Source organism: Pleurodeles waltl, chromosome 6 (genome assembly GCF_031143425.1).
Source record: "Pleurodeles waltl isolate 20211129_DDA chromosome 6, aPleWal1.hap1.20221129, whole genome shotgun sequence".
Classification (NCBI taxonomy): domain Eukaryota; kingdom Metazoa; phylum Chordata; class Amphibia; order Caudata; family Salamandridae; genus Pleurodeles; species Pleurodeles waltl.
The window spans coordinates 1,708,062,888-1,708,207,066 of NC_090445.1; the positions used below are offsets into that span (position 1 = coordinate 1,708,062,888).

The 144,179-nt window shown below is 51.6% G+C and overlaps 1 protein-coding gene across 2 annotated transcripts; it reads left to right on the forward strand.

The window, feature by feature from the left end:
* The first annotated feature begins 10,346 nt into the window (after positions 1–10,346).
* Positions 10,347–71,741, forward strand: TAPBP (TAP binding protein). Of its 2 annotated transcripts, none has more exons than XM_069241869.1 (9): positions 10,347–10,580; positions 16,489–16,707; positions 23,540–23,815; positions 32,541–32,882; positions 33,454–33,777; positions 41,381–41,470; positions 47,552–47,604; positions 54,435–54,476; positions 71,456–71,741. In XM_069241869.1, the coding sequence occupies exons 1-8, from the start codon at positions 10,526–10,528 to the stop codon at positions 54,447–54,449; spliced, it is 1,374 nt and encodes a 457-aa protein (XP_069097970.1). In that variant the 5' UTR covers positions 10,347–10,525; the 3' UTR covers positions 54,450–54,476; positions 71,456–71,741. The 2 variants fall into 2 exon arrangements, with proteins under 2 accessions (XP_069097970.1, XP_069097971.1); XM_069241870.1 differs by lacking the exon at positions 10,347–10,580 and adding an exon at positions 11,515–11,554 and having other exon boundaries at positions 71,456–71,592.
* The last annotated feature ends 72,438 nt before the right edge of the window (positions 71,742–144,179 follow it).

Below are 144,179 nucleotides of genomic sequence, written 5' to 3' on the forward strand. Positions count from 1 at the left end.
GGTCCCCGGATTCCAGTGACTCAGTGGGGGCGTCCCTGGGTTCCAGTAATGATTAAGTGGGGGGTCCACAGGACTCAAAAACCTAAGAACCACAGCGCTAAATGATTTCCTTCTTTGCGCCCCTCCGCTTGAGATCCCACAATGCACAGCATCCAGCATAACTTTGAGCATCATCCCAGCTGTTAATGGTGGGCTCTGATTGCTCCAGGGTGGAGGAGGTCACTCGTCCACCACATCCAGCGGAGGACCATCCTCTGCCCGGCCTGGGGGCCACCACAGTGGCAGATGTTTTCCCTCATGAAAAAGACTGTGGTGTGGTGTTAGGATGCCCGGGGTGGGGGGAGGAAGGGTTGGAACTGGACTTCTAACCCTGAATGGGGGCACTTGATAGGCCTGTGGTGGAAAGACTGTGAGGGTCACATGGTGGTCTCTCGCGAGGTAGGTGCCGGTGATCCTGGTGGCAGACCATAAACCCTACCACAGACAGCTGGTCCAGCACCATCTAAGGGGGTCTACACCACTGCTGATGTCCCGATGGCAGTACCGGCGGGATAGGGCGGCGAGGAGCCCAGCAGGAGTGAGGGAGACACTACATTTCTGAGGGGGGCACAGACAGCCCAGAGAAGAGCCGAGACAGGGGCTGGTTGGCCCTAAGAGCCAAAGAACGAGCCGAGCCATCAAAGATGTAAATCGGGCATCACATTTCATGAGAAAAATAGGATAAAGACTCTTTAAAATAAAAAAAAATGTATTTTCAACATTTCTCAGTGTCTTAAAAAAGTACATATGATTATGTAACTGAACTGAGTGACATTTATTGAAAGTAAGATTGTTTTATACATAAAACATCCCCATGCCCTGATGACATTGCCACAGATTATTTTAAATGTGTCAGTTTGTCATGTTCTATATTTATATAGTATATTTTGTTATTAAATGTGACACATCATTTTATATCAACCATATACAATGGAGTTTCTTGTGGAGCGGAGATATTGTCCTGGATTACTTCAATGTGCTCTCTAGCCGTTATGATCCTGAAGAATGATACAGGGTGCAGTAAAGCGATGGGCCATGGATCACACAAATTGGTCAAGTGGGGAAGCTGGGATTAGAGCCCAGGATTACATATTGTACAGTTTAGAGACTGTAGGGCTATACCATTCTCTTTTTAACACCAAAGGTCAGTGCTTTGTGTTCAATTATTCAATTAGTGATAGTATATGGAGATCAATAAATACACATCACATATTAAAAAACGGATATTATGCAAACACATATATACATTTGCGTAGCCGTGAGAGTTTAATCTGTGCTTCTCTCTTTGGAATGTTTCCGCAGACACTGAAGACCAAACCTAGAGCTCGAAGTTGCCTGGCTGAATTCATTCAGGAGCAATCTCCGGGGGGATCAACGACTTCTCTGTTTTTATTTTGCTGCTGTCATTGAGGGGTGAAGATTTCCTCCCACCCACAAGTAGTGAGGATGAAATACTTGCCCCCATCAACATCAGGCCAACTATACAGTCCCACTGCCTCAGCCTCAACCCAGAGGCCAAAACCCCAACAGTAACTATAGCATCTTGCAGTGAGTTTTGCATCTCCCTCAGATGGCAAGGCCAGAAGCTCTCTAACCATATTAAGTGAGTTTGCCATCTTCTCTGACCTCCGGCCAGTTAATAGGCCCCAATACAACTGAAATATGCAGCATACCGTGAAGTATATGCATTTGGAAAACACCATTCCCTAGTAGGATAAAGAAGTCCTTACATTGTACTTTTTCTCAAGCCTGCTGATCCACCAGGAACATTAACATAAAACAGCCTCTGCTGCCTTCCGTTGCCCTCCTGGCCCACCTGGCCGGGGCAGCTCCTCCTTTAGAGTGGACAAGAGTTGCCCCGCCAACTAAAATGCCCCCAAAACCCCAGAGATGAAAAATAAAATGGTAATAAAGTTAATTTATTGCCATTTTATTTTTCATGCACCTGTCCCGAGAAGTGTCAGGATGGGGCGGGGCCTGCTGAGTGGCAGCAGCATGGCGAAGGGCGGACCGCGTGGGCACATCAGTTAAAAGTGACATGTCCTTTGGTCCGGCCTTCTTGCGACGGGCAGCCAGACATGCGCACTTTAAATCTCTCTATCCCAGCTGTCCTCAGCCTGCTGGGTAGAGAGCATGCACAGGCCTCCCGCGCTCTTGAGAGTGCTGAGAGAGACCGCTCCCTCCAGTCCTGGTGCTTCTCGCATGCTTGCTATCTGCAAGAAAGCAGCACCAGGATTGGTTAAGGGAGTGGCTGGAGTCCGCACTGAACACCGGACTGCAGCGGGGAGGAGGATGCGTCGTGCATGGAAGGTAAGTGGATTTTTATTTTATTTGCGGCGCAATAGTGGATGCAACCACCACTCTCCGTAGATGCCAGGCGCCACTCTTACCTGGCTCCAGAAACAGAATGATTTTACGAGCAGCTCAATGCCTCAATAATTAAATAATTTAAAAAACGAAGAGGCCTTGGAGCCCCCACAAAGCCTGCTTATCAGATTAAAGTCCTTGAAGGAGATACAGGCAATATGCAGCAATGCGAGATATGTTCTGTCTGCCGCTGTTTAATCTTCAGTTCCACTTCAGAATCTGGGTAGTGGATATTGTCTCCTGCATCTCCCAAACCCTAAATCTGAGGGTGATAAATAAGCCCCCCCCACACACACCAGAGTTTCTATGCCTATGGAGGTCAGGGATATGAAGGGAGCCGCAGGGTTGGAAGGGACCAGAGGTGAGTGGAGCAGGGCTGCAGGAGTGAGGGGCAGGGAGACGTGTAGTGTTCGGCAGTGATGGGCAGAACGCCGAAGATTAATAGTTTGTTGAGTTGGAGAGTCCGAAGAATATCAAGTTCTGAGGTCGGCTGCCAGGGCCGGTCTGGGAACCCAAAGCAGCCCTGGCAAATTTTGTCAGACCAGCCTAGCGAGCAAGGCTCCCCATTACAAGGAGATTTGTGTGCCCCCACCCCATGAAAATCTGAGAAAAAAATGGCAAAAAAGTTGCATTCTACAACACATTTTCCATTATATATTCAATTGTATTCGTTTTTAAAGCATAGTAAATGATGCCCTTACAGTGCACCAGGACACAGCAATCTTTATTGGGGCCCTTCAATGGTTCCTCTCAGCATTACCCTCTAACAGTGCCTCTCATCACTCCATAGCCACCTTTCACATCTATTTCATGTGCGAGCAGCCTAACCTCAGACAGCACCCCTCAGGGGTGTGAGACTGCACCACAGTGTGCTGCAGTGCGGGCTGCGAGCAGAGTAACCTCCGGTAGCACCCCTCAGGAGTGTGAGCCTGGACCGCAGTGCATGAGTAGACTAACTTCCGGCAGCACCCCTCAGGAGAGCGAGCCTGCACCGCATTGTGCTGCTGTGCGGGCTGCGAGCAGCCCAGCCTCTGACAGCACCCCTCAGGAGTGCGAGCCTGGACCGCAGTGTGCTGCTGTGCGGGCTGCGAGCAGACTAACCGCCAACAGCACCCCTCAGGCGTGCAAGTCTAGGCCGCAGTGTGCCGTGCAGGCTGTGTGCAGCCTAACCTCTGACAGCACCCATCAGGACTGTGAGCCTGCACCGCAGGGTGCTGCTGTGCGGGCTGCGAGCTGCCTAACCTCCGGCAGCACCCCACAGGAGTGCGAGTCTGGACCGCAGTGTGCTGCAGTGCGGGCTGCGAGCAGACTAACCTCCGGTAGCACCCTTCAGGAGTGTGAGCCTGGACCGCAGTGCATGAGCAGACTAACTTCCGGCAGCACCCCTCAGGAGAGCGAGCCTGCACCGCAGTGTGCTGCCGTGCGGGCTGCGAGCAGCCTAACCTCCGAGAGCACCCCTCAGGAGAGCGAGCCTGGACCGCAGGGTGCTGCTGTGCGGGCTGCGAGCAGCCTGACCTCTGAACTGAGCAGGACTCACGGGTGATGCTGAAGGCGCCCGCTCCAATGAGGAGCTCTTCTGTGCTACAAGAGCGGGTAAGACGTGAAGTGGGCCAGGTGGGCCCGGGGGCTTGCTAATAATGGTGCTGCGGCACCATGGAAACTTTTGACTGAATTCCTAAAGAGTCGAAGGGAGAACTCTTGAGTATGGCCTAGCAGTTTGCTTTCTCTAATGTGGCCACCAGGTAACCTCAAACATGTCAGACGAAGGAGGGTGGGATGGGGATTTGCCTAATATAACCACTAGAGCCCTGACCTCAAGGGGGATTGTCTTGTTGCTTGTGAATATCGTACTTCGTTACATGTGTAGAGTTAGAAATAAAATACTACTTTTCTTGTAAAAGCAAGTATTTGGCTGGACATGATTTATTGTTTGTACTGCTCACAACTGCCCCCCCAAAAGCAGCTTCGACTGCACAACCATAGCTGCCACTAAGAGTCAAGTGCAGAAGGGATCCTTGTCCCAGTTGAGCGAGGTCCATAGTAGGTCGGCCCCAAGACAACAGGAGTAAGAGGCCTCAACCACTACTGTTGGGCCCAGTAACCCCTTTGCGTCTTGTAGCCCCTGAAAGGGGTTCTGACGCATGACCTGAATACACTTGGTAGCCATGGTCAGTACCTTCCATTCCAGCATGGTTTGCATTCATTAGCATAAATGTAATGCCTTCTTTTAACAGGTTTGGTGTGATGCCAAACCAATACAAAGTTTTTCCCCTGGACTTATTGTTAAAATCCTAACTTTCACTATGTGGATGCTTAATTATCAACACAAGAACAAAAGATACAACTTCAATCTCAAACAACAACCAATTATGCCTCAAACACAATATTTAGATTCTGATAAATATCTAATAATAAAATACATCTACAATACTAGTGACATGTGTTAATATAGTTTATCATCCATTGGACCAGATACATCATCAAAAACGTTTGGTCCAGAAATATCATAGAAATCAACTGTATACAATAGAAATACAAAAAAGTTATAGGGGGTCATTCTGACCCCGGCCGGCGGCAGAAGCCGCCGGCCTGGCTGGAACCGCCAGAATACCGCTGCGCGGTCAAAAGACCGCCGCGGGTATTCTGGGTTTCCCGCTGGGCTGGCGGGCGACTGCCAGAAGGCCGCCCGCCAGCCCAGCGGGAAACACCCTTCCATGAGGATGCCGGCTCCGAATGGAGCTGGCGGAGTGGAAGGGGTGCAACGGGTGCAGTTGCACCCGTCGCGATTTTCAGTGTCTGCATGGCAGACACCGAAAATCTTGGTGGGGCCCTGTTACGGGGGCCCCTGCAGTGCCCATGCCATTGGCATGGGCACTGCAGGGGCCCCACGACACCCCATACCGCCATCCTGTGCCTGGCGGCCAAAACCGCCAGGAACAGGATGGCGGTATGGGGGTCGGAATCCCCGTGGCGGCGCAGCTTGAGGATTCCCCAGGGCAGCGGAAAACCGGCGGTACACCGCCGGTTTTCCGTTTCTGATCGCGGCTGTACCGCCGCGGTCAGAATGCCCAAGGGAGCACCGCCAGCCAGTTGGCGGTGCTCCCGCGGTCGTTGGCCCTGGTGGATTTTACCGCCAGGGTCAGAATGACCCCCATAGTGTCTTTGTGGTGTGCAGTGTCCGGGTCCTCTGTTCGCCTTGGTGAAGGTAGAAGCGTGGGTCTTTGCCAGCTCGCACTTCAGCTTTCATTTGTGCCGTTATCATACATTTTATTCTCAAATTCCCCCATATAAAAACTACACGCTGTTACTGATGTCCCTCCCCAGGTACTTTACGTCATCTTATATGAGGTCTGATTAGCAGATCCTGCTTTTTTCATGACCTTCAAGAATCTTTTCTCCCAGTACAAGTGATCAGACGAGTTATCCAGAGCTTGTGTGACTGAAGCACAGGTGGACAGTCCTCATTACAAGAATTGTCTTTGTTCTGGAGAACACAGGCGTCGAGTACCACTGTGAGCTCACTGAGCTACCAAGTATCTCCTCTTTGACTGTCAGTGGGCACTGGAGCTAAACAAAGTTGGCCCGGCGCGGTGTCCGGGAGAGGCTGATATCTTACAGGATGTGGTGGAAAAAGCGATTCAAGAAAGTAGGCGGAAGGTCTGAGCTTTTCAACATTTTGGGATCGTCCTGGAAGATTTCTCTGACGAGTGACCAAGCGTCAAATGTTTTCTTTAAGGTTCACTCAGATTTGTACTCAGAGAGTGAAAGTTCAATCTTTTTTTATTTTCTTCTAAAAAACTTGAGAATTCTTCACATCTTACTGTGGTGTTCCTTAGATCTACAGGGGCTGTGGAGTTGGTGTGTAATTTGATGAGTTAGAAATGTTTTCTTGGTGATTTTTTTGCTAAGTGGCGGTGTGGAGTCTCGGAGACCATGGAACAGGGTGTGACCACCACCCAGATGTGAGAGTGCAAGGGCTCGAACAGCAGTTGTAAAACTGCCTTCAGAAAGAAACGCTGTCACTTTCTTCAGACGAGAGCTGGTACCACGTTGTTTTTCTATAGGGTGAGGTTGGTGTCCTGAGTGAATCCATGTGACTTGCCATTCCGTGAAAGCTGGAGTTTGAAGCTATCAAGGTTCATGTCATTGGAACATGTTTATACTGTTTTTTGTTTATTGTTCTTGCCAAATAACAGGAATTCTGTATGGAACCCTGGGGAATTCAGTGGTGAACAAACTGGTGCCAGTTCGAAAGGTGGAACTAGAGAACAACCTTGCCCGTGAACCCCATTTGTGACTCCAGGGTGAGTATGAGGGTGTTGACAGCTGGGAGGTCCAGCAATCTCAGGGGGCAGGGCCCATCTTAACCTGCGGTCAGGAGTGCATCTTCTAGAGTGATTACGTTTGCAATCTCTCTGTTGTAGAAGTGATTCGAAGCCAGATTTGTATTCATGCAAGAGAAGGATAGAATTGATGTGATCTGGGAGTTGAACACAGACTGTTTTTTCAGTGATCTTGCAGATGAATGGTGGGTGAGTGCAGCGGGCGCAACATCTTGGAAGAGACTAAATCCACGGGTTAGGGGGCGCAAATTACTTGCCTTGCCCCGGGTTAGGGGGCGCAAATTACTTGCCTTGCCCCGGGTGCTGACAACCCACGCTACGCCACTGGGTGAGTGTTGGGCTGGTAGTCTGCGAGGTCATCCGGGCCTAGTGTAGCTCTCTTTAGGATTGGGGGGTTGATCTGGCCAGTCTTGAGAGCTTCTGGGAAGATGCTTACAGTGAGGGAGGAGTTGACAATGTGAGAATAACAGAATGTCCACAGAAAGTGCTTTGATGATATATATTTATATGTGTAACTATATTATGTATCATTCATCCAAACAAGGTAGGAGTTTGACACCTTAATAAAGCTGTCACACCTGAACTCAATGTATACGTATGCCATGGAGGGAAATGTGGCCCAATAATACGTTATATGGAACAAGTGCACTAATAAAAACAGATAAACAGATGTATTACTACACTGCAAAGGTGTTATTGCCACAGAGAACTGGAAGTAACGTGAGAAAACATTGATTAAGGCTTCACTTTTGCCTTTTGAGAATCACTTCACAGTAGACAACAACTGTGGCGATGCTCAGGAGGCCTAGTTCTTGTGATATTTTACTGCGGAGATTTAATCCCTTGTGTTATGATTATGGCTAAACAGCTTTGCTTTTGACCATTGCACATGAAAAACATAACGACATAAAGCATACATGCAGATCCACTGAGTGTAGTATAATATTTAGGCATTGCCTGTTGTGAGTCATTCTGCCTCCCCAAGCTCACCAAAATATATCTATATATCTGCGAATCCACTGCAAAATTGAAAAAACAAAAGTCCAAAAGCTGCGCCCCCTCTCCTGGGGTAGGCCTGGCAGGGGTGGCGAATTTGCATATTTAGGGGAGAGGGCAGTTGGCCCTCCTCTCCTAAGCCTCCTAAGGCCCCAGGAACCCCATGTCCCACAGCCACTACTGCAAAACGTGGCAGGTGTTCAGGTGGCTCCCCCCTCCCCAGGCCTCGCAAGGTGTCAGGGACCCATCCCCCAGGACCGGCTCCAATGATGTTTCCCGGGAACCCACTCCTGAGACGCAGTTTCCCTGCCTGCAAGAATGCTGGAAGGGAAAAATGGGCACTCCCACCCGGTGGGACTGCAAAAATGCTGCTGCGGGGAGATAGCACACTTTTTCCTGCCTGCGCTTTTGCAGACAGGGAAACAGGGATTGCTCCTGCTTCTCGGGAGCAGAGGAAGACCCCTGCTCCCGCTGGGTGGGAGCAATACCGGCTGCCACTGCACCCAGGAGGGGAGGCAGCGGGGCAACGAGGGCCCTGGGGCTCCCTCTCTGGCTCCCAACGTAGTTTGTTGTGGGTCCTTCAGGTGGGCACCGGGATACTCACATTAGGCCCCGGTTGATGGGGTACCCTGGGCCTCAAAAAGGCTTGGGGCGGCGTGCACCGCCTCACTTAAAAAATAATCTGGCCCCAGCAATGGGGTCCCTGGGGTCTGTAAAGGCCTGGTGCGCTCCTCCTCCTCATAAAACCTTATAAAAAATAATAAGGCTCCAGGGGACAAGGTCCTGGGGCCTGGAATGGCTTGGGATGGGGCCACACGCCCCTCCCCAAATTTTTATAAAAAACAAAAGAAGAATTTGTGGCTCCTGCCAGCACCCAGGAGGTGGTAGGGAAGCCAGTAGGACCATGGGGTTCCCCTTGCAACCCCCAACAAAAAAAGTAAACTAATAGATGTCCCAGGTGGACACCGGGACACCCAAAAATAGTTTTAAAAAATAAAAATAAATGAGTGGCACGAGCCACTCATTTATTATCCACTGTTCCTTTCAGTGAGTGCCCCATAATGCCTTGCAATGGCTTTTAAAACATATTTTTACAGCTTGGCAGTGCTTCTAGAAGGGGTAGGGGGACCACCTAGCATTTTTTTTTAATGGTGTGGGAGGATGCAGGGAGTGCAGCAGTCCGCCAGCATCATTAAAAAAACACATTTAGTCTCTGGGGTCATTTAACCTATGACCCTGGGAGAGCTTACCATATCTTTTAAAGCACTCATAGCTGGAGCGCTATGGACTTCAGCCGGAGTGCAGAGTCCCCTTGTGGTTGGCGGTGGCCAGGCCTTGTGTCCACCCCCATACTTATAAGGCTGTGCATGGCGTGGGCTTGGTTGCCTGTGGGTTGGATGCGTCTGTGAGGAGTTTGACGCAGTGCTTGGCTGCAAGCCAGTTCCTGCACTAACCGCACTCTGCGTTCGGCTGTGCATGGCGTGAGGTTGGCGTTTGGTTAAAAAAAAACCTAGAAATTCACTGAAACAACCAAAGGTTAAAGTGACATTATAGTTAGCTATGCTAACAATATCTTACTTTGCATTGAACAAAAACGTAGAAATTCACTGACAAAAAAAAAAAAGGCTAGAGGGGCGTTATAGTTAGGTGTCACTTAAAACATACTCGTGCCCTCACCATATACTGCAACATATGACATCACTCATGACATGTACTATGACATCACTGACAAAATGACTGTAACTTCTCAGATGGCATGAGTGACACAACACTGTGCATGGTGGGCACGAGTTATTGTTACTTTACATCAGATATAGCCAGGGCCCCTTAAATTCTGCGGCAGGAGAGGGACAAATTGTGTGGCAGGGTACAGTAAATTATGCGTCAAGAAAGGGCAAACTATGTGGCATTATGTGGCATGTTTTGTAATAATACTACTTCATTATTTCATCATTTTAAACTTGGTGGCTCTGTTTGGGCCTCGGCTGCACCTCATTAGTACGAGGGTAAGTAAGAGAAAGGCGATCAGTCCAGCGTTGCAAAGGGCCTTCCACTGCGGGGCAGCGCGTGTCTCTGCATTGGGATTAACCTTTGAGCTGGAAACATTGTTTTTGCTCAAATCTGCAGATAATGCTGCAGATGATGAATTGTGTGAAAAATTAGGCAAATTTATAAAAATGCAACAATTGCCGCGGCCTTTCAATGGCAGAGTTCCGGTGGCCCTGGGCACAGTTACTTGAGGGGTGTTTGTGCACATGCTTGCCCTCTGACCCCAGCCCCCAGGAGTGTACCTGTACACCCTGATGCACATGGAGTTACTGGCCCTAGCCCGCTCGCATCCGGAGTCCTGGATTACTGTAATCCGTAGCGGGGGTCCAAGCGCCAGGACGCAGCAGCCCCTGAGCTGCCTGCACCGACAGGAAACAACGGGCACTGCTCCTGTTTTATTCGGTTTTTTCCCCTTCAGCACTGTCGTCAGAACAGTCCAAACTATAAGTCTTCAACCCGTTTTAAAAATACTTGAGGTATTGTTTTCCCAAACACTCTAGGGTTGGATTTAGAACATTAAATCGTGTGAGGCATGCGCACTGCCCTGGCTTCGAGACGCTACGAAGTGAAAGTGAAAGTGCACTTAGTGTGTTTACCGCCGCACACCGTGGCCATAGAGCGACGAGAGCACGGAAGAGACGGTCACCAGGCGCGGGACCCATCGGAGACAGCCCGAGACCCACCCTGACCCAGAGACAGGCAGAGGATCACACGTCTCCAGCACTCTCGAGATGGCGCCGCCGTCCACAATCTACAAACTGTCTCTGCTGCTGAGTGCTGCTGGGGGTGAGTCTCTGCTCTGGTGTGAGTGTCTCTCGGCGGGCTCCCTGTCTCCTTCCCTGAAGGGGCGTCTCTCTGCCTACGCAGGTGTCTCTTCATAAGGATGACTCTCTCAATCCCTCGGTGGAGGCCTCATACCCAGGATGGCTGTCTCTGCCTGCACCCTCGGTGTGTGGTCTCTTCCTGGACCCTCGGTGTGTGGTCTCTTCCTGGACCCTCGGTGTCTGGTCTCTTCCTGGACCCTCGGTGTGTGGTCTCTTCCTGGACCCTCGGTGTGTGGTCTCTTCCTGGACCCTCGGTGTGTGGTCTCTTCCTAGACCCTCGGTGTCTGGTCTCTTCCTGGACCCTCGGTGTGTGGTCTCTGCCTGCACCCTCGGTGTCTGGTCTCTTCCTGGACCCTCGGTGTCTGGTCTCTTCCTGGACCCTCGGTGTGTGGTCTCTTCCTGGACCCTCGGTGTGTGGTCTCTTCCTGGACCCTCGGTGTCTGGTCTCTTCCTGGACCCTCGGTGTGTGGTCTCTGCCTGCACCCTCGGTGTGTGGTCTCTTCCTGCACCCTCGGTGTGTGGTCTCTTCCTGGACCCTCGGTGTGTGGTCTCTTCCTGGACCCTCGGTGTGTGGTCTCTTCCTGGACCCTCGGTGTCTGGTCTCTTCCTAGACCCTCGGTGTCTGGTCTCTTCCTAGACCCTCGGTGTGTGGTCTCTTCCTAGACCCTCGGTGTGTGGTCTCTTCCTGGACCCTCGGTGTGTGGTCTCTTCCTAGACCCTCGGTGTGTGGTCTCTTCCTGGACCCTCGGTGTGTGGTCTCTTCCTGGACCCTCGGTGTCTGGTCTCTTCCTGGACCCTCGGTGTGTGGTCTCTTCCTGGACCCTCGGTGTCTGGTCTCTTCCTAGACCCTTGGTGTGTGGTCTCTTCCTGGACCCTCGGTGTGTGGTCTCTTACCCATAGTAGCTGTCCAGATGTTTGTGTCTCTCACTACAGCAGGTATCTCTCCCGCCCCCTGAGACATTCGCCCCCACGGTGTCTCTTTCCGTTGTCTCCAGGTGTCTCTCCTCCATGTGTCCCAGAATGTCTCTCACTAGGGGGTTTCCAGCCGTCGTTGTCTGCTCCCTTCACTTTCACTTCTGAGTTGTTACTGAACCCGCCTCCCTCCCCCGCCCCACGCTCCAGTCCACCAGCCCCCTCCTCACATCTGCCCCCATCAGTCTGCCTCCCCCCACCTCCCGGGGAGGGTTCTAGGATAATTGCCCCGCAGAGGGGGGGGGGGGGGGGGTGCGAGGCCCCTCTAATCCGCATGTGTGACACCTTCAGGGCTCTAAACTGCTCCGTGCAGACCCCCCCCTGGGCCGCCCCCCTGCTCTCAGCCACCTGCAAGCACCCCTTTACAGCTCGGATAGGCCTGAAGGCATCTAGGTCATTGCACCTGCGACCCCTGGCACTGCCCCTGCGACCCCTGGCACTGCCCCTGCGACCCCTGGCCTCAGAGGTGCAGGCACAGGGCAGCTCGTGCTCATGGACTTCCCTTGGAGTCCTACTTTCCCTGTTCTTTGTCAGCTTGTTACAGCGGGTATTGTACCATGTTGGGGGCAGGAGGGGGGAGTCCCCCCGTGCCCACCCAGGCTGTACATTTACCTGTGTGACTGCGGGTGCAGCGGGAGGTGGGGGTGCTCCACACTTCTAGGCACGTGGGTAAACAAGCCATGCCAAATGGACCCCTGTACATAAAGAACGGTGCCGCCCCTGTCCTGCCCCCCCCTTCTTACACACGTGTGTAACATGTTCCGCACCCCATGACCCGACTGCAGGGGCTGGCAGGCCTCTTCACACAGGATATCAGCAGGCGGCTCTCCCAGCAGCAAAGGCCAGTCCTGTTGCTATGACCGGTCACTGCCCCCACAGTCGGTCCTGGGCACCCGGGCGCCCTCCTGCCCACCGAGCCCAGCACTGCCACCCGGCATGCACGCATGCCTGCCATGTGCTGAGGCCTAGAAACTCAAAACACCCCCAGAAAGGCACTGCACGAGGTGGGGGCGCGTGTACTCACGCCTGCCCCGCAGTGTGGTGTGTGTTAAACTCACGGCGGTATGTGAGCTGTAGATACAACTGACACTTATCTGGGACTGTGTATACATATCACACCTTCATGTGAGTAAAGCCCAGAGCTGTCCCTGAACCGTATATAAAACTGGCCGTTCCCTTAGCAGGATGTAAAACTCATCCTATCTCCCAGCTGTGTGTAAAACTCATCCTATCCTCCAGCTGTGTGTAAAACTCATCCTATCCTCCAGCTCTGTCTAAAACTCATCCTATCCTCCAGCTCTGTCTAAAACTAATCCTAACTTCCACCTCTGTCTAAAACTCACCCTAACTTCCAGCCGTGTGTAAAACTCATCCTGTCTTCCAGCTGTGTCTAAAACTCACCCTAACTTCCAGCTGTGTGTAAAACTCATCCTGTCTTCCAGCTGTGTGTAAAACTCATCCTATCCCCCAGCTGTGTGTAAAACTCATCCTGTCTTCCAGCTCTGTCTAAAACTCATCCTGTCTCCCAGCTGTGTGTGAAACTCATCCTATCTTCCAGCTGTGTCTAAAACTCATCCTGTCTTCCAGCTGTGTGTAAAACTCATCCTATCCTCCAGCTGTGTGTAAAACTCACCCTGTCTTCCAGCTGTGTCTAAAACTCATCCTGTCTCCCAGCTGTGTGTGAAACTCATCCTATCTTCCAGCTGTGTCTAAAACTCATCCTGTCTTCCAGCTGTGTCTAAAACTCATCCTATCCTCCAGCTGTGTGTAAAACTAATCCTAACTTCCAGCTGTGTCTAAAACTCATCCTGTCCTCCAGCTGTGTCTAAAACTCATCCTGTCCTCCAGCTGTGTCTAAAACTCATCCTGTCTTCCAGCTGTGTCTAAAACTAATCCTAACTTCCAGCTCTGTCTAAAATTTATCCTGTCCTCCAGCTGTGTCTAAAACTCATCCTAACTTCCAGTTGTGTTTAAAACTCACACTTATCTTCCAGCTGTGTCTAAAACTCATCCTGTCTTCCAGCTGTGTGTGAAACTCATCCTGTCTTCCAGCTCTGTCTAAAACTCATCCTGTCTTCCAGCTCTGTCTAAAACTCATCCTGTCTCCCAGCTGTGTGTGAAACTCATCCTATCTTCCAGCTGTGTCTAAAACTCATCCTGTCTTCCAGCTGTGTCTAAAACTCATCCTGTCTTCCAGCTGTGTCTAAAACTCATCCTATCCTCCAGCTGTGTGTAAAACTAATCCTAACTTCCAGCTGTGTCTAAAACTCATCCTGTCCTCCAGCTGTGTCTAAAACTCATCCTGTCTTCCAGCTGTGTCTAAAACTAATCCTAACTTCCAGCTGTGTCTAACACTCATCCTATCTTCCAGCTGTGTCTAAAACTCACACTTATCTTCCAGCTGTGTCTAAAACTCACCTAAAACTAACACGGTTCCTTCCAGCTGTGTATAAAACTCATCCTGTCTTCCAGCTGTGTCTAAAACTCATCCTGTTTTCCAGCTGTGTCTAAAACTCACACTTATCTTCCAGCTGTGTCTAAAACTCATCCTGTCTTCCAGTTGTGTGTGAAACTCTTCCTGTCTTCCAGCTCTGTCTAAAACTCATCCTGTCTTCCAGCTGTGTCTAAAACTCATCCTGTCTTCCAGCTGTGTCTAAAACTCACACTTATCTTCCAGCTGTGTGTAAAACTCATCCTGTCTTCCAGCTGTGTGTGAAACTCATCCTATCCTCCAGCTGTGTCTAAAACTCATCCTGTCTTCCAGCTCTGTCTAAAACTCATCCTGTCTTCCAGCTGTGTGTAAAACTCATCCTATCCTCCAGCTGTGTCTAAAACTCATCCTGTCTTCCAGCTGTGTCTAAAACTCACACTTATCTTCCAGCTGTGTCTAAAACTCATCCTGTCTTCCAGCTGTGTGTGAAACTCATCCTATCCTCCAGCTGTGTCTAAAACTCATCCTGTCTTCCAGCTCTGTCTAAAACTAATCCTGTATTCCAGCTGTGTGTGAAACTCATCCTGTCTTCCAGCTGTGTCTAAAACTAATCCTAACTTCCAGCTCTGTCTAAAACTAATCCTAACTTCCAGCTGTGTCTAAAACTCATCCTGTCTCCTAGCTGTGTGTAAAACTCACACCGTTGCTTCCAGCTATGTCTAAAACTCACACCGTTGCTTCCAGCTGTGTCTAAAACTCACACCGTATTTTCCAGCTGTGTCTAAAACTCACACTGTATATTCCAGCTGTGTCTAAAACTCACACCGTTCTTCCTAGCTGTGTCTAAAACTCACACTTATCTTCCAGCTGTGTCTAAAACTCACACCGTTCCTCCCAGCTGTGTCTAAAACGCACACCTATCTTCCATCTGTGTGTAAAACTCACACCGTTCCTTCCAGCTGTGTCTAAAACTCACACCGTTCCCTCCAGCTGTGTCTAAAACTCACACTTATCGTTCAGCTGTGTCTAAAACTCAAACTTATCGTTCAGCTGTGTCTAAAACTCACCCTATCTTCCAGCTGTGTCACAACTGGTTTGGAGTATTTGGGGATGACGTGCCTCACATCTTTTACAAAAACACATTGGCCCACTCTCTTAGCAGGTCCTCTTCTGGCAGGATCCAACTTTAGGTTCTTCCAGTCTTGGTTGGGTCTTGTACAATCCTTTTCCAAAGTCCAGCTTTTGGTTTTAGGGAAAACCAGGTACTTACCTCTGCTCTCCTGGTCGCTGGGGGTCCCTCTGGTACTCACCTCTTGGGGTTCCTAGTTCCTCCAGCGCCCTTCTAAGATTCCACTTCCTTCGGTGGGGAACTGCCTTTCCCATACCACTTTTTTAGTATTTGGTTTTCCCTCCTGTAGGGCCCTCACTATTTACTATTGCTTTTACCAATGCTTATTGCTTTCGCTTCTATTTACTGATTGCTAATGTGTATATAATAGTGGGTTCACTCACCTCCAGTTGGAGGACTGCCTAGAAGTATTCTAGTGTTGTGTTACTATTATAAACTACCTTTATTTTTGTAACACTGTGTGGTTCTTTCACATGTGTAAGTGCTGTGTGACTACAGTGGTATTGCATGAGCTTTGCATGTCTCCTAGATAAGCCTTGGCTGCTCATCCATAGCTACCTCTACAGAGCCTGGCTTCTAGACACTGCCCACACTACACTAATAGGGGATATCTGGACCTGGTATAAGGTGATAACACCATAGGTGATCACCACACACCAGGCCAGTTTCCTACATTCCACACCTCATACATGGTTCCAGTTGTATGTTGCACCCCTCATACATGGTTCCTGGTGAATGTTCCACAAGTCATGCATGGTTCTAGGTGTATGTTCCACCCCATGCACTGGGTTCCATGTGTATTTTACAAACTCGCACATGTTCAAGTTGTATGTTCTACACCTCATAGAGGGTTCTAGATGTATTTTCTACACCTTATGTATGGTTCCAGGTGTATGTCCCACAACCTGATACATGCTTCTATGTTTATGTTGCACACCTCATGTGTGGTTCTAGGTGTATGTTCCACCGCATGCATTGGGTTCTATGTGTATGTTCCACAACTCACGCATGTTCCAGTTGTATGTTCCACTCCTCAACCAGGGTTCTAGATGTATTTTCTACACCTTATATATGGCTCCAGGTGTATGCTCCCCATCCTGGGTGGAGGTAGTTAGTTTCATACCCCACCCATGGGGTATAGTCTATATATTCACACCCCACCATGGGCTCAGGTGTGCCTTGCACCTCAGACCTGGTCTTGCAGGTTATGTTGTACTCCAGCCTCCGGGTCACACTAGGCTGCAGGAGTAAGGTTAGCGCCACTCGCTGTGATGTAGCGCTTTATACTGGCACGTGTCAGATGTTTGATACCTCTAACCCTCTCTCCTGAACCCTCAGCTCTCCTGGGGGGCGCGGGCTCTGAGGAGACCACCTCCCTGGGCACCCTCGTGGACTGCTGGTATGTGGAGGAGGTCACAGGTTATACAGGCTCCTTCGCCAGAGGGGTGTCCCAGAAGAAGGCCATGGTGTTACTGCGCGATGACGTCCAACACATCAAGGCGCTAGACTTCACCGTGCCTCAGGACGTTGAGGCTGGCCTGCTCTTCGACGTGATTGGTGAGTTCATCTGTTACTGTGGATGTGAATGGTGCATGTGATTGTTGAGTTCACCTGTCACTGTGGGGATGTCTGGTGCCTGTGATTGGTGAGTTCAGCTGTCACTGTGGGGATGTCTGGTGCATGTGATTGTTGAGTTCACCTGACACTGTGGCAGTGAATGGTGCATGTGATAGGTGAGTTCAGCTGTCACTGTGGCGGTGTATAGTGAGTTCAGCTGTCACTGTGGGGATGTCTGGTGCCTGTGATTGGTGAGTTTACCTGTCACTGTGGCAGTGAATGGTGCATGTGATAGGTGAGTTCTGCTGTCACTGTGGGGGTGTCTGGTGCCTGTGATTGGTGAGTTTACCTGTCACTGTGGCAGTGAATGGTGCATGTGATAGGTGAGTTCAGCTGTCACTGTGGCGGTGTATAGTGAGTTCAGCTGTCACTGTGGGGATGTCTGGTGCCTGTGACTGGTGAGTTCATCGGCCACTGTGGGGATGTCTAGTGCATGTGATTGGTGAGTTCTGCTGTCACTGTGGAGGTGACTGGTGCCTGTGATTGGTGAGTTCACATGCCACTGTGGGGGTGTCTGGTGCCTGTGATTGGTGAGTTTACCTGTCACTGTGGAGTTGTCTGGTGCATATGATTGATGAGTTCACCTGACACTTTGGAGGTGTATAGTGCACGTGATTGGTGAGTTCACCTGCCACTGTGGGGATGTCTGGTGCATGTGATTGGTGAGTTCAGCTGTCACTGTGGAGGTGATTGGTGCTTGTGATTGGTGAGTTCACATGTCACTGTGGAGGTGACTGGTGCCTGTGATTGGTGAGTTCACCTGTCACTGTGGGGATGTCTGGTGCCTGTGATTGATGAGTTCAGCTGCCACTGTGGGACTTTCTGTGATTGGTGAGTTCAGTTGTCACTGTGGGGACAACTGAAGGGATTGGTGAGTGCCTCTGTCACTACGTTGGTGGTTGAAGAGACTTGTGCCGGTGATTGGTGAGTTCATTTGTGACTCTAGATGTGTCTGGTGCCTGTGATTAGTGAGTTCAGCTGACACTACGGGCATGTCTGGTGCCTGTGTTTGTTGAGTTCACTTGTCCCTCTACGGGTGTCTGGTGCCTGTGATTGGTGTGTCCATCTGTCACTCTAGGGGTATCTGGGGCCTGTGATTGGTGAGTTCATCTGTCACTCTAGGGGTATCTGATACCTGATTGGTGAGTTCACCTACCTTACTGGGGGTGTTTGGTGCCTGTGATTGGTGAATTCATCTGTCACTCTAGGGGTGTCTGGTGCCTGATTGGGGAGTTCATTTGTCACTCTAGGGGTGTCTTGTGCCTGTGATCGTGAGATCATCTGTCCCTCTAGGGATGTCTGGTACCTGATTGGTGAGTTCACCTGCCTCACTGGGGATGTTTGGTGCCTGTGATTGGTGAGTTCATCTGTCACTCTAGGGGTGTCTGGTGCCTGATTTGTGAGTTCACTTGTCTCTCTAGGTGTGTCTAGTGCCTGTGATCTGTGAGTTCTTCTGTCACTCTAGGGGTGTCTGGTGCCTGATTGGTGAGTTCACTTGTCTCTCTAGGGGTGTCTAGTGTCTGTGATCTGTGCGTTCTTCTGTCATTCTAGGGGTGGCTGGTGCCTGTCATTGGGGTGTCCATCTGTCACTCTAGGGGTGTCTGGGGCCTGTGATTGGTGAGTTCATCTGTCACTCTAGGAGTGTCTGGTGCCTGATTGGTGAGTTCACTTGTCTCTCTAGGGGTGTCTAGTGCCTGTGATCTGTGCGTTCTTCTGTCACTCTAGGGGTGGCTGGTGCCTGTGATTGATGAGTTCATCTGTCACTCTGGGAGTTTCTGGTGCCTGTGATTGGTGAGTTGATCTGTCCTTCTAGGGGTGTCTGGTGCCTGTGATTGGTGTGTTCATCTGTCACTCTAAGGGTGTACGGTGCCTGTGATAGGGGAGTTCATCTGTCACTAGGGTGTTTGGTGCCTGTGATTAGTGAGTTCACCTGTCTCTCATGTGGTGGCTGGTGCCTATGATCAGTGAGTTCACACTTCACTGTTGTTGTGACTGCAATCACCTTTGTAAATTACCACTGGGCTGAGACAGAGTGAGTCAAACTTTACCCTTTTATACCACTTTTCCTCCTTACCTGGCTGGTAAGAGGGCACTGAGGTCACCAGGGGTAAGAGGGCCAGGGAGTGCCTCAGACCCCGCTGGATGTTCCAGGCCCAGGCTGTGGAGCCCACACAGGCTTCCTCTCGGCTAAGGTGTATCACAGGCCCCAGAACACCCCAACACCATTAAAAGGCCCCTTCACTTTCTGTGATTTTAAAAATCAGTTTATTCTACAAACAGAGCAAAGCCTAAATAACAGCCGGGTGGGTGGGGCAAGGGTTCTATCCAGGAGGGCAGTCTCTCAGGTACCCCACCCCTCGGTTCCCTATAAAGGGACAATTACCTCTGCATCCTCCTCCTTGTCCCTTTCCTTACGTAACAATGTTTACCTCCCCATCCCCTTTGTGCATAACCCTCCAAGCTGCTTTCTCCCTTTATCCACATGACCTCTAACCTCTCCCTTAAAACACCCCTCCTGTGACACTTCCTCTATTTTCAGAAGGTCAGAATGTTTGTTCATCCATTTTGCTAATAGAAGCTGTGAGTCCTCCTGATAGTTGGGTCAAGACTCTTATTTCTTTAGCCTGCAGGTAAAGACTTTCCTAACAATGTGTGAGCCCCTTCAACGAGAGACATGGTGGGCCCTTGGACTCGGTGAGCTGGAGTCTGTGTTGCAGACATCTGTGCAGCTGCAACGTGGGCTTGCCGATCCACATTTCTCTCTCATTGCAGGATTAGTGTAGCATGAAGGGTAGTGAGTTGAGTTTTTGTTTTGGTATTCTTTGTAAAGCTGCCTCCCAAAGCTCTTTGTATTTCTCTGAGTTTTTTCTTTGAATAATGTGTTCTGCCCTTTTTGACTTTATAATTGGTGTGAATTACTGGGGTGTTCTTTGCAATAAATTTGGGTTGCGCTTCCAGATGCATATTCTGTCCTTTTTTCTCTTGGTACAAGATTATAAGAAGGTCCTGTTGGTCGTGGCTCGTGCTTGCACTCTTAGGGCCAAGCCAGACCATTGGCTCGGCTCGGACTCTGCTTGCTCTATGAATTTGCCCACACACCCATTTCTGTTTACAACTGGGGCTTAGTACATGGGCCGTCTGTCACTTGATAAAATAATTAGTAAAAGGCGAGGATGGAAACATGGAGGCCTTCCTACACGCACTGATTTAACAACTCCACCATCAAGGTTTTTCTTAGCAGAGACGAGGAAGAGGCATGCAGTGAAAAAACATTTAAGTGAAGTCATCCCAGCGTAGGAACTCCAGGTCGAGTTGTTGCACGTGACCGCAGTGAATGCTTGCACATAGTCTAACCAGTGCCAAACACTTGGCATAGCTTTCCAACCCATCGTTTTTCACTCACTGTGCCACTCTACACAGAGGCTCACCTAAAGAACACAAGTACTGACCCTGATCTTCGTGGAAACAGCCCATCCCGACCCTTGGCCATCACATCCTGCTGTCCACTGCGTTTTTTTTAGTTGGGAAACTTGAGATTTACACCCCCTGAATTTTACTGCCTAAGCTACGCCCCGTCCTTCCCTTTCTTTCTGGCCTTGCTGATAGGGTTTGGTAGAGCTCAGGAAGTATCATGGGCGGGGATAGAGTTTATGCGAATAAAGAGAGGGCGCAGCTTGGGAGGCGGAGCATAAAAGGGATACAAGAGGTAAGCCTCGTTATGTAAATACTTGCACGGGGAAGACCGAACCTGAGTAATATTGACGATTACCAGGAAATGCTTTTCATAACACGTTCTGCGCATATTATTTTTGCATGTGACTGTTGTTACCGAGTCCAAACTAGCACACATTTTATTGACCCTGGAAAGATGAAAGGCAGATCTTACAGTGCTGAATTGCATCATACTGTTTTTGTAAAATCAAAAGGTAATCATGTTATTAATAATGTAAAAGACTGAACAACTTGCAATGCCGACCCTTTCCCAGCTTGTTGGGTCTGGCTTTATCATGACCTTTTGGTTTTACTAAAATTATATGTGCAGTCTACTTATTTGTGGGGGCTTCCGGCCAGCCCTTTTCCCCTGTTGGTATGTTGTTATGTCATTCACATTTTTCTTTCGATTGGAGCAAGCTTTAGGAGGTGTTTGTTGCACTCCTGCGCATTTCTCCTTTAAAAAAAATTATGGAATGAGACCCGTTGTGCTCGATTTTTCTAATTTGTTTTGGGATTGTTATTGTTTTGCATTTTGACTTAACTACTGTTATAGTGCTGAATAAATACTTTACACTTCACCCTAAGTTAAGTCTGTCTTCTCTGCGCCATAGCTGCCAACGGTGTAAGCTCAGGTTAATTTAGTGACTTTTAAGAATTCAACTCAAACACGAGTTGTGATCCTTCCTTGAAGTGAGCAGTCGCCCACCCCAAAAAATAATCCTGTTTCTTACACCCCATCTCCTAGATACTTTTGGAGATATGTTTTAGTCCCAACAAGTGACAGCTACTGCTGTCTTTGCGGTGTTGCATAGCTGTGACTGCACATTTAACCTACATTTGTATAATGTCCTGTTCTATAACGCTTGGCACTGACAGGACAGTAAGATCTAAGTTTCATGCCTAGTACCAACTCCTAGAGTGAGGACAGACTCCTCACTGTCCTCACTCATGGACATTATCGGTACAAAGGAGGTAAATGGCTTCTCTAATTGGAGTGCAGTAGCCTTCAGGCCTGAGAAACCCTTGGTAAGCGACAGTACCCACACAAAGGTCAGAGGTTACTGTGCAGCATCCTCTAACTGCCCCAGGACCTCAGGAGGTGACACTGGTTTCTGTTTTAGGGGGAAGTGTATGTGGGAGCTCTTTGTTCCTTTGGGCCACTCATTGCTGTTTGGTTGGGGTTTGGCACCGACTTGAAGAGGGTGGATGTTTAGGTGGTTTGACAGCTTTGGTGGTTAGAGGTTTGGGAAGAGATGTTTACAATAGAAAGAGAATGTGGGTTTGACATATGTTTGGGACAGGCAGCAGGGACACCATAAGGATTTAGGGGGCCCGGGCCAAACATATTTAGGGGGGCCTTGTTCAGAGCACTTTTGAATTTATGCTCCGAATTTCAGCTTTCATGCCATCTTTGGCCCGGTCACTTACCGTGCACAGATTCGGGGGGCTGATTTAGAGTTTGATATAGGGGTCACTCCCTCACAATGGTGACGGATATCCCATCTGCTGAAATATAAATCCCATAGGCTATATTATCTGTGACATCATCCCAAACTTCATATGTAAAGTACTGTTTTGATCTAAAAGAAACGTTTTTTTTTATGATGTTGCTTGAAACATAAACACAACCATTCTCTGAAAAATGTTTGTAATAGACTCACACATCACCCACATTAAGAATACATTAACGGAAACAGTATTTTAAACAATCCATTTAAGAATTAATCAAGGTCATCGGGCAAGACTGCAGAACAGAGCTGGATCCATCGGGGCCCCTAAAAGGCTGTGGTCCTGGGCCAGAGCCCACTTTGCCCATGCATTAAACATTTTTGGACAGGCTTTTTTTAAAGCAGAAATACGTTTAGAGTAGGGTGTTTGTGTTTGGTGTGTGTTGTGTCAAGAGAGTAGCACTGTCCGATGGGCATTGGGTTGGACTGTGCATTGATTTGGAATGGTGTTGATTTGGCTGTGGTGGATGGTTAGATGATGCATTGGTCTATGCTGGAGAGAGCTGTTGGATGGTAGTTGGTTTGGAAGTGGCTATGATGAACCTGGTAATAGTTTGAGTGTTTTAGATGTTTAGATGAGGTATGGGATAGTGGTAGGGGCAGGGCAATGGTGTTGTCTTGAGGTTAATTTATGTAGGATGCAGTGTAGGTGGGGTGTTGATTTTGGGGAGAGGTTGGTTAGACTAAAGCAGCTGTGTGGACAGGGTGTTTTGTACTCCTGGGGCTAGTTTGGCCAGATTGCCTGTGTTGTCAGGAGTTTGGTATGGACGGAGAGTTTAGAAGATGGTTTGGGGCTGTGGATGATTTGTTTAGGCTGTGTTTTAAGCCTGAGATTAGTTTTACTAGGGTGAGATTTGACCATTGCATCAGAATAGATAAAAGTGTTGATTCTGGCAGGAACAGAGGCTTGAACTGGGAGAGGGGGAGTGGGGGTAGTTGTGGACAAAGCTTTTCCTTTCAGTTGGTTCTGATGAACCTATGGGTTAAATGCGTCCATTAAGGCTCTTTGTTAGGGCAGAAACTTGCTTCCAGTGTTGGCTGGAGCTTGGCATTGGCTTTGTTGGAGTGTAGATCTGGGCCTAGTGTTAGCCTGGGCCTGGTCTTGGCGCTGGCCCAACGTTGGTTTCTGCCTGGCCTTGACGTTGTTTTGAGGCTGGCCTTGGTCCTGTTGGGGCGGACCTTTGCTCCTGAGATTGACTGTGGCCTGGTGTTGGCATGTGCCATTGGCTTTGTAATAGTGGAGCTGGACTTTGTGTTGACTTACGTGTGCCATTGGCTTGGGCCTGGTTTTAATATTTTTGGACTTGGGTTAAGATTTTTACTGGTTATAGCCTTTGTTTTGTTGTGATGGATGTTGGGTCAGGGCTTTGCTTTGAGCCTGGTGATTATTTGGGCGCTGGTGTGGGCTATCATCTGGTGTTGGTTTGGGCCTAGGATTGGCAGTGGCAAGATATTGGTTTTGCTGTGGTGAAGCTCTGCACAGGGTGCTGGCTTGGGGCAGGTGATGCTTGTGTCTCTGTGACCTTTTTTTACCTTCTCTCTCCTTGCAGACCCCACCAGAAGGCTCCTGAACCCCAAGTTGCGCCAGCAGCAGGCATCGGAGAAGAGGGTTGCTTCCTTCTGTGAGGTGTCCCCCTTCAAGCCCCAGGTAGCCTTCGTGGACTGGGCCCTTTCTCTGACCCCAGAGCAGCAGAGCCCCTTGGACCTGGGTGGGGCTTGGTACATCAGCAACCTGCAGAACCCCCAAAAAACCTTCAGCATCTCCAGCATCCACAGGGAGGTACCAGGACCTGAGGGCCAGAAGGGGCAGGCCAAGAGCACCATGGGTAAGCGTTCATCACAACACTCCTTCGACAGGAGCTTGGGGGGGGGAGACAGAGCTAGAGAGAATTTACATTTTCAGTTTTGCAGCATTATTATACTTCACATGCTTTGCATACTTCTGCCATCTAGTGGTTGGTAAAGAAATGCATTTTGTTTAATGACCTTTCATGGTGTGTCAATGATGGGGATCCTGTCAAGAGGCTTCACCTGGCTCAAGCAGTGACCCGAAGCCCATACCTTAGCACCTTATAGCGACACTTCAGTGTGGATCAAGAAGGAAGACTAGACTGCAGGCTCGCGATCCAGGGACTGGTGCTGGAAGAGATTGTAAAAGAGCATTTGTTATAAATCTTCATTGTTTTGAGTTCCAATTGTTTTGTATTAATAGACCATGGAAAATACTCCTTTTCAGTTCTGTTCCTTTTGTCTCTGAAACAGCCGACAAGCACTGGGTATGCCATCAGTGTTTTATGAAGCACCTTGTGAGCCGTTCAGTATTGTTTGAGACAGGATGATCCGCGTAAGCATTAAGCACCGTTAGTCGTGGCTTCTTATAGCGCTTAAGAAAGGACACAGGCCACAGAGTGTGAGTTCACTGCAGTAGACGCGGCTGCAGACTTGGATAGTTCATTGATGCTGGCGCAAAAGACTGCTACTACATTGCCTTGATGAAGGTTCCCTCTGCAGACTGGCGGGCACCTCTGTACCCCACGCCACTTCACTCCACTCTATGCCACTGCACTCCACTCTGTTCTGCTCCACTCTACTCTGTGCCATTCCACTCTACTATACACCACTCCACTCTACTTTGCGCCACTTGAAAACACTCTACTCTGCGCCACCCTACTCTATGCCACTCTACTCCACAAAGTGTCACTCTACAAGCACTCCACTTTACGCAACACCACTCTGCTCTACATCACTCCACGCACATCTATACTGCATGCCACTGTCTGCCACTCCAGGACACTCTACACCACTCTACTCCATGCGACCCCACTTCATGCTACTCTGTTATAGGTCACTTTCCTCTCCACCACTCTCTGAAACTCCACTCCACGCTATGCCACTCGACTCTAGTCCACACCACTCCACACAATGCCACTCGATGCCGTTCTGCTGTACTTAACTCTGCTCTATTCCACACCACCCTGCTCTACCCTACTCTACTCCACACCACGCCACTTCACTCCACCCACTAGGTGCCACTCTAAGCCTCTCCACTCTACACCAGTCTAAACTATGCCACTCCACTCTAGGAAACTCAGTGCCACTCCACTCCAGTTTTTGCCACTCTATGTCACTACACTATGTTCTATGCCACTCAATACCATACCACGTCACTCCACTCTACGCCACTCTACTACACCCCACTCCATGTACGTCATTTATAATAATTTAGAACATTAGTCTACGACCCTAGGAAAAAAATGCACATTATCAGACTATTACTTCATAGTCCCTAATTTCATAATAATGTTCAAGCAGAAATGTCCCTACTTCCAGCACTTAGATACCCAGACCAAAGCATGAGGACTTACATAAATATAAAAGCAAGAAGGTATTGTAGGAAGCTGGCCCAGTGTGTGGGGAACACCTATGCTGGCACACCTTATACTAGGTCCAGGCAACCCCAATGAGTTAGTGTTACAATGTCAAGACCGCCAGGGCTCTCTAGGGGAGACTTATCTGGGAGACATGTGAAGCACTTGCAATACCACAGTAGTCACACAGTAACTTATCATATATGAAAGGAACCACAGTGCTGCAAAAATAAAGGTACTTTATTGTAGGCACACCAAACTATACTACCATCGGTATACCTCCCTCTGGAGGTATGAACAGACAAAATATACACAGGTAAGTACTCAGGAAAAGCATCAATTAGCAATGGCCCTATGGGGGGGGGGGGGCAAACCATATACTAAACAAATGGAATGCGAATGGGTGTTCACCACCAGAGTGTATGGAGTAGTTAGACAAGGGCTGGGGGAGAGTGGAACCCCAAAATGTAAGTACCTAGAAGATCCCCAGCGGCCAGGTGCAGAGTTGTAAATTACCCTATTCTCCCTTAGGTTAACATTGGGACGCCGCGGTTGGAGAAAGCAGAAGCAGGATCGGACCAGTGGACCCAAGGGTGGATTCTGGGAGAGGAGACCTGCAAAAGAAGGGGACAGAGTCCATTCCAAGCAGGACTGTCCAGGTGGGCAGGAGCCAATGCCCACTCTTCTGTAGCTGACGATCCAGATCGACGGTGATGGATGAAGTCCAGCTGCGGAGTCACAGAGCTTAAGAGGAGTCTCAGGAGTCACCTGCGAGCAGTCCCTCGACGCCTGATAGACTGCAGATTGGTCAGTGGTCAGGGCGACCATCCAACAAGCACAGGCAAATGTAAAAGAAGCTGTTGAAGGTTTTGCAGAGCTGTGAAGGACCAGCAAGCTCCTGGGGGAGAGCCAGCAGAAGCAATTGGAGCCCCCACTGGCAGCAGGCACAGTAAGTGTCATTGAAGCCCAGGCAGCACACCTGAAGAGGAGTACCACGTCACTGGAACAGCAGAGAGGAGACTGTCCTTGCAGAGGTAGAGTGCTGGGGGCTAGGGCTATTTGGAGCCCAAAGATCCGTCAGAGCAGAAGTCAACAAGCCTTGACTGGTGCAACAGCCATGATGCACAGGAATTCTGTCCCCGTGGCAGAGGCAAAGGCTCACTGTCTCCCACATTGGACAGAAGGCAGAGAGGACCCAGGGGATCCCTCGGAACCACCACCTGTTTTGGAGAATCTTCACAGATTTGGAGGTCAGAAGATCCCACAAGCTGGATGTTTTTGCCTTAGGTACCTGCGGATTCAAGAGAGTGACTCCTTCACTCCAACAGAGATCTCTTCTTGGCACAGCTGAAGTCTTGCCGACCCCAGAGGTTACACAGCTGTGGAGATGTTGCAGATTGCTGATAGGAGCCACGGATACAATACTGCAAGGAGTGGTTGTCTCAGGCGGTGCAGTCTTGTTCGGTTCCTGTGCAGCCCAGCAGCGATTCTGGAGGCCAGGAGCAGAAGATGTCTTTGCAGAGAGCTCCTGGTGGAGTCTTGATTGACAAATCTGGGAACCCACCCTCAATAGAGTCCCTGAATAGCCCAAAAAGGGGGTTTGGTCACTTTCTGGGATGACCACCTATCAGGAGGGGGTCACTGACGTCCGCTACCTGGCCTTCCCAATCAGATGCTCCCAGAGGCTCCAAGATGGCAGAACCACGTGGTCACCTGGAGCAGCTCTGGGCACCACCCTAGGGGTGGAGATGGCTAGGGGACTGGACACTCCCCTTTCCTTTGTGTGTTTTGCACCAGAGGAGGTCCCTGGACTGGTGCAAACCAGATTATGCAAGGAGGGCGCCTTCAAAGCAGGCCGGTGGTGCGAGGAGAATACCCCTCGCCAGCCCAGTAACACCTATTTCCAAAGGAGAGGGGATTGCACCCTTCTACAGGAAATCCTTTGTTCAGCTGTCCCCTGCTCGAGCTTGTTAGTAGCACGAGCTCACAATCATGTCTGAGGCTCTGCAGCACTGCGAGCTGGCTGCAGACACACAAAGACTGGTAGGAGCAAAACTGGGGGATCCTGTAAGGAACCCCCAGAGTGCATTGAATCATGCCACCAATACTGGAATCAGTATTGGGGTATTATTCCGACATGTTTGATACCAAACATGCCCAGGTTTGGAGTTATCTTTATGTAGCTGGACCACGGGTAGTGACCAGTGGCCAGTACATAGCTAAAATGGCTTCCCGCACTTACAAAGTCCAGGGAATTGGAACTGGAGTTCGTAGGGGCACCTGCCCACACACACTGGGACCTGCACCCTGCCCTTTGGGCTGAAAGGGCCTACCACAGGGGTGACTTACAGTGACCTGGTGTAGTGACCAGTGGTGAAAGAGTGCATGCAGCTTTTCATGCAGGCTGCAAAGGGCAGGCCTGCTTACACATTTTGTATGGGCTCCCTTGGGTGGCATAATACATGCTGCTGCCCCCTGGGAGACCCCTAGTGCCCCAGTGCCCTGGGTACCTAAGTAGAATCTACAGTCTAAGCACATGGATAACAGGCAAAACATGGGGATATCTGTGCAAAAAAGAGGTGACTTTGCTACATGTATAAATTAAAGAGTTGTCACTTTCAAGAGATTATGCATATACCTTTTTTATAGACACAAAAAATGTAACTCCTATAGTGTTCAAACCACTGTAAAAATAACTGCTCTTTACCAAGCATATTGGTTGATCCGGCTTCCTCTGCCCGCACTTCCATGCACCTGCTTTAAAAATAGCTGCAAAGCAGCCTGGGCACAGCTCAGGACCCAGAACACATACTCTGCAGATCTGGCTTCCTGTAGGGGAATGTTTCCAGTGTCCTCAGTTATTTGCAGCGATCACACTTCTAAGCATTTCTAGTATGGGGTGGTAGGCGGCCAGTGAGATATCTCTGAGTCACTGGTGATTCCTAAAACTCAGCTGAGGTTACCCCACATTTCATTTTCTCTATTTTCCGCAGATCTTCCCTGAAACTTCTCTTTGTGGCTGACATTGGGGTAATGACTGCGCGTGTAAATAGTTCTTTAAATGCTACTGATACATTCCATATCTGGAGCAAGTTTGAAGCCTTGCTTAAATCCAGACAAAGTTTCAGATCCAGGCTTGAGGCCCTATTGATACTAGTTTGAACTTGGACCCATCTCTGGGGATAAAAAGCTTTAAGAGAATTTAGCGATGCCGGACCAAGCTAGACTCCTCCTGTCCACCTGTCTGTCCTGTGGTCCACACAGCAGCAACACAGCCAGTGACCTTTGGCGAACAGCGCAGATCTCACCACAACCAATAGTACAAAAACTTTATCTGTAGTATATGAACCCTGGCGGACGCCTGTCTAGTAGGATATGTTATCCAACCATGCAGGACACTCTGCATGTGAGACTGCAAACCATGTGTGGCTACTAGGGGTAGAGACATCACCTTTCTAAGTCTGCGTAAGAAGACTGCCTCTCCATGCTCTTGGTAGACCATCGGTTGTGGCCTGAACGAATGGAACAAGAACTGGTGCCCAAAAGGTAGGATTGAGCCAGTTGTACCCCGTTTCGGACTTGTGGGATTTGATATTGATCGCTGTCACGCCTGCCCCGCTGACCACCTGCGGAGGTAAAGCGGAGGCCTGGCAGTGACCGAGCCTGCCACACCATCTGGGGTACTTACCACTGTGTTATGGAGAACTGCTTCAGTTCATGTTTTGTGAGCAGTGTCTATTGTAAATTAACAGCAGGATGTTTTAGAGGTGATACCTCAGGCAGGAGACTGACTTTTTATTGTTTTTCAATATCATGCCACCCCCTCCAAGTAATCCTCTCTGCTCGACTGTGGCAGACTCATGAGATATGGGAGTCCTGGGCAGTAAGGTGAACTTCAGAGTCCGATTCACGAGGTTAAAGTTAGAACAAAAGGCTAATTTTAGACCTAAACTCTAAGTTTGGACCTAAAGTCTAACTTTACTAGTAGTAACTTACCTTTGTGAATACCGAAAAGTAGTAAAGCTAGACTTTAGATCTAAATTAGACTTTAGGTCTAAGTTACACGTTAGCTGTAAAGTTAGACTTTAGGTCTAATGTCTATTAGGTCTAAGTTAGACGTTAGGTGTAAAGTTACACTTTTGGTCTAACTTTACCTTTGTTAACACCGAAAAGTAGTAAAGTTAGACTTTAGGTCTAAGTTAGACTTTAGGTGTAGAGTTTACTTTAGGTGTAAAGTTACACTTCTGGTCTAAGTTAGACTTTTGGTCTCAGTTAGACTTTATGCCTAAAGTAGAGACTTTTGGTCACAGTTAGACTTTTGGTCTCAGTTAGACTTTTGGTCTCAGTTAGACTTTTGTTCTAAGTTAGACTTTTGGCCTAAGTTAGACTTTAGGTGTAAATTTAGACTTTTGGTCTCAGTTAGACTTTTGGTCTCAGTTAGACTTTTGGTCTAAGTTAGACTTTTCGACTAAGTTAGACTTCAGGTGTAAAGTTAGACTTTGTGGTCTAAGTTAGACTTTTGGGGCCATATGTATCAAAGGTTTTTACCCATTCTATGTCTATCGGAAAATGTGTTCATACATATGGCCCTTGGTCTTAGTGTTTAGGTGCAAAGTTAGACTCTAGGTCGAAGTTAGACCTTTCGGCTGAAAAATTTAGACATTTCGGCTAAGATATACTTTTGGTCTATGTTAGACTTTTGGTCTACGTTAGACTTCAGGTGTAAAGTTCGACTTTTGGCCTAATTAAGACTTTTGGTTCAACTTTTGCAGCAGGACTGACAAAGGAAGCTAGAAAATGGCTGCTTCTCATAGTGATGCTGATAAAGGAAGCAATGGCTCCTACCTGCAGCAGTGCTAACAAAGGAAACTGCAAGATGGCTGCTTCTTGTAGTGATGCTAAGAATGGAAGCTACAAGATGGCTACTTCTGGTATTGATGCTGACAAAGGAAGCAATGGCTGCTTCTTGAGAAGATGGTGACAGAAGTTACAGGGTGTACGTTTCACGCAGAGGTGCTGAAAAAGGATGCCACAAGATGGCCGCTTCTTGTAGCAATGCTGATAAATGATGCCACAAGATGGCCGCTTCTTGCGGCTATGCTGATGAAGGATGCCACAAGATGGCCGCTTCTTGCAGCGATGCTGATGTAGGATGCCACAAGTTGGCCGCTTCTTGCAGCAACGCTGATGAAGGATGCCACAAGATGGCCGCTTCTTGCAGCGATGCTAAAGAAGGAAGCCATGATATGGCTGCCGCCTATGGCGATGGTAGGTAAAGAACCCGTAGGACAGCAGCTCCTTGCAGAGATGCAGATGAAAGAAGCTAAAATACAGTGTCCGCTCGTGGAAATGCTGGCAAAGGAAGATGCCAGTTCGGTGAGGCAGGCAAAGGAAACCACAGGATGGCCACTTCTCAGAAGAAATCTGATTTAAAAAAAAAACACTAAGTGGCTGCGTCTCCCAGGAAAGCTGACCAAGGAAGTGAGAACCTGGCTGCCCTCGTGGTGATGGTGGTTAGGAACCAAGAAGAAGGCTTCTTCTCGCAGAGCTGTGGACAAAGGAAGCCATAGATGGTGGCAACTGCACCACTGGTTGTCATCTCTCAGGACACTCCCGCTGGTTCTGCCAGGGCTGGGAAGAACAGTTGCAGGTGGTAGAAATGTTTGCTCCTTGTTAAACGATCGGTGCGTCACTGATTCCCAGAGCCCACTTTATAGCGCTTTCTGCTGCTCCGCACAGCTCCACCAGGTCACTGATTAACATTGGACCCACAGTTCCACTTTGCAGCTCGGGCCAGGGAGCCAGAATCCTCTGTAGATGAGACACAGGGTTCCCCCTGTGGTTCTGTTAGTGCCATGTGACATTCTGCGGGGGCGTCTCGCCGGCAGACGACTGCCGGCCTTTCAGGAGCCCTTGGGGTCCATGCACACACCAACTGAATGTTGGGGTTGCAGACCTGATAATATATTCAGCAGGCTGCTAAGGTCTGTAGTTCAGATTTGGAAAGCTCCTTTGGGAAGCCAACAAGGAGAGTAGACCACCAGAGTTTGGACCGTGAGCCTTACGCTGGAGAATGGAGGGATGAACCTATGGGTTGGATCTGCGGGGGCACCAAGAATTCCATAATATAATTATAACAATAATAATAATATCCAGGGACGGTCACCGCTGGGTAGTTATAGTTAGGACCACGTTTCCATAGAAAACGCTTCTTTGTTTTCCTAAAAACTTTGGTGCCGTTTGACGAATCTTCACAAAACGTTTAAAAAAACTTGTTCTTTCACTGGAGCTCCTAACTGGAAAACTCTGGGGTGATCTGTCAAGTTGGGGCCTAGAGAAAAGGGGTACCCAAAAGGGTTTTTCCTTTCATTTTTCAATTTTTTTCAAAGGAAATGAAACAAAGCTACAACTTTACACCAAATGTGGCAGAAAGCTGGATCTTGGTGCAGAAATTTTACTTTTTGTGATTTGGTCTAAATTAGTTCAGTGGTTTTTGTGACATAGTCATCATTAAGAAGAGGGAGGTGTTATGCGGCTCCGTCCCTCGGGCTGGTATGTCAATATTAAAGTGAGTATGGCATGTGGCCCCACTCTCTGAGTCTTTTAAAGGCCACGGGTTCCCCATTTCCTGGGGCCACATTGTTTTTTTAAGGGAGGGGAATATGCAACCTCCCTCCTCCCCCAGGGCTTAACCAGGCCCCGGGGACCCCATCCTCCTAGACCACTTTGATTTTTTTAAGGGGAGGGTGTGCGTGGCCCCTCTCCCTGAGCCTTGAAGAGGCACCAGGGGACCCCATCTCCTGGGGCTGTTAAGTTTAATAAAAGGGAGGGGGTATGCATGGGATCCCCCCATCCCCGAGCTGGGAATCGCCCAGGATTCCCTATTACCTTGGGGCCACTGTTGTCTGACAGGAATAGTGTGGGCATACCCCCCCGCACCCTCCCAGGGAGAAAACTGAACTTAACTCTTCCCTTTCCACTTCATTATAGCTATTATTTTGTCATTTATCGATGAGCAGCATTGTTGGATTGCCAGAAAAATCACCAATAAATAATTATAAAAAATCTGTAGAAAAGGCAGGTGGTACTGTACATAGAGGTGTTTGTAGTGAGTCTCCATGACTGCAGAAGTAGGAGCTGTTTCTATATTTTAATGATTACCTCTCTTTGCTCCTATGTCTAGTTGCTCTGAATATCTTTACAAATACCCCCAAGATTGCGGCCCGCCTGGGATCCAAAGTAGTGCTGGACTGCGCCTTCTCAGCGGTGAAGGGTGACCGCTTCTCAGTTGAGTGGCGCTACCAATTCCAGGGGTCTGGAGACGTGGTGTACGCCTATGATGGAGTGACAGACCGCATCCTTGTTGCACAAGAAGGTGCTGAGATCTTCTTCCAGGAAATGCACCGCCATGGAAACGCCTCGCTCCTCCTGCACGATGTGAGCGTCAAGCACGAGGGAACCTACATCTGCATCGTCTACACCCCCTACCTCCACGTACAGCAGGCTGTGGAGCTACGGATCGCTGGTAAGAGATTGTAGGGGGGTGTAGACACTGCACTCAACATATTCAAACAATAAGCCATGGGTATGCCTTGACTGATTCTTGGTTTGGTGGAGGCAACCCCTCTACAAAGCCCATCACTCAGAAACCTGCATATTCCACATGTGTGTGTGACCCTCAGCTTTCCAAATCTGAACTAACGTGACCCCCAGTGTACATGCAGTTGTCTGAATCAGACTTAGGGCCTGATTGATATTTCTCCGGACGGGTTACTCGGTCACAACTGATATCTGAAATAATGGGATTTATATTTGGGCGAACAAGATATCCGTCACCATTGTGGGGAAATAACTTGTCCACCCAAATATAAATCAGGCCCTTTGATTTTAGTGTTGGAAATGTGTGTAATTTTGTATGACCTGAAGCTTGCAGGTTAGACATGAGACTTATCTCATTGTATGTAGGCAGGAGCAATGACCAAGGTGTGTTACAAGTAGGAACACTACTAGGGCAGCAGATGAGATGAACTCTTTAGGCCAAATAGAGGCCTCTTTTATGTGCTTGCTTGTTAACACCCTATCCCTCTATCCGGTAGAGCCGCCCCGGGTGACCCTCCACCCTGACCCTCTCTACGTGGTGCCGGGCCGGGACCAGGTGCTGGAGTGCGAGGCGGCAGCCTACTACCCGTTGGATGTGACAGTGGAGTGGCTACGGCGGAACGGTACAGCGGGCGAGGTGGAGTATCTTACAAGTTCCTGGCAATCCAATCACCGTGCCAGCCCCGATGGCACCTTCACCGTCAGCAGCTACGTGCGTGTGTGGGGGGATCCCAAGGAGCATGGAGCCCTGTACACCTGCTATGTCAGTCACTCAGCACTTAAGACTGGCGCTAAGAAGAGTCTGCGGCTTAGTGTGGCAGGTAAGGTACAGACCATGCACAACACAGTACCAGGATATCAGAACAGCCACATACTTTTTCACCAACCCACCGAACACCTACTACGTGCCTCACTCTTCCTCGCACACACTCCCTGCATCTGCAGAAGCAAAACAGGAGATCCCTCTTTCACCTGCATCGCACTTAAGGCATGGTACAACATCCCATCATTTACCAGCCTCCTACTCACTTCTTGAGTTCCACGAGAAGCTGAAGACCTGGCTTTTTGTATAAGCACCTTGGGGACCACACACCTGCCCAAGCGCTTGGATACCCTCTTGGGTGATTAGTGAGCTATACAAATGAACATAAGACCTCTTAGTAGGGTACTGGGGTCTATAGTTTGATTCCTACACCCGGTTCAGGCACTGAGGTGTGAAGTTAATGGTCCTTTGGTGGCATGAATCTGTTCTAAACTCACATGCTGTGCATTATTTGACCACCTGAACGTGCATCTTAGAAAGGCTACGTTATGCCGAGTCTCAACCATAGCTGGATCCACAAGGGCGTGGTGATGTGGCAGTGCTACAGCCTTTTTAGAGTTTATTGAGGTTGGGTAGCGTTGTTCTAATTATGACACAAAATGTACCCACTTTTCCAAAAACGTTAAAGTTCATGTTTCCAAAGACAAAAAGTAGCAGCCGGGGCAGATCTACAGGAAATCTGAAAATGGTGGAAATCAAGGCCTGGCCATCTGCAACTCTACACAGATCTTCAGGTAGTAAATAAGGACTTTTGGTTAAAGAGTACTTTTTTAACGTGTTTTGGATTTTGGTTATGTGCAGACACCATTTAGGTTCCCCCTAATGATCCCCAGTGATATCTGTGCTATAAGAGGATGTTATTTGTGCCTTCCACGAGTCTAGGTGACACTCGGTGCAAAGAGTGTGGTGTTTTCAATCTACCACCATTTAATATGCACAAATAAAAACAGTGTGCTTCTATGTGATGTGTCAGAAGTCTGAATTTGGACAAGTGCAGACTCTGCAGCTGTACCCTCATTTGTCGGTTTCAACACAGAAGTTTTAGACTTTGAATGAATGGATCGAAACTAGAGGACAGTTCTCAAAGTTCATTCGGGCACCAGGTCAGGAGCTACAAGTTATTCACCTATCTGGATCGGTTTCAAAAGTTTTCTTAATTTTTCTTGACAACCCTAAACTGCAGTGCCCCAAATTGCAAAATCTTCATATCACAACTCCCACAAACATCATGTTAAATTAAGTCAATCCAAGTTAAAAGAGAAAAAACACATTTGATGTTTAACTAGGCCACAGAATACAACACTTCAGTGTCAAAACATATAAAAAATCATGACAAAGGGGCAAAGTATGTTCACCCAAACCATCTCCAAAGAAGAGTGGTCCGCTTTCATCCGAAAACCAAGATCCTCCTATGCAGAAAGGTCTGTCAGATTCTGGCATCAGCATCACAAAAAGGATGCAAGCCTTTTTGATCCCAAAAAGCTTTCTCTTGAAACAGAAATGTAGTTGCAAAAAAAATTTCTGTTTTTGACGCAATTCAAGAATATATCTTTACAGAGTGCCCTAAGAGACCAGCAGAAGAACCATTAACTTCTGCTCCTTCAATTGTATCTGTTCACTGTCCACACTATTACGAAGAAGGTGTCCACCTCTAACCGGAAAGTCACAAAATCAAGGCAAAGGAGCAGACCAAACCTGTGAGGAACTCTGGACAGACTCTCTAGGTCAGGAGGAGATGTATCGTACTTGTTCCCTCCCATCAGACGCAATCTCAGCACAGCGTGCGGTACTAGACCTCTGGGTCATGAGCAGGAGATGTGTGATACTCGTCCCACCCCCATCGGAGAGGATATCACCACAGCTTGTGGTACTAGACCCATGGGTCACTTTCAGGAGATGTATCATGCTCGATGCCTGCCATCAGACAGGATCTCACCACAGCTTGCGGTACTTGACTTCTGGGTCAGTGTCAGGAGATTTATCATACTCGTTCCCTCCCATCAGACAAAACCTCACCACAGCATGCGGTACTAGACTTCTGGGTCAGTGTCAGGAGATTTATCATGCTCGGTGCCTCCCATCAGACAGGATCTCACCACAGCATGCGGTACTAGACCGCTGGGTCACTTTCAGGAGATGTATCATGCTCGGTGCCTCCCATCAGACAGGATCTCACCACAGCTTGCGGTACTAGACCTCTGGGTCACTTTCAGGAGATGTATCATGCTCGGTGCCTCCCATCAGACAGGATCTCACCACAGCATGCGGTACTAGACCGCTGGGTCACTTTCAGGAGATGTATCATGCTCGGTGCCTCCCATCAGACAGGATCTCACCACAGCATGCGGTACTAGACCGCTGGGTCACTTTCAGGAGATGTATCATGCTCGGTGCCTCCCATCAGACAGGATCTCACCACAGCTTGCGGTACTAGACCTCTGGGTCACTTTCAGGAGATGTATCATGCTCGGTGCCTCCCATCAGACAGGATCTCACCACAGCATGCGGTACTAGACCGCTGGGTCACTTTCAGGAGATGTATCATGCTCGGTGCCTCCCATCAGACAGGATCTCACCACAGCATGCGGTACTAGACCGCTGGGTCACTTTCAGGAGATGTATCATGCTCGGTGCCTCCCATCAGACACAACCTCACCACATCATGTGGTACTAGACCTCTGGGTCACTATCAGGAAACGTTTTGTATCGTTCCCTCCCATCAGACAGGATCTCACCACAGCATGCGGTACTAGACCCCTGGGTCACTATCAGGAGATGTATCATGCTCGGTGCCTCCCATCAGACAGGATCTCACCACAGCTTGAGGTACTAGACCCCTGGGTCACTTTCAGGAGATGTATCATGCTCGGTGCCTCCCATCAGACAGGATCTCACCACAGCTTGCGGCACTAGACCTCTGGGTCACTTTCAGGAGATGTATCATGCTCGGTGCCTCCCATCAGACACAACCTCACCACATCATGTGGTACTAGACCCCTGGGTCACTTTCAGGAGATGTATCATGCTCGATGCCTCCCATCAGACAGGATCTCACCACATCATGTGGTACTAGACCCCTGGGTCACTATCAGGAGATGTATCATGCTCGGTGCCTCCCATCAGACAGGATCTCACCACAGCTTGCGGCACTAGACCCCTGGGTCACTATCAGGAGATGTATCATGCTCGGTGCCTCCCATCAGACAGGATCTCACCACAGCATGCGGTACTAGACCGCTGGGTCACTATCAGGAAACATTTTGTACTCGTTCCCTCCCATCACACAGGATCTCACCACAGTGTGCGCCAGTAGACCTCTGGGTCACTACCAAAAGATGTATCATACCTGCTCTTTCCATCAGACAGGATCTCACCACAGCTTGCGGTACTAGACCTTTAGTGCAGGAAGAAGTAGGTTAGTCTTCTCCCCCCCCCTTAGGCTCTACAAACCATCTTCAGTACAAGAACCCATACTTGCCTCTGTCTCCTGGTGTCATCCCGCAGAGATGAGAGGTTTGCAGAACTCACTCCAGAAATGATTTAATCAGGGACATAGAGTAGAAAGGAAGTTCAGATCATCTACAAAGGATTATTATTATTATTGTTATTCTGTTACTTACACACCGCACAGGCATTAAGAACATTTCAGGGCACTGAATCATAGTTGATCTTGTGTATACCAGAACCACTTATTGTGGGAACATCATTTGCGCGGTCCATTAACCTTGTTCCTGTAACAAATCTTGCATCTAATCAGGAATCTAAAAGCTGGATGTTGGGAGAACGAAAGTGGGGACAATTCAGGAAAAACAGTAGCAAATCTACAATTCAACTGTGTTAATTGGCAGACCTGATCCTCAACAGTAGGAAAATGTAGATGTTCTTTATCATCTTGCATAGGAGGAGAGGAAGAGCGGTACCTCCGTCATCCAAGAGGGACAGCTAGTCGCAGATGCTCTCCTTAAATCATGCGTATGACACAAGAGGCAGCCCATCAAGAGTTCTGAGCTAAATCACTGTTTGCTCATGCCAGGTACTTGCCTTCAGTCAAGCTGATGTTACAAGAGGCAGCCCACCACGATCTGTGAGATACCTCATTGTTCACTAGTCGCAGATGCTCTCCTTAAGTCATGCGGATGTTACAAGAGGCAGCCCACCATGAGCTGCGAGATACCTCATTGTTCGCTAGTCACAGATGCTCTCCTTAAGTCATGTGAATGACACAAGAGGCAGCCCACCACGAGCTGTGAGATACCTCATTGCTCGCTAGTCATAGATGCTCTCCTTAAGTCATGCCGATGTTACAAGAGGCAGCCCACCATGAGCTGTGAGATACCTCATTGTTCGCTAGTCGCAGATGCTCCCCTTAAGTCATGTGAATGACACAAGAGGCAGCCCACCATGAGCTGCGAGATACCTCATTGCTCGCTAGTCATAGATACTCTCCTTAAGTCATGCGGATGTTACAAGAGGCAGCCCACCATGAGCTGCGAGATACCTCATTGTTCACTAGTCGCAGATGCTCTCCTTAAGTCATGTGGATGAGACAAGAGGCAGCCCACCACGAGCTGTGAGATACCTCATTGTTCACTAGTCGCAGATGCTCTCCTTAAGTCATGTGGATGAGACAAGAGGCAGCCCACCACAAGCTTTAAGATACCTCATTGTTCACTAGTCGCAGATGCTCTCCTTAAGTCATGCGGATGACACAGAGGCAGCTCACCATGAGCTGTGAGATACCTCATTCTCCTTAAGTCATGCGGATGACACAAGAGGCAGCCCACCACGAGCTGTGAGATACCTCATTGCTCGCTAGTCATAGATGCTCTCCTTAAGTCATGCTGATGTTACAAGAGGCAGCCCACCATGAGCTGTGAGATACCTCCTTGTTCGCTAGTCGCAGATGCTCCCCTTAAGTCATGTGGATGACACAAGAGGCAGCCCACCATGAGCTGCGAGATACCTTATTGCTCGCTAGTCATAGATACTCTCCTTAAGTCATGCGGATGTTACAAGAGGCAGCCCACCATGAGCTGTGAGATACCTCATTGTTCACGAGTCGCAGATGCTCTCCTTAAATCATGAGGATGTTACAAGAGGCAGCCCACCACGAGCTGTGAGATACCTCATTGTTCACTAGTCGCAGATGCTCTCCTTAAGTCATGTGGATGAGACAAGAGGCAGCCCACCACGAGCTTTAAGATACCTCATTGTTCACGAGTCGCAGATGCTCTCCTTAAGTCATGCAGATGTTACAAGAGGCACCCCACCATGAGCTGCGAGATTCCTCATTGTTCACTAGTCGCAAACGCTCTCCTTAAGTCATGTGGATGACACAAGAGGCAGCCCACCATGAGCTGCGAGATACCTCATTGTTCGCTAGTCGCAAACGCTCTCCTTAAGTCATGCGGATGACACACGAGGCAGCCCACCACGAGCTGTGAGATACCTCATTGTTCACTAGTCGCAGATGCTTCCTTAGGTCATGTGGATGACACGAGGCAGCCCACCACGAGCTGTGAGATACCTCATTGTTCGCTAGTTGCAGATGCTTCCTTAGGTCATGCGGATGACACAAGAAGCAGCCCACCTCGAACTTTGAGGTATCTCATTGTTTGCTACTCGCAGATGCTTGCCTTAAGTAATGCGGATGAAAGAAGAGGCAGCCCACCAGGTGGTTTGAGATACCTAATTGTTCGTGAATCATAGATGCTTGCTATAAGTTATGCAGAGGACACAAGAGGCAGCCCATCACAAGTTCTGCGATAAATCATCATTCGCTAATGGCAGATGCTTGTCTTCAGTCATGCGGATGATATAAGAGGCAGCCCATCACGAGTTCTGCTATAAATCATCATTCGCTAATGGCAGATGCTTGCCTTCAGTCATGCGGATGATATAAGAGGCAGCCCACCACGAGTTCTGTGATAAATCACCATTTGCTAATTGCAGATTCTTACCTTAAGTCATGCGGATGTTACAAGAGGCAGCCCACCACGAGCTGTGAGATACATCATCGTTCCTGGCTCTGCAGTTCAGGATTCAGTCTCACAGCCACAGAAGTATCATAAACTCGATATTCGATTGAGAACAAGTTTCTGGTCCCACCTGGACGAGGCTCTGAGGCAGAGACGGCAACAGATCATAGAGACTCTCATGTGCAGCATTGACACAATGTAGGCCAGGAGGAAGGTGCCAGCACCATCCTCCAGGGTATCAATCGACTCAATAGAGCCATCAGTAGAGTGCATCCTGGCCGCATTCATCACATGGGCAATGCCAGTCCTATCGAGCCAGAGTTTAGGGTAGGAGCCAACATCCTAGAGGATCAGCACCTGCTAACCACTGAGGGTATGTTTGCTTCTTCCAGTGGGAGGACGTCTGAGTAGTGTCCAGCCCTTCGTGAAGAAGGTACCTCAGTTCCATGGGTGCTTAAGGCAGGGTCAGACTGGGACAAAAAATAGGACCGGCATCAGAATTAAAGTGGCCCTCATTTGTGAATCCAATAGCTAAAAAAAGGGATTAATTTCATACAAAAACCAGCCCACCTGGCCATAAAACTTGCCCACAACTGCAGAAAAATGTCCCACGCACTGATCTGTCAGACCAGACCAGCCCAATGGGCACTGCTCGATTGACCTGTAGGGCAGGCTGATCCTGGCTGTAGGGTGTTTAACAGTGATTCTTTCTGGGACTTTTAGAAAGCCACAAAATTATAGACCAAAGCAATCAGTATTCAGATAGGATCACACTTTTCTGTTGTAATCACTACTGACTTAGAAGTTCTGCTGCATGAACAGGGCCAAAATGTTTATTCCTTTCCTCAAATCCCCCCAAAAAAGATAGCACCTTCCGACCATTGTTGGACTTTCATAGTTTGATTTGATGCATGCAGACATCAGGGTTCAGGAATTCCATCCTTCAAGACATCATCCCTCTAACAGAACTGGGTAGCTTCTTTCTTACCACTCTACCTTAATGGGGGCTCTTACAGCCGGACGCACAACAAACAAAAGCTCTAGTTTGCGTAGGTGGTGAACATCACCAACCCATTTTTGTTCTATTCAGAATAAAATGAGCACCAAGAGTGTTCACAAGTTACTCGGTGGAGACATCCTTGGTGGCAAGCTGTACTCGTGCGGGTTGGGAGCTACCCTGAGACATTGCCAGTGGTTAAACGTATTTCAAGCATTCCATATGGTATAAATAGCAAGTCATAAAAATTGTTTACAAAATTATTGTCCCATTTGGTGTAGATTGTCAGTATTCACTCCAATGGAGCAATAGTTTTGTAAATGCTATTTAGGACAAATTTTTTTATCTGACGATATTTAGCTCACAATTTTCTAGTGCCACACCCACCATCATGTCACGCGGACTCCGCCTATGGGGGCGGTACAAAAGACGTACGAGTCAATGCTTTTCCAATCCCAACCACTAGGTGTCACGATAACGTACAGCATGTCAACCTGGAATAGCCCAGCGGTGAAAGAATTGTAACTATTCCGATATTAGTGGATAGAGGTGCAGGTGAGAGGTTGCTTGAGTCTGTCTACTGCCTTTTTCCCTCACATGCTTTGTCTTTTGTTTGTTTGCTTCAGGGGAGTCTGGGCCCTCTATGGAGGATACTATCGGACTCTTCATCACTGCCTTCATCCTCTGTGGGCTTCTGAGCTTCATCAGCACAAAGGGTAAGAATTCACAAGACTATACCCGCTCCATGTGTGACCCCCAGACTCATTCTCCTCATGTGATTCTAAGTCCCATCCACATGCGGCCCTTCAGGCCCACCTCCGTCCCAAAAGATCCCTCCCTGTGCCCCTACTGCCCCCTAGCCCACCTCTAAGTGTGACCACCCACGTCCCTGTTTTATGACCGGTCACCATGTATTCCCCCTAGCTTTCTCTTACGTAGAACCTTCATACTTTTCCTGTCTGACCACCGTGCACCCCTCAGCACGACTCTCCCCCACCAGGCTCACGTCCCCCTCCGGCCCCTATGACTTTTTTTTCCATATCCGCCTTGCATTTTGCCCGCCCTCCAAACTTAGGCCCTGATTTAAATATTGGCCGACAGAGTAGTCACCATTGGCCTGGTTGTGGGCTTTATGTCCACCAGGCCAAGACTACGTCGCCGACCAAAGTTACAAATGACCACCTAGCAGACGGTCATTTAAAAAAGGTATTGACAGAACCCGCCATCACCGCAGTTCCTGTCGATGCATTTTACCGTTTGCTGCAGGGCTGTGTCAAAAGGATGCAGGCCTGTGACAATCAGGAATCTTTTTTTGTTTTCAAAAAGAAAATCCAGAGATTGGATTTTCTTTTTGAAGGAAAAAAGTAATGCTTCCTTCGTAATGGGAGGCTTTTCTCATGGCGGGGTGAGCATTAGAATGTTCTGTTGTACCTAGCGGCCAGAAACCGTAAAAAAATGAATGACTACATGTCTACCCATCTAAATTGGATGGGCAGACATGTAGTAATTTCTCCGACGGCCCTTGCTCTCCAGGGCTATCAGAGGGAGTTTAATAATGGTGGAGACCACAGAGGGCTTAACTTCTATTTCAGAGGACGGGTTACTCCGTCCTAAAAGTGATGGATATACCGTCCGCTGAAATATGAATTCTGTTATATCGTATCCAATTTATATTTTGGCAAATGGGATATCTGCCACCGTTGTGACACAGTAACCGGTCCACCGAAATATAAATCAGGCCCTTAGCAGCCTCTGCCTCGATTACCCCGAAGATCCTCCCGCATCTAAATGCAGGGGATGAACCACATTCTTGTTGGTGAGAATACCTTGTCGCTCTTGCGACGGAGTATACGTACCGCCAGGATTTAACACATGCCCTTAACTCCCCTTGTCAGACTCCCTAGACTCCCTTGCCGTGTGACCTTCAGTTCCCCTTCACAGGTGACCACAACTCTTGGTTTCCATGCGCAGCAGTCTGACCCCCACAGTCCTTCTCTATGAGCAATGCCACCCCTCTTTACTCCACTCTCCTGGTACTCCTGGCTGCTCTCATCAGCCCTCCGGCCCTCGCACCTCAGACTAGCCTTGTTTCTCCTAGCCACTTCTGACTTTCCTTCCACCTTGTCTGCCTTGTAGCCAGTCAGCCCTCACCCACCTTCTACCCTGTACTCTGATATGCCCTCACACACCTTCTGCCCTGTACTCCTGTCTGCCCTCACACACCTGCTGCCCTGTACTCCTGTCTGCCCTCACACACCTTGTGCCCTGTACTCCTGTCTGCCCTCACACATCTGCTGCCCTGTACTCCTGTCTGCCCTCACACACCTTCTGCCCTGTACTCCAATCTGCCCTCGCACACCTGCTGCTCTGTACTCCTGTCTGCCCTCACACACCTTGTGCCCTGTACTCCTGTCTGCCCTCACACACCTGCTGCCCTGTACTCCAATCTGTCCTCACCTTCTGCCCTGTACTCCTATCTGCCCTCACACATCTTGTGCCCTGTACTCCTATCTGCCCTCACACACCTTCTGCCCTGTACTCTTATCTGCCCTCACTCACCTTCTGCCCGGTAATCTTATCTGCCCTCACTCACCTTCTGCCCTGTACTCCTATCTGCCCTCACACACCTGCTGCCCTGTACTCCAATCTGTCCTCACTCACCTTCTGACCTGTACTTCTATCTGCCCTCACACATCTTGTGCCCTGTACTCCTATCTGCCCTCACTCACCTTCTGCCCTGTACTCTTATCTGCCCTCATTCACCTTCTGCCCTGTACTCTTATTTGCCCTCACTCACCTTCTGCCCTGTACTCCTATCTGCCCTCACACACCTGCTGCCCTGTACTCCAATCTGTCCTCACCTTCTGCCCTGTACTCCTATCTGCCCTCACACATCTTGTGCCCTGTACTCCTATCTGCCCTCACACACCTTCTGCCCTGTACTCTTATCTGCCCTCACTCACCTTCTGCCCGGTAATCTTATCTGCCCTCACTCACCTTCTGCCCTGTACTCTCATCTGCCCTCACTCACCTTCTGCCCTGTACTCTCATCTGCCCTCACTCACCTTCTGCCCTGAACTCTGATCTGCCCTCACTCACCTGCTGCCCTGTACTCTTATCTGCCCTCACTCACCTTCTGCCCTGAACTCTGATCTGCCCTCACCCACCTTCTGCCCTGTACTCCTATCTGCCCTCATACACCTTCTGCCCTGTACTCCTATCTGCCCTCACACACCTTCTGTCCTGTACTCCAATCTGCCCTCACACACCTTTTGCCCTGTACTCCTGCCTGCCCTCACACATCTTGTGCCCTGTACTCCAATCTGCCCACACACACCTTCTGCCCTGTACTCTTATCTGCCCTCACTCACCTTCTGCCCTGTACTCCTATCTGCCCTCACACATCTTGTGCCCTGTACTCCTATCTGCCCTCAGACACCTTATGCCGTGTCCTCATATCTGCCCTCACACACCATCCGCCCCTGTACTCCTATCTGCCCTCACACACCATCTGCCCTTGTACTCCTATCTTCCCTCACACACCATCTGCCCTGTACTCCTATCTGCCCTCACAACCATCTGCCCTTTTACACCTATCCCCCCTCATACACCTTGTGCCCTGTACTCATATCTGCCCTCACACACCATCTGCTGTGTACTCTAATATGCCCTCACGCACCATCTGCCCTTATACTCCTATCTGCCCTCACACCATCTGCCTTTGGACCCCTATCTGCCCTCACACACCATCTGCCCCGATGCTCCTATCTGTCCTCACACCATCTGCCCTTGTACTCCTATCTGTCCTCACACACCATCTGCCCCTGGACCACTGTCTGCCCTCACACACCATCATCCCATGTACTCCTATCTGCCCTCAGACACCTTATGCCCGTGTACTCCTATCTGCCCTCACACACATCTGCCCTGTACTCCTATCTGCCCTCACACACCATCTGCCCTTGTACTCCTATCTGCCCTCACTCACCATCTGCCCTGTACTCCTATCTGCCCTCACACATCATCTGCCTTTCGACTCCTATCTGTCCTCACACACCATCTGCCCCTGGACCACTGTCTACCCTCACACACCAGCATCCCTTGTACTCCTATCTGCCCTCACACGCCATCTGCCCTTATACTCCCATCTGCCCTCACACACCATCTGCCCTGTACTCCAGTCTGCCCTCACACACCTTTTGCCCTGTACTCCTGCCTGCCCTCACACATCTTGTGCCCTGTACTCCAATCTGCCCACACACACCTTCTGCCCTGTACTCTTATCTGCCCTCACTCACCTTCTGCCCTGTACTCCTATATGCCGTCATACACCTTCTGCCCTGTACTCCTATCTGCCCTCACACACCTTCTGCCCTGTACTCCTGTCTGCCCTCACACATCATGTGCCCTGTACTCTTATCTGCCTTCACACACTACCTGCTGTTGAACTCCAAATTGCCCTCATACCATCTGCCCTAGTACTCCTTTCTACCCTCACAACCATCTGCCCTTGTACTCCTATCTGCCCTGACTTACCGTCTGCCCTGTACTCCTGTCTGCCCTCACACATCATCTGCTGTTGTACTCCTGTCTGCCCTCACACATCATCTGCCCTTGTACTCCTATCTGCCCTGTACTCCTGTTTGCCCTCACACATCATCTGCTGTTGTACTCCTGTCTGCCCTGAGACATCATCTGCCCTTGTACTCCTATCTTCCCTCACACACCATCTGCCCTGTACTCCTATCTGCCCTCACAACCATCTGCCCTTTTACACCTATCCCCCCTCATACACCTTGTGCCCTGTACTCATATCTGCCCTCACACACCATCTGCTGTGTACTCTAATATGCCCTCACGCACCATCTGCCCTTATACTCCTATCTGCCCTCACACCATCTGCCTTTGGACCCCTATCTGCCCTCACACACCATCTGCCCCGATGCTCCTATCTGTCCTCACACCATCTGCCCTTGTACTCCTATCTGTCCTCACACACCATCTGCCCCTGGACCACTGTCTGCCCTCACACACCATCATCCCATGTACTCCTATCTGCCCTCAGACACCTTATGCCCGTGTACTCCTATCTGCCCTCACACACATCTGCCCTGTACTCCTATCTGCCCTCACACACCATCTGCCCTTGTACTCCTATCTGCCCTCACTCACCATCTGCCCTGTACTCCTATCTGCCCTCACACATCATCTGCCTTTCGACTCCTATCTGTCCTCACACACCATCTGCCCCTGGACCACTGTCTACCCTCACACACCAGCATCCCTTGTACTCCTATCTGCCCTCACACGCCATCTGCCCTTATACTCCCATCTGCCCTCACACACCATCTGCCCTGTACTCCAGTCTGCCCTCACACACCTTTTGCCCTGTACTCCTGCCTGCCCTCACACATCTTGTGCCCTGTACTCCAATCTGCCCACACACACCTTCTGCCCTGTACTCTTATCTGCCCTCACTCACCTTCTGCCCTGTACTCCTATATGCCGTCATACACCTTCTGCCCTGTACTCCTATCTGCCCTCACACACCTTCTGCCCTGTACTCCTGTCTGCCCTCACACATCATGTGCCCTGTACTCTTATCTGCCTTCACACACTACCTGCTGTTGAACTCCAAATTGCCCTCATACCATCTGCCCTAGTACTCCTTTCTACCCTCACAACCATCTGCCCTTGTACTCCTATCTGCCCTGACTTACCGTCTGCCCTGTACTCCTGTCTGCCCTCACACATCATCTGCTGTTGTACTCCTGTCTGCCCTCACACATCATCTGCCCTTGTACTCCTATCTGCCCTGTACTCCTGTTTGCCCTCACACATCATCTGCTGTTGTACTCCTGTCTGCCCTGAGACATCATCTGCCCTTGTACTCCTATCTTCCCTCACACACCATCTGCCCTGTACTCCTATCTGCCCTCACAACCATCTGCCCTTTTACACCTATCCCCCCTCATACACCTTGTGCCCTGTACTCATATCTGCCCTCACACACCATCTGCTGTGTACTCTAATATGCCCTCACGCACCATCTGCCCTTATACTCCTATCTGCCCTCACACCATCTGCCTTTGGACCCCTATCTGCCCTCACACACCATCTGCCCCGATGCTCCTATCTGTCCTCACACCATCTGCCCTTGTACTCCTATCTGTCCTCACACACCATCTGCCCCTGGACCACTGTCTGCCCTCACACACCATCATCCCATGTACTCCTATCTGCCCTCAGACACCTTATGCCCGTGTACTCCTATCTGCCCTCACACACATCTGCCCTGTACTCCTATCTGCCCTCACACACCATCTGCCCTTGTACTCCTATCTGCCCTCACTCACCATCTGCCCTGTACTCCTATCTGCCCTCACACATCATCTGCCTTTCGACTCCTATCTGTCCTCACACACCATCTGCCCCTGGACCACTGTCTACCCTGACACACCAGCATCCCTTGTACTCCTATCTGCCCTCACACGCCATCTGCCCTTATACTCCTATCTGCCCTCACACACCATCTGCCCTGTACTCCTATCTGCCCTCACACATCATCTGCTGTTGTACTTCTATCTGCCCTCACCCATCTACCCTTGCACAACTACAGCTCTGGTTCCCTTGGTTGACTGCACACCCTCAGATGCCCTCCTGCCCCTCGCTGGCACCCCTAGCCCTGCCCTCATATCCATGGTTGACTTTCTACTTCTGCCCCCCCCCCTATCCTTTTGACCCCCCCCTCAACCTCCACCTCCCCTCACATGCCTGTCTCTCTCCTTCTCTTGCAGTCTCTCCCTGGCTGTCCCCATCTGCAGGAGACGCACAACCAGTGGATCAAAAGGTAGGCGCTACTTCACCTCTAGGCGCTGCTCTGGCTTCTTTATGGCCCTGTGTTCCTTCAGTAAAATGTATTCATAGATGAAGAAAGCCTGCCGGGTTTCCTAATGATGAGACAACTAATCACTGCTTGGCACCAGAGAGAGCGGCCATGTTTTCTAGTTCCCAGCAATATATTGTTCGATGGCATGTGTGGCTATAGATGTGCATGCTCTGCATATTCCTGCCATCTAGTGTTGGGTCCCGAGTTGGGCAAATTGTTTTTCTTCAAAGAAGGCTTTAGAGTTACAGTGTCAAGTGTCTCCTCCTCTCAGTGGTAATGTGCATGGGCATCAACTCTGTTTTTGGGTTGTTTTCTCTCCACCATCGGGTTCGGATGTGTGTGCATTCACTCAGTGCTTCAACTCCATTTCAGTTAGATTCTACCAGTTTCTGTATTATTTTCAACGGTATTGTTCTCGTTTGCGCTTTCCATCTCGGCACGCCCTTGGAAACTCCACTGGATCAACTTTGTTCAGCCGAGAGCCCTTTGGGGCACTGCCCCTTAGGGCCTACCTTTCAAATTCACCCTGAAAATAATCTCCTGGTGATGGAAAGCACGCCACTTCGGTTTAGCCCACGTGGCCATGTGAAATACTCACACACAGATCAGCATTCGAAGTGCAATTCCTGGACCACAGAGAAGCCGACTATGATGCCTGTAAGTTCTTCAGACCGAAGAAAAGCCTCCAGGACCGCAGGGCTCATTGCCTTGAAATGTGTCAGAAGGCCGTAGATCACACTCCCGATATTTTTGGAGAGCAACACTCACAAGAGCAGCAAACCGTCAAAGAATAGGAAGCCATCTCTCCCGGGTCCAACATTGAGGTAGACCTTGTGATGCAGGAAGGTCCATCCTTCTCACTTGTGAGTACTGCAACCCCTGCCCCCATACCTCCATCCAAGCCGACCAAAAAATCTTCAGCACTGACAGCTCCACCTGAGTTCACAGGTCCACCACTGCTCCCCAGCCATGGTCTGATCTGGGAAACTACTTCAGATACCCTGCCCTCGGGCCGGGCCCCAAGAGGCCATATCAAGGCCAAGCCTTAGGCATCGACCTCTTTGGACCGAGAGCAGTCCTCTGCACCGACGCGACCTTCAGTGCTGTCTCGGCATTCGACTCCCTCCACCTCAGCACCAACCAAGCCTCACCAATCGAAGCCAAAATCCTCGGTTCTGGAACCTTTGTAGCTGAAAAACACTAAAGCTTAATTGGCTTCAGCATCTCCCATCAAGCCTATTTTGGAAAAGCTGGAGATTCGCAGCAGAAAATCAAAATCCAAGTGGGAACTGGTTGGGTTATTGCTATGCCTTCCTTTCCTCCGCCCCTGAAGAGGAAATGGTCATGTGAGGAGGCACTGTATGCACCCCTTCCTCCCAGGAAGAAAACCAAGGACAAGGCCACTGGCCCTGACATTCTTCCACATCCTTCCACACTCCCTTCACCACCACCTCCACCCCTCCTCATTTTCCTCAGCCATTGTCACCCCCCCCTTGCCTCCTTCGCTGGACATTTCACCTCAGGAGTCACCACAATCTGAAACTGGTGGGCTAGTGGGGGCCACAAGGGGATCCTACTCATCGGGACCTGCACGACACAGAGGCCACCACCCCAAAAGATCCTGATTTGTACCCAGCTCGTCGTTCCCCACCTGAGGGCGCAACCTCCTGCCGTTGAGTCATTGCAAGAGCGGCAGCTTCCCATAATGTAGACCTACAGAGGAACCACTTGAGCAGGATTTCCTATTTGGCACCTTAGCTACTACGTGACGAGGCAGCAGATGGCATCCTTAGGGACCCTGTTAGGGCAGGATCATCACTCCTAGGGTGGATAAGAAATACAAGACCGCGCCATCGGATCCTACATTTATTCGACGCCAAGTGACACTGGAGTCCATTGTTATCACTACAGTGCGCAGAGGGCTGATTCTCAAGGTACCGGAGATACCCCCTAAGAGAAAGAAAGCGAGCACATAGACGCTACAGAGACGAGAGCTGCACCGCAGGCAGCCAACCATTGGCTTATCGCCAATTCTCTGGCCTTATGGGCCCGCCATGTCAGAGCCCACTGGAATGAAATGGAGGAGCTCCTACAGTATCTCCCAGAAGGACACAGAAGAAGTGGCCAACAAGTTGTGACAGAGGGGCAAACCATCACCAGCACTTCTATTCGCTGCACCCTTGATGCAGCTGATACTGCAGCTCAGGGAGTCACACGTGTTCTTTGGTGACATGCTTGGCTGACGTGTTCCAGTTTTAAGCAGGGGGTCCAACAGGCTGTTTTCAACATTCCGTTCGACAAGGAACATCTCTTTGGTCTGCAGGCAGATTCTACTGTAGAAAAAATTGAAAAAGACACTGGCACAGTCAAAGCTATGGGAGTGTTGCAAACTACACTCCCAGAGGCTCCTTTTGTCACCCAAGCAACAGGGGTACCTTTATGTCCACCTCACTGAGGCATCCACCTCCCAACAGAAACAGCCCCAGACTCCTTACACTAAGGGTTACTACAGAGGTTCATTCAGAGGTAACAATACCAAGGGTCGAGGTAAGGGTGCCTCCTCTCGCAGAGCAACACCCTCCTGCAAACAGTGACTACCCGATCTCCCCCCGACCACACAACACATGTCAGGGTGGACTACAATTTTTCCACCCAGTGTGGGATACTGTCACAACAGACAAATGGGTATTAGCTATTATCCAACATGGCTCTTGTCTGGAGCTCATTACAATACTGCCCAACATTCACCTTGCACTCACAGAATAACGCAGGAACATTCGCAGGAACATCAGACGTTACTCAAGCATGAAGTTAAAGCCCTTCTCCTCAAAGGACCTATAGAATCTGTTCCTCTTCAATATCAGGGCTCGTGGGTCTACTTCCTATACTTCCTAATCCCCCAAAAAGGATGGATTACTGAAGCCTTAGGTCTCAGGCCTCTAAACAAATACATTCTATCAGAGCAGTTTACATGGTCACCTTACATGAGGTCATTCCACTTCTTCAACAAGGCAACTGTATGGCAACACTAGACTTCAAGGACACCTACTTCTTCATACCAATACAGTCAGCTCATCGCAAATAGTTAGGATTTGTCATAGCAGGCAAACATTACCAGGTCAAGGTACTTCCTCTCAGGGTGACCCCTGCACAGTGTGTGTTTACCAAATGTCTAGGTGTGGCCACAGGTCACCTATGCAATGTCCATGTGTTCCCTTACCTCGATGGCGTACTTCTCAAAGCCAGCACCCAGCATCAGTGTCATCAACACACTCAGATGACAACAGACCTTCCCCACAGCTTAGGGTTTACTGTCAACATCCCCCAGTCTCACCTGCCATCACTCCAGGTTCAACCATATTTAGGAGCAATCTTAAACGCACAGTTAGGATTAGCTTACCCCAAACCCACATCCTCTCCTTCCTAACGACTGACGTATAATGTCTAAATACACTGTAGGAAGCTGGCCTGGTGTGTGGTGGGTACCTGAGGTACTTACACCTTATACCAGGTATCCCCTATTAGTGTAGTGTAGGCAGCGTCTAGAAGCCAGGCTCTCTAGAGATAGCTGTGGACGAGGAGCCAAGACTTATCCAGGAGACATGCAAAGCTCATGCAATACCACTGTAGTCACACAGCACTTACACACATGAAAGAAAACACTCAGTGTTACGAAAATAAAGGTACTTTATTTTAGTGATACAATTACCAAAAAGTACTAGCGAGGCAACCCTCCAATAGGAGGTAAGTAACACACTAGATATGTACACGAGTAATCAGAAATAGGCATAAATAGCAATAGAAAACAGTGCCATAGCAAATAGGCAATAGTGACCCTAGGGGGAGCCCAAACCATATACTGAAAAATGGAATGCGAATGCAGGACCCCTACCTAGATAAGTGGAATGTGTAGAGGGGACCTGGGGGTACTAGGAAACCATAAAGGTAAATTCCGCAGTGCCCCCCAACGGCCAGGAAGAAAGGCGTAAGTTACTGGATTTTCCCCAAACTACCCAAAGGGAAGGAAAAGAAGAAAATGCAGCAACCAGACTGCAAGAAACCAGCGGTGGATTCCTGAAGGGGAAGACCCGTGGAAGAAGGGGACCGAGTCCAGAAGTCACAGAAGAGTCCAGGAGGATTAGGAGCCACTACCCACCCAACTGTGGTTGCAGGAGTTGGTCGACAGTAGGACGAAGACGGTCAGGAATGCAGCCCTGGAGCAGTTGAAGAGTTCCTGGAGGATGCAGACGATGTCCCAACTCGGATGGATGATTGCAGTCGGTCAGTGGCATGGAAAAGCAACCAACAAGCCTTGGCAAAGGCAGAAGTCTCTGTGAAGCAAAAGTGGGACCAGCAAGGTCCAGGAGGGCTCATCCTTGGGAGGGGAGTCCTAGGGGGACCCTCCGCAAGGCAGAGAGTCCACAGAAGAAAAAGCAGCCCCCGCAGGAGACCCACTGAAAGAGGATCCCAGGCGGCACAGCTGGAGAAGGGACCCACGCTGCAGGAGAAGCACACAGGGGCTGTGCATCTAAGGAAGGAGTGACTGGGCTGGGGCTACATGGAGCCTGAAGATCTGTTGGAGGAGATGCCAACAAGTCTTGGTAGCTGCAATACACGCAGTGCACGGGGTACTGTCCTGAGTGGGAAGGCAAGGGATTACCTCCACCAAAGTTGGACAGCTAGCAGAGAGGACCAAGAGGACTACTCCAGACCACCACCCATGATGCAGGTGCCACGCAGCTCAGGATGAGAGGAGATCCACACACCCAGTCATCATTGCAGTAGGTGCCTGTTGATGCAGGGGAGTGATTCCTTCACTCCAAGGGAGAGTCCTTCTTCCTTCTCGTGCAGACTGAAGACTTGTCGCCCTCAGAGCCGGGTATATGTTGCAGAAGCTGGAAGGAGACGTGGAAACAATGTTGCAAGCAAAGTCTTCTTCGTGGATGCATATTGTCGGTCCCTGGAGAGACCCATTGCGGTTCCAGTGGCTAGAAGTTGAAGTGGAGGTTGCAGAGGAGTCCTGCTGGAATCTTGCAAGCCGAATCTGAGGACCCACCCAAGAGAGAGACCCTAAATAGCCCTGAAAGGGGGATTGGTCACCTAGCCAGGTGACCTCCTATCAGGAGGGGGCTCTGACGTCACCTGCCTAACCTGGCCACTCAGATGCTCCCAGAGGCCTCTGCCAGCCTTGGATTGAAGATGGCAGAACCCAGTGACCCTCTGGAAGAGCACTGGCACCACCCCTGGGGTCGTGATGGACAGGGGAGTGGTCACTCCCCTTTCCATTGTCCATTATGCGGCAGAGTAGGGACTGGAGGTCCCTGAACTGTTGTTGACCTGTTTTATGCACGGAGGGCACCATATGTGGCCTTCAAAGCATACCATTGGCTTCGGGAGGCTACCCCTCCCAAGCCAAGTACACCTATTTCCGAAGGGAGAGGGTGTTACCACCCACAAATGAAATCATTTGTTCTGCCTTCCTGGACTTGAGCTGTTCAAACAGCAGGAGGGCAGAGACCTGTCTGAGGGGTGGCAGCAGCTTGGGCTGCCTGGAAAACCCCAGAAGGCTGGTAGGAGCAATATTTGGGGTCCTCCAAGGAGCCCCCAGAGTGCATGGAATCATACTTCCAGTACTGGTAACAGTATTGTGATATGATTCCGACATGTTTGATACCAAACATGCCTAAGTTCGGAGTTACCATTATGTAGCTGGACATAGGTAGTGACATATGGCCAGTACATGCATAAAATGGCGTCCCCGCACTCACGAAGTCCAGGAAAATGGAACTGGAGTTCGCTAGTGCAGGGGTGCCCTCACACACAGGTACCTGCACCCTGCCCTCTGGGCTAGGAGAGCCTGGCATAGGGGTGACTTACAGTGACCTGGTGCACCTGGTGCAGTGACCTGTAGTGGAAAGGATGCTTGCACCCTTTCACGCAGGCTGCAATGGCAGACCTGAAGATACTTTGCATTGGCTTCCCGTGGTTGGCATAATACATGCTGCAGCCCATGGGGTTCTTCTGGTACCCCAATGCCCTAAGTACCTGGGTACTATATATTAGGGACTTACATGCGGGCACCAGTATGTCAAATGTGGGATGAGTGTGGTTCAAGCAACCACATTTAAAGGGAGAGAGCAGTCACTGGGGTCCTGGTTAGCAGGATCCCAGTGAACACAGTCAAAAACACACCGACAACAGGCAACAAGTGGGGGTAGACAATGTCAGAAAGAGGCTACTTTCCTACATAGACTATGTATACAGACACATCTGTCCTGTTCATTACGCAGATCCACCTGTTGGCATTTCATACGTACATGTTTCATTTTGATTTTCTGCACGTTCCCTGCAGAGTAAGGAATGTTCAAAGGTATTCACGTGACTCAATATGGCGCTGCACAATGTCTGGTTCATGTTTTTTAATGTATTCCTTTTAAAGATGGCAGGCAAGGTGTGGGTGGTGTGTGTGCAGTTTGCTAGTGTACAGTGGATTCCCTTTTGTTGACTGGAGGTTTTTTGGCAGCTACTATACATAAATGTTTATGCTTCAATCGTTATGGATTATTCGTATATATGTTTTGAATAAATAAAAGATGAAGACATGTTTGCTACAGCAGTAAGTTTTGTGTTCAGTTTAACATACTCTGTATTGAGCGTTTATTGGAGATGGGTTGTTCTTTTCCTTTTCCCATCTCGATTCTCCCTGTCCCACTCCATACTGCAATCCTTTGGGGATCCCTTTGTCTGTGTTAGACTGGGCACATGTTCATCTTTGTCCTCTCTCTCTGCAGGCCAAGGCAGAGTAGCCCGCGTGGCACCTGGACATCCCAGTGGTAAGTATGGAGACTGGCTGTCTGGTCAAGTGTGGGTGGGGGGTCACTGGACACTCCTTGGTGACTTCAGCCTATACATGTGCATTCCATGGTCCGCATATTCACCCAGAAGGGCACCTAAAGCTACCTGGTCCTATTTAGAATTGTCATTTTTATCTGATTTAATGTCCTGTAGGACGCTAAATTCCTTATTTAGTAACTTTAAAACTTACAGTCGTACTTGGAAAAAACATGGTGGCCTTAACTTACATGACTGAACAGATATTACAGTTTTTAAACCTGCTTCTCTAGTACAGGAATAAGGAACCCTTATTAGTATGTGTAACAGTGTCTGGGAAGCAAGGGCTTCCTAGTGGCAGCTGTGGGTAGGAGCCAAGATGTATCTAGGAGGAGTGTAAAGCACTTGCAGTACCACAGCAACTTGTCACACATGAAAGGAACCACAGTGTTAAAAAATAAAGGTACTTTATTACAGTAACACCACACTAGATTACTTATAGACAGGCTCTGAACTGGAGGTGAGTACACACTATGTATACACATTAAATATTAGGAATTAACATATAGAAACAACAAGCATTGGCAAGAAATGGTGAAAAATAGTTAGGGCCCGATAGGGGGGCCAAACCACATACTAAAATTGTGGAATGTGAAGTGAAGCCCCCACCCAAGGATGTGGAATAGTTAGAAGGGAGCTGTGAGAACTCAGAACCCCAAGAGGTGAGTACCTAGGTAACCCACAGGGACCAGGAGCATAGAGATAACTTACCTGGTCTTCCCAAAGACTAAAAAGGGGAATAGGAAGAGAAGGATTGCGAGACCATGAGCAGCCCGGTGGAACCCAACGGTGGATTCCCAAAGAGGAGGACCTGCGAAAGAAGGGGACAGAGTCCAGTCTACACAGGAGTGTCCTGACTGGGCAGGAGCCACCAACCACCCTTCTGTGGATGAAGAGCCGGGTCGACGGGGGAAGATGAAGATCAGCTGTGGAGCACATAAGCTACAGGGAGGTCCTTGGAGTCATGCACATGATGTCCCACGCCAGTTGCCGGGTTCCAGTTGGTCAGTGGTCAGGAGGACCACCAACAAGCCTTGGCAAATGCAAGTTGGAGTAAAGGAAGATTTGCAGTGAAGAAGAGGACAAGCAAGGTCAGGGGACTCGACCCTTAGCAGTCGGGAGAGCCAGCAGAAGCAGTCACAACCCACTGGCAGCAGGCACAGTAAGTTGCAGGGAGGCCCAATCAGCACACATGGAGAGGAGTCCCACGTCTCTGGAGCAGCAGAGGAGAGACTATCCTTGCAAGGATCAAGTGCTGGAGGCTGGGGCTACTTGGAGCCTGAAGATCCCATGGAACAGGAGTCAACAAGCCTTGGTTGCTGGAAGAGTCACGGTGCACAGGGGTACTGTCCTGCAAGGAGAGGCAAGGGCTCACCGTCTCCCAAGTTGGACAGCAGGTAGAGAGGACCAAGCAGGAGAAGGTAGAGTCCTCGTAAGTCTCCACCGTCGGGCAAGAGGGAGGCTCAGTGCACAGCCCCGGAGGAGTGAGAGCCCAGAGGTAGAGTTCTCATAAGCCTCCAATGTTGGGCAGGAGGAGGCTGAATGCACAGCGTGGGTGGGGCGAGAGCCCAGAGGTAGAGTCCTTGTAAGTCTCCGAGCAGGCGGAGGCTCAGTGCTCAGCCCAGGAGGGGTGAGAGCCCAGTGACCGGGTCCTCGTAAGCCTCCACTGATGAGCAGGAGGAGGCTGAGTGCACAGACCAGGAGGGGCGAGAGCCCAGAGGTAGAGTCCTCGTAAGCCTCCAGTATCGGCAGGACAGAGGCTCATTGTACAGCCCAGGAGAAGTGAGAGCCCAGGGCTAGAGTCCTCGTAAACCTCCACCGTGGAGCTGGAGAAGGCTTGGTGCACAGCCCAGGGGGGATGAGAGCCCAGAGGTAGAGTCCTTCTAGGTCTCTGAGCAGGAGGAGGCTGAGTGCACAGCCCAGGAGGGGCGAGAGCCCAGAGGTAGAGTCCTCGTAAGTCTCCACCATCTAGCAGGAGGAGTCTCAGTGCACAGCCCAGAAGCACGTAGGACCAAAGACCACATCTATGCCCCAGGTGGTCTCCCTGACATTTATCGTCAAGTACAATCTTGGTGAGATTTATTGGGAGAACTAACCCGGTAAAAGGCCAAAACAATGGTTATTTCGGAGCAATAAATGTCATGTTCATATCATAAGCCTGATTCCGAGATAGGGAACTGGGAATAAAAAGGATGCACTGCAACCAGCAAATACCCCACCCCAGGGCTATCAGTATTTACTGAGTGCAGAAAAGTGTACTGTATTGTGGTATTTATAAAGCGCTTCAAACCAGTGCAGAGGCTGCAAAGTGCTGTAACTTGGTCAGGTGTGTGACCTGCACTTCAGAACTGTGCCATATGGACTAAGATGTGCCACTGTTCTGCCCTCTTTGTGCTGGCGCACTTTTGGCAACCATGCGTAAACGTGGACATCCTCGCACCATAGTGGAAGTGTGTCTACGCTGTGTTCAGCTTAGTTTCTGTGTAGGAAGGGGTTCCTTCTTGTACAAACATGCTTTAAGGCATTGCCCTCTCTCTGTGGGGGCTGTAGAATGCAGCTCACGTGCAGAGGGGACGAATAGAAGATATGAAAACATTTCACCTCATCACGCCTGCCTCGGGGAGGCACAGATTGTTGGCGCAAGTCCCTGGGTACAATTCCTTGGAGATTGGGATTTGTGACACAAGCCATGAGTGATTGCGTGGGAAGACCCATGCACCACCCATAGCGCGCTCCTTGACGCAAAGTAGCTGAACACAGCGCGTTGCACTGCACTTTGTTACTTTGGGATTCAGTCCTGTGTAAATCACGATTTGTGTTGGATTCTTGTTGTGACCAGTAGACATGCGGCGGGTCTGTGTTAATAAACTAATGCAAATCTGACGCAAAGGTTTCTAAATCTGGGCCTTAATGTATGTGTTGCTTCAGATCAGACCTGAGGATTGTTTAAAAATAGGATATGGTACCGATTGGGACAAAACATGATGCCCAGAGCCAGTGCTGAGTACATTGTGCAGCTCAAAACCTGCAGTGGAGCGTCAGCTCCCTTAGAGGGACACGACGCACTGCTCGCCAGTAGGGAGCTCAGGAGAGGCGGAGCCTAGCACAAGCTCTTTGGGGTACACAGCTTTGTTGTGCTCAGTGCACCGTTTGAGCAAAGGCCAACTCTCTCTCTCGCCCTCTCCAGAGGGTTGGGGCACTAGCTGCTCTGACAAAGGGTCACAGGGGAAATCTTGCCAGGGTTGGCAGATATGTGTGGGTGAGCTGCTTCTTCCTCCCATGATCCTATGCGCCTGCCAGGTAAGCGTCATTGGGGGAGTATTCAAGGCCTTCCTCTTCTGTGAGCACCTCTTCTCCCCCTACAGTTACAAGGGAGACACTGCATGCAGCCACATGATATAAACATGAAACTAAATAAAGTAATGTCCTGGCACCTCACTTGGGGCTGCCCCCTGTGGTGGTTCAGTGAACTGCTCTAGAATTCTACTGTCCAGTTAACTCTTGGTGCCCTGGTGGTATATGCCTGGCAGTGCCCTGTGGGTGTGTCCAGTGCATGGGACCTCCATGGGAGAAGGGCCTGTGGGCAGAGTCCAGCCTTGAACAGGAGAAGTTCCTTCTGCAAGAGGGAGCTTAAACTTTGTTTCCAGGTCCCCCATGGAACCCAGTAGTAGTGAGGCCTTCATCGCTAGCATCCACATGCAGGCGTTAGCCGGCCTGTGCCCTCCGAGGAGACGCCATGTCATACTAACAGTGTGCCCTGGGCCCTGAGATTACAGGTGAAAGTTGGAGCCGGACTGTGACACTCTCCCAAAGGGTGTCCTTTCCACCTGGAAGTGCAAGTGATCCGTGCCTGCACTCTCCATCAAGTGCTTAGTAGCTGGATCGAAGGGCATTGAAACAAACCAGTGTTTCTGGAAGACCAGCTGGACCAGGCAGAGTCAGTTCTGTGCTGTTCAGGGGCGCAGCAGCCCCTGCAGATACTTCCAGGGATCTGCCCCTCTGGAATGTGCCTGGTCTTGCTGGTTCCTTCTGCAGCCGCAGTGTCAACCACTGACCCTTCCAAAGTGGTGGGGGAGGAACGGAAGGGGATGGGGGTACAAATGAGGGATTGGAGAAAAGGGGTGAGGGGGATCTCAGGTTTTACAGTGGTGTGTTGGTTGTTTGCACGGTATTCACGCCGCCCAGCCTGGTGCAAAGGCTGAGAGCCTTGTAGGCCTGTTCTTCTCTGAGGATTAGAGATTGGATCCCTCTGAGCGCACTTCAATGTCTCACACACCCCCTAGAGAGACAGGGGTCTGGAGGTAGGTGGTCTGCAGCCACATTGGAATCCATGTGTGCACATCCATTCTGTATGAGGACTGACGCAACGTCAACGCCTTAAACCTTCAAAATGAATTTATGGTCAGTTTATGAGACAAGGGCCCAAAAGAATCACAAAAAATAAAACCTACACACTCAGTTTACAGAAACAAATGGATCACTGACTGAATAGCAAGGACATAAATATTGTGTAAACAGAATAGCATGTCAAAAATATTGAGGTTCACAGTATGGAGAAGGTAAGTGCAAACAGATAAGTACAGATTTACTACTCTTAAGTCCTCATCTGTGTACCTTGGAGATATGTGTATAGTCTTGGTTCATATATCTGGAGGTAAGTGTAGTAAAACTTTGCTGTCCCATAGAAACTTACCTTTACAATATTCTTGTCCTCGATACTCTTGACACAATATTTTGTCCACATGATATTTTGTCCAAACACCAAAACAAACACAGAAAATGCTTAATGACAGCTGGGGAAGAGTTAAGAAGGGGGTGTGCCATGGCATTAGCTAAGCTGTGGAAAAACCCAGTAGCTGGTGAGCAGAATGTCGGGGTGCACCAGCCTTCTGGGACGTTCATGGGGCGTCTTGCAGTGCCTGGCACTGTTGCCTGGTGCTGTAGCTTCCATTGGATGTCTCAAAGCGGCTGTTGCTGGTTGTTTCTTGTCATAACCTGGTAGTGGCTTTCCATCGCTAGAAGCACGTGATGTCATGACACCGTTTCTGGACAAGCTGAGCGGACGGGCGGGGGATGTATCTGGCTATTCCCCTGTGCCAGTTCCACCCTCCACCCTCATTTCAAACTCCTGGAAAGCACCTTATGTTTAAGACCAGCGTGTATATGCTGGCTAGGAGCTCTAAGTGCCTCTGACCTTGACACTTTGTTTATCTTGTAAAAAAAGAACCTACGTGTCCCATCTGGAGCCTTGCATTGAGGTGGGGAATCCTAGCAGTGTCCCAGTCATTAAGTGTACCTGGGCTCTGTCAGGTCCCTGAATATTCAAAGCCCTGTCTATGCAGGAGCTCTCTTATGTTTGGACCCGGTTTAGGACAGCGTTCTTAAGAACTGCTCAGTCTTACCTTAGTACTAAAGAAGGGTATTTTGAATTATTCAGCCTTACCCCAGTGTATAAGGATGGGCCTGTGAATTGCTCCCGTCTTACCTTAGAGTGTAAGGAATGGTCCTATGAATTGCTCCTTTCTTACCTTAGTGTACAAGGACATGCCTGTGAATTGCTCCCGTTAGTGTTTAAGGATGGGCCTGTGAATAGTTCCCGTCTTAACTTAGTGTACAAGGAATGGTCTTATGAGTTGCTCCTGTCTTACCTTAGTGTATAAGGAATGGTCCTATGAATTGCTCCTGTCTTATCTTAGTGTATAAGGAATGGTCCTATGAATTTCTCCGGCCTCACGTTAGTGTATAAGGAATGGTCCTATGAATTGCTCCTGTCTTACCTTAGTGTATAAGGAATGGTCCTATGAATTGCTCCTGCCTTACCTTAGTGTACAAGGATGGGCCTGTGAATTGCTCTCGTTAGTGTATAAGGATGGGCCTGTGAATTGCTCTCGTTAGTGTATAAGGATGGGCCTGTGAATTGGTCCCGTCTTACCTTAGTGTATATGAAAGGGTCTTGTGAATTGTTCCTGTCTTACCTTAGTTTATAAAAAAGGGTCTTGTGAATTGCCCGGTCATACCTTATTATATAAGGAAGGATTATTTTAATTGTTCCCGTCCCACCTTAGTGTATAAGGATGGGCCTGTGAATTGCTCCCGTTTACCTTAGTGTATCAGAAAGGATCTTGTGAATTGCTCCCATCTTACCTTAGTGTATAAGGAATAGTCCGATGAATTTCTCCTGACTTACCTTAGTGTATAAGGACGGGCTTGTGAATTGCTCCCGTTTACCTCAGTGTATAAGGAATGATCCTATGAATTGCTCCTGTCTTATCTTCATGAATAGGAAATAGTCCTGTGAATTGAACCCGTTTTACCTTAAAGTATAGGGACGGGCCTGTGAATTGCTCCCGTTTACCTTAGTGTATCAGAAAGGATCGTGTGATTGCTCCCATCTTACCTTGTATATAAGGAATGGTCCTATGAATTGCTCCCATCTTACCTTGTATATAAGGAATGGTCCTATGAATTGCTCCCGTCTTACCTTAGTGTATAAGGACGGGCCTGTGAATTGCTCCTGTTTACCTTAGTGTATGAGAAAGGATCTTGTGAATTGCTCCCATGTTACCTTAGTGTATAAGGAATAGTCCTATGAATTGCTCCCATGTTACCTTAGTGTATAAGGACGGGCCTGTGAATTGCTCCCGTTTACCTTAGTGTATCAGAAAGGATCTTGTGAATTGCTCCCATCTTACCTTGTATATAAGGAATGGTCCTATGAATTGCTCCCGTCTTACCTTAGTGTATAAGGACGGGCCTGTGAATTGCTCCCGTTTACCTTAGTGTATGAGAAAGGATCTTGTGAATTGCTCCCATGTTACCTTAGTGTATAAGGAATAGTCCTATGAATTGCTCCCATGTTACCTTAGTGTATAAGGACGGGCCTGTGAATTGCTCCCGTTTACCTTAGTGTATCAGAAAGGGTCCTGTGAATTGCTGAGGAAATGTAACAAGTATAATGTAATCCATTCATTTATTGTTTGACAATTCTATTTGAAATAAACTAAGAATCCCAGGATCCAAGTAACCTGCGAGAACCATTGAGACTCTCCACGTTCTGAACTTCCACAATTAACCACATTGTGTAATCTCGGACAGGTGTCTTCATTTCATCATGCCTCAGTTGTGGTTCTTGACAGAGTTGGGAGCATTTGCTCCTGGCATGAATCCGTGCTTTTCCGCGCAGCTTTTCACCTTTTCAAAGCGATGGACTCTCCAGTGCCTTGTCAGTCACGCGTTGTGCTATTTGGGGCTGCCTGGAGGTTGCTTTAGCTGTGTCGCCAGTGTCATGTAAACATTTCATAGACGTCCGCGCAGGGTTACTGGGCCGGTCACGGGCTCTCGCGCTGCGGGTGACACGATTGTCATCCAACTAAAAACAAGTACGCTTTCGTGCTAGGACTAATATGCCAATAATTTACATTGTCAATGCGTTTTCTAATCATTTTTACTCATTTTTATTTTTTGGAGTCATCCTTGTGTGTTCAAACGTTCTTGTCAGGATACAATAATTCAAAGCCAATAGTACCTTCCCTTTGCCCATTAAGAGACATGTTTGTGGGGTGTGAGGCTGTGGATACGCATGCTGTGCACTCTGCTGCCGCCTAGTGTTGGGCTAGGAGGTTTGCGGTTTGTTTTCCTTCAAAGAAGTCTTTGGTGTCACGAGGTAAAGTGACTCCTGTGGTTGGTAAGGCACATGAGCATCGCTCAATTGTTAGATATTTTTTTTCCGCCATTAGGTTCGGATGTTTATGTTTCGAGCTCTGGGTTGTTGTGTCTTGTCGTTCGTCATCGGACTTCCTCGCTCTACCCTCTCCCGCTGCCACGAAAAATCCTATGGACCTAGGAAGTTGCATACAATTCTATTAAAAGTATATGCAATGGTTTTATCTTAAATGTTTTTTTTTATTCCAAGCATAGAACATTTAAGCATCAGCATGTTTTCTTTTTTATATTTTATTTTTGTGGCATTTGCTTGTAATAAAAAAAGTAACCATCACACAAGTTTGTCAAGGCCAGACCTATTGCCTTTTCCAGTGCTTTTTACATATTGCTGATGGCTTCGCTCATACTCATTCTGAATGGATCTTTGGAATGCCAGCATGTGTCAAACATTTTATTGAATGATGCCCTAGACCAGTGGCTGTTAACATGTGTCTGGGGACACCTGGTGGTGTTGGTCCGCCACGCCTGCTGGAGGGGGGTTTGTTTTAGAATGAAATAATATTCAAATTAATACATTAAAGTTAATACAGTATATACAAACAAAGAATCCAAATTGAATGGTGAAAACCTTTCCTACATTTGTGAATCAAACAAATGTTTCAATATTTGAGCATTTGTATGGTGTGTTCTTTGGTATATGTTTGAGGTTCAAATCACACAAATTGCTTAGGCTGGGGGTACCCAGCGTCCAACACTGACTCAGTGGGGGTCCTCGAATTCCAGTAATGATTGAGCGGGGGTCCCCAGATTCCAGTAATGATTCAATGGGGGACCCCAGATTCCAGTAATGATTCAGTAGGGGTCCCCAGATTCCAGTAATGATTCATTGGGGGTCCCAGGCTTCCACTAATGACTCATTGGGGGTCCCTGGATTCCAGTAATGATTCAGTGGGGGTCCCAGGCTTCCACTAATGACTCATTGGGGGTCCCTGGATTCAAATAATGATTCAGTGGAGGGTCCCCAGGTTCCAATAATAATTCAGTGGCGGGTCCCCAGATGGTTCAGTAGGGGTCCCCAGATTCCACTAATGACTCAGTGGGGGTCCCCCGGCTTCCACCAGTGACTCAGTGGGGATCTCTGGCTTCCACTGATGACTCAGTGGGGGTCCCCAGATTCCAATAATGATTCAGTGGAGGGTCCCCAGATTCAAAAATGATTGGGGGGGGGGTGTCCCAGGCTTCCACTAATGACTTATTTGGGGTCCCCGGATTCCAATATTGATTCAGTGGAGGGTCCCCAGATTCCAAAAATGCTTCAGTGGGGATCCCAGGCTTCCACTAATGACTCAGTGGGGGTCGCCGGATTCCAATAATGATTCAGTAGGGGACCCCAGATTCCAATAATGATTCAATGGGATGTCCCCAGATTCCAGTAATGATTCAGTAGGGAATTCTCAGTTTCCAATAAGTATTCAGTAGAGGTCCTTAGTTGCCAATAATGATTCAGTGTGGGGTCCCCTTGATTCTATTAATTTTTCAGTGGGCGGTCCCCAGATTCCAATAATTATTCAGTGAGGGGGGTCCCCAGATTCTAGTAATGATTCAGTGGGGGTCCTCGGATTCCAGTATTGATTCAGTGGAGGTCCCAGATTTCAGCAGTTATTCAGTGGGGGAGGGGGGTCCTCAGATTCTAATAACGATTCAGTGGGGGGTCCCCAGATTTCATTAATGATTGACTGTGGGTTCCGAGATGCCAGTAAAGATTCAGTGGGGGGTCCCCAGATTCCAGCACTGATTCAGTGTGGGGGGGGGGGGTACCCAGATTCTAATAATGGTTCAGTAGTGGTCCCCAGATTCCAGTAGTGATTCAGTGGGCGGTTCCCCAGATTCCAGTAGTGATTCAGTGGGGGGGGTCCCCAGATTCCAGTAATGATTCAGTGGGCAGTTCCCCAGATTCCAGTAGTGATTCAGTGGGGGGGGTCCCCAGATTCCAGTAATGATTCAGTGGGCGGTTCCCCAGATTCCAGTAGTGATTCAGTGGGGGGGGTCCCCAGATTCCAGTAATGATTCAGTGGGCAGTTCCCCAGATTCCAGTAGTGATTCAGTGGGGGGGGTCCCCAGATTCCAGTAATGATTCAGTGGGCGGTTCCCCAGATTCCAGTAGTGATTCAGTGGGGGGGGGGTCCCCAGATTCCAGTAATGATTCAGTGGGGGGTCCCCAGATTCCAGTAGTGATTCGGTGGGGGGGTGATGAATTAGTGGGGATTTGTAGAAGTCAGTAGGTAAGAGCCTCTGCGCTGGAGAGATGGCACTCAGTCGTTAGTATGACCCCCTGCAGCCAGGGTTCTTACTTTAAGCGCCATTATGGTTTTTAAACATATTTCATTTCGAAGGCGATCCCTGCCGTGGGACAGTTTTCTTCTAAGTGTGTCTTGCAGTTGAGCTGTGGTTTTCTAGCTGAGCTTGACATTTCGTCATCCCACCGGTAACGAGAAGTGCCTTGAAGCTGCACTTTGGCGAAGGGAGGGGCTATAGTGCACTGAAGCCCAGCTGACGGAATGAGGGGGATGGTTGGTTGCTGAGGCGCTGGCAGGCCCGGTGTGAGAGGATTTACCTGATTACACGGAGCTTCTCTGGGAGGTGGAGGGGGCCCTGGGTGCGGGGGGGCGCCTACGTCACTGGTGACGTACAAGGCAGTAATGCGCTTAATCTCCTGCGCCTAGATGAAAGAGAGAAGAGGCCAGAACGCCACACTGCACAACAACACACTGGTTGACACAATGACACACTGCACAACATCCCACAGGTTGACACAATGACACACTGCACAACAACACACTGGTTGGCACAATGACACACTGCACAACAACACACTGGTTGACACAATGACACACTGCACAACAACACACTAGTAGACACAATGACACACTGCACAACAACACACTGGTTGACACAATGACACACTGCACAACATCCCACAGGTTGACACAATGACACACTGCACAACAACACACTGGTTGGCACAATGACACACTGCACAACAACACACTGGTTGACACAATGACACACTGCACAACAACACACTAGTAGACACAATGACACACTGCACAACAACACACTGGTTGACACAATGACACACTGCACAACAACACACTAGTAGACACAATGACACACTGCACAACAACACACTGGTTGACACAATGACACACTGCACAACATCCCACAGGTTGACACAATGACACACTGCACAACAACACACTGGTTGGCACAATGACACACTGCACAACAACACACTGGTTGACACAATGACACACTGCACAACAACACACTAGTAGACACAATGACACACTGCACAACAACACACTGGTTGACACAATGACACACTGCACAACATCCCACAGGTTGACACAATGACGCACTGCACAACAACACACTGGTTGGCACAATGACACACTGCACAACAACACACAGGTTGACACAATGACACACTGCACAACAACACACTAGTAGACACAATGACACACTGCACAACAACACACTGGTTGGCACAATAACACACTGCACAACAACCCACAGGTTGACACAATGACACACTGCACAACAACACACTTGTTGGCACAATGACACACTGCACAACAACACACTGGTTGACACGATGAAACACTGCACAACAACACACTAGTAGACACAATGACACACTGCACAACAACACACTGGTTGGCACAACCCCACGCTGCACAACAACACACTGGTTGACACAATAACACACTGCACAACAACACACTGGTTGACACAATAACACACTGCACAGCAACACACTGGTTGACACAACAACACACTGACAACGACACACTGGTTGACATAACGCCACACTGACAACGACACACTGGTTGGCACAACGCCACACTGACACAACAACACACTGGTTGACCCAATGACACACGGACACAACAAACTGATTGGCACAACGCCACACTGACACAACAACACACTGGTTGACACAACGCCACACTTACACAACAACACACTGGTTGACACAATGACACACTGCACAACAACACACTGGTTGGCACAACGCCACACTGACCCAACAACACACTGGTTGACACAATAACACAGTGCTCAACAACACACTAGTTGACACAATGAATGCTGGAGAAAAAAGGCACCTGCAGAGAATCCCATTGGAACAGCGTGTGCAAGGGAACGATACACACATGTGCATGTGTGCAGACGTCCTGAGTTTATTGACACACACTGGTGGACACAGTGACTGTACAACACAAGGCCTCTATCAGTCCCCCCCCCCCACACACTGAGAGGGTGCAAAGAGGCAGGGGGTGACACACACTGATGGGGGGGTGCAGTGAGTGTGCAAAAGCACAAGCCGCCGTAGGGACACACATTAGAAGTGTGTGTGCAAGGGCGCAGGGGAAGCGATACACATGCGCAAACACAGGTACACACATACATGTGCGCAGACTTCATGTCATTGACACATACCGGTGCTCACCAGGAATGACCAAGAGCACACGCAGCCGCAGGGACACATTAGAAGTGTGTGTGCAAGGGCGCAGGGAAGCGATACAGATGCACACACACACACACACACACACACACAGGTACACACATACATGTGCGCAGACTTCATGTCATTGAGATATACCGGTGCACACCAGGATTGCCCAAGAGCACACGCAGCCGCAGGGACACACATTAGAAGTGTGTGTGCAAGGGCGCAGGGGAAGCGATACACATGCACACACATGTACACGCATACATGTGCGCAGACTTCATGTCATTGACACATACCGGTGCACACCAGGAATGACCAAGAGCACACGCAGCTGCAGGGACACACATTAGAAGTGTGTGTGCAAGGGCGCAGGGGAAGCGATACACACGCGCACACACAGGTACACACATACATGTGCGCAGACTTCATGTCATTGACACATACCAGTGCACACCAGGAATGACCAAGGGCACAAGCTGCCGCAGGGACACACATTAGAAGTGTGTGTGCAAGGGCGCAGGGGAAGCGATACACACGCGCACACACAGGTACACACATACATGTGCGCAGACTTCATGTCATTGACACATACCGGTGCTCACCAGGAATGACCAAGAGCACACGCAGCCGCAGGGACACATTAGAAGTGTGTGTGCAAGGGCGCAGGGAAGCGATGCAGATGCACACACACACACACACACAGGTACACACATACATGTGTGCAGACTTCATGTCATTGACACATACCGGTGCTCACCAGGAATGACCAAGGGCACACGGCAGCCGCAGGGACACACATTAGAAGTGTGTGTGCAAGGGCGCAGGGGAAGCGATACACATGCGCACACACAGGTACACACATACATGTGCGCAGACTTCATGTCATTGACACATACCGGTGCACACCAGGAATGCCCAAGGGCACACGAAGCCGCAGGGACACACATTAGAAGTGTGTGTGCAAGGGCGCAGGGGAAGCGATACACATGCACACACATGTACACGCATACATGTGCGCAGACTTCATGTCATTGACACATACCGGTGCACACCAGGAATGCCCAAGAGCACACGCAGCTGCAGGGACACACATTAGAAGTGTGTGTTCAAGGGCGCAGGGGAAGCGATACACACGCGCACACACAGGTACACACATACATGTGCGCAGACTTCATGTCATTGACACATACCGGTGCACACCAGGAATGACCAAGGGCACAAGCTGCCGCAGGGACACACATTAGAAGTGTGTGTGCAAGGGCGCAGGGGAAGCGATACACACGCGCACACACAGGTACACACATACATGTGCGCAGACTTCATGTCATTGACACATACCGGTGCACACCAGGAATGACCAAGGGCACACGCAGCCGCAGGGACACATTAGAAGTGTGTGTGCAAGGGCGCAGGGGAAGCGATACACATGCACACACATGTACACACATACACGTGCGCAGACTTCATGTCATTGACACATACCGGTGCTCACCAGGAATGACCAAGGGCACACGCAGCCGCAGGGACACATTAGAAGTGTGTGTGCAAGGGCGCAGGGGAAGCGATACACATGCACACACAGGTACACACATACACGTGCGCAGACTTCATGTCATTGACACATACCGGTGCTCACCAGGAATGACCAAGGGCACACGCAGCCGCAGGGACACATTAGAAGTGTGTGTGCAAGGGCGCAGGGGAAGCGATACACATGCACACACAGGTACACACATACACGTGCGCAGACTTCATGTCATTGACACATACCGGTGCACACCAGGAATGCCCAAGAGCACACGCAGCCGCAGGGACACACATTAGAAGTGTGTGTGCAAGGGCGCAGGGGAAGCGATACACACGCGCACACACAGGTACACACATACATGTGCGCAGACTTCATGTCATTGACACATACCGGTGCACACCAGGAATGACCAAGGGCACAAGCTGCCGCAGGGACACACATTAGAAGTGTGTGTGCAAGGGCGCAGGGGAAGCGATACACACACGCGCACACACAGGTACACACATACATGTGCGCAGACTTCATGTCATTGACACATACCGGTGCTCACCAGGAATGACCAAGAGCACACGCAGCCGCAGGGACACATTAGAAGTGTGTGTGCAAGGGCGCAGGGAAGCGATACAGATGCACACACACACACACACAGGTACACACATACATGTGTGCAGACTTCATGTCATTGACACATACCGGTGCTCACCAGGAATGACAAAGGGCACACGGCAGCCGCAGGGACACACATTAGAAGTGTGTGTGCAAGGGCGCAGGGGAAGCGATACACATGCGCACACACAGGTACACACATACATGTGCGCAGACTTCATGTCATTGACACATACCGGTGCACACCAGGAATGCCCAAGAGCACACGAAGCCGCAGGGACACACATTAGAAATGTGTGTGTAAGGGCGCAGAGGAAGCGATACACATGCACACACATGTACACGCATACATGTGCGCAGACTTCATGTCATTGACACATACCGGTGCACACCAGGAATGCCCAAGAGCACACGCAGCTGCAGGGACACACATTAGAAGTGTGTGTGCAAGGGCGCAGGGGAAGCGATACACACGCGCACACACAGGTACACACATACATGTGCGCAGACTTCATGTCATTGACACATACCGGTGCACACCAGGAATGACCAAGGGCACAAGCTGCCGCAGGGACACACATTAGAAGTGTGTGTGCAAGGGCGCAGGGGAAGCGATACACACGCGCACACACAGGTACACACATACATGTGCGCAGACTTCATGTCATTGACACATACCGGTGCACACCAGGAATGACCAAGGGCACACGCAGCCGCAGGGACACATTAGAAGTGTGTGTGCAAGGGCGCAGGGGAAGCGATACACATGCACACACAGGTACACACATACACGTGCGCAGACTTCATGTCATTGACACATACCGGTGCTCACCAGGAATGACCAAGGGCACACGCAGCCGCAGGGACACATTAGAAGTGTGTGTGCAAGGGCGCAGGGGAAGCGATACACATGCACACACAGGTACACACATACACGTGCGCAGACTTCATGTCATTGACACATACCGGTGCACACCAGGAATGACCAAGGGCACACGCAGCCGCAGGGACACATTAGAAGTGTGTGTGCAAGGGCGCAGGGGAAGCGATACACATGCACACACAGGTACACACATACACGTGCGCAGACTTCATGTCATTGACACATACCGGTGCTCACCAGGAATGACCAAGGGCACACGCAGCCGCAGGGACACATTAGAAGTGTGTGTGCAAGGGCGCAGGGGAAGCGATACACATGCACACACAGGTACACACATACACGTGCGCAGACTTCATGTCATTGACACATACCGGTGCACACCAGGAATGACCAAGGGCACACGCAGCCGCAGGGACACATTAGAAGTGTGTGTGCAAGGGCGCAGGGGAAGCGATACACATGCACACACAGGTACACACATACACGTGCGCAGACTTCATGTCATTGACACATACCGGTGCACACCAGGAATGACCAAGGGCACACGCAGCCGCAGGGACACATTAGAAGTGTGTGTGCAAGGGCGCAGGGGAAGCGATACACATGCACACACAGGTACACACATACACGTGCGCAGACTTCATGTCATTGACACATACCGGTGCACACCAGGAATGACCAAGGGCACACGCAGCCGCAGGGACACATTAGAAGTGTGTGTGCAAGGGCGCAGGGGAAGCGATACACATGCACACACAGGTACACACATACACGTGCGCAGACTTCATGTCATTGACACATACCGGTGCACACCAGGAATGCCCAAGAGCACACGCAGCCGCAGGGACACATTAGAAGTGTGTGTGCAAGGGCGCAGGGAAGCTATACAGATGCACACAAACACACAGGTACACACACATGCGCAGACTTCATGTCATTGACACATACCGGTGCTCACCAGGAATGACCAAGGGCACACGCAGCCGCAGGGACACCCACTGCCAGAGGGGGGCAGCTTTTCTAAGAGTTCCCACTGGGCGGAGTCGTACAGAGTGGCATAACGTGGCTGAGGGCTTGGAAGGCACTCACTGTCCAGCCCAGAAGGTATCCTGCCCAGTCAAGGTGCCCTTTTCTCAGCACAAATAGCGCTTTGAACCATTTTGAGCGAAGGAGGGGTTACTTTTGTGTAAGGCCGGTGGATCAGCACGGGCGCCTATAGTTTCTGACCCAAAGCCAGATCTGTTAGCGCGGGCCAGGCTTTGGGTCAAAGAGAATAGCTCCTTGAAGCAGGCGCTATGAAGGAGACGTCTCTTCATTTCTCTGATGATACAGCACATTCAGTGCACGGATCGTGTAAGAATGTGCCTGGGCACCTCGTGTGACACACACACACCTCTGCATCATGGTGCAAAGGTTGTGCATGGCACTGGGATCTGCCCGCGAGTGTGCAAGGCAGCGACCCGTGTGTGTGTGTGCAACCTTCCCCCCTGGTGGTCGACACCAGACAACCAGGGCCCGTTGGGACAGAGACCACTCCAAACAGGAGGAGGGAGAGCTCCAAATATGTTGTATTATCAATGAATAATTGATGAGGCTCGGCAGAGGGTTGGTGAGGGGCACCTTTGGTGCCCAGGGAGTCGTGGGCACGCCTCAGGAGAGGCTCCCACAGGCGCGGTGTCCTTTGCATACACTTTGAATAACCCGTGTCCTTTGTTTCCACATACAGGGTCACCTGAGCGTCTCCCCTGGGCCACGGCTGCCACCCTGCTTCTGGATCCTGCCCCGGGCCTGGGATGCGGGTTGATGCCTCACGCTTGGCGCTAGCTGCCATGTGCTAAAAGTGCAGATTGAAGTTCTGGGGCTGAAGTGTGTGTTACGGCTTCTCGGGCCAACTTTTAATGCCATCGAATCCCTGCGCTTTTTTGTGGAGAAAGTCGAGGAAAATCCTCCGAAGGTGTAAATAGTTTTGAATCCATAAAATGAAAATTCTAATAAAAGCGCGTCACAAGTGCCACCTTGTCTTTCGTTCAGTGCAAAGATTTAAGTGTCCACACTTAACCCCCGGGGGGGGGGGGGGGAGGGGCTGGAGCCGGGCCGGGGGAGACCTTGCATTGTGGGCTGAACACATAGGGGAGGCTGACAGAGAGGTGACGTGCCCTGCTGGCTGAGACGACCACCGTGGACCCTGCGGACCTGTGCTGGAATCCCAGCTCTTGTGTGAACACGAGGTGATCTGAGTCACTTCAGCTCTCTGTGCATAAAGTGAATCTCCGTCCAATGTGATGCTACTGTAAATATGTGACGTGTGTAAATCCGTGTGTGTTTACACTACTCTGGTGCCGCCAGCCACCTTCATGCTATATCAATACCCATAGATGCATAGGTACTGAACAGTGACCTAACATGCACTGTGTGGGATGTCAGTAGCTCATTCACACTGAGTGCACCCCCCTTTGAAGACTGAGCCTCCCCTGTAACATTCAAGGGGTGCAGATGTGTGTCTGGTGACGGAGAACACAGGGTCCACCTGCCTGGAAGGGGCAGGAGACACTGGAGAGCCCTGTACCGAAGGGTCAGATGGGGGTTCAGAGAGGAAGAGGTGGAGAGGTGGATACAGAGGGAGAGAAGGACACAGGGGAGATATAATACAGAGGGAGAGAAGGACACAGGAGAGAGATGATACACAGGGAGTGGAGGACACAGGAGAGAGTGGTGGATACAGAGCGAGAGGAGGACACAGGAGAGAGTGGTGGATACAGAGGGAGGGGAGGACACATGAGTGAGTGGTGGATACAGAGAGAGAGGAGGACACAGGAGAGAGTGGTGGATACAGAGGGAGAGGAGGACACAGGAGAGTGGTGGATACAGAGAGAGGAGGACACAGGAGAGAGTGGAGGGTACAGCGGGGAGGAGGGCACAGGAGAGAGTGGTGGATACAGAGGGAGAGGAGGACACACAGGAGAGAGTGGTGGATACAAAGGGAGAGGAGGACACAGGAGGGAGTGGAGGGTACAGAGGGAGAGGAGGACACAGGAGAGAGTAGTGGATACGGATGGAGAGGTGGACACAGGAGAGAGTGGTAGATCCAGAGAGAGAGGCGGACACAGGAGAGAGTGGTAGATGCAGAGAGAGAGAGGAGGACACAGGAGAGAGTGGTAGATGCAGAGGGAGAGAAGGACGCAGGAGGGAGTGGTGGATACAGAGGGAGAGGAGGACGCAGGAGAGAGTGGTGGATACAGAGAGAGAGGACGACACAGGAGAGAGTGGTGGATAGAGAGGGAGAGGAGGACACAGGAGAGAGTGGTGGATAGAGAGGGAGAGGAGGACGCAGGAGGGAGTGTTGTATACAGAGGGAGAGGTGGACACAGGAGAGAGTGGTGGATACAGAGAGAGAGGTGGACACAGGAGAGAGTGGTGGGTACAGAGAGAGAGGTGTACACAGGAGAGAGTGGTAGATACAGAGGCAGAGGTGGATACAGAGGGAGAGGAGGACACAGGAGAGAGTGGTGGATATAGAGGGAGAGGAGGACACACAGGAGACAGTGGTGGATACAGGGAGAGGAGGACACAGGGGAGTGGTGGATACAGGGAGAGGAGGACACAAGAGAGAGTGGTGGATACAAGGAAGAGAAGAGAGAGCAGTGGGTACAGGAGGAGAGGAGGACACAGGAGAGTGGTGGATACAGAGAGAGAGGTGGACACAGGAGAGAGTGGTGGATACAGAGGGAGAGGAGGACACAGGAGGGTGTGGTGGATACAGGGAGAGGAGGACACAGGAGAGAGTGGTGGATACAGAGGGAAAGGTGGACGCAGAAGAGAGTGGTGGATACAGAGAGAGAGGAGGACAGGAGAGAGTGGTGGATACAGAGGGACAGGAGGATGCAGGAGGGAGTGGTGGATACTGAGGGAGAAGAGGACGCAGGAGAGAGTAGTGGATACAGAGAGAGGAGGACGCAGGAAAGAGTGGTGGATACAGAGGGAGAGGTGGACACAGGAGAGAGTGGTGGATATAGAGGGAGAGGAGGACGCAGGAGGGTGTGGTGGATACAGAGGGAGAGGAGGACGCAGGAGAGAGTGGTGGATACAGAGAGAGAGGGGGACGCAGGAGGGAGTGGTGGATACAGAGAGAGAGGAGAACACAGGAGAGAGTGGTGGATACAGAGGGAGAGGAGGACACAGGAGAGAGTGGTGGATACAGAGAGAGAGGAGGACAGGAGAGAGTGGTGGATACAGAGGGACAGGAGGATGCAGGAGGGAGTGGTGGATACTGAGGGAGAAGAGGACGCAGGAGAGAGTAGTGGATACAGAGAGAGGAGGACGCAGGAAAGAGTGGTGGATACAGAGGGAGAGGTGGACACAGGAGAGAGTGGTGGATATAGAGGGAGAGGAGGACGCAGGAGGGTGTGGTGGATACAGAGGGAGAGGAGGACGCAGGAGAGAGTGGTGGATACAGAGAGAGAGGGGGACGCAGGAGGGAGTGGTGGATACAGAGAGAGAGGAGAACACAGGAGAGAGTGGTGGATACAGAGGGAGAGGAGGACACAGGAGAGAGTGGTGGATACAGTGGGAGAGGTGGACACAGGAGAGAGTGGTGGATAGAGAGAGAGAGGAGGACACAGGAGAGAGTGGTGGATACATAGGGAGAGGAGGACACAGGAGAGAGTGGTGGATACAGAGGGAGAGGAGGACACAGGAGAGAGTGGTGGATACAGAGGGAGAGGTGAACACAGGAGGGAGTGGTGGATACAGAGAGAAAGGAGAACACAGGAGAGAGTGGTGGATACAGAGAGAGGAGGACACAGGAGAGAGTGGTGGATACAGAGGGAGAGGAGGACACAGGAGAGAGTGGTGGATACAGTGGGAGAGGTGGACACAGGAGAGAGTGGTGGATACATAGGGAGAGGAGGACACAGGAGAGAGCGGTGGATACAGAGGGAGAGGAGGACACAGGAGAGAGCGGTGCATACAGAGAGAGAGGAGGACACAGGAGAGAGTGGTGGATACAGAGGGAGAGGAGGACACAGGAGAGAGTGGTGGATACAGAGAGAGAGGTGGGCACAGGAGAGAGTGGTAGATTCATAGAGAGAGGAGGGCACAGGAGAGAGTGGTGGATACAGTGGGAGAGGAGGGCACAGGAGAGAGTGGTGGATACAGAGGGAGAGGAGGGCACAGGAGAGTGGTGGATACAGAGGGAGTGGAGGACACAGGAGAGAGTGGTGGATACAGAGGGAGAGGTGGACATGAGAGAGTGGTGGATACAGAGGGAGAGGAGGACACAGGAGAGAGTGGTGGATACAGAGGGAGAGGAGGACACAGGAGAGAGTGATAGATACAGAGAGAGAGGAGGACACAGGAGAGAGTGGTGGATAGAGAGGGAGAGGAGAACACAGGAGAGAGTGGTGGATAGAGAGGGAGAGGAGGAAGCAGGAGGGAGTGTTGTATACAGAGGGAGAGGTGGACACAGGAGAGAGTGGTGGATACAGAGGGAGAGGAGGACACAGGAGAGAGTAGTGGATACAGAGAGAGGAGGACGCAGGAAAGAGTGGTGGATACAGAGGGAGAGGTGGACACAGGAGAGAGTGGTGGATATAGAGGGAGAGGAGGACGCAGGAGGGTGTGGTGGATACTGAGGGAGAAGAGGACGCAGGAGAGAGTAGTGGATACAGAGAGAGGAGGACGCAGGAAAGAGTGGTGGATACAGAGGGAGAGGTGGACACAGGAGAGAGTGGTGGATATAGAGGGAGAGGAGGACGCAGGAGGGTGTGGTGGATACAGAGGGAGAGGAGGACGCAGGAGAGAGTGGTGGATACAGAGAGAGAGGGGGACGCAGGAGGGAGTGGTGGATACAGAGAGAGAGGAGAACACAGGAGAGAGTGGTGGATACAGAGGGAGAGGAGGACACAGGAGAGAGTGGTGGATACAGTGGGAGAGGTGGACACAGGAGAGAATGGTGGATACAGAGAGAGAGGAGGACACAGAAGAGAGTGGTGGATACATAGGGAGAGGAGGACACAGGAGAGAGTGGTGGATACAGAGGGGGAGGAGGACACAGGAGAGAGTGGTGGATACAGAGGGAGAGGTGAACACAGGAGGGAGTGGTGGATACAGAGAGAAAGGAGAACACAGGAGAGAGTGGTGGATACAGAGAGAGGAGGACACAGGAGAGAGTGGTGGATACAGAGGGAGAGGAGGACACAGGAGAGAGTGGTGGATACAGTGGGAGAGGTGGACACAGGAGAGAGTGGTGGATACATAGGGAGAGGAGGACACAGGAGAGAGTGGTGGATACAGAGGGAGAGGAGGACACAGGAGAGAGCGGTGCATACAGAGAGAGAGGAGGACACAGGAGAGAGTGGTGGATACAGAGGGAGAGGAGGACACAGGAGAGAGTGGTGGATACAGAGAGAGAGGTGGGCACAGGAGAGAGTGGTAGATTCATAGAGAGAGGAGGGCACAGGAGAGAGTGGTGGATACAGTGGGAGAGGAGGGCACAGGAGAGAGTGGTGGATACAGAGGGAGAGGAGGGCACAGGAGAGTGGTGGATACAGAGGGAGTGGAGGACACAGGAGAGAGTGGTGGATACAGAGGGAGAGGTGGACATGAGAGAGTGGTGGATACAGAGGGAGAGGAGGACACAGGAGAGAGTGGTGGATACAGAGGGAGAGGAGGACACAGGAGAGAGTGATAGATACAGAGAGAGAGGACGACACAGGAGAGAGTGGTGGATAGAGAGGGAGAGGAGAACACAGGAGAGAGTGGTGGATAGAGAGGGAGAGGAGGAAGCAGGAGGGAGTGTTGTATACAGAGGGAGAGGTGGACACAGGAGAGAGTGGTGGATAGAGAGGGAGAGGAGGACACAGGAGAGAGTGGTGGATACAGAGGGAGAGGTGGACACAGGAGAGAGTGGTGGATACAGAGGGAGAGGAGGACACAGGAGAGAGTGGTGGATACAGAAGGAGAGGAGGACACAGGAGAGAGTGGTAGATACAGAGTGGAAGGAGGACGCAGGAGGGAGTGGTGTGTACAAATGGAGAGGTGGACACAGGAGAGAGTGGTGGATACAGAAGGAGAGGTGGACGCAGGAGAGAGTGGTGGATACAGAGAGAGGAGGACACAGGAGAGAGTGGTGGATACAGAGTGGAAGGAGGACGCAGGAGGGAGTGGTGCATACAGAGGGAGAGGTGGACACAGGAGAGAGTGGTGGATACAGAGGGAGAGGAGGACACAGGAGAGAGTGGTGGATAAAGAGGGAGAGGAGGACACAGGATAGAGTGATGGATACAGAGGGAGAGGAGGGCACAGGAGAGTGGTGGATAGAGAGGGAGAGGAGGGAGTGGTGTATACAGGGGAGAGGTGGACACGAGAGAGTGGTGGATACAGAGAGAGAGGAGGATTCAGGAGAGAGTGGTGGATAGGGAGGGAGAGGAGGACACAGGAGAGAGTGGTGGATACAGAGGGAGAGGTGGACACAGGAGAGAGTGGTGTATACAGAGGGAGAGGTGGACACAGGAGAGAGTGATGGATACATAGGGAGAGGAGGACACAGGAGAGAGTGATGGATACAGAGGGAGATGTCGAGAGAGAGGGACAGGAGGACACAGGAGAGAGTGGTGGATACAGAGGGAGAGGAGGACGCAGGAGGGAGTGGTGTATACAGAGGGAGAGGTGGACACAGGAGAGAGTGGTGGATACAGAGGGAGAGGAGGACACAGGAGAGATTGGTGGATAAAGAGGGAGAGGAGGACACAGGATAGAGTGATGGATACAGAGGGAGAAGAGGGCACAGGAGAGAGTGGTGGATAGAGAGGGAGAGGAGGACACAGGAGGGAGTGGTGTATACAGGGGAGAGGTGGACACGAGAGAGTGGTGGATACAGAGAGAGAGGAGGATTCAGGAGAGAGTGGTGGATAGAGAGGGAGAGGAGGACACAGGAGAGAGTGGTGGATACAGAGGGAGAGGTGGACACAGGAGAGTGGTGTATACAGAGGGAGAGGTGGACACAGGAGAGAGTGATGGATACAGAGGGAGAGGAGGACACAGGAGAGAGTGATGGATACAGAGGGAGAGGTCGAGAGAGAGGGACAGGAGGACACAGGAGAGAGTGGTGGATACAGAGGGAGAGGAGGACGCAGGAGGGAGTGGTGTATACAGGGGAGAGGTGGACACGAGAGAGTGGTGGATACAGAGAGAGAGGAGGACACAGGAGAGAGTGGTGGATACATAGGGAGAGGAGGACACAGGAGAGAGTGGTGGATACAGAGGGAGAGGAGGACACAGGAGAGAGTGGTGGATACAGAGGGAGAGGTGAACACAGGAGGGAGTGGTGGATACAGAGAGAAAGGAGAACACAGGAGAGAGTGGTGGATACAGAGAGAGGAGGACACAGGAGAGAGTGGTGGATACAGAGGGAGAGGAGGACACAGGAGAGAGTGGTGGATACAGTGGGAGAGGTGGACACAGGAGAGAGTGGTGGATACATAGGGAGAGGAGGACACAGGAGAGAGCGGTGGATACAGAGGGAGAGGAGGACACAGGAGAGAGCGGTGCATACAGAGAGAGAGGAGGACACAGGAGAGAGTGGTGGATACAGAGGGAGAGGAGGACACAGGAGAGAGTGGTGGATACAGAGAGAGAGGTGGGCACAGGAGAGAGTGGTAGATTCATAGAGAGAGGAGGGCACAGGAGAGAGTGGTGGATACAGTGGGAGAGGAGGGCACAGGAGAGAGTGGTGGATACAGAGGGAGAGGAGGGCACAGGAGAGTGGTGGATACAGAGGAAGTGGAGGACACAGGAGAGAGTGGTGGATACAGAGGGAGAGGTGGACATGAGAGAGTGGTGGATACAGAGGGAGAGGAGGACACAGGAGAGAGTGGTGGATACAGAGGGAGAGGAGGACACAGGAGAGAGTGATAGATACAGAGAGAGAGGACGACACAGGAGAGAGTGGTGGATAGAGAGGGAGAGGAGAACACAGGAGAGAGTGGTGGATAGAGAGGGAGAGGAGGAAGCAGGAGGGAGTGTTGTATACAGAGGGAGAGGTGGACACAGGAGAGAGTGGTGGATACAGAGGGAGAGGAGGACACAGGAGAGAGTAGTGGATACAGAGAGAGGAGGACGCAGGAAAGAGTGGTGGATACAGAGGGAGAGGTGGACACAGGAGAGAGTGGTGGATATAGAGGGAGAGGAGGACGCAGGAGGGTGTGGTGGATACTGAGGGAGAAGAGGACGCAGGAGAGAGTAGTGGATACAGAGAGAGGAGGACGCAGGAAAGAGTGGTGGAAACAGAGGGAGAGGTGGACACAGGAGAGAGTGGTGGATATAGAGGGAGAGGAGGACGCAGGAGGGTGTGGTGGATACAGAGGGAGAGGAGGACGCAGGAGAGAGTGGTGGATACAGAGAGAGAGGGGGACGCAGGAGGGAGTGGTGGATACAGAGAGAGAGGAGAACACAGGAGAGAGTGGTGGATACAGAGGGAGAGGAGGACACAGGAGAGAGTGGTGGATACAGTGGGAGAGGTGGACACAGGAGAGAATGGTGGATACAGAGAGAGAGGAGGACACAGAAGAGAGTGGTGGATACATAGGGAGAGGAGGACACAGGAGAGAGTGGTGGATACAGAGGGAGAGGAGGACACAGGAGAGAGTGGTGGATACAGAGGGAGAGGTGAACACAGGAGGGAGTGGTGGATACAGAGAGAAAGGAGAACACAGGAGAGAGTGGTGGATACAGAGAGAGGAGGACACAGGAGAGAGTGGTGGATACAGAGGCAGAGGAGGACACAGGAGAGAGTGGTGGATACAGTGGGAGAGGTGGACACAGGAGAGAGTGGTGGATACATAGGGAGAGGAGGACACAGGAGAGAGTGGTGGATACAGAGGGAGAGGAGGACACAGGAGAGAGCGGTGCATACAGAGAGAGAGGAGGACACAGGAGAGAGTGGTGGATACAGAGGGAGAGGAGGACACAGGAGAGAGTGGTGGATACAGAGAGAGAGGTGGGCACAGGAGAGAGTGGTAGATTCATAGAGAGAGGAGGGCACAGGAGAGAGTGGTGGATACAGTGGGAGAGGAGGGCACAGGAGAGAGTGGTGGATACAGAGGGAGAGGAGGGCACAGGAGAGTGGTGGATACAGAGGGAGTGGAGGACACAGGAGAGAGTGGTGGATACAGAGGGAGAGGTGGACATGAGAGAGTGGTGGATACAGAGGGAGAGGAGGACACAGGAGAGAGTGGTGGATACAGAGGGAGAGGAGGACACAGGAGAGAGTGATAGATACAGAGAGAGAGGACGACACAGGAGAGAGTGGTGGATAGAGAGGGAGAGGAGAACACAGGAGAGAGTGGTGGATAGAGAGGGAGAGGAGGAAGCAGGAGGGAGTGTTGTATACAGAGGGAGAGGTGGACACAGGAGAGAGTGGTGGATACAGAGGGAGAGGAGGACACAGGAGAGAGTGGTGGATACAGAGGGAGAGGTGGACACAGGAGAGAGTGGTGGATACAGAGGGAGAGGAGGACACAGGAGAGAGTGGTGGATACAGAAGGAGAGGAGGACACAGGAGAGAGTGGTAGATACAGAGTGGAAGGAGGACGCAGGAGGGAGTGGTGTGTACAAATGGAGAGGTGGACACAGGAGAGAGTGGTGGATACAGAAGGAGAGGTGGACGCAGGAGAGAGTGGTGGATACAGAGAGAGGAGGACACAGGAGAGAGTGGTGGATACAGAGTGGAAGGAGGACGCAGGAGGGAGTGGTGCATACAGAGGGAGAGGTGGACACAGGAGAGAGTGGTGGATACAGAGGGAGAGGAGGACACAGGAGAGAGTGGTGGATAAAGAGGGAGAGGAGGACACAGGATAGAGTGATGGATACAGAGGGAGAGGAGGGCACAGGAGAGTGGTGGATAGAGAGGGAGAGGAGGGAGTGGTGTATACAGGGGAGAGGTGGACACGAGAGAGTGGTGGATACAGAGAGAGAGGAGGATTCAGGAGAGAGTGGTGGATAGGGAGGGAGAGGAGGACACAGGAGAGAGTGGTGGATACAGAGGGAGAGGTGGACACAGGAGAGAGTGGTGTATACAGAGGGAGAGGTGGACACAGGAGAGAGTGATGGATACATAGGGAGAGGAGGACACAGGAGAGAGTGATGGATACAGAGGGAGATGTCGAGAGAGAGGGACAGGAGGACACAGGAGAGAGTGGTGGATACAGAGGGAGAGGAGGACGCAGGAGGGAGTGGTGTATACAGAGGGAGAGGTGGACACAGGAGAGAGTGGTGGATACAGAGGGAGAGGAGGACACAGGAGAGATTGGTGGATAAAGAGGGAGAGGAGGACACATGATAGAGTGATGGATACAGAGGGAGAAGAGGGCACAGGAGAGAGTGGTGGATAGAGAGGGAGAGGAGGACACAGGAGGGAGTGGTGTATACAGGGGAGAGGTGGACACGAGAGAGTGGTGGATACAGAGAGAGAGGAGGATTCAGGAGAGAGTGGTGGATAGAGAGGGAGAGGAGGACACAGGAGAGAGTGGTGGATACAGAGGGAGAGGTGGACACAGGAGAGTGGTGTATTCAGAGGGAGAGGTGGACACAGGAGAGAGTGATGGATACAGAGGGAGAGGAGGACACAGGAGAGAGTGATGGATACAGAGGGAGAGGTCGAGAGAGAGGGACAGGAGGACACAGGAGAGAGTGGTGGATACAGAGGGAGAGGAGGACGCAGGAGGGAGTGGTGTATACAGGGGAGAGGTGGACACGAGAGAGTGGTGGATACAGAGAGAGAGGAGGATTCAGGAGAGAGTGCTGGATACAGAGGGAGAGGTGGACACAGGAGAGAGTGGTGGATACAGAGAGAGGAGGACACAGGAGAGAGTGGTGGATACAGAGGGAGAGGAGGACAGGAGAGAGTGGTGGATACAGAGAGAGGAGGACACAGGAGAGAGTGGTGGATACAGAGGGAGAGGAGGACAGGAGAGAGTGGTGGATACATAGAGAGGAGGACACAGGAGAGAGTGGTGGATAAAGAGGAGGACACACAGGAGAGAGTGGTGGATACAGAGGGCGAGGTCAAGAGAGAGGGACAGGAGGACACAGGAGAGAGTGGTGGATACAGAGGGAGAGGTCAAGAGAGAGGGACAGGAGGACACAGGAGAGATTGGTGGATACAGAGGGAGAGAGGACACAGAGTGGTAGATACAGAGTGGAAGGAGGACGCAGGAGGGAGTGGTGTATACAAAGGGAGAGGTGGACACAGGAGAGAGTGGTGGATACAGAGGGAGAGGTGGACGCAGGAGAGAGTGGTGGATACAGAGAGAGGAGGACACAGAAGAGAGAGGTGGATACAGAGTGGAAGGAGGACACAGGAGGGAGAGGTGCATACAGAGGGAGAGGTGGACACAGGAGAGAGTGGTGGATACAGAGGGAGAGGAGGACACAGGAGAGAGTGGTGGATAAAGAGGGAGAGGAGGACACAGGATAGAGTGATGGATACAGAGGGAGAGGAGGACGCAGGAGAAAGTGGTGGATACAGACGGAGAGGAGGACAGGAGAGAGTGGTGGATACAGAGAGAGAGGTGGACACAGGAGAGAGTGGTGGATACAGAGAGAGGAGGACATAGGAGAGAGTGGTGGATACAGAGAGACAGAGGGAGAGGTGGACACAGGAGAGAGTGGTGGATACAGAGAGAGGAGGACACAGGAGAGAGTGGCGGATACAGAGAGAGGGACACAAGAGAGCGTGGTGGATACAGAGGGAGAGGTGGACGCAGGAGGGAGTGGGGGATACAGAGGGAGAGGAGGACGCAGAAGAAAGTGGTGGATACAGACGGAGAGGAGGAAAGGAGAGAGTGGTGGATACAGAGAGAAAGTGGTGGATACAGAGAGAGGAGGACACAGGAGAGAGTGGTGGATACAGAGAGAGGGGACACAGGAGAGAGTGGTGGATACAGAGGGAGAGGAGGATGCAGGAGGGAGTGGGGGATACAGACGGAGAGGAGGACAGGAGAGAGTGGTGGATACAGAGAGAGTGGTGGATACAGAGAGAGAGGTGGACACAGGAGAGAGTGGTGGGTACAGAGAGAGAGGTGTACACAGGAGAGAGTGGAAGATACAGAGGGAGAGGTGGATACAGAGGGAGAGGAGGACACAGGAGAGAGTGGTGGATATAGAGGGAGAGGAGGACACACAGGAGACAGTGGTGGATACAGGGAGAGGAGGACACAGGGGAGTGGTGGATACAGGGAGAGGAGGACACAAGAGAGAGTGGTGGATACAAGGAAGAGAAGAGAGAGCAGTGGGTACAGGAGGAGAGGAGGACACAGGAGAGTGGTGGATACAGAGGGAGAGGTGGAAACAGGAGAGAGTGGTGGATACAGAGGGAGAGGAGGACACAGGAGGGTGTGGTGGATACAGGGAGAGGAGGACACAGGAGAGAGTGGTGGATACAGAGGGAAAGGTGGACGCAGAAGAGAGTGGTGGATACAGAGAGAGAGGAGGACAGGAGAGAGTGGTGGATACAGAGGGACAGGAGGATGCAGGAGGGAGTGGTGGATACTGAGGGAGAAGAGGACGCAGGAGAGAGTGGTGGATACAGAGAGAGGAGGACGCAGGAAAGAGTGGTGGATACAGAGGGAGAGGTGGACACAGGAGAGAGTGGTGGATATAGAGGGAGAGGAGGACGCAGGAGGGTGTGGTGGATACAGAGGGAGAGGAGGATGCAGGAGAGAGTGGTGGATACAGAGAGAGAGGGGGACGCAGGAGGGAGTGGTGGATACAGAGAGAGAGGAGAACACAGGAGAGAGTGGTGGATACAGAGGTAGAGGAGGACACAGGAGAGAGTGGTGGATACAGTGGGAGAGGTGGACACAGGAGAGAGTGGTGGATACAGAGAGAGAGGAGGACACAGGAGAGAGTGGTGGATACATAGGGAGAAGAGGACACAGGAGAGAGTGGTGGATACAGAGGGAGAGGAGGACACAGGAGAGAGTGGTGGATACAGAGGGAGAGGTGAACACAGGAGGGAGTGGTGGATACAGAGAGAAAGGAGAACACAGGAGAGAGTGGTGGATACAGAGAGAGGAGGACACAGGAGAGAGTGGTGGATACAGAGGGAGAGGAGGACACAGGAGAGAGTGGTGGATACAGTGGGAGACGTGGACACACGAGAGAGTGGTGGATACATAGGGAGAGGAGGACACAGGAGAGAGTGGTGGATACAGAGGGAGAGGAGGACACAGGAGAGAGCGGTGCATACAGAGAGAGAGGAGGACACAGGAGAGAGTGGTGGATACAGAGGGAGAGGAGGACACAGGAGAGAGTGGTGGATACAGAGAGAGAGGTGGGCACAGGAGAGAGTGGTAGATTCATAGAGAGAGGAGGGCACAGGAGAGAGTGGTGGATACAGTGGGAGAGGAGGGCACAGGAGAGAGGGGTGGATACAGAGGGAGAGGAGGGCACAGGAGAGTGGTGGATACAGAGGGAGTGGAGGACACAGGAGAGAGTGGTGGATACAGAGGGAGAGGTGGACATGAGAGAGTGGTGGATACAGAGGGAGAGGAGGACACAGGAGAGAGTGGTGGATACAGAGAGAGAGGAGGACACAGGAGAGAGTGACAGATACAGAGAGAGAGGACGACACAGGAGAGAGTGGTGGATAGAGAGGGAGAGGAGAACACAGGAGAGAGTGGTGGATAGAGAGGGAGAGGAGGAAGCAGGAGGGAGTGTTGTATACAGAGGGAAAGGTGGACACAGGAGAGAGTGGTGGATACAGAGGGAGAGGAGGACACAGGAGAGAGTGGTGGATACAGAGAGAGAGGAGGACACAGGAGAGAGTGGTGGATACATAGGGAGAAGAGGACACAGGAGAGAGTGGTGGATACAGAGGGAGAGGAGGACACAGGAGAGAGTGGTGGATACAGAGGGAGAGGTGAACACAGGAGAGAGTGGTGGATACAGAGAGAGGAGGACACAGGAGAGAGTGGTGGATACAGAGAGACAGAGGGAGAGGTGGACACAGGAGAGAGTGGTGGATACAGAGAGAGGAGGACACAGGAGAGAGTGGCGGATACAGAGAGAGGGACACAAGAGAGCGTGGTGGATACAGAGGGAGAGGTGGACGCAGGAGGGAGTGGGGGATACAGAGGGAGAGGAGGACGCAGAAGAAAGTGGTGGATACAGACGGAGAGGAGGAAAGGAGAGAGTGGTGGATACAGAGAGAAAGTGGTGGATACAGAGAGAGGAGGACACAGGAGAGAGTGGTGGATACAGAGAGAGGGGACACAGGAGAGAGTGGTGGATACAGAGGGAGAGGAGGATGCAGGAGGGAGTGGGGGATACAGACGGAGAGGAGGACAGGAGAGAGTGGTGGATACAGAGAGAGTGGTGGATACAGAGAGAGAGGTGGACACAGGAGAGAGTGGTGGGTACAGAGAGAGAGGTGTACACAGGAGAGAGTGGTAGATACAGAGGGAGAGGTGGATACAGAGGGAGAGGAGGACACAGGAGAGAGTGGTGGATATAGAGGGAGAGGAGGACACACAGGAGACAGTGGTGGATACAGGGAGAGGAGGACACAGGGGAGTGGTGGATACAGGGAGAGGAGGACACAAGAGAGAGTGGTGGATACAAGGAAGAGAAGAGAGAGCAGTGGGTACAGGAGGAGAGGAGGACACAGGAGAGTGGTGGATACAGAGGGAGAGGTGGACACAGGAGAGAGTGGTGGATACAGAGGGAGAGGAGGACACAGGAGGGTGTGGTGGATACAGGGAGAGGAGGACACAGGAGAGAGTGGTGGATACAGAGGGAAAGGTGGACGCAGAAGAGAGTGGTGGATACAGAGAGAGAGGAGGACAGGAGAGAGTGGTGGATACAGAGGGACAGGAGGATGCAGGAGGGAGTGGTGGATACTGAGGGAGAAGAGGACGCAGGAGAGAGTGGTGGATACAGAGAGAGGAGGACGCAGGAAAGAGTGGTGGATACAGAGGGAGAGGTGGACACAGGAGAGAGTGGTGGATATAGAGGGAGAGGAGGACGCAGGAGGGTGTGGTGGATACAGAGGGAGAGGAGGATGCAGGAGAGAGTGGTGGATACAGAGAGAGAGGGGGACGCAGGAGGGAGTGGTGGATACAGAGAGAGAGGAGAACACAGGAGAGAGTGGTGGATACAGAGGGAGAGGAGGACACAGGAGAGAGTGGTGGATACAGTGGGAGAGGTGGACACAGGAGAGAGTGGTGGATACAGAGAGAGAGGAGGACACAGGAGAGAGTGGTGGATACATAGGGAGAAGAGGACACAGGAGAGAGTGGTGGATACAGAGGGAGAGGAGGACACAGGAGAGAGTGGTGGATACAGAGGGAGAGGTGAACACAGGAGGGAGTGGTGGATACAGAGAGAAAGGAGAACACAGGAGAGAGTGGTGGATACAGAGAGAGGAGGACACAGGAGAGAGTGGTGGATACAGAGGGAGAGGAGGACACAGGAGAGAGTGGTGGATACAGTGGGAGACGTGGACACACGAGAGAGTGGTGGATACATAGGGAGAGGAGGACCCAGGAGAGAGTGGTGGATACAGAGGGAGAGGAGGACACAGGAGAGAGCGGTGCATACAGAGAGAGAGGAGGACACAGGAGAGAGTGGTGGATACAGAGGGAGAGGAGGACACAGGAGAGAGTGGTGGATACAGAGAGAGAGGTGGGCACAGGAGAGAGTGGTAGATTCATAGAGAGAGGAGGGCACAGGAGAGAGTGGTGGATACAGTGGGAGAGGAGGGCACAGGAGAGAGTGGTGGATACAGAGGGAGAGGAGGGCACAGGAGAGTGGTGGATACAGAGGGAGTGGAGGACACAGGAGAGAGTGGTGGATACAGAGGGAGAGGTGGACATGAGAGAGTGGTGGATACAGAGGGAGAGGAGGACACAGGAGAGAGTGGTGGATACAGAGAGAGAGGAGGACACAGGAGAGAGTGATAGATACAGAGAGAGAGGACGACACAGGAGAGAGTGGTGGATAGAGAGGGAGAGGAGAACACAGGAGAGAGTGGTGGATAGAGAGGGAGAGGAGGAAGCAGGAGGGAGTGTTGTATACAGAGGGAGAGGTGGACACAGGAGAGAGTGGTGGATACAGAGAGAGGAGGACACAGGAGAGAGTGGTGGATACAGAGGGAGAGGTGGACACAGGAGAGAGTGGTGGATACAGAGGGAGAGGACGACGCAGGAGAGAGTGGTGGATAGAGAGGGAGAGGAGGACACAGGAGAAAGTGGTACATACAGAGAGACAGAGGGGGAGGAGGACACAGGAGAGAGTGGTGGATACAGAGAGAGGAGGACACAGGAGAGAGTGGTGGAAACAGAGGGAGAGGTGGATACAGAGAGACAGAGGGAGAGGAGGACACAGGAGAGAGTGGTGGATACAGAAGGAGAGGAGGACACAGGAGAGAGTGGTAGATACAGAGTGGAAGGAGGACGCAGGAGGGAGTGGTGTGTACAAATGGAGAGGTGGACACAGGAGAGAGTGGTGGATACAGAAGGAGAGGTGGACGCAGGAGAGAGTGGTGGATACAGAGAGAGGAGGACACAGGAGAGAGTGGTGGATACAGAGTGGAAGGAGGACGCAGGAGGGAGTGGTGCATACAGAGGGAGAGGTGGACACAGGAGAGAGTGGTGGATACAGAGGGAGAGGAGGACACAGGAGAGAGTGGTGGATAAAGAGGGAGAGGAGGACACAGGATAGAGTGATGGATACAGAGGGAGAGGAGGGCACAGGAGAGAGTGGTGGATAGAGAGGGAGAGGAGGGAGTGGTGTATACAGGGGAGAGCTGAACACGAGAGAGTGGTGGATACAGAGAGAGAGGAGGATTCAGGAGAGAGTGGTGGATAGGGAGGGAGAGGAGGACACAGGAGAGAGTGGTGGATACAGAGGGAGAGGTGGACACAGGAGAGAGTGGTGTATACAGAGGGAGAGGTGGACACAGGAGAGAGTGATGGATACAGAGGGAGAGGAGGACACAGGAGAGAGTGATGGATACAGAGGGAGATGTCGAGAGAGAGGGACAGGAGGACACAGGAGAGAGTGGTGGATACAGAGGGAGAGGAGGACGCAAGAGGGAGTGGTGTATACAGAGGGAGAGGTGGACACAGGAGAGAGTGGTGGATACAGAGGGAGAGGAGGACACAGGAGAGAGTGGTGGATAAAGAGGGAGAGGAGGACACAGGATAGAGTGATGGATACAGAGGGAGAAGAGGGCACAGGAGAGAGTGGTGGATAGAGAGGGAGAGGAGGACACAGGAAGGAGTGGTGTATACAGGGGAGAGGTGGACACGAGAGAGTGGTGGATACAGAGAGAGAGGAGGATTCAGGAGAGAGTGGTGGATAGAGAGGGAGAGGAGGACACAGGAGAGAGTGGTGGATACAGAGGGAGAGGTGGACACAGGAGAGTGGTGTATACAGAGGGAGAGGTGGACACAGGAGAGAGTGATGGATACAGAGGGAGAGGAGGACACAGGAGAGAGTGATGGATACAGAGGGAGAGGTCGAGAGAGAGGGACAGGAGTACACAGGAGAGAGTGGTGGATACAGACGGAGAGGAGGACGCAGGAGGGAGTGGTGTATACAGGGGAGAGGTGGACACGAGAGAGTGGTGGATACAGAGAGAGAGGAGGATTCAGGAGAGAGTGGTGGATACAGAGGGAGAGGTGGACACAGGAGAGAGTGGTGGATACAGAGAGAGGAGGACACAGGAGAGAGTGGTGGATACAGAGGGAGAGGAGGACAGGAGAGAGTGGTGGATACAGAGAGAGGAGGACACAGGAGAGAGTGGTGGATACAGAGGGAGAGGAGGACAGGAGAGAGTGGTGGATACATAGAGAGGAGGACACAGGAGAGAGTGGTGGATAAAGAGGAGGACACACAGGAGAGAGTGGTGGATACAGAGGGAGAGGTGGACACAGGAGAGAGTGGTGAATACACAGAGAGAGGAGGATTCAGGAGAGAGTGATGGATACAGAGGGCAAGGTCAAGAGAGAGGGACAGGAGGACACAGGAGAGAGTGGTGGATACAGAGGGAGAGGTCAAGAGAGAGGGACAGGAGGACACAGGAGAGATTGGTGGATACAGAGGGAGAGAGGACACAGAGTGGTAGATACAGAGTGGAAGGAGGACGCAGGAGGGAGTGGTGTATACAAAGGGAGAGGTGGACACAGGAGAGAGTGGTGGATACAGAGGGAGAGGTGGACGCAGGAGAGAGTGGTGGATACAGAGAGAGGAGGACACAGAAGAGAGAGGTGGATACAGAGTGGAAGGAGGACGCAGGAGGGAGAGGTGCATACAGAGGGAGAGGTGGACACAGGAGAGAGTGGTGGATACAGAGGGAGAGGAGGACACAGGAGAGAGTGGTGGATAAAGAGGGAGAGGAGGACACAGGATAGAGTGATGATACAGAGGGAGAGGAGGACGCAGGAGAAAGTGGTGGATACAGACGGAGAGGAGGACAGGAGAGAGTGGTGGATACAGAGAGAGAGGTGGACACAGGAGAGAGTGGTGGATACAGAGAGAGGAGGACACAGGAGAGAGTGGTGGATACAGAGAGACAGAGGGAGAGGTGGACACAGGAGAGAGTGGTGGATACAGAGAGAGGAGGACACAGGAGAGAGTGGCGGATACAGAGAGAGGGACACAAGAGAGCGTGGTGGATACAGAGGGAGAGGTGGACGCAGGAGGGAGTGGGGGATACAGAGGGAGAGGAGGACGCAGAAGAAAGTGGTGGATACAGACGGAGAGGAGGAAAGGAGAGAGTGGTGGATACAGAAGGAAAGTGGTGGATACAGAGAGAGGAGGACACAGGAGAGAGTGGTGGATACAGAGAGAGGGGACACAGGAGAGAGTGGTGGATACAGAGGGAGAGGAGGATGCAGGAGGGAGTGGGGGATACAGACGGAGAGGAGGACAGGAGAGAGTGGTGGATACAGAGAGAGTGGTGGATACAGAGAGAGAGGTGGACACAGGAGAGAGTGGTGGGTACAGAGAGAGAGGTGTACACAGGAGAGAGTGGTAGATACAGAGGGAGAGGTGGATACAGAGGGAGAGGAGGACACAGGAGAGAGTGGTGGATATAGAGGGAGAGGAGGACACACAGGAGACAGTGGTGGATACAGGGAGAGGAGGACACAGGGGAGTGGTGGATACAGGGAGAGGAGGACACAAGAGAGAGTGGTGGATACAAGGAAGAGAAGAGAGAGCAGTGGGTACAGGAGGAGAGGAGGACACAGGAGAGTGGTGGATACAGAGGGAGAGGTGGACACAGGAGAGAGTGGTGGATACAGAGGGAGAGGAGGACACAGGAGGGTGTGGTGGATACAGGGAGAGGAGGACACAGGAGAGAGTGGTGGATACAGAGGGAAAGGTGGAAGCAGAAGAGAGTGGTGGATACAGAGAGAGAGGAGGACAGGAGAGAGTGGTGGATACAGAGGGACAGGAGGATGCAGGAGGGAGTGGTGGATACTGAGGGAGAAGAGGACGCAGGAGAGAGTGGTGGATACAGAGAGAGGAGGACGCAGGAAAGAGTGGTGGATACAGAGGGAGAGGTGGACACAGGAGAGAGTGGTGGATATAGAGGGAGAGGAGGACGCAGGAGGGTGTGGTGGATACAGAGGGAGAGGAGGACGCAGGAGAGAGTGGTGGATACAGAGAGAGAGGGGGACGCAGGAGGGAGTGGTGGATACAGAGAGAGAGGAGAACACAGGAGAGAGTGGTGGATACAGAGGGAGAGGAGGACACAGGAGAGAGTGGTGGATACAGTGGGAGAGGTGGACACAGGAGAGAGTGGTGGATACAGAGAGAGAGGAGGACACAGGAGAGAGTGGTGGATACATAGGGAGAAGAGGACACAGGAGAGAGTGGTGGATACAGAGGGAGAGGAGGACACAGGAGACAGTGGTGGATACAGAGGGAGAGGTGAACACAGGAGGGAGTGGTGGATACAGAGAGAAAGGAGAACACAGGAGAGAGTGGTGGATACAGAGAGAGGAGGACACAGGAGAGAGTGGTGGATACAGAGGGAGAGGAGGACACAGGAGAGAGTGGTGGATACAGTGGGAGAGGTGGACACACGAGAGAGTGGTGGATGCATAGGGAGAGGAGGACACAGGAGAGAGTGGTGGATACAGAGGGAGAGGAGGACACAGGAGAGAGCGGTGCATGCAGAGAGAGAGGAGGACACAGGAGAGAGTGGTGGATACAGAGGGAGAGGAGGACACAGGAGAGAGTGGTGGATACAGAGAGAGAGGTGGGCACAGGAGAGAGTGGTAGATTCATAGAGAGAGGAGGGCACAGGAGAGAGTGGTGGATACAGTGGGAGAGGAGGGCACAGGAGAGAGTGGTGGATACAGAGGGAGAGGAGGGCACAGGAGAGTGGTGGATACAGAGGGAGTGGAGGACACAGGAGAGAGTGGTGGATACAGAGAGAGAGGAGGACACAGGAGAGAGTGATAGATACAGAGAGAGAGGACGACACAGGAGAGAGTGGTGGATAGAGAGGGAGAGGAGAACACAGGAGAGAGTGGTGGATAGAGAGGGAGAGGAGGAAGCAGGAGGGAGTGTTGTATACAGAGGGAGAGGTGGACATGAGAGAGTGGTGGATACAGAGGGAGAGGAGGACACAGGAGAGAGTGGTGGATACAGAGAGAGAGGAGGACACAGGAGAGAGTGATAGATACAGAGAGAGAGGACGACACAGGAGAGAGTGGTGGATAGAGAGGGAGAGGAGAACACAGGAGAGAGTGGTGGATAGAGAGGGAGAGGAGGAAGCAGGAGGGAGTGTTGTATACAGAGGGAGAGGTGGACACAGGAGAGAGTGGTGGATACAGAGGGAGAGGAGGACACAGGAGAGAGTGGTGGATACAGAGGGAGAGGTGGACACAGGAGAGAGTGGTGGATACAGAGGGAGAGGAGGACAGGAGAGAGTGGTGGATACAGAGAGAGGAGGACACAGGAGAGAGTGGTGGATACAGAGGGAGAGGAGGACAGGAGAGAGTGGTGGATACATAGAGAGGAGGACACAGGAGAGAGTGGTGGATAAAGAGGAGGACACACAGGAGAGAGTGGTGGATACAGAGGGAGAGGTGGACACAGGAGAGAGTGGTGAATACACAGAGAGAGGAGGATTCAGGAGAGAGTGATGGATACAGAGGGCGAGGTCAAGAGAGAGGGACAGGAGGACACAGGAGAGAGTGGTGGATACAGAGGGAGAGGTCAAGAGAGAGGGACAGGAGGACACAGGAGAGATTGGTGGATACAGAGGGAGAGAGGACACAGAGTGGTAGATACAGAGTGGAAGGAGGACGCAGGAGGGAGTGGTGTATACAAAGGGAGAGGTGGACACAGGAGAGAGTGGTGGATACAGAGGGAGAGGTGGACGCAGGAGAGAGTGGTGGATACAGAGAGAGGAGGACACAGGAGAGAGAGGTGGATACAGAGTGGAAGGAGGACGCAGGAGGGAGAGGTGCATACAGAGGGAGAGGTGGACACAGGAGAGAGTGGTGGATACAGAGGGAGAGGAGGACACAGGAGAGAGTGGTGGATAAAGAGGGAGAGGACACAGGATAGAGTGATGGATACAGAGGGAGAGGAGGACGCAGGAGAAAGTGGTGGATACAGAAGGAGAGGAGGACAGGAGAGAGTGGTGGATACAGAGAGAGAGGTGGACACAGGAGAGAGTGGTGGATACAGAGAGAGGAGGACACAGGAGAGAGTGGTGGATACAGAGAGACAGAGGGAGAGGTGGACACAGGAGAGAGTGGTGGATACAGAGAGAGGAGGACACAGGAGAGAGTGGCGGATACAGAGAGAGGGACACAAGAGAGCGTGGTGGATACAGAGGGAGAGGTGGACGCAGGAGGGAGTGGGGGATACAGAGGGAGAGGAGGACGCAGAAGAAAGTGGTGGATACAGACGGAGAGGAGGAAAGGAGAGAGTGGTGGATACAGAGAGAAAGTGGTGGATACAGAGAGAGGAGGACACAGGAGAGAGTGGTGGATACAGAGAGAGGGGACACAGGAGAGAGTGGTGGATACAGAGGGAGAGGAGGACACAGTAGAGAGTGGTGGATACAGAGGGAAAGGTGGACGCAGAAGAGAGTGGTGGATACAGAGAGAGAGGAGGACAGGAGAGAGTGGTGGATACAGAGGGACAGGAGGATGCAGGAGGGAGTGGTGGATACTGAGGGAGAAGAGGACGCAGGAGAGAGTGGTGGATACAGAGAGAGGAGGACGCAGGAAAGAGTGGTGGATACAGAGGGAGAGGAGGACGCAGGAGGGTGTGGTGGATACAGAGGGAGAGGAGGACGCAGGAGAGAGTGGTGGATACAGAGAGAGAGGGGGACGCAGGAGGGAGTGGTGGATACAGAGAGAGAGGAGAACACAGGAGAGAGTGGTGGATACAGAGGGAGAGGAGGACACAGGAGAGAGTGGTGGATACAGTGGGAGAGGTGGACACAGGAGAGAGTGGTGGATACAGAGAGAGAGGAGGACACAGGAGAGAGTGGTGGATACATAGGGAGAAGAGGACACAGGAGAGAGTGGTGGATACAGAGGGAGAGGAGGACACAGGAGAGAGTGGTGGATACAGAGGGAGAGGTGAACACAGGAGGGAGTGGTGGATACAGAGAGAAAGGAGAACACAGGAGAGAGTGGTGGATACAGAGAGAGGAGGACACAGGAGAGAGTGGTGGATACAGAGGGAGAGGAGGACACAGGAGAGAGTGGTGGATACAGTGGGAGAGGTGGACACACGAGAGAGTGGTGGATACATAGGGAGAGGAGGACACAGGAGAGAGTGGTGGATACATAGGGAGAGGAGGACACAGGAGAGAGCGGTGCATACAGAGAGAGAGGAGGACACAGGAGAGAGTGGTGGATACAGAGGGAGAGGAGGACACAGGAGAGAGTGGTGGATACAGAGAGAGAGGTGGGCACAGGAGAGAGTGGTAGATTCATAGAGAGAGGAGGGCACAGGAGAGAGTGGTGGATACAGTGGGAGAGGAGGGCACAGGAGAGAGTGGTGGATACAGAGGGAGAGGAGGGCACAGGAGAGTGGTGGATACAGAGGGAGTGGAGGACACAGGAGAGAGTGGTGGATACAGAGGGAGAGGTGGACATGAGAGAGTGGTGGATACAGAGGGAGAGGAGGACACAGGAGAGAGTGATAGATACAGAGGGAGAGGAGGACACAGGAGAGAGTGATGGATACAGAGGAAGAGGAGGACGCAGGAGAGTGGTGTATACAGAGGAGAGGTGGACACGAGAGAGTGGTGGATACAGAGAGAGAGGAGGATTCAGGAGAGAGTGGTGGATACAGAGGGAGAGGTGGACACAGGAGAGAGTGGTGGATACAGAGAGAGGAGGACACAGGAGAGAGTGGTGGATCCAGAGGGAGAGGAGGACAGGAGAGAGTGGTGGATACAGAGAGAGGAGGACACAGGAGAGAGTGGTGGATAAAGAGGAGGACACACAGGAGAGAGTGGTGGATACAGAGGGAGAGGTGGACACAGGAGAGAGTGGTGAATACACAGAGAGAGGAGGATTCAGGAGAGAGTGATGGATACAGAGGGCGAGGTCAAGAGAGAGGGACAGGAGGACACAGGAGAGAGTGGTGGATACAGAGGGAGAGGTAGAGAGAGGGACAGGAGGACACAGGAGAGATTGGTGGATACAGAGGGAGAGAGGACACAGAGTGGTAGATACAGAGTGGAAGGAGGACGCAGGAGGGAGTGGTGTATACAAAGGGAGAGGTGGACACAGGAGAGAGTGGTGGATACAGAGGGAGAGGTGGACGCAGGAGAGAGTGGTGGATACAGAGAGAGGAGGACACAGGAGAGAGAGGTGGATACAGAGTGGAAGGAGGACGCAGGAGGGAGAGGTGCATACAGAGGGAGAGGTGGACACAGGAGAGAGTGGTGGATACAGAGGGAGAGGAGGACACAGGAGAGAGTGGTGGATAAAGAGGGAGAGGAGGACACAGGATAGAGTGATGGATAAAGAGGGAGAGGAGGACGCAGGAGAAAGTGGTGGATACAGACGGAGAGGAGGACAGGAGAGAGTGGTGGATACAGAGAGAGAGGTGGACACAGGAGAGAGTGGTGGATACAGAGAGAGGAGGACACAGGAGAGAGTGGCGGATAAAGAGAGAGGGGACACAAGAGAGCGTGGTGGATACAGAGGGAGAGGTGGACGCAGGAGGGAGTGGGGGATACAGAGGGAGAGGAGGACGCAGAAGAAAGTGTTGGATACAGACGGAGAGGAGGACAGGAGAGAGTGGTGGATACAGAGAGAGAGTGGTGGATACAGAGAGAGGAGGACACAGGAGAGAGTGGTGGATACAGAGAGAGGGGACACAGGAGAGAGTGGTGGATACAGAGGGAGAGGAAGATGCAGGAGGGAGTGGGGGATACAGACGGAGAGGAGGACAGGAGAGAGTGGTGGATACAGAGAGAGAGGTGGACACAGGAGAGAGTGGTGGGTACAGAGAGAGAGGTGTACACAGGAGAGAGTGGTAGATACAGAGGGAGAGGTGGATACAGAGGGAGAGGAGGACACAGGAGAGAGTGGTGGATATAGAGGGAGAGGAGGACACACAGGAGACAGTGGTGGATATAGAGGGAGAGGAGGACACACAGGAGACAGTGGTGGATACAGGGAGAGGAGGACACAGGAGAGTGGTGGATACAGGGAGAGGAGGACACAAGAGAGAGTGGTGGATACAAGGAAGACAAGAGAGAGCAGTGGGTACAGGAGGAGAGGAGGACACAGGAGAGAGTGGTGGATACAGAGGGAGAGGTGGACACAGGAGAGAGTGGTGGATACAGAGGGAGAGGAGGACACAGGAGGGTGTGGTGGATACAGAGGGAGAGGAGGACACAGGAGAGAGTGGTGGATACAGAGGGAAAGGTGGACGCAGAAGAGAGTGGTGGATACAGAGAGAGAGGAGGACAGGAGAGAGTGGTGGATACAGAGGGACAGGAGGATGCAGGAGGGAGTGGTGGATACAGAGGGAGAGGAGGACGCAGGAGAGAGTGGTGGATACAGAGAGAGAGGAGGACGTAGGAAAGAGTGGTGGATACAGAGGGAGAGGTGGACACAGGAGAGAGTGATGGATATAGAGGGAGAGGAGGACGCAGGAGGGTGTGGTGGATACAGAGGGAGAGGAGGACGCAGGAGAGAGTGGTGGATACAGAGTGGAAGGAGGACGCAGAAGGGAGTGGTGCATACAGAGGGAGAGGTGGACACAGGAGAGAGTGGTGGATACAGAGGGAGAAGAGGACACAGGAGAGAGTGGTGGATAAAGAGGGAGAGGAGGACACAGGATAGAGTGATGAATACAGAGGGAGAGGAGGGCACAGGAGAGAGTGGTGGATAGAGAGGGAGAGGAGGACACAGGAGGGAGTGGTGTATACAGGGGAGAGGTGGACACGAGAGAGTGGTGGATACAGAGAGAGAGGAGGATTCAGGAGAGAGTGGTGGATAGAGAGGGAGAGGAGGACAAAGGAGAGAGTGGTGGATACAGAGGGAGAGGTGGACACAGGAGAGAGTGGTGTATACAGAGGGAGAGGAGGACACACAGGAGACAGTGGTGGTTACAGGGAGAGGAGGACACAGGAGAGTGGTGGATACAGGGAGAGGAGGACACAAGAGAGAGTGGTGGATACAAGGAAGAGAAGAGAGAGCAGTGGGTACAGGAGGAGAGGAGGACACAGGAGAGAGTGGTGGATACAGAGGGAGAGGTGGACACAGGAGAGAGTGGTGGATACAGAGGGAGAGGAGGACACAGGAGGGTGTGGTGGATACAGAGGGAGAGGAGGACACAGGAGAGAGTGGTGGATACAGAGGGAAAGGTGGACGCAGAAGAGAGTGGTGGATACAGAGAGAGAGGAGGACAGGAGAGAGTGGTGGATACAGAGGGACAGGAGGATGCAGGAGGGAGTGGTGGATACAGAGGGAGAGGAGGACGCAGGAGAGAGTGGTGGATACAGAGAGAGAGGAGGACGTAGGAAAGAGTGGTGGATACAGAGGGAGAGGTGGACACAGGAGAGAGTGATGGATATAGAGGGAGAGGAGGACGCAGGAGGGTGTGGTGGATACAGAGGGAGATGAGGACGCAGGAGAGAGTGGTGGATACAGAGTGGAAGGAGGACGCAGAAGGGAGTGGTGCATACAGAGGGAGAGGTGGACACAGGAGAGAGTGGTGGATACAGAGGGAGAAGAGGACACAGGAGAGAGTGGTGGATAAAGAGGGAGAGGAGGACACAGGATAGAGTGATGAATACAGAGGGAGAGGAGGGCACAGGAGAGAGTGGTGGATAGAGAGGGAGAGGAGGACACAGGAGGGAGTGGTGTATACAGGGGAGAGGTGGACACGAGAGAGTGGTGGATACAGAGAGAGAGGAGGATTCAGGAGAGAGTGGTGGATAGAGAGGGAGAGGAGGACAAAGGAGAGAGTGGTGGATACAGAGGGAGAGGTGGACACAGGAGAGAGTGGTGTATACAGAGGGAGAGGTGGACACAGGAGAGAGTGATGGATACAGAGGGAGAGGAGGACACAGGAGAGAGTGATGGATACAGAGGGAGAGGTCGAGAGAGAGGGACAGGAGGACACAGGAGAGAGTGGTGGATACAGAGGGAGAGGAGGACGCAGGAGGGAGTGGTGTATGCAGAGGGAGAGGTGGACACAGGAGAGAGTGGTGGATACAGAGGGAGAGGAGGACACAGGAGAGAGTGGTGGATAAAGAGGGAGAGGAGGACACAGGATAGAGTGATGGATACAGAGGGAGAAGAGGGCACAGGAGAGAGTGGTGGATAGAGAGGGAGAGGAGGACACAGGAGGGAGTGGTGTATACAGGGGAGAGGTGGACACGAGAGAGTGGTGGATACAGAGAGAGAGGAGGACACAGGAGAGAGTGGTGGATACAGTGGGAGAGGTGGACACAGGAGAGAGTGGTGGATACAGAGAGAGAGGAGGACACAGGAGAGAGTGGTGGATACATAGGGAGAGGAGGACACAGGAGAGAGTGGTGGATACAGAGGGAGAGGAGGACACAGGAGAGAGTGGTGGATACAGAGGGAGAGGTGAACACAGGAGGGAGTGGTGGATACAGAGAGAAAGGAGAACACAGGAGAGAGTGGTGGATACAGAGAGAGGAGGACACAGGAGAGAGTGGTGGATACAGAGGGAGAGGAGGACACAGGAGAGAGTGGTGGATACAGTGGGAGAGGTGGACACAGGAGAGAGTGGTGGATACATAGGGAGAGGAGGACACAGGAGAGAGTGGTGGATACAGAGGGAGAGGAGGACACAGGAGAGAGCGGTGCATACAGAGAGAGAGGAGGACACAGGAGAGAGTGGTGGATACAGAGGGAGAGGAGGACACAGGAGAGAGTGGTGGATACAGAGAGAGAGGTGGGCACAGGAGAGAGTGGTAGATTCATAGAGAGAGGAGGGCACAGGAGAGAGTGGTGGATACAGTGGGAGAGGAGGGCACAGGAGAGAGTGGTGGATACAGAGGGAGAGGAGGGCACAGGAGAGTGGTGGATACAGAGGGAGTGGAGGACACAGGAGAGAGTGGTGGATACAGAGGGAGAGGTGGACATGAGAGAGTGGTGGATACAGAGGGAGAGGAGGACACAGGAGAGAGTGGTGGATACAGAGGGAGAGGAGGACACAGGAGAGAGTGATAGATACAGAGAGAGAGGACGACACAGGAGAGAGTGGTGGATAGAGAGGGAGAGGAGGACACAGGAGAGAGTGGTGGATAGAGAGGGAGAGGAGGAAGCAGGAGGGAGTGTTGTATACAGAGGGAGAGGTGGACACAGGAGAGAGTGGTGGATACAGAGGGAGAGGAGGACACAGGAGAGAGTGGTGGATACAGAGGGAGAGGTGGACACAGGAGAGAGTGGTGGATACAGAGGGAGAGGACGACGCAGGAGAGAGTGGTGGATAGAGAGGGAGAGGAGGACACAGGAGAAAGTGGTACATACAGAGAGACAGAGGGAGAGGAGGACACAGGAGAGAGTGGTGGATACAGAGAGAGGAGGACACAGGAGAGAGTGGTGGAAACAGAGGGAGAGGTGGACACAGGAGAGAGTGGTGGATACAGAGAGACAGAGGGAGAGGAGGACACAGGAGAGAGTGGTGGATACAGAGAGAGAGGAGGACACAAGAGAGAGTGGTGGATACAGAGGGAGAAAGGACACAGGAGAGAATGGTGGATAGAGAGGGAGAGGAGGACACAGGAGAGAGTGGTGGATACAGAGAGAGAGGAGGACACAGGAGAGAGTAGCGGATACAGAGAGACAGAGGGAGAGGAGGACACAGGAGAGAGTGGTGATGCAGAGGGAGAGGTGGACACAGGAGAGAGTGGTGGATACAGAGGGAGAGGAGGACACAGGAGAGAGTGTTGGATACAGAGGGAGAGGAGGACACAGGAGAGAGTGGTAGATACAGAGTGGAAGGAGGACGCAGGAGGGAGTGGTGTATACAAATAGAGAGGTGGACACAGGAGAGAGTGGTGGATACAGAAGGAGAGGTGGACGCAGGAGAGAGTGGTGGATACAGAGAGAGGAGGACACAGGAGAGAGTGGTGGATACAGAGTGGAAGGAGGACGCAGGAGGGAGTGGTGCACAAGAGGGAGAGGTGGACACAGGAGAGAGTGGTGGATACAGAGGGAGAGGAGGGCACAGGAGAGAGTGGTGGATAAAGAGGGAGAGGAGGACACAGGATAGAGTGATGGATACAGAGGGAGAGGAGGGCACAGGAGAGAGTGGTGGATAGAGAGGGAGAGGAGGACACAGGAGGGAGTCGTGTATACAGGGGAGAGGTGGACACGAGAGAGTGGTGGATACAGAGAGAGAGGAGGATTCAGGAGAGAGTGGTGGATACAGAGGGAGAGGAGGACACAGGAGAGAGTGGTGGATACAGAGGGAGAGGAGGACACAGGAGAGAGTGGTGGATACAGAGGGAGAGGTGAACACAGGAGGGAGTGGTGGATACAGAGAGAAAGGAGAATACAGGAGAGAGTGGTGGATACAGAGAGAGGAGGACACAGGAGAGAGTGGTGGATACAGAGGGAGAGGAGGACACAGGAGAGAGTGGTGGATAGAGAGGGAGAGGAGGACACAGGAGAGAGTGGTGGATACAGAGGGAGAGGTGGACACAGGAGAGAGTGTTGTATACAGAGGGAGAGGTGGACACAGGAGAGAGTGATGGATACAGAGGGAGAGGAGGACACAGGAGAGAGTGATGGATACAGAGGGAGAGGTCGAGAGAGAGGGAGAGGAGGACACAGGAGAGAGTGGTGGATACAGAGGGAGAGGAGGACGCAGGAGGGAGTGGTGTATACAGAGGGAGAGGTGGACACAGGAGAGAGTGGTGGATACAGAGGGAGAGGAGGACACAGGAGAGAGTGGTGGATAAAGAGGGAGAGGAGGACATAGGATAGAGTGATGGATACAGAGGGAGAAGAGGGCACAGGAGAGAGTGGTGGATAGAGAGGGAGAGGAGGACACAGGAGGGAGTGGTGTATACAGGGGAGAGGTGGACACGAGAGAGTGGTGGATACAGAGAGAGAGGAGGATTCAGGAGAGAGTGGTGGATAGAGAGGGAGAGGAGGACACAGGAGAGAGTGGTGGATACAGTGGGAGAGGTGGACACAGGAGAGAGTGGTGTATACAGAGGGAGAGGTGGACACAGGAGAGAGTGATGGATACAGAGGGAGAGGAGGACACAGGAGAGAGTGATGGATACAGAGGGAGAGGTCGAGAGAGAGGGACAGGAGGACACAGGAGAGAGTGGTGGATACAGAGGGAGAGGAGGACGCAGGAGGGAGTGGTGTATACAGGGGAGAGGTGGACACGAGAGAGTGGTGGATACAGAGAGAGAGGAGGATTCAGGAGAGAGTGGTGGATACAGAGGGAGAGGAGGACACGAGAGAGTGGTAGATACAGAGTGGAAGGAGGACGCAGGAGGGAGTGGTGTATACAAATGGAGAGGTGGACACAGGAGAGAGTGGTGGATACAGAAGGAGAGGTGGACGCAGGAGAGAGAGGAGGACACAGGAGAGAGTGGTAGATACAGAGTGGAAGGAGGACGCAGGAGGGAGTGGTGCATACAGAGGGAGAGGTGGACACAGGAGAGAGTGGTGGATACAGAGGGAGAGGAGGACACAGGAGAGAGTGGTGGATAAAGAGGGAGAGGAGGACACAGGATAGAGTGATGGATACAGAGGGAGAGGAGGGCACAGGAGAGAGTGGTGGATAGAGAGGGAGAGGAGGACACAGGAGGGAGTGGTGTATACAGGGGAGAGGTGGACACGAGAGAGTGGTGGATACAGAGAGAGAGGAGGATTCAGGAGAGAGTGGTGGATAGAGAGGGAGAGGAGGACACAGGATTGAGTGGTGGATACAGAGGGAGAGGTGGACACAGGAGAGAGTGGTGTATACAGAGGGAGAGGTGGACACAGGAGAGAGTGATGGATACAGAGGGAGAGGAGGACACAGGAGAGAGTGATGGATACAGAGGGAGAGGTCGAGAGAGAGGGACAGGAGGACACAGGAGAGAGTGGTGGATACAGAGTGAGAGGAGGACGTAGGAGGGAGTGGTGTATACAGAGGGAGAGGTGGACACAGGAGAGAGTGGTGGATACAGAGGGAGAGGAGGACACAGGAGAGAGTGGTGGATAAAGAGGGAGAAGAGGACACAGGATAGAGAGATGGATACAGAGGGAGAAGAGGGCACAGGAGAGAGTGGTGGATAGAGAGGGAGAGGAGGACACAGGAGGGAGTGGTGTATACAGGGGAGAGGTGGACACAAGAGAGTGGTGGATACAGAGAGAGAGGAGGATTCAGGAGAGAGTGGTGGATAGAGAGGGAGAGGAGGACACAGGAGAGAGTGGTGGATACAGAGGGAGAGGTGGACACAGGAGAGAGTGGTGTATACAGAGGGAGAGGTGGACACAGGAGAGAGTGATGGATACAGAGGGAGAGGAGGACACAGGAGAGAGTGATGGATACAGAGGGAGAGGTCGAGAGAGAGGGACAGGAGGACACAGGAGAGAGTGGTGGATACAGAGGGAGAGGAGGACGCAGGAGGGAGTGGTGTATACAGGGGAGAGGTGGACACGAGAGAGTGGTGGATACAGAGAGAGAGGAGGATTCAGGAGAGAGTGGTGGATACAGAGGGAGAGGTGGACACAGGAGAGAGTGGTGGATACAGAGAGAGGATGACACAGGAGAAAGTGGTGGATACAGAGGGAGAGGAGGACAGGAGAGAGTGGTGGATACAGAGAGAGGAGGACACAGGAGAGAGTGGTGGATACAGAGGGAGAGGAGGACAGGAGAGAGTGGTGGATACAGAGAGAGGAGGACACAGGAGAGAGTGGTGGATAAAGAGGAGGACACACAGGAGAGAGTGGTGGATACAGAGGGAGAGGTGGACACAGGAGAGGGTGATGAATACACAGAGAGAGGAGGATTCAGGAGGGAGTGATGGATACAGAGGGCGAGGTCAAGAGAGAGGGACAGGAGGACACAGGAGAGAGTGGTGGATACAGAGGGAGAGGTCAAGAGAGAGGGACAGGAGGACACAGGAGAGATTGATGGATACAGAGGGAGAGAGGACACAGAGTGGTAGATACAGAGTGGAAGGAGGACGCAGGAGGGAGTGGTGTATACAAAGGGAGAGGTGGACACAGGAGAGAGTGGTGGATACAGAGGGAGAGGTGGACGCAGGAGAGAGTGGTGGATACAGAGAGAGGAGGACACAGGAGAGAGAGGTGGATACAGAGTGGAAGGAGGACGCAGGAGGGAGAGGTGCATACAGAGGGAGAGGTGGACACAGGAGAGAGTGGTGGATACAGAGGGAGAGGAGGACACAGGAGAGAGTGGTGGATAAAGAGGGAGAGGAGGACACAGGATAGGGTGATGGATACAGAGGGAGAGGAGGGCACAGGAGAGAGTGGTGGATAGAGAGGGAGAGGAGGACACAGGAGGGAGTGGTGTATACAGGGGAGAGGTGGAAACGAGAGAGTGGTGGATAGAGAGGGAGAGGAGGACACAGGAGAGAGTGGTGGATACAGAGGGAGAGGTGGACACAGGAGAGAGTGGTGTATACAGAGGGAGAGGTGGACACAGGAGAGAGTGATGGATACAGAGGGAGAGGAGGACACAGGAGAGAGTGATGGATACAGAGGGAGAGATCGAGAGAGAGGGACAGGAGGACACAGGAGAGAGTGGTGGATACAGAGGGAGAGGAGGACGCAGGAGGGAGTGGTGTATACAGGGGAGAGGTGGACACGAGAGAGTGGTGGATACAGAGAGAGAGAGGAGGATTCAGGAGAGAGTGGTGGATACAGAGGGAGAGGAGAACACAGGAGAGAGTGGTGGATACAGAGGGAGAGGTGGACACAGGAGGGAGTGGTGGATACAGAGAGAAAGGAGAACACAGGAGAGAGTGGTGGATACAGAGAGAGGAGGACACAGGCGAGAGTGGTGGATACAGTGGGAGAGGTGGACACAGGAGAGAGTGGTGGATACAGAGAGAGAGGAGGACACAGGAGAGAGTGGTGGATACATAGGGAGAGAAGGACACAGGAGAGAGCGTGGATACAGAGGGAGAGGAGGACACAGGAGAGAGTGGTGCATACAGAGAGAGAGGAGGACACAGGAGAGAGTGGTGGATACAGAGGGAGAGGAGGACACAGGAGAGAGTGGTGGATACAGAGAGAGAGGTGGGCACAGGAGAGAGTGGTAGATTCATAGAGCGAGGAGGGCACAGGAGAGAGTGGTGGATTCAGTGGGAGAGGAGGGCACAGGAGAGAGTGGTGGATACAGAGGGAGAGGAGGGCACAGGAGAGAGTGGTGGATGCAGAGGGAGAGGTGGAGACGAGAGAGTGGTGGATACAGAGGGAGAGGAGGACACAGGAGAGAGTGGTGGATACAGAGGGAGAGGAGGACACAGGAGAGAGTGATAGATACAGAGAGAGAGGACGACACAGGAGAGAGTGGTGGATAGAGAGGGAGAGGAGGACACAGGAGAGAGTGGTGGATAGAGAGGGAGAGGAGGACGCAGGAGGGAGTGTTGTATACAGAGGGAGAGGTGGACACAGGAGAGAGTGGTGGATACAGAGGGAGAGGAGGACACAGGAGAGAGTGGTGGATACAGAGGGAGAGGTGGACACAGGAGAGAGTGGTGGATACAGAGGGAGAGGACGACGCAGGAGAGAGTGGTGGATAGAGAGGGAGAGGAGGACACAGGAGAAAGTGGTACATACAGAGAGACAGAGGGAGAGGAGAACACAGGAGAGAGTGGTGGATACAGAGAGAGGAGGACACAGGAGAGAGTGGTGGAAACAGAGGGAGAGGTGGACACAGGAGAGAGTGGTGGATAGAGAGAGAGACAGAGGGAGAGGAGGACACAGGAGAGAGTGGTGGATACAGAGAGAGAGGAGGACACAAGAGAGAGTGGTGGATACAGAGGGAGAAAGGACACAGGAGAGAATGGTGGATAGAGAGGGAGAGGAGGACACAGGAGAGAGTGGTGGATACAGAGAGAGTGGAGGACACAGGAGAGAGTGGTGGATACAGAGAGACAGAGGGAGAGGAGGACACAGGAGAGAGTGGTGGATGCAGAGGGAGAGGTGGACACAGGAGAGAGTGGTGGATACAGAGGGAGAGGAGGACACAGGAGAGAGTGGTGGATACAGAGGGAGAGGAGGACACAGGAGAGAGTGGTAGATACAGAGTGGAAGGAGGACGCAGGAGGGAGTGGTGTATACAAAGGGAGAGGTGGACACAGGAGAGAGTGGTGGATACAGAAGGAGAGGTGGACGCAGGAGAGAGTGGTGGATACAGAGAGAGGAGGACACAGGAGAGAGTGTTGGATACAGAGTGGAAGGAGGACGCAGGAGGGAGTGGTGCATACAGAGGGAGAGGTGGACACAGGAGAGAGTGGTGGATACAGAGGGAGAGGAGGACATAGGAGAGAGTGGTGGATAAAGAGGGAGAGGAGGACACAGGAGGGAGTGGTGTATACAGGGGAGAGGTGGACACGAGAGAGTGGTGGATACAGAGAGAGAGGAGGATTCAGGAGAGAGTGGTGGATAGAGAGGGAGAGGAGGACACAGGAGAGAGTGGTGGATACAGAGGGGAGGTGGACACAGGAGAGAGTGGTGTATACAGAGGGAGAGGTGGACACAGGAGAGAGTGATGGATACAGAGGGAGAGGAGGACACAGGAGAGAGTGATGGAAACAGAGGGAGAGGTCGAGAGAGAGGGACAGGAGGACACAGGAGAGAGTGGTGGATACAGAGGGAGAGGAGGACGCAGGCGGGAGTGGTGTATACAGAAGGAGAGGTGGACACAGGAGAGAGAGGTGGATACAGAGGGAGAGGAGGACACAGGAGAGAGTGGTGGATAAAGAGGGAGAGGAGGACACAGGATAGAGTGATGGATACAGAGGGAGAGGAGGGCACAGGATAGAGTGGTGGATAGAGAGGGAGAGGAGGACACAGGAGGGAGTGGTGTATACAGGGGAGAGGTGGACACACGAGAGAGTGGTGGATACAGAGAGAGAGGAGGATTCAGGAGAGAGTGGTGGATAGAGAGGGAGAGGAGAACACAGGAGAGAGTGGTGGATACAGAGGGAGAGGTGGACACAGGAGAGAGTGGTGTATACAGAGGGAGAGGTGGACACAGGAGAGAGTGATGGATGCAGAGGGAGAGGAGGACACAGGAGAGAGTGATGGATACAGAGGGAGAGGTCGAGAGAGAGGGACAGGAGGACACAGGAGAGAGTGGTGGATACAGAGGGAGAGGAGGACGCAGGAGGGAGTGGTGTATACAGGGGAGAGGTGGACATGAGAGAGTGGTGGATACAGAGAGAGAGGAGGATTCAGGAGAGAGTGGTGGATACAGAGAGAGAGGTGGGCACAGGAGAGAGTGGTAGATTCATAGAGCGAGGAGGGCACAGGAGAGAGTGGTGGATACAGTGGGAGAGGAGGGCACAGGAGAGAGTGGTGGATACAGAGGGAGAGGAGGGCACAGGAGAGAGTGGTGGATACAGAGGGAGAGGTGGAGACGAGAGAGTGGTGGATACAGAGGGAGAGGAGGACACAGGAGTGAGTGGTGGATACAGAGGGAGAGGAGGATACAGGAGAGAGTGATAGATACAGAGAGAGAGGACAACACAGGAGAGAGTGGTGGATAGAGAGGGAGAGGAGGACACAGGAGAGAGTGGTGGATAGAGAGGGAGAGGAGGACGCAGGAGGGAGTGTTGTATACAGAGGGAGAGGTGGACACAAGAGAGAGTGGTGGATACAGAGGGAGAGGAGGACACAGGAGAGAGTGGTGGATACAGAGGGAGAGGTGGACACAGGAGAGAGTGGTGGATACAGAGGGAGAGGACGACGCAGGAGAGAGTGGTGGATAGAGAGGGAGAGGAGGACACAGGAGAAAGTGGTACATACAGAGAGACAGAGGGAGAGGAGAACACAGGAGAGAGTCGTGGATACAGAGAGAGGAGGACACAGGAGAGAGTGGTGGAAACAGAGGGAGAGGTGGACACAGGAGAGAGTGGTGGATAGAGAGAGAGACAGAGGGAGAGGAGGACACAGGAGAGAGTGGTGGATACAGAGAGAGAGGAGGACACAAGAGAGAGTGGTGGATACAGAGGGAGAAAGGACACAGGAGAGAATGGTGGATAGAGAGGGAGAGGAGGACACAGGAGAGAGTGGTGGATACAGAGAGAGTGGAGGACACAGGAGAGAGTGGTGGATACAGAGAGACAGAAGGAGAGGAGGACACAGGAGAGAGTGGTGGATGCAGAGGGAGAGGTGGACACAGGAGAGAGTGGTGGATACAGAGGGAGAGGAGGACACAGGAGAGAGTGGTGGATACAGAGGTAGAGGAGGACACAGGAGAGAGTGGTAGATACAGAGTGGAAGGAGGACGCAGGAGGGAGTGGTGTATACAAAGGGAGAGGTGGACACAGGAGAGAGTGGTGGATACAGAAGGAGAGGTGGACGCAGGAGAGAGTGGTGGATACAGAGAGAGGAGGACACAGGAGAGAGTGGTGGATACAGAGTGGAAGGAGGACGCAGGAGGGAGTGGTGCATACAGAGGGAGAGGTGGACACAGGAGAGAGTGGTGGATACAGAGGGAGAGGAGGACACAGGAGAGAGTGGTGGATAAAGAGGGAGAGGAGGACACAGGATAGAGTGATGGATACAGAGGGAGAGGAGGGCACAGGAGAGAGTGGTGGATAGAGAGGGAGAGGAGGACACAGGAGGGAGTGGTGTATACAGGGGAGAGGTGGACACGAGAGAGTGGTGGATACAGAGAGAGAGGAGGATTCAGGAGAGAGTGGTGGATAGAGAGGGAGAGGAGGACACAGGAGAGAGTGGTGGATACAGAGGGGAGGTGGACACAGGAGAGAGTGGTGTATACAGAGGGAGAGGTGGACACAGGAGAGAGTGATGGATACAGAGGGAGAGGAGGACACAGGAGAGAGTGATGGATACAGAGGGAGAGGTCGAGAGAAAGGGACAGGAGGACACAGGAGAGAGTGGTGGATACAGAGGGAGAGGAGGACGCAGGCGAGAGTGGTGTATACAGAGGGAGAGGTGGACACAGGAGAGAGTGGTGGATACAGAGGGAGAGGAGGACACAGGAGAGAGTGGTGGATAAAGAGGGAGAGGAGGACACAGGATAGAGTGATGGATACAGAGGGAGAGGAGGGCACAGGATAGAGTGGTGGATAGGGAGGGAGAGGAGGACACAGGAGGGAGTGGTGTATACAGGGGAGAGGTGGACACACGAGAGAGTGGTGGATACAGAGAGAGAGGAGGATTCAGGTGAGAGTGGTGGATAGAGAGGGAGAGGAGAACACAGGAGAGAGTGGTGGATACAGAGGGAGAGGTGGACACAGGAGAGAGTGGTGTATACAGAGGGAGAGGTGGACACAGGAGAGAGTGATGGATGCAGAGGGAGAGGAGGACACAGGAGAGAGTGATGGATACAGAGGGAGAGGTCGAGAGAGAGGGACAGGAGGACACAGGAGAGAGTGGTGGATACAGAGGGAGAGGAGGACGCAGGAGGGAGTGGTGTATACAGGGGAGAGGTGGACATGAGAGAGTGGTGGATACAGAGAGAGAGGAGGATTCAGGAGAGAGTGGTGGATACAGAGGGAGAGGTGGACACAGGAGAGAGTGGTGTATACAGAGGGAGAGGTGGACAAAGGAGAGAGTGATGGATACAGAGGGAGAGGAGGACACAGGAGAGAGTGATGGATACAGAGGGAGAGGTCGAGAGAGAGGGACAGGAGGACACAGGAGAGAGTGGTGGATACAGAGGGAGAGGAGGACGCAGGAGGGAGTGGTGTATACAGGGGAGAGGTGGACACGAGAGAGTGGTGGATACAGAGAGAGAGGAGGATTCAGGAGAGAGTGGTGGATACAGAGGGAGAGGTGGACACAGGAGAGAGTGGTGGATACAGAGAGAGGAGGACACAGGAGAAAGTGGTGGATACAGAGGGAGAGGAGGACAGGAGAGAGTGGTGGATACAGAGAGAGGAGGACACAGGAGAGAGTGGTGGATACAGAGGGAGAGGAGGACAGGAGAGAGTGGTGGATACAGAGAGAGGAGGACACAGGAGAGAGTGGTGGATAAAGAGGAGGACACACAGGAGAGAGTGGTGGATACAGAGGGAGAGGTGGACACAGGAGAGAGTGATGAATACACAGAGAGAGGAGGATTCAGGAGGGAGTGATGGATACAGAGGGCGAGGTCAAGAGAGAGGGACAGGAGGACACAGGAGAGAGTGGTGGATACAGAGGGAGAGGTCAAGAGAGAGGGACAGGAGGACACAGGAGAGATTGATGGATACAGAGGGAGAGAGGACACAGAGTGGTAGATACAGAGTGGAAGGAGGACGCAGGAGGGAGTGGTGTATACAAAGGGAGAGGTGGACACAGGAGAGAGTGGTGGATACAGAGGGAGAGGTGGACGCAGGAGAGAGTGGTGGATACAGAGAGAGGAGGACACAGGAGAGAGAGGTGGATACAGAGTGGAAGGAGGACGCAGGAGGGAGAGGTGCATACAGAGGGAGAGGTGGACACAGGAGAGAGTGGTGGATACAGAGGGAGAGGAGGACACAGGAGAGAGTGGTGGAAAAAGAGGGAGAGGAGGACACAGGATAGGGTGATGGATACAGAGGGAGAGGAGGGCACAGGAGAGAGTGGTGGATAGAGAGGGAGAGGAGGACACAGGAGGGAGTGGTGTATACAGGGGAGAGGTGGAAACGAGAGAGTGGTGGATAGAGAGGGAGAGGAGGACACAGGAGAGAGTGGTGGATACAGAGGGAGAGGTGGACACAGGAGAGAGTGGTGTATACAGAGGGAGAGGTGGACACAGGAGAGAGTGATGGATACAGAGGGAGAGGAGGACACAGGAGAGAGTGATGGATACAGAGGGAGAGATCGAGAGAGAGGGACAGGAGGACACAGGAGAGAGTGGTGGATACAGACTGAGAGGAGGACGCAGGAGGGAGTGGTGTATACAGGGGAGAGGTGGACACGAGAGAGTGGTGGACAGAGAGAGAGAGGAGGATTCAGGAGAGAGTGGTGGATACAGAGGGAGAGGAGAACACAGGAGAGAGTGGTGGATACAGAGGGAGAGGTGGACACAGGAGGGAGTGGTGGATACAGAGAGAAAGGAGAACACAGGAGAGAGTGGTGGATACAGAGAGAGGAGGACACAGGCGAGAGTGGTGGATACAGAGGGAGAGGAGGACACAGGAGAGAGTGGTGGATACAGTGGGAGAGGTGGACACAGGAGAGAGTGGTGGATACAGAGAGAGAGGAGGACACAGGAGAGAGTGGTGGATACATAGGGAGAGAAGGACACAGGAGAGAGCGGTGGATACAGAGGGAGAGGAGGACACAGGAGAGAGCGGTGCATACAGAGAGAGAGGAGGACACAGGAGAGAGTGGTGGATACAGAGGGAGAGGAGGACACAGGAGAGAGTGGTGGATACAGAGAGAGAGGTGGGCACAGGAGAGAGTGGTAGATTCATAGAGCGAGGAGGGCACAGGAGAGAGTGGTGGATACAGTGGGAGAGGAGGGCACAGAAGAGAGTGGTGGATACAGAGGGAGAGGAGGGCACAGGAGAGAGTGGTGGATACAGAGGGAGAGGTGGAGACGAGAGAGTGGTGGATACAGAGGGAGAGGAGGACACAGGAGAGAGTGGTGGATAAAGAGGGAGAGGAGGACACAGGATAGAGTGATGGATACAGAGGGAGAGGAGGGCACAGGATAGAGTGGTGGATAGAGAGGGAGAGGAGGACACAGGAGGGAGTGGTGTATACAGGGGAGAGGTGGACACACGAGAGAGTGGTGGATACAGAGGGAGAGGTGGACACAAGAGAGAGTGGTGGATACAGAGGGAGAGGTGGAGACGAGAGAGTGGTGGATACAGAGGGAGAGGAGGACACAGGAGTGGGTGGTGGATACAGAGGGAGAGGAGGACACAGGAGAGAGTGATAGATACAGAGAGAGAGGACGACACAGGAGAGAGTGGTGGATAGAGAGGGAGAGGAGGACACAGGAGAGAGTGGTGGATAGAGAGGGAGAGGAGGACGCAGGAGGGAGTGTTGTATACAGAGGGAGAGGTGGACACAAGAGAGAGTGGTGGATACAGAGGGAGAGGAGGACACAGGAGAGAGTGGTGGATACAGAGGGAGAGGTGGACACAGGAGAGAGTGGTGGATACAGAGGGAGAGGACGACGCAGGAGAGAGTGGTGGATAGAGAGGGAGAGGAGGACACAGGAGAAAGTGGTACATACAGAGAGACAGAGGGAGAGGAGAACACAGGAGAGAGTGGTGGATACAGAGAGAGGAGGACACAGGAGAGAGTGGTGGAAACAGAGGGAGAGGTGGACACAGGAGAGAGTGGTGGATAGAGAGAGAGACAGAGGGAGAGGAGGACACAGGAGAGAGTGGTGGATACAGAGAGAGAGGAGGACACAAGAGAGAGTGGTGGATACAGAGGGAGAAAGGACACAGGAGAGAATGGTGGATAGAGAGGGAGAGGAGGACACAGGAGAGAGTGGTGGATACAGAGAGAGTGGAGGACACAGGAGAGAGTGGTGGATACAGAGAGACAGAAGGAGAGGAGGACACAGGAGAGAGTGGTGGATGCAGAGGGAGAGGTGGACACAGGAGAGAGTGGTGGATACAGAGGGAGAGGAGGACACAGGAGAGAGTGGTGGATACAGAGGTAGAGGAGGACACAGGAGAGAGTGGTAGATACAGAGTGGAAGGAGGACGCAGGAGGGAGTGGTGTATACAAAGGGAGAGGTGGACACAGGAGAGAGTGGTGGATACAGAAGGAGAGGTGGACGCAGGAGAGAGTGGTGGATACAGAGAGAGGAGGACACAGGAGAGAGTGGTGGATACAGAGTGGAAGGAGGACGCAGGAGGGAGTGGTGCATACAGAGGGAGAGGTGGACACAGGAGAGAGTGGTGGATACAGAGGGAGAGGAGGACACAGGAGAGAGTGGTGGATAAAGAGGGAGAGGAGGACACAGGATAGAGTGATGGATACAGAGGGAGAGGAGGGCACAGGAGAGAGTGGTGGATAGAGAGGGAGAGGAGGACACAGGAGGGAGTGGTGTATACAGGGGAGAGGTGGACACGAGAGAGTGGTGGATACAGAGAGAGAGGAGGATTCAGGAGAGAGTGGTGGATAGAGAGGGAGAGGAGGACACAGGAGAGAGTGGTGGATACAGAGGGGAGGTGGACACAGGAGAGAGTGGTGTATACAGAGGGAGAGGTGGACACAGGAGAGAGTGATGGATACAGAGGGAGAGGAGGACACAGGAGAGAGTGATGGATACAGAGGGAGAGGTCGAGAGAGAGGGACAGGAGGACACAGGAGAGAGTGGTGGATACAGAGGGAGAGGAGGACGCAGGCGAGAGTGGTGTATACAGAGGGAGAGGTGGACACAGGAGAGAGTGGTGGATACAGAGGGAGAGGAGGACACAGGAGAGAGTGGTGGATAAAGAGGGAGAGGAGGACACAGGATAGAGTGATGGATACAGAGGGAGAGGAGGGCACAGGATAGAGTGGTGGATAGAGAGGGAGAGGAGGACACAGGAGGGAGTGGTGTATACAGGGGAGAGGTGGACACACGAGAGAGTGGTGGATACAGAGAGAGAGGAGGATTCAGGTGAGAGTGGTGGATAGAGAGGGAGAGGAGAACACAGGAGAGAGTGGTGGATACAGAGGGAGAGGTGGACACAGGAGAGAGTGGTGTATACAGAGGGAGAGGTGGACACAGGAGAGAGTGATGGATGCAGAGGGAGAGGAGGACACAGGAGAGAGTGATGGATACAGAGGGAGAGGTCGAGAGAGAGGGACAGGAGGACACAGGAGAGAGTGGTGGATACAGAGAGAGAGGAGGACGCAGGAGGGAGTGGTGTATACAGGGGAGAGGTGGACATGAGAGAGTGGTGGATACAGAGAGAGAGGAGGATTCAGGAGAGAGTGGTGGATACAGAGGGAGAGGTGGACACAGGAGAGAGTGGTGTATACAGAGGGAGAGGTGGACAAAGGAGAGAGTGATGGATACAGAGGGAGAGGAGGACACAGGAGAGAGTGATGGATACAGAGGGAGAGGTCGAGAGAGAGGGACAGGAGGACACAGGAGAGAGTGGTGGATACAGAGGGAGAGGAGGACGCAGGAGGGAGTGGTGTATACAGGGGAGAGGTGGACACGAGAGAGTGGTGGATACAGAGAGAGAGGAGGATTCAGGAGAGAGTGGTGGATACAGAGGGAGAGGTGGACACAGGAGAGAGTGGTGGATACAGAGAGAGGAGGACACAGGAGAAAGTGGTGGATACAGAGGGAGAGGAGGACAGGAGAGAGTGGTGGATACAGAGAGAGGAGGACACTGGAGAGAGTGGTGGATACAGAGGGAGAGGAGGACAGGAGAGAGTGGTGGATACAGAGAGAGGAGGACACAGGAGAGAGTGGTGGATAAAGAGGAGGACACACAGGAGAGAGTGGTGGATACAGAGGGAGAGGTGGACACAGGAGAGAGTGATGAATACACAGAGAGAGGAGGATTCAGGAGGGAGTGATGGATACAGAGGGCGAGGTCAAGAGAGAGGGACAGGAGGACACAGGAGAGAGTGGTGGATACAGAGGGAGAGGTCAAGAGAGAGGGACAGGAGGACACAGGAGAGATTGATGGATACAGAGGGAGAGAGGACACAGAGTGGTAGATACAGAGTGGAAGGAGGACGCAGGAGGGAGTGGTGTATACAAAGGGAGAGGTGGACACAGGAGAGAGTGGTGGATACAGAGGGAGAGGTGGACGCAGGAGAGAGTGGTGGATACAGAGAGAGGAGGACACAGGAGAGAGAGGTGGATACAGAGTGGAAGGAGGACGCAGGAGGGAGAGGTGCATACAGAGGGAGAGGTGGACACAGGAGAGAGTGGTGGATACAGAGGGAGAGGAGGACACAGGAGAGAGTGGTGGAAAAAGAGGGAGAGGAGGACACAGGATAGGGTGATGGATACAGAGGGAGAGGAGGGCACAGGAGAGAGTGGTGGATAGAGAGGGAGAGGAGGACACAGGAGGGAGTGGTGTATACAGGGGAGAGGTGGAAACGAGAGAGTGGTGGATAGAGAGGGAGAGGAGGACACAGGAGAGAGTGGTGGATACAGAGGGAGAGGTGGACACAGGAGAGAGTGGTGTATACAGAGGGAGAGGTGGACACAGGAGAGAGTGATGGATACAGAGGGAGAGGAGGACACAGGAGAGAGTGATGGATACAGAGGGAGAGATCGAGAGAGAGGGACAGGAGGACACAGGAGAGAGTGGTGGATACAGAGGGAGAGGAGGACGCAGGAGGGAGTGGTGTATACAGGGGAGAGGTGGACACGAGAGAGTGGTGGATACAGAGAGAGAGAGGAGGATTCAGGAGAGAGTGGTGGATACAGAGGGAGAGGAGAACACAGGAGAGAGTGGTGGATACAGAGGGAGAGGTGGACACAGGAGGGAGTGGTGGATACAGAGAGAAAGGAGAACACAGGAGAGAGTGGTGGATACAGAGAGAGGAGGACACAGGCGAGAGTGGTGGATACAGAGGGAGAGGAGGACACAGGAGAGAGTGGTGGATACAGTGGGAGAGGTGGACACAGGAGAGAGTGGTGGATACAGAGAGAGAGGAGGACACAGGAGAGAGTGGTGGATACATAGGGAGAGAAGGACACAGGAGAGAGCGGTGGATACAGAGGGAGAGGAGGACACAGGAGAGAGCGGTGCATACAGAGAGAGAGGAGGACACAGGAGAGAGTGGTGGATACAGAGGGAGAGGAGGACACAGGAGAGAGTGGTGGATACAGAGAGAGAGGTGGGCACAGGAGAGAGTGGTAGATTCATAGAGCGAGGAGGGCACAGGAGAGAGTGGTGGATACAGTGGGAGAGGAGGGCACAGAAGAGAGTGGTGGATACAGAGGGAGAGGAGGGCACAGGAGAGAGTGGTGGATACAGAGGGAGAGGTGGAGTCGAGAGAGTGGTGGATACAGAGGGAGAGGAGGACACAGGAGAGAGTGGTGGATAAAGAGGGAGAGGAGGACACAGGATAGAGTGATGGATACAGAGGGAGAGGAGGGCACAGGATAGAGTGGTGGATAGAGAGGGAGAGGAGGACACAGGAGGGAGTGGTGTATACAGGGGAGAGGTGGACACACGAGAGAGTGGTGGATACAGAGAGAGAGGAGGATTCAGGTGAGAGTGGTGGATAGAGAGGGAGAGGAGAACACAGGAGAGAGTGGTGGATACAGAGGGAGAGGTGGACACAGGAGAGAGTGGTGTATACAGAGGGAGAGGTGGACACAGGAGAGAGTGATGGATGCAGAGGGAGAGGAGGACACAGGAGAGAGTGATGGATACAGAGGGAGAGGTCGAGAGAGAGGGACAGGAGGACACAGGAGAGAGTGGTGGATACAGAGGGAGAGGAGGACGCAGGAGGGAGTGGTGTATACAGGGGAGAGGTGGACATGAGAGAGTGGTGGATACAGAGAGAGAGGAGGATTCAGGAGAGAGTGGTGGATACAGAGGGAGAGGTGGACACAGGAGAGAGTGGTGTATACAGAGGGAGAGGTGGACAAAGGAGAGAGTGATGGATACAGAGGGAGAGGAGGACACAGGAGAGAGTGATGGATACAGAGGGAGAGGTCGAGAGAGAGGGACAGGAGGACACAGGAGAGAGTGGTGGATACAGAGGGAGAGGAGGACGCAAGAGGGAGTGGTGTATACAGGGGAGAGGTGGACACGAGAGAGTGGTGGATACAGAGAGAGAGGAGGATTCAGGAGAGAGTGGTGGATACAGAGGGAGAGGTGGACACAGGAGAGAGTGGTGGATACAGAGAGAGGAGGACACAGGAGAAAGTGGTGGATACAGAGGGAGAGGAGGACAGGAGAGAGTGGTGGATACAGAGAGAGGAGGACACAGGAGAGAGTGGTGGATACAGAGGGAGAGGAGGACAGGAGAGAGTGGTGGATACAGAGAGAGGAGGACACAGGAGAGAGTGGTGGATAAAGAGGAGGACACACAGGAGAGAGTGGTGGATACAGAGGGAGAGGTGGACACAGGAGAGAGTGATGAATACACAGAGAGAGGAGGATTCAGGAGGGAGTGATGGATACAGAGGGCGAGGTCAAGAGAGAGGGACAGGAGGACACAGGAGAGAGTGGTGGATACAGAGGGAGAGGTCAAGAGAGAGGGACAGGAGGACACAGGAGAGATTGATGGATACAGAGGGAGAGAGGACACAGAGTGGTAGATACAGAGTGGAAGGAGGACGCAGGAGGGAGTGGTGTATACAAAGGGAGAGGTGGACACAGGAGAGAGTGGTGGATACAGAGGGAGAGGTGGACGCAGGAGAGAGTGGTGGATACAGAGAGAGGAGGACACAGGAGAGAGAGGTGGATACAGAGTGGAAGGAGGACGCAGGAGGGAGAGGTGCATACAGAGGGAGAGGTGGACACAGGAGAGAGTGGTGGATACAGAGGGAGAGGAGGACACAGGAGAGAGTGGTGGAAAAAGAGGGAGAGGAGGACACAGGATAGGGTGATGGATACAGAGGGAGAGGAGGGCACAGGAGAGAGTGGTGGATAGAGAGGGAGAGGAGGACACAGGAGGGAGTGGTGTATACAGGGGAGAGGTGGAAACGAGAGAGTGGTGGATAGAGAGGGAGAGGAGGACACAGGAGAGAGTGGTGGATACAGAGGGAGAAGTGGACACAGGAGAGAGTGGTGTATACAGAGGGAGAGGTGGACACAGGAGAGAGTGATGGATACAGAGGGAGAGGAGGACACAGGAGAGAGTGATGGATACAGAGGGAGAGATCGAGAGAGAGGGACAGGAGGACACAGGAGAGAGTGGTGGATACAGAGGGAGAGGAGGACGCAGGAGGGAGTGGTGTATACAGGGGAGAGGTGGACACGAGAGAGTGGTGGATACAGAGAGAGAGAGGAGGATTCAGGAGAGAGTGGTGGATACAGAGGGAGAGGAGAACACAGGAGAGAGTGGTGGATACAGAGGGAGAGGTGGACACAGGAGGGAGTGGTGGATACAGAGAGAAAGGAGAACACAGGAGAGAGTGGTGGATACAGAGAGAGGAGGACACAGGCGAGAGTGGTGGATACAGAGGGAGAGGAGGACACAGGAGAGAGTGGTGGATACAGTGGGAGAGGTGGACACAGGAGAGAGTGGTGGATACAGAGAGAGAGGAGGACACAGGAGAGAGTGGTGGATACATAGGGAGAGAAGGACACAGGAGAGAGCGGTGGATACAGAGGGAGAGGAGGACACAGGAGAGAGCGGTGCATACAGAGAGAGAGGAGGACACAGGAGAGAGTGGTGGATACAGAGGGAGAGGAGGACACAGGAGAGAGTGGTGGATACAGAGAGAGAGGTGGGCACAGGAGAGAGTGGTAGATTCATAGAGCGAGGAGGGCACAGGAGAGAGTGGTGGATACAGTGGGAGAGGAGGGCACAGAAGAGAGTGGTGGATACAGAGGGAGAGGAGGGCACAGGAGAGAGTGGTGGATACAGAGGGAGAGGTGGAGACGAGAGAGTGGTGGATACAGAGGGAGAGGAGGACACAGGAGAGAGTGGTGGATACAGAGGGAGAGGAGGACACAGGAGAGAGTGATAGATACAGAGAGAGAGGACGACACAGGAGAGAGTGGTGGATAGAGAGGGAGAGGAGGACACAGGAGAGAGTGGTGGATAGAGAGGGAGAGGAGGACGCAGGAGGGAGTGTTGTATACAGAGGGAGAGGTGGACACAGGAGAGAGTGGTGGATACAGAGGGAGAGGAGGACACAGGAGAGAGTGGTGGATACAGAGAGACAGAGGGAGAGGAGGACACAGGAGAGAGTGGTGGATGCAGAGGGAGAGGTGGACACAGGAGAGAGTGGTGGATACAGAGGGAGAGGAGGACACAGGAGAGAGTGGTGGATACAGAGGGAGAGGAGGACACAGGAGAGAGTGGTAGATACAGAGTGGAAGGAGGACGCAGGAGGGAGTGGTGTATACAAAGGGAGAGGTGGACACAGGAGAGAGTGGTGGATACAGAAGGAGAGGTGGACGCAGGAGAGAGTGGTGGATACAGAGAGAGGAGGACACAGGAGAGAGTGGTGGATACAGAGTGGAAGGAGGACGCAGGAGGGAGTGGTGCATACAGAGGGAGAGGTGGACACAGGAGAGAGTGGTGGATACAGAGGGGGAGGAGGACACAGGAGAGAGTGGTGGATAAAGAGGGAGAGGAGGACACAGGATAGAGTGATGGATACAGAGATGGAGAGGAGGGCACAGGAGAGAGTGGTGGATAGAGAGGGAGAGGAGGACACAGGAGGGAGTGGTGTATACAGGGGAGAGGTGGACACGAGAGAGTGGTGGATACAGAGAGAGAGGAGGATTCAGGAGAGAGTGGTGGATAGAGAGGGAGAGGAGGACACAGGAGAGAGTGGTGGATACAGAGGGGAGGTGGACACAGGAGAGAGTGGTGTATACAGAGGGAGAGGTGGACACAGGAGAGAGTGATGGATACAGAGGGAGAGGAGGACACAGGAGAGAGTGATGGAAACAGAGGGAGAGGTCGAGAGAGAGGGACAGGAGGACACAGGAGAGAGTGGTGGATACAGAGGGAGAGGAGGACGCAGGCGGGAGTGGTGTATACAGAGGGAGAGGTGGACACAGGAGAGAGAGGTGGATACAGAGGGAGAGGAGGACACAGGAGAGAGTGGTGGATAAAGAGGGAGAGGAGGACACAGGATAGAGTGATGGATACAGAGGGAGAGGAGGGCACAGGATAGAGTGGTGGATAGAGAGGGAGAGGAGGACACAGGAGGGAGTGGTGTATACAGGGGAGAGGTGGACACACGAGAGAGTGGTGGATACAGAGAGAGAGGAGGATTCAGGAGAGAGTGGTGGATAGAGAGGGAGAGGAGAACACAGGAGAGAGTGGTGGATACAGAGGGAGAGGTGGACACAGGAGAGAGTGGTGTATACAGAGGGAGAGGTGGACACAGGAGAGAGTGATGGATGCAGAGGGAGAGGAGGACACAGGAGAGAGTGATGGATACAGAGGGAGAGGTCGAGAGAGAGGGACAGGAGGACACAGGAGAGAGTGGTGGATACAGAGGGAGAGGAGGACGCAGGAGGGAGTGGTGTATACAGGGGAGAGGTGGACATGAGAGAGTGGTGGATACAGAGAGAGAGGAGGATTCAGGAGAGAGTGGTGGATACAGAGAGAGAGGTGGGCACAGGAGAGAGTGGTAGATTCATTGAGCGAGGAGGGCACAGGAGAGAGTGGTGGATACAGTGGGAGAGGAGGGCACAGGAGAGAGAGGTGGATACAGAGGGAGAGGAGGGCACAGGAGAGAGTGGTGGATACAGAGGGAGAGGTGGAGACGAGAGAGTGGTGGATACAGAGGGAGAGGAGGACACAGGAGAGAGTGGTGGATACAGAGGGAGAGGAGGACACAGGAGAGAGTGATAGATACAGAGAGAGAGGACGACACAGGAGAGAGTGGTGGATAGAGAGGGAGAGGAGGACACAGGAGAGAGTGGTGGATAGAGAGGGAGAGGAGGACGCAGGAGGGAGTGTTGTATACAGAGGGAGAGGTGGACACAGGAGAGAGTGGTGGATACAGAGGGAGAGGAGGACACAGGAGAGAGTGGTGGATACAGAGGGAGAGGTGGACACAGAAGAGAGTGGTGGATACAGAGGGAGAGGACGACGCAAGAGAGAGTGGTGGATAGAGAGGGAGAGGAGGACACAGGAGAAAGTGGTACATACAGAGAGACAGAGGGAGAGGAGAACACAGGAGAGAGTGGTGGATACAGAGAGAGGAGGACACAGGAGAGAGTGGTGGAAACAGAGGGAGAGGTGGACACAGGAGAGAGTGGTGGATAGAGAGAGAGACAGAGGGAGAGGAGGACACAGGAGAGAGTGGTGGATACAGAGAGAGAGGAGGACACAAGAGAGAGTGGTGGATACAGAGGGAGAAAGGACACAGGAGAGAATGGTGGATAGAGAGGGAGAGGAGGACACAGGAGAGAGTGGTGGATACAGAGAGAGTGGAGGACACAGGAGAGAGTGGTGGATACAGAGAGACAGAGGGAGAGGAGGACACAGGAGAGAGTGGTGGATGCAGAGGGAGAGGTGGACACAGGAGAGAGTGGTGGATACAGAGGGAGAGGAGGACACAGGAGAGAGTGGTGGATACAGAGGGAGAGGAGGACACAGGGGAGAGTGGTGTATACAGAGGGAGAGGTGGACACAGGAGAGAGTGATGGATGCAGAGGGAGAGGAGGACACAGGAGAGAGTGATGGATACAGAGGGAGAGGTCGAGAGAGAGGGACAGGAGGACACAGGAGAGAGTGGTGGATACAGAGGGAGAGGAGGACGCAGGAGGGAGTGGTGTATACAGGGGAGAGGTTGACATGAGAGAGTGGTGGATACAGAGAGAGAGGAGGATTCAGGAGAGAGTGGTGGATACAGAGGGAGAGGTGGACACAGGAGAGAGTGGTGTATACAGAGGGAGAGGTGGACACAGGAGAGAGTGATGGATACAGAGGGAGAGGAGGACACAGGAGAGAGTGATGGATACAGAGGGAGAGGTCGAGAGAGAGGGACAGGAGGACACAGGAGAGAGTGGTGGATACAGAGGGAGAGGAGGACGCAGGAGGGAGTGGTGTATACAGGGGAGAGGTGGACACGAGAGAGTGGTGGATACAGAGAGAGAGGAGGATTCAGGAGAGAGTGGTGGATACAGAGGGAGAGGTGGACACAGGAGAGAGTGGTGGATACAGAGAGAGGAGGACACAGGAGAAAGTGGTGGATACAGAGGGAGAGGAGGACAGGAGAGAGTGGTGGATACAGAGAGAGGAGGACACAGGAGAGAGTGGTGGATACAGAGGGAGAGGAGGACAGGAGAGAGTGGTGGATACAGAGAGAGGAGGACACAGGAGAGAGTGGTGGATAAAGAGGAGGACACACAGGAGAGAGTGGTGGATACAGAGGGAGAGGTGGACACAGGAGAGAGTGATGAATACACAGAGAGAGGAGGATTCAGGAGGGAGTGATGGATACAGAGGGCGAGGTCAAGAGAGAGGGACAGGAGGACACAGGAGAGAGTGGTGGATACAGAGGGAGAGGTCAAGAGAGAGGGACAGGAGGACACAGGAGAGATTGATGGATACAGAGGGAGAGAGGACACAGAGTGGTAGATACAGAGTGGAAGGAGGACGCAGGAGGGAGTGGTGTATACAAAGGGAGAGGTGGACACAGGAGAGAGTGGTGGATACAGAGGGAGAGGTGGACGCAGGAGAGAGTGGTGGATACAGAGAGAGGAGGACACAGGAGAGAGAGGTGGATACAGAGTGGAAGGAGGACGCAGGAGGGAGAGGTGCATACAGAGGGAGAGGTGGACACAGGAGAGAGTGGTGGATACAGAGGGAGAGGAGGACACAGGAGAGAGTGGTGGATAAAGAGGGAGAGGAGGACACAGGATAGGGTGATGGATACAGAGGGAGAGGAGGGCACAGGAGAGAGTGGTGGATAGAGAGGGAGAGGAGGACACAGGAGGGAGTGGTGTATACAGGGGAGAGGTGGAAACGAGAGAGTGGTGGATAGAGAGGGAGAGGAGGACACAGGAGAGAGTGGTGGATACAGAGGGAGGGGTGGACACAGGAGAGAGTGGTGTATACAGAGGGAGAGGTGGACACAGGAGAGAGTGATGGATACAGAGGGAGAGGAGGACACAGGAGAGAGTGATGGATGCAGAGGGAGAGATCGAGAGAGAGGGACAGGAGGACACAGGAGAGAGTGGTGGATACAGAGGGAGAGGAGGACGCAGGAGGGAGTGGTGTATACAGGGGAGAGGTGGACACGAGAGAGTGGTGGATACAGAGAGAGAGAGGAGGATTCAGGAGAGAGTGGTGGATACAGAGGGAGAGGAGAACACAGGAGAGAGTGGTGGATACAGAGGGAGAGGTGGACACAGGAGGGAGTGGTGGATACAGAGAGAAAGGAGAACACAGGAGAGAGTGGTGGATACAGAGAGAGGAGGACACAGGCGAGAGTGGTGGATACAGAGGGAAAGGAGGACACAGGAGAGAGTGGTGGATACAGTGGGAGAGGTGGACACAGGAGAGAGTGGTGGATACAGAGAGAGAGGAGGACACAGGAGAGAGTGGTGGATACATAGGGAGAGAAGGACACAGGAGAGAGCGGTGGATACAGAGGGAGAGGAGGACACAGGAGAGAGCGGTGCATACAGAGAGAGAGGAGGACACAGGAGAGAGTGGTGGATACAGAGGGAGAGGAGGACACAGGAGAGAGTGGTGGATACAGAGAGAGAGGAGGGCACAGGAGAGAGTGGTAGATTCATAGAGCGAGGAGGGCACAGGAGAGAGTGGTGGATACAGTGGGAGAGGAGGGCACAGGAGAGAGTGGTGGATACAGAGGGAGAGGAGGGCACAGGAGAGAGTGGTGGATACAGAGGGAGAGGTGGAGACGAGAGAGTGGTGGATACAGAGGGAGAGGAGGACACAGGAGAGAGTGGTGGATACAGAGGGAGAGGAGGACACAGGAGAGAGTGATAGATACAGAGAGAGAGGACGACACAGGAGAGAGTGGTGGATAGAGAGGGAGAGGAGGACACAGGAGAGAGTGGTGGATAGAGAGGGAGAGGAGGACGCAGGAGGGAGTGTTGTATACAGAGGGAGAGGTGGACACAGGAGAGAGTGGTGGATACAGAGGGAGAGGAGGACACAGGAGAGAGTGGTGGATACAGAGGGAGAGGTGGACACAGGAGAGAGTGGTGGATACAGAGGGAGAGGACGATGCAGGAGAGAGTGGTGGATAGAGAGGGAGAGGAGGACACAGGAGAAAGTGGTACATACAGAGAGACAGAGGGAGAGGAGAACACAGGAGAGAGTGGTGGATACAGAGAGAGGAGGACACAGGAGAGAGTGGTGGAAACAGAGGGAGAGGTGGACACAGGAGAGAGTGGTGGATAGAGAGAGAGACAGAGGGAGAGGAGGACACAGGAGAGAGTGGTGGATACAGAGAGAGAGGAGGACACAAGAGAGAGTGGTGGATACAGAGGGAGAAAGGACACAGGAGAGAATGGTGGATAGAGAGGGAGAGGAGGACACAGGAGAGAGTGGTGGATACAGAGAGAGTGGAGGACACAGGAGAGAGTGGTGGATACAGAGAGACAGAGGGAGAGGAGGACACAGGAGAGAGTGGTGGATGCAGAGGGAGAGGTGGACACAGGAGAGAGTGGTGGATACAGAGGGAGAGGAGGACAGAGGAGAGAGTGGTGGATACAGAGGGAGAGGAGGACACAGGAGAGAGTGGTAGATACAGAGTGGAAGGAGGACGCAGGAGGGAGTGGTGTATACAAAGGGAGAGGTGGACACAGGAGAGAGTGGTGGATACAGAAGGAGAGGTGGACGCAGGAGAGAGTGGTGGATACAGAGAGAGGAGGACACAGGAGAGAGTGGTGGATACAGAGTGGAAGGAGGACGCAGGAGGGAGTGGTGCATACAGAGGGAGAGGTGGACACAGGAGAGAGTGGTGGATACAGAGGGAGAGGAGGACACAGGAGAGAGTGGTGGATAAAGAGGGAGAGGAGGACACAGGATAGAGTGATGGATACAGAGGGAGAGGAGGGCACAGGAGAGAGTGGTGGATAGAGAGGGAGAGGAGGACACAGGAGGGAGTGGTGTATACAGGGGAGAGGTGGACACGAGAGAGTGGTGGATACAGAGAGAGAGGAGGATTCAGGTAAGAGTGGTGGATAGAGAGGGAGACGAGGACACAGGAGAGAGTGGTGGATACAGAGGGGAGGTGGACACAGGAGAGAGTGGTGTATACAGAGGGAGAGGTGGACACAGGAGAGAGTGATGGATACAGAGGGAGAGGAGGACACAGGAGAGAGTGATGGAAACAGAGGGAGAGGTCGAGAGAGAGGGACAGAAGGACACAGGAGAGAGTGGTGGATACAGAGGGAGAGGAGGACGCAGGCGGGAGTGGTGTATACAGAGGGAGAGGTGGACACAGGAGAGAGAGGTGGATACAGAGGGAGAGGAGGACACAGGAGAGAGTGGTGGATAAAGAGGGAGAGGAGGACACAGGATAGAGTGATGGATACAGAGGGAGAGGAGGGCACAGGATAGAGTGGTGGATAGAGAGGGAGAGGAGGACACAGGAGGGAGTGGTGTATACAGGGGAGAGGTGGACACACGAGAGAGTGGTGGATACAGAGAGAGAGGAGGATTCAGGAGAGAGTGGTGGATAGAGAGGGAGAGGAGAACACAGGAGAGAGTGGTGGATACAGAGGGAGAGGTGGACACAGGAGAGAGTGGTGTATACAGAGGGAGAGGTGGACACAGGAGAGAGTGATGGATGTAGAGGGAGAGGAGGACACAGGAGAGAGTGATGGATACAGAGGGAGAGGTCGAGAGAGAGGGACAGGAGGACACAGGAGAGAGTGGTGGATACAGAGGGAGAGGAGGACGCAGGAGGGAGTGGTGTATACAGGGGAGAGGTGGACATGAGAGAGTGGTGGATACAGAGAGAGAGGAGGATTCAGGAGAGAGTGGTGGATACAGAGAGACAGGTAGGCACAGGAGAGAGTGGTAGATTCATAGAGCGAGGAGGGCACAGGAGAGAGTGGTGGATACAGTGGGAGAGGAGAGCACAGGAGAGAGTGGTGGATACAGAGGGAGAGGAGGGCACAGGAGAGAGTGGTGGATACAGAGGGAGAGGTGGAGACGAGAGAGTGGTGGATACAGAGGGAGAGGAGGACACAGGAGAGAGTGGTGGATACAGAGGGAGAGGAGGACACAGGAGAGAGTGATAGATACAGAGAGAGAGGACGACACAGGAGAGAGTGGTGGATAGAGAGGGAGAGGAGGACACAGGAGAGAGTGGTGGATAGAGAGGGAGAGGAGGACGCAGGAGGGAGTGTTGTATACAGAGGGAGAGGTGGACACAGGAGAGAGTGGTGGATACAGAGGGAGAGGAGGACACAGGAGAGAGTGGTGGATACAGAGGGAGAGGTGGACACAGGAGAGAGTGGTGGATACAGAGGGAGAGGACGACGCAGGAGAGAGTGGTGGATAGAGAGGGAGAGGAGGACACAGGAGAAAGTGGTACATACAGAGAGACAGAGGGAGAGGAGAACACAGGAGAGAGTGGTGGATACAGAGAGCGGAGGACACAGGAGAGAGTGGTGGAAACAGAGGGAGAGGTGGACACAGGAGAGAGTGGTGGATAGAGAGAGAGACAGAGGGAGAGGAGGACACAGGAGAGAGTGGTGGATACAGAGAGAGAGGAGGACACAAGAGAGAGTGGTGGATACAGAGGGAGAAAGGACACAGGAGAGAATGGTGGATAGAGAGGGAGAGGAGGACACAGGAGAGAGTGGTGGATACAGAGAGAGTGGAGGACACAGGAGAGAGTGGTGGATACAGAGAGACAGAGGGAGAGGAGGACACAGGAGAGAGTGGTGGATGCAGAGGGAGAGGTGGACACAGGAGAGAGTGGTGGATACAGAGGGAGAGGAGGACACAGGAGAGAGTAGTGGATACAGAGGTAGAGGAGGACACAGGAGAGAGTGGTAGATACAGAGTGGAAGGAGGACGCAGGAGGGAGTGGTGTATACAAAGGGAGAGGTGGACACAGGAGAGAGTGGTGGATACAGAGAGAGGAGGACACAGGAGAGAGTGGTGGATACAGAGTGGAAGGAGGACGCAGGAGGGAGTGGTGCATACAGAGGGAGAGGTGGACACAGGAGAGAGTGGTGGATACAGAGGGAGAGGAGGACACAGGAGAGAGTGGTGGATAAAGAGGGAGAGGAGGACACAGGATAGAGTGATGGATACAGAGGGAGAGGAGGGCACAGGAGAGAGTGGTGGATAGAGAGGGAGAGGAGGACACAGGAGGGAGTGGTGTATACAGGGGAGAGGTGGACACGAGAGAGTGGTGGATACAGAGAGAGAGGAGGATTCAGGAGAGAGTGGTGGATAGAGAGGGGGAGGAGGACACAGGAGAGAGTGGTGGATACAGAGGGGAGGTGGACACAGGAGAGAGTGGTGTATACAGAGGGAGAGGTGGACACAGGAGAGAGTGATGGATACAGAGGGAGAGGAGGACACAGGAGAGAGTGATGGATACAGAGGGAGAGGTCGAGAGAGAGGGACAGGAGGACACAGGAGAGAGTGGTGGATACAGAGGGAGAGGAGGACGCAGGCGAGAGTGGTGTATACAGAGGGAGAGGTGGACACAGGAGAGAGTGGTGGATACAGAGGGAGAGGAGGACACAGGAGAGAGTGGTGGATAAAGAGGGAGAGGAGGACACAGGATAGAGTGATGGATACAGAGGGAGAGGAGGGCACAGGATAGAGTGGTGGATAGAGAGGGAGAGGAGGACACAGGAGGGAGTGGTGTATACAGGGGAGAGGTGGACACACGAGAGAGTGTTGGATACAGAGAGAGAGGAGGATTCAGGTGAGAGTGGTGGATAGAGAGGGAGAGGAGAACACAGGAGAGAGTGGTGGATACAGAGGGAGAGGTGGACACAGGAGAGAGTGGTGTATACAGAGGGAGAGGTGGACACAGGAGAGAGTGATGGATGCAGAGGGAGAGGAGGACACAGGAGAGAGTGATGGATACAGAGGGAGAGGTCGAGAGAGAGGGACAGGAGGACACAGGAGAGAGTGGTGGATACAGAGGGAGAGGAGGACGCAGGAGGGAGTGGTGTATACAGGGGAGAGGTGGACATGAGAGAGTGGTGGATACAGAGAGAGAGGAGGATTCAGGAGAGAGTGGTGGATACAGAGGGAGAGGTGGACACAGGAGAGAGTGGTGGATACAGAGAGAGGAGGACACAGGAGAGAGTGGTGGATACAGAGGGAGAGGTAGACAGGAGAGAGTGGTGGATACAGAGAGAGGAGGACACAGGAGAGAGTGGTGGATACAGAGAGAGGAGGACACAGGAGAGAGTGGTGGATAAAGAGGAGGACACACAGGAGAGAGTGGTGGATACAGAGGGAGAGGTGGACACAGGAGAGAGTGGTGAATACAGAGAGAGAGGAGGATTCAGGAGAGAGTGATGGATACAGAGGGCGAGGTCAAGAGAGAGGGACAGGAGGACACAGGAGAGAGTGGTGGATACAGAGGGAGAGGTCAAGAGAGAGGGACAGGAGGACACAGGAGAGATTGGTGGATACAGAGGGAGAGAGGACACAGAGTGGTAGATACAGAGTGGAAGGTGGACGCAGGAGGGAGTGGTGTATACAAAGGGAGAGGTGGACACAGGAGAGAGTGGTGGATACAGAGGGAGAGGTGGACGCAGGAGAGAGTGGTGGATACAGAGAGAGGAGGACACAGGAGAGAGTGGTGGATACAGAGTGGAAGGAGGACGCAGGAGGGAGTGGTGCATACAGAGGGAGAGGTGGACACAGGAGAGAGTGGTGGATACAGAGGGAGAGGCGGACACAGGAGAGAGTGGTGGATAAAGAGGGAGAGGAGGACACAGGATAGAGTGATGGATACAGAGGGAGAGGAGGGCACAGGAGAGAGTGGTGGATAGAGAGGGAGAGGAAGACACAGGAGGGAGTGGTGTATACAGGGGAGAGGTGGACACGAGAGAGTGGTGGATAGAGAGGGAGAGGAGGACACAGGAGAGAGTGGTGGATACAGAGGGAGAGGTGGACACAGGAGAGAGTGGTGTATACAGAGGGAGAGGTGGACACAGGAGAGAGTGATGGATACAGAGGGAGAGGAGGACACAGGAGAGAGTGATGGTTACAGAGGGAGAGGTCGAGAGAGAGGGACAGGAGGACCCAGGAGAGAGTGGTGGATACAGAGGGAGAGGAGGGCGCCGGAGGGAGTGGTGTATACAGGGGAGAGGTGAACACGAGAGAGTGGTGGATACAGAGAGAGAGGAGGATTCAGGAGAGAGTGGTGGATACAGAGGGAGAGGTGGACACAGGAGAGAGTGGTGGATACAGAGAGAGGAGGACACAGGAGAGAGTGGTGGATACAGAGGGAGAGGAGGACAGGAGAGAGTGGTGGATACAGAGAGAGGAGGACACAGGAGAGAGTGATGGATACAGAGGGAGAGGAGGACAGGAGAGAGTGGTGGATACAGTGGGAGAGGTGGACACAGGAGAGAGTGGTGGATACAGAGAGAGAGGAGGACACAGGAGAGAGTGGTGGATACAGAGAGAGAGAGGTGGACACAGGAGAGAGTGGTGGATACAGAGGGAGAGGTGGACACAGGAGAGAGTGGTGAATACAGAGAGAGAGGAGGATTCAGGAGAGAGTGATGGATACAGAGGGAGAGGTCAAGAGAGAGGGACAGGAGGACACAGGAGAGAGTGGTGAATACAGAGAGAGAGAGGTGGACACAGGAGAGAGTGGTGGATACAGAGTGAGAGGAGGACACAGGACAGAGTGGTGGATACAGAGAGAGAGAGAGAGAGATGGACGCAGGAGAGAGTGGTGGATACAGGGAAGAGAAGAGAGAGCAGTGGGTACTGGAGGGGAGGAGGACACACCCATGTATCAGGATGTGATGCCTAGGAGGGCACGTTGGAGGGAAGCAGAGGGAGGGGACACATGAAGCAGATGAAGTCTGACACCAGACAGCAGCTAACTATAATTTCAGTAAAGTGTTTTTCAGGGCGGGTTGGGAAATAGCATACTTAGAAGTGAATTGTATGACAATATTGTTGGGGAACTGGGAGTGTGAAGGGGAGAGCTACAGGATGTCATTTATGTTTAACACACAACAGAATGTAAATACTTGTAAATGAACTGTACACATTGAGGCAAAAGGAACCATATTTTTTGTAATTCTGGAGTGTGATGGAAACAAATATTTTAATAGATCACGACAAGTCAAGACACTTTTCTTGGTAATGCACAAATGATAAATATTCACTGAAACACAATTTCCCCATGTTGTATAGATGTATCAGTAAAACCGTGCGTCTGTGCGAAGTGTGGTGCCTGTAAATTACAGTCTGGTCCGCATCTCGCTTTAGTTAATTAATAAAATCGCCCGTCTCATGTCCATTAAAGCCAGATGGGTCACAAAAGCCTGTTGTTGTTAAAAATTGGGTTGTGGTGCTAAAAGGTTTGGGAAGCACTGGTCTCGGCATCCTCCCGGGATCAGTGCAATAGTGTGACCAGGGCTCAAGTGCGGATCGGCCCACTTAAGGTATTTGCGCTCAGTTCACTGGTCAGCAGTTTTAGTTCCTGTAAGGAAATGGCTCCCTGTTGCAGTTCCCCCCACTTTTTGCCTGATGCTGACTTGACTGAGAAGTGTGCTGGAACCCTGCTAACCAGGCCCCAGCACCAGTGTTCTTTCACCTAAAGTGTACCATTGTTTCCACAATTGGCACACCCGTGGCACACAGATAAGTCCCTTGTAAAAGGTACCAGTGGTGCCAAGGGCCCTGTAACCAGGGAAGGTCCCTAAGGGCTGCAGCTTATGTTGTGCCACCCTAAGGGACCCCTCACCTAACACATGCACCCTGCCATTGCAGATTGTGTGTGTTGGTGGGGAGAAAAAGGCAAAGTCGACATGGCATCCCCCTCAGGATGCCATGCACACAAAATACTGCCTGTGGCATAGGTAAGTCATCCCTCTAGCAGGCCTTACAGCCCTAAGGCAGGGTGCACTATACCACAGGTGAGGGCATAGCTGCATGAGCAATATGCCCCTATAGTGTTTAAGTCTATTCTTACACATTGTAAGTACAGTGTGGCCATATTAAGTATATGGTCTGGGAGTTTGTCAAAAACGAACTCCACAGCTCCATAATGGCTACACTGAATACTGGGAAGTTTGGTATCAAACTTCTCAGAATAATAAACCCACACTGATGCCAGTGTAGGATTTATTAAAAAATACACACAGAGGGCATCTTAGAGATGCCCCCTGTATTTTACCCAATTGTTCAGTGCAGGACTGACTGGTCTGTGCCAGCCTGCTGCTGAGAGACGAGTTTCTGACCCCATGTGGTGAGGGCCTTTGTGTTCTCTGAGGACAGAAACAAAAGCCTGCTCTGGGTGGAGGTGCTTCACACCTCCCCCTTGCAGGAACTGTAACACCTAGCAGTGAGCCTCAAAGGCTTAGGCTTCGTGTTACAATGCCCCAGGGCACTCCAGCTAGTGGAGATGCCCGCCCCCTGGACACAGCCCCCACTTTTGGCGGCAAGTCCAGGGGATATAATGAGAAAAACAAGGAGGAGTCACCCACCAGTCAGGACAGCCCCTGAGGTGTCCTGAGCTGAGGTGACTCCTGCCTTTAGAAATCCTCCATCTTGGTTTTGGAGTATTCCCCCAATAGGAATAGGGATGTGCCCCCCTCCCCTCAGGGAGGAGGTACAAGGAGGGTGTAGCCACCCTCAAGGACAGTAGCCATCTTCAAGGGGTCAAACTCGGGGCTGCGCCCTCCCCTCCAGGAAGCTGGCTGTCCAGCAGAGAGCAGCTTTGGTCGCACAGGAGCCCTCTGAGTGCCCTGCAGAGCATTCCCTTCTTTGGCCATAGAAGACCTTGAATTGGAACAACAAATGAGGTTCTGCGGCCATAGCAGGCTTGAGATATGTGTCCACTGTGGGCATTGTTAGGACCGGTTTGGGGTGGTCCTCCTTTCAGGTGTTCTTTGCAGGCTGCTCTCCAGGCACAACCTTTGTGGAGACTGATGCTTCTTGCAGCAGGGAAGCCTCCAGCCTGGAGCACCCACAACAGAGGCACAAAGAGGTGTGAGCCACACTGAACAGTGATCTGGGGAAAGACAAAAGTCTGACTTCACCTAAGGGGTCTGTAGTCTAACTGTACCAAAGGAAGAGTCTATCTGGAGAAAGTTGTAAGTCCTGGTGATAGCTAGCACGGGAACATGGCGGTCCGCTAGACGTGCACACTTGCAGTCTCTGCCCTCTGATCCATTTACTGCTGGCTCTCCCGCTGCGGGGATGAGTTTTGAGCCGCTTTTTTTTGTGTTTCCACTTACCCGATGCTCGCGGCGGATGGGCGATCCGTGTTCTGGGGTTCCCATCGAGCGCACGAGTTGCTCTCTGTTTTTGCCACTCCCTCCACTTTGGATCCAGGCTGCCTGGTCGTCTCGCCGGCACAGAGGGGCAGCAGCGAGGCTGTGCTTCCAGGGCAGCCAAGGCAGAGTCAGCACAGACTTGTCCCTGAGTCTGCCCTGGCTGATTCAGGATCTCCGATGGGAGATGGCCCCGGAGCTCCCTCGTGCTGATGATTCTGGCAAGGACATTTGGCAGCATTATTTCACGCCGCAGGCCTCTCACCACCGGCCCTCCTACATGACCCCCAGGCGCCCATCTGGGCTGGGGGCCAGAACACGGTTACAGGGGCAGAAGCTGTCTTCGTCTAAGTCCAGGTTGGACTACTCAGTTTCTGTGCCAGCCTTCTCGGCGCTGCCTCCACAGGAGCTGGGGTAAGAAGCAAGCGCGCTGACAAAGGTACATCCTCTATAGTATCTTTGCCCCCACTTTTACGAAGTGAGGGAGGTGTTTCTCTTCTAAATACTCAAGCTCCACCAGCTAAAAATATTGCAAAACTCAGTACTGGGCGAGTCAACGTTACCTCCTCTCTTAGGTCTTTCTTCAAAGTATTAGACCAGTCCAGTGTTCCACAAACTGCGCCTACCTCCCCGGTAAAAATGGCTGCGAATATGGCAGGAGCTCTACCCCCGCGTGTGCTATCACACAGTTCAGATATGCAGGAAGTAGAGCTGGACACTGTTGGGGGCATCTGTGTTACCGCACGAGGCAGAGTCTGAACTAACTAATATAAGCCATACAGATTACCTCCCCCAGTCACTGCATAAAATGAGAGACACATTTGCTGTTTCTGAATCTAACGAAGCTAAAATCCAGGGGCTTTGTGATGGTCTTGATGTGAAAATCACTAATCTAATGGAGAGACTAGGGGCTATGAATCTTCTATTTGTGCACTACTGGCCGAAGTGGAGCTGAACAGTCATGAGGTTCAAATGCTGAAACGAAGTGAGAAAGAACTGAGAGAGAAGCTAGAATCCTTGGAAAATCACTGTAGGAGGAATAATCTCAGATTCTTGAATATTCCAGAAGGTGTGGAAGGGGACAATATTAAAGAATTTATAATATCCTTGATCACAGACCATATCCCGACTGTGACCTCCCTTTTTCTGGCCTCAGAAATTCAGAGAGTCCACCGGGACCCTTTCAAGAGAAATCCTAACAAGGAGAAACCTAGGAAGGTACTGGGTAATTTTGCCTCATATTGAGTAAAAGAACTGATTCTTACAGAAGCTCTCAAAGTCCAGGGTTTTCAGCATGAGGGTTGGTCGTTCCTAATAAGATCTGATATGTCTAGGGCAACGCTAGATCGACACTGGGAGCTGGGGAAGGCTATCAGGAGTTCAAGTCTTTGGGTGCTGCTCCACAATTGAGGTTCCCGGCCACCCTGAGGGTAATGTGGAAAAATAAAATGTATAACTTCCGTGATCCCCAAGAAGCTAAGGTTTTGATTGAGCAGATAAAAGGGGAGAGCTAGTGGGCTGCGAAGGGCTGGAGCCCAAGTATAGATAGTATGAGCTACCCAACATGGTTTCAAGGAGGGTTCCCCAGGGAGGGTTTGGGGAACATTCCGTCGAAGGTCACACTGGGTGGGGAGCAGATGGGGAAAATGAAAAAAATTTGAGTCCTCGCACGGCTGTATAACTTTTGGAGTCAGACAAGAGTTTCCTATCTGGATAAGAACATGATGATGGGGCCCGGCGATACTTCTAAACTTAAAATTCTGACTTGGAACGTAAATGGCCTTAGAGTGAGCAGCAGAAGAAAGAGAATTCTTGAGTTCCTAAGACTATCTGATAGCCAGATCATTCTCCTGCAGGAGACCCATCCAAAATACGAGGAGTGGATGAGTATCCTTAAGTCGCAAAGATGGATCACCCACTTTGCTTGCACTAATCAATCTTGCAACGTGAAAGGGGTAGCGATCATTGTAAAGAATAAAGTTCGAAGTCAGCTGACAGATGTTAGTGCTGACCCTAGAGGGAGAAGGGTCTTGAAAAATATCAAATTAGGAAGGGTCCAACATACCCTGGTATCTTATTATGGTCCTAGCGTGGATGACCCGGCCCGCTCAGGGATCTACGAGTAACTGAGTGGAAGAGCTCAGAATTTGATAATAGCTGGTGGAGACTTTAATGTTTTGCTTAATCCTACCTTAGATAGGTCTACCCCCAGACCGGCCATCAGTACATCCAATATGAGAACCTGCTTGCAAAACATAATGGAAAATATGGGCCTGATTGATCCTTGGCGAAACAGAATGGGACAGACCAAGGAGTTCACTTTGTGGAATAAGAAACTCGGACATGCTTCTAGAATTGACTTTTTTCTGATAGGTGTAAAACTCTGAAATAACTTAATGGAAATCTCTCACCAGCCAAGTCATCTTTCGGACCACTCAGCCGTTCAGCTGGTCATAACCCTTCCTGACTCTCGTGCATGCACCACATGGACACTGGATCGTTCTCTCATGAGGAAAAGAGAGATCGTCCTAAAGCTGAAAAGGGACTCCAAGGACTTCTTTGAGATTAATTTAGGGTCCGCTTCAATAGCCACGGTCTGGGAAGACGTATAAGGCTTTTATTCATGGAAACCTGATTAGCTATGCTGCTTTCAGAGCCAAGAGAACTAGAACCACAATAGAGACGCTTGAGGGTAAACTTCGTATCCCGCTAGCCCAAAGACTATCCTCCCAGGACGCAACAACGCACACAGACTTACAGCACCAAATTCAGGAAGCTCAAAATTCTCTTGAGGTCTTCTTAGAATCAATTGTAAAGAGCAAATGGGAAGCTAGTAAAGTAGCGCATTATGAGTACGGCGAAGGCTGTGGCAAGTTATTAGCATGGAAGACTAGATCTGACAATGTTAGGAATAGAATTAAAGGCATAATACTAGGCGGAACGGGCAGAACCTCCTCAGATGAGCAAGACTTCGCAGGAGAATTTGTTACATTTTTTCTGCACTGTATAGGGTTGGCTCGGAGACCTCAGCAGAGGCGATTGGAAATTGGTTGAAGGGGGACACACTCCCCAGGTTAGAACCAGCTAAGAATCTGAGCCTTAATCAATGCTTCCTACTTAGTGAGGTAGATAGTGTTATTGCCGGCTTGAAAAATGGGAAGGCTCACGGTTCAGATGGAATACCAGCGGAAGTATATAAACTCCTGAGAGACGAGCTTGCGCCAGTTCTGACTCCGTTGATGAGCTCGATTCTTATAGACTCTTCTCCGGTTTCCGACCTCTTGGAATGGAGCTATTATAACTGTAATACAAAAGCCCCAGAAAGAAGCTAGAAGATGTGAGTCTTATAGGCCTATCTCTCGGCTCAATAATGATTATAACATTTTTGCACAAATACTTCCCAGGAGGTTGGATAATGTGATCAGTGACTTCGTGCATATTAATCAGAAAGGTTTCATGAGAAACCGACATCTAGGAGACCTGACTCACGACTTAGTCGCGCAATTGACATCACAACTACTATGAATATGCCTCTAACCATTTCAACAATTGACGCTGCCAAGGCTTTTGACAGAGTGACTTGGCTCTTTTTGCAGGGGGTAATGGACCGCAATAACTTGGGAGATAACTTTCTTAATGCAATCAAAGCTATTTATAAGGCTCCTTCTGCTCGGGTCCTGGTTAACAGCATCCTATCCTCACATTTTAAGATTGAACGGGGGACACGAGAGGGCTGCCCTCTCTCTCCTCTTCTCTTTAACCTTTATATTGAACCTCTGGCCAGGAGAATCAGGGCAGATCAGAGAATTATACCCTTCCAGCATCACGATTGGGTCAAAAAGGAGGCCCTATATGCAGATGACCTTCTGATATATATACACAGAACCCCCAATATGATTTTCCGGCACTTTTTGAAATTATTGCTAGCTTTGGAGAAATCTCAGGTTATTTAGTTAATACAGATAAATCCTAAGTAATGACCTGGAATGGCCCTCAGTCCATTAGAAAAAGATGAAATTTGATACTTAGGGGTCAAAGTGGTTAAGAATCTGGCAGAGATGCCCCAAGTGAATTTTGTGCATCTCCTTAGGGAAACAAAGAAGTTACTCCTCCAATGGTCACACTTATGTCTCTTTATATTAGGTAGAACAAATCTAATAAAAATGGTGGTATTGCCAAAATTCACTTTTATTTTTTATGCAATCCCCTTATATTTTATAACTGAATGGTTATGGAAACTGCAGGGGGAATTAGTCAGTTTATCTGCTCTTATAAAAAACGCAGAATAGCATGGAAAAAATTGAGAAAGAAAAAGCTGGATGGGGGAATCGCACTTCCGGATTTTCAGCTTTATTACTGGGCATTCCAGCTGAAAAATATCAGATCACTCCTCTGCAGGGAATATCTCTCTTCTCGACTTCAGGCATTGACAGGGTGCTTCTGGGACCAGGGCACACAGTTTCTTTATAAATGTGGCCACCCTAGGTATTACAAAAAAAGTTAGACTAAAAGTTATTTATAATGCCTGCAGGATCTGGTATGCAGTAAGAAGGAGACTGGGCATCGGTATTACAGAGAGCTGGCCCCAATCTGGAATTCTCCCGGTACCCTGATATGTCTTCAGGATGTACTAACTATGCCACTGATAGTGGGAGGAATTGCGCAGTGGGGACAGTTAGTCAGTGGGGGCTCTGTCAGCTCGTGGGAATCTCTAGCGGTAGCAACCAATGCTAAATTGTCCCGGTTTCAATACATGCAAATTAAAGGCTTAGTGCAAGGAGAACCTGAGGCAGGGTGTTCTACGTGTCGGGAGAGGGAAATTATTGGTCACAGAGGCTAAAAAAAGAGGTTTCAAAGTGGTATTGGGCATTTATACAAGCTGAAGATACATCTTGTCCACTCTCCATGGAGGGGTGGGATCTTGTTTTCCTCACTAGATCTTCCTTATTTTTGGCCAGACTCTATGAAGATTCTTTGGTCTTTGGTTAAATCTGCCCCCTTGCGGAGGAACCACTTGTTCACTGTATATCAGGCTTACTGGACCCCCAAAAGGCTTGCTAGAGGAGCTTTTCAAGGAAAGAGTAATTGCCGAAGTGTGATCTAGAGGGAGCAGATGATATTCATCTCTGGTGGCAGTGCCCGGGGATCCATATTTTCTGGGAACAAGTGGGTAAGTCAATCTTGTCTATCATAAACAGGCATGATGAGATAACTCTACCAATGGTTGTATTTGGGCTATATGAGGCTGCCGAGAGGAGTGTGCACGATAGATTGGAGACCCCTGATGCATCTCTTTTTTTATTTGGTTCTGATAACCCGGCAGGCAATATGCATCAAGTGGATCCCTCGTCTCCCTCCCACCCACAGGGATGGGTTGTTGTCAGTTAAAAGAATCTCTGATTTAGATTGTAATAATGGTTCGGATACGTGCCGTAGAATGTGGGAACCCTTTTCGGTTTTTTTATAGAACCAATAGAACCATCTCTTCCAGGCATTAGGCCAGTGTGAATTAATTAAACACAACTTGATTCAACACTTGAGATCTGATTTTGGTAAGAGTCCAATGATTAAGTATTAAGACGCAATAGCTAGGAGGACGGGGTGGACTGGTTTCCCCCCCCCCCCCAAGGCTGATGGGGGACGCTCTTTCCCTTAGTATCGGGGGAAGACCAGGGCGTTGTCCAAGGCCTGGACATGTGGCGGCTTCTCTTGTCTGTCTTTTGTTACATATGAGGACTCAGGGAAAAAAAATACTTGTATTGGTACTAGTTATGTATTTTTATATTACATGTTTATATTGGGGTAGTTAGCTTTAAAAAAAAAAAAGCTGTTTTCTTCAAAGTGCAGCTAACAATAGGCACTGATTGGAAATAGAATGGGCTTTGTTTACCTTTCATGAATAAATTGCTAATAAAACAGTAAAAAAAAAAAAAAAAAAAAAAGAAAGTTGTAAGTCCTGCAAGGAAGCCTCCAGCAAGGTATTTCACCACTGTATGCCACCTCTATCCCAGCTTAGACCCGACCACTTTAGCATTGAATCGTACAAAAGGCTTTTATACACAAAGCTAGGGAAGCCAATGGAGTTCAATGCAGTTCCATCAGGACGAGAGACTTGACATGCACAATCCCATACATAATGCCTGTACTACGCAGGCTTCATGCGCAAAGACGTCTGACATCCACTTGTTAGTGCTAAGATTCGGGTAAGCGCATGGAAGCGGATCTTCACATGAGTGCACCAGTAGGCCTCAACTCTAGTGACACAGATAAAAACAGCGTCTTGCAACAACTACGGATAGATACACAGGCTGCTGCCACCACCGCTCTGTATTGTAAACCCACATCAGGGGCAGTGGTCCACTGTGTACACAACAAGGGCACCCCTGATGCACCCCTTCAGGTCACAGGACAGATCCAAGCCCTCACTCATATCAAGGGACAGGCGTAGGCCTCTGCACGCATGCTAGATAAGCATAATGGCAGGGTCAAAATCAACAAGCATTGGCAAAGCCAATAGGTTTCACCTTTGCGAATTCTATAGATTTTTCCATTGTTTAGTTAGACATGTTACACAGCAGTGCTGGCTGCTGTGCTACATGGCTTAAAGGTTTTGTTTTTTTAAAGCACTATGACCCGGCCAGTGTTGTCTGCATCATAGGGTTTTAACTTTAAGCTACAGCAGCTCACGCTGCTCTCTAACATATTGTTAAAAGCGAAAGTGTTCCTGTGTAATATGAGTGGTGCTCATGTAAAGACAAAAACAAAATTGCGAATCTCCACGCACTGCATTCAGAACCTATGCACCGCATCTCCAAAGTGAGATAAGCACCACTGAAGCCCCCAAGCACACGGGCATGTTTAGAAGTCAAAACCCGATGGAGGGTGGAGGGAGAGTGGGAGTGCAGATGGAGTGCTCGCATTGGACCCGCTGCCTCTGTCAAAAACACTGAAAGAGCCTTCAGGTGAAGGAGAGCGTGGAACCAGTGCTGTGAGGAATGCAAAACTATCCCAGGGGTAGGGTGTGTATGGAATAAACAAAATGCCAACTGCCCACAACTGAGATTAGGCACCACCGAAGTCCCAAACCAGCGGGGTATGTTTAGAAGTGGAAACACAATGGAGGGTGGGAGGAGGGCAGGAGTGCAGATGGAGTACTTGATTGTAAAGAAAAGAAAAGTACCTGTAAAGTGAAGTAGCCAGTGGAAGGACACTGGCCATTAGCCAGTGACCAGAAGCTGTACTTGGTCCATGCTCCTCTCAACAGCTCCTCTCAAAAGCAGAGCAGAACACGAAAGCAGATGATGTGCTGGCCAATGAGAAGTAAGTAAATGAAATCAAGATTAGAATGAATGAATGGTAAGTTCAGGTAAGTAAGGGGCAGGTTCTAAGCCCCTTTTATTTTTTTTATATTTTACAAAAGATTTTGCAAGCACAGATGCATGCAAGTGAAATCTAAAAACCAGGATACCAGATACACATAGTGAATGACTTCATGCAGGGCAAAAGAACTGTACACCATGTAGTAGTCGTGGCTGGTGGGAGTGGGGGGGGGGGGGGGGGGAGGGGTGAGGTGGCAGGGGAAAAAGGACAAACAAAAAAAATAATAGGAAAAAAAAAAGTACCTTCCTCACCGCCTCTGCTGCGCCGCCCTGCTCGTTGGTCCTCACAGCAGGCACAGGCTCCCAACCTGCAGCCAATCCTAACACTGCTTTCATGCGGCTGACCACATGAAAGCAGCGTTAGGATTGGCTGGAGTGCCCTGGCTTGGCTCTCAGAGTCAGAGTGGGAGCCTCGGCCTGCTGCCTCCAACCTGGCAACACAGTGCCGGGTTGGAGAGAGCCCAGTGCGCATGTGTGTTTGGCCAGCCGGAGACGGCCCGCCAAACATACATGTGCACTGAGGGGGGTGCTGTGCACACACCCTCCATCCCTGTCACGTCCCATTGCCCCTCCCCTCCCCTTTTACAATAAAATGATACTAAACATAGTTTATTATCGTTTTATCGTAAAGGGTTTGCAGCTGTTGCTGCTGGCGGGGGTTGGGGGGGGGGGGGGGCGGCGCTCCTCCCCCATAGCAGAAGCGCCACCGCTCCCATGGAGGGGACATTCCCGCCCCAGCACTGAGCAGAAGCAGTCCCACTGCGCCTCCAGCAGTCTCAGCAGCAGTCACAGCACAGAGCAGTCCCCCAGCATGTCCCTCACTCAGTCTAGGAAAGCAGGGTTCCTTTCCATCCAGTCAGGGCAGAGAAGGCAGACTTCAGTTAGGCACTCAGCAAAGAACTTCTAGTCACTGCGGCAGCGCTGCCCTTAGGCGCTAGCTGTGGTACCTTGGCTTTGTCAACAACCGGCTTCTGACCTCTCCTGGCATAATAACAGGCAAAAATGAAATTACATCAGCCCAACGAGAACTGGAGCCAGCGCCCTGGGCGAATACAAATCTGGCACACCCTCCCTCTCGTCCTCTTTATTGTTCTGTGGATTGAAGGTTTGAGGGGAGTAGGGGAGTGAGGGGGGCTGGATTCAGGAACGATATTTAAAAAAAAGCGGGGGGGGGGGGGAGGGGGGCTCAGATTTCCCAACAATGGCGCTGACACATGTTGAAATAGATGGTATGACAAGCTGGGTGCATGAGGGGCTGGAGGGGCAGTGGAAAGGCCCCCGCGCTCCAAGGGACCCTCAGCACAGCAGACTAGCTTGAGAGCTCCTGAGTGACTTCGGAGGGGGGTCCTCTATGTATTTTGCAGGGGGGGGGGGGCACTCAAGTTTCCTTACGCCACTGTGGAAAGGGAGAGACTGCGGATTGGGAGGGGCACCAATGGAGAGAAAACGCAGTGTTTTGTAAAATGACCAACATTGTTGAAGATTTTCTAAACCCAGGCGAAGAGGGTGTGCGCACCATTCCCTCTGAAATCCACAGAGACCGCACTGTACCCGACTGAAAGCGGCTGTACTTAACATTTTAGAAGAAAATACATTTATTAAGAGGGTTGAACACCACAAACACCCCCTCCCCCCCCCCTCTTGAAGCTGGGCCGCTGGGCTCGACCCCCCTCGCCGGAAGTGGAGACTGTCCTATGAGCAAGTGGGCTTTCCCCCCTTCACCCCCCATTTCTGCTCCGATCCATGGCTTCCTCATGCCTTTCAGAAATACCAACCCTTGTTCTCGGGGGAATTTGTTTTTAGGGTCCTTTAGCCTTTCTTAAGATTATTTAGGGGCTCGATATCAAAGGAGCCTTTTTCAGAAGTTGTGTTTTTATTACTGCTGGTGCACTCACCCACTTCTCGAGGAAGCGTACTGGCTGTACCTGATAGTGCCGCGAGTCCTTCTAGGCGCTGTCACATACTGTTTCTCTTCTTCAGCTCTCAGTGTACCTACTACCTAGAGGAAATGTTTAAGAAATCTGCTGCCTTCTGACTATTAAGCTTGCTGCAGAGGCCTGTGTTTTGTTTATTCACAGTTTTGATTCGTCATAAAGCAGAACAGGGGGTTAATGCGCCTGCTGTAAAGCACACACAACGTGTGAGATGCAGACCACAGAGCTGTATTTTGTGTAGATAGCACAGTGGGTTGCTGCTTTCGTCACAGAAAGGCCCTTTTTTACTTGTAATTCGTAAGTTACAACCTTTGTCATATATATCAGTGAACTAGGACCCAGCATGAAAGGGCCGCATGCCAACTGGTTTTAGGTTCAGCACCCTAGGGCCACTCTCCTTGCGCCCCTTAGGGCCCCACTAACGCCACCATGTGTGCGCCGTACCTAAGACATGGCGCACCATGGCGGTAGTTAGAGAAACTAGCGCCAAACTTTTTTACGCTAATTCAAAGCTTTGCAGGACTAACATCAAAAGTGTTGACTCTAATCCTGCAAAGCCCATTGAGTCCCACTGTAAACGATGGAAGCCTCCTTTTCACGCCTGCTGTATTAGTGGTGAGACGTGCACCTCCAGACATGCTTTTTGCTCATTTTATTACTCTGCGCTTTAGACGTAAGAGGCCAATGGTGAAATGTTTCCATTTCCTTTTGTTTATTTTATTCAGGGATTCACCGTTAATTGTCTTGAATTGTTTCGCGTTTTATTCTCCAAACTCGGATCTGGAGTCATTTTCTTGACATCATTGCCATGCGACACTTGAACTCTAGCCTGAGATACTAAGGGCATACTTGCAAGCCCCTTGTGCCACCGACATACTGTCATTTGTTTACGTGAAGGTGGTGCTAAGGTGGCTTTTCTGCTGCACCATATTTACGAAGAGGCGAAATGCTCACATTGCACTACTTTGCAACACCTTGCACCAAATTATGCCTGCGTCAGTCATAATGTATTCAAGGGGGGCCTTCTGGCGCAGCGAGGCCCAAAAAAATGGCACAGTGGAATTTACATTTCATTGCGCCATTTTTTCTGTCATTTTGAATGACGCACCAATTATATTCAATGGGCCTCTCTGTTCTTTGCTGCACAGCTAATGACGGCCATGTGGTGCTGTTTTGTAAATACAGCGCAACCATGCTGTTGTAGAGTGCCTGTATGGGGGGGTGGGTGCAAAAAAAGTGGCGGATCATCTATGATGCGCCACTTTCTTGTAAATATGCCCTAAAGTATCTTTCTTCACTAAGAGACCAGGCTGCTGTGGATACAAAGGCCCATATTTATACTTTTCTTTCGCCACATTTGCGTAATTATTTTACGCAAAAGTGACGCAAACTTACAAAATACAATTATATTTTCTGAGTTTGCGAAGCTTTTGCGTAAAAAAATGATGAAAATGCGGCGCAAAAAAAGTATAAATATTGGCCAAATAAGAGTCAAGGCTGTTGTAGTCTCAAAGGGCCTGATTTATGAAAAGTTAGCACTGCGTTTACATCATTTTTTGACGCAAAAGCGGCACAAACATACAGTATTTTGTAAGTTTGCGCCGCTTTTGCATAAAAAAAATTACGTAAATGCGGTGCTAACTTTTCATAAATCAGGCCCACTGCATATTTGTTCACTAAGAGTCCAGGCTGCGGTGGATACAAAATATCTTTCTTCACTAAGAGTCCAGGCTGCGGTGGATACAAAGTACTTTTCTTCACTGAGAGGCCAGGCTGCTTTAGATACAAAGTATCTTTCTTCACTGAGAGGCCATGCTGCTTTAGATACAAAGTATCTTTCTTCACTGAGAGTCCAGGCTGCTGTGGATACAAAGTATCTTTCTTCACTGAGAGGCCATGCTGCTGTGAATGCAAAGTATCTTTCTTCACTAAGAGGCCAGGCTGCTGTGGATACAAAGGGGCATATTTATACTCTGTTTGCGCCAAAATATTTAACGCAAATTCAACGCAAACCTAACACCATATTTATACTCGACGCCCGACCCTGCGAATGTCAAAATTCAGCAGTGTGCGTCATTTTTTGCATGCGGGAAACCGCCTTGCGTTAATGACATTAAAGGTAGGCGTTCCCGTCCAAAAAATGACTTTAAGGCCTGTGTGCCTTATTTATACTCCTGAGTCATTTTGACGCACAGGAGGGGGCGGGCCTTAAAAAATGGCACACAGCCTGATTTGCTCTGTTTTTTAACGCATGGGTCAGGGCAGGCGTTTAGGGACCTGTGGGCTCACTTCCATGGTCTCTGACCATGGAAGCAGTCCACAGGTGCCATTCCCTGCCCCCAGGGACACCCCCTGCCACCCTCGCCCACCCCTGGAGGACACCCATGGATGGGGAAGCCCATCCCAGGTAAGTTGAGGTAAGTAATTTTTTTTTTTTAAGTGGCATAAGGGGGCCTAACTTGGGCCCCCCTACATGTCACTGTGCCCAATGACCATGCCCAGAGGACAGAAGTCCCCTGGGCATGACCATTGGGCAGGGGGGCATGACTCCTGTCTTTCCTAAGACAGGAGTCATTTCAATGGGGGTTGTGCATAAAAAAATGGTGCAAGTCCGTCCGGTTTGAGGCATGATTTTTTACTCAAACCTGACTTGCACCATTTTTTGACGCACAACCCCCATTCTTCCCTACGCCTGCGCTGCCTGGTTAGAGTAATTTCTTTTACTCTAACCAGCCTGCAGTGCCGGATAACGTCAATCCATAAATAAGGCACCCGCCTGGTGCGCTGGAATGACGTTAGCCGGCGGTAAATTTTTTGACGCAAACCAGCGTCAGCGCTGGTTTGCATCAAAAAGTATAAATGTGGGCCAAAGTATCTTTCTTCACTAAGAGGCCAGGCAGCTGTGGATACAAAGTATCTTTCTTCACTAAGAGGCCAGGCTGCTGTGGATACAAAGTATCTTTCTTCACTGAGAGGCCAGGCCTGGCTTCTGTGGATACAGAGTAACTTTAGGGACTGGGCCTCTATGCAGTGTGCAAAGCTTGGCACACTGTTCAGGGAGTCCAGGCAGCTGCACGCTGGTTTACAGGGGTAAAAACTTGACTCTTAAGGCTCTAATTGTTAAGGTAGCTGGTCACACAGTCAAAGGAATAACTCAAGACAAATATATGAAAATATTTCAGATTTTTATATACATTTTAAGACCAAGATCATCAGAATTGGTTAAGTACTTTTCAAAATATGAATTTTTAAAGGTTAATAAAAATAGTCTTTCTGTGCGTAGTTACGCACCATAGGCATCAATGATGGATAATATTTTAAAATATATATAAAATCACACTGTGGTTTTACCAAGTATTTCTTTTGCAGGTTGGTCAAGGTCATACGTGGGCACGCTGAGACAGCTGGAGAGGTTCAGGCGGGTCCCAGTTTCGGCGGGAGCTGTGGGAAAAGGTCTCAGGAGCTGGTGCAGGGCCACTGCGAGGGACCACTTGGAAAAGCACTGCACAGGTAAATCCTGGGGGTCCCATTGGAGTGACGAGGTTGCAAGTGGCGGGTGACCTTTAGGGCACAACCGGTTCTTTGGTGCAGGGCACAGGGCGGCTGGATGCTGCGCACAAAGAAGCCCTCAGAAGCAGGAGGTAGGTTGGGTCAAGGGTCGTTTGCAGGACAATGGTGGGCACTCTGGTGAGAGGTCCAGGTTGTTTCCGAAACCCCTTGACTGGGGCTTCCTCCTGGTCCTTTTTCAGACCTGGGCGGGCTGTCGTTCCTGATGTCCATCATCGGCTGACCAATACCCCGGGTATTGGCACGGTTTGGCCGCTGAAGGTCACAGTGTCACCAAGCTTGGCACACCGGCAGGGTTTGTCCTCCCGGTCATTGAGATGCAGTTTGGTCTAGCTGCACTCTTCGATTCGGGAATTAGGCCCGTATTTATACTTTTTTTAGCGCCGCATTTGCGCCGCTTTTTGACGCAAAACGGCGCAAACCTACAAAATACAATGGTATTTTGCAAGTTTGTGCCAAAAAACGATGCAAATGCGGCGCAAAAAAAGTATAAATACGGGCCTTAGTGTCTGGTCAGTAAAGTGACCCTCACTGGCTTGATGGTTTCTTGTGGTTTTAGAGTGGTACCTCCACTCTAGAATTTTTGTTGAGTTGTCCAGTTGTCCAGCAGCTCCTCAGTGGCGATTGTCGGGTCCTGGATGCAGCAGGCAGGGTTTGACGTCTTTTATTCGATGCAGCAGTTCCACAGTTCTCGGGCTTCAGATCTTCTTGGTGCTGGTCTTCTTTTGTCCATTGAATCCGAGTTCTTGGTCTAGGGATGCTGACTAAATACTGTATTAGTAGGTGTTTTGGGGGGACCTGGTAGTGACCAATTGGTCATCTACCTTAGAGTAGCTACATCCACCAAGTGACCCCTTCTGGTGGGCAGGGGTCACATTCCTACACCTG

Excerpts from the sequence above, each read along its gene's own strand:
- TAPBP (XM_069241869.1), top strand. The coding sequence starts at position 10,526 with ATGGCGCCGCCGTCCACAATCTACAAACTGTCTCTGCTGCTGAGTGCT. Across the intron at positions 16,708-23,539 it reads CCTGCTCTTCGACGTGATTG|ACCCCACCAGAAGGCTCCTG; the intron begins GTGAGTTCATCT and ends CTCTCCTTGCAG. Across the intron at positions 23,816-32,540 it reads GCAGGCCAAGAGCACCATGG|TTGCTCTGAATATCTTTACA; the intron begins GTAAGCGTTCAT and ends TCCTATGTCTAG.